The sequence below is a fragment of the Crinia signifera genome, chromosome 7 (assembly GCF_055691185.1).
Source record: "Crinia signifera chromosome 7, ASM5569118v1, whole genome shotgun sequence".
Taxonomy (NCBI): Eukaryota; Metazoa; Chordata; class Amphibia; order Anura; family Myobatrachidae; genus Crinia; species Crinia signifera.
Window position 1 is genome coordinate 19,758,783 of NC_139223.1, and position 144,179 is coordinate 19,902,961.

General features: G+C 48.3%; 2 protein-coding genes across 2 annotated transcripts; both read left to right on the top strand.

The window, feature by feature from the left end:
- The first annotated feature begins 9,880 nt into the window (after positions 1-9,880).
- On the top strand, positions 9,881-50,868 carry LOC146021087 (uncharacterized). Its single transcript, XM_083154887.1, has 3 exons — positions 9,881-11,451; positions 37,948-38,121; positions 49,213-50,868. Exons 1-3 carry the CDS (start codon positions 9,881-9,883, stop codon positions 50,795-50,797), a joined length of 3,330 nt encoding a protein of 1,109 aa, XP_083011013.1. The 3' UTR covers positions 50,798-50,868.
- A 12,560-nt stretch (positions 50,869-63,428) lies between these two features.
- On the top strand, positions 63,429-101,281 carry LOC146021403 (tripartite motif-containing protein 75-like). Its single transcript, XM_083155190.1, has 2 exons — positions 63,429-63,574; positions 99,647-101,281. Exon 2 carries the CDS (start codon positions 99,648-99,650, stop codon positions 101,214-101,216), a length of 1,569 nt encoding a protein of 522 aa, XP_083011316.1. The 5' UTR covers positions 63,429-63,574; position 99,647; the 3' UTR covers positions 101,217-101,281.
- The last annotated feature ends 42,898 nt before the right edge of the window (positions 101,282-144,179 follow it).

The window sequence follows — 144,179 nt, forward strand, 5'->3', positions numbered from 1 at the left end:
CCCTCTCTGCCTGACTTTCCCCCTTCTCTCACCTCAACCGTCAACTTCCACCGGTACCCGACATTTACCCGTTCCCCGGCAGCGGTACACCCTCCCCTCCTTATCCATCTGCCGCTGCTTCTTCCATCCCTCACCTCAAGTCTCTCACTTTCAGCCTCCCCCATCCCTCACCTCCAGCCTCCCACCGTGTGCCATGCAATGAGCAGCCTCCTGCAGTCAGATACACAGAGTCCCCCTCTCCCCCCAGTGTAAGGTACATACTGTATTCTACTGATACTCTGTCATAAACATGTGTTTTAGTGACACAACAGAAAATGCCTAAACTATGTATGATATAAAGACAGGCTCTATGTATCGCTGGTGCCATAACTCCAATATACTGTATGGTGTAAAGAAAGGTTCTATGTATTGCTGGTGTCAAAACTCCAATATATGGTATAAAGACAGATTCTGTGTATAACTGTTGTCATATCCTCAGTATAAGGTGTAAATACAGGTTTCTGTGTATCACTGGCGTAATGACAAGTTCTATGTATCACTGGTTATGTAGCTCCTCTGGTGTATTGATAGGTTCTATACGTTCTATACGTGTCACTGGTGACAAAGCTCCTCTGTCTGATGTAAGGACAAGTTCTATATGTGTCACTGGCAGTGGCGTAGCTACAGGGGTCGCAGCGGTCGCACCTGCGACCGGGCCCCTGAGCCAGGGGGGCCCAACCCCCGCCACTGTCCGGCAGAGGCGTAGGGCCCTGTGTGCCGTACGCCTTAACTCCGCTCTGAGCCTGGGGAGAGCAGCGGCAGAAGTTAGTGGACCTGCTGCCGCTCTGTGCACCTCATGTTCCTCCTGGCTCCCGGGCGCTCTGTGTGCTGTCTGGAGTGGAACAAGAACCAGGCAGGACCCCGGAGGCAGCTGATCCCCTGTCCCACTGTCACTGCCGCTCAGTATAGCATCGGAGCGGGTCCCGACAGGAGGCAGCCCCCCTATAGATGCACTGATCCCGGCAGGCTGATGATCCCCACTGCAGCGCTGAATAAGAACCAGGCAGGACCCCGGAGGCAGCTGATCCCCTGTCCCACTGTCACTGCCGCTCAGTATAGCATCGGAGCGGTCCCGACAGGAGGCAGCCCCCCTATAGATGCGCAGGGAGAAGCGGGCGCAGGACCCTGGAGGCAGCTGATCCCCGTCCTCCACAGCAGCAGCAGTGATCCGGCGGCCACCTACTCCCCAGGACCCCGGAGGCAGCTGGTCACATCCCCCTACAGCTACTCGGTGACCTGGCTGCCCTGTGAAGATCCAGGACCCCGGAGGCAGCTGGTATCTATCCCCCACAGCAGCAGTGATCTGGCTGCCAACAATCACCAGGAGCCAGACAGGAGACATCCTCTCCCTCCGTACAGGTTACTGACACTGCAGATTTGTTTTTTACATGTGTGTGTGTGTATGTATGTGTGTGTGTGTATGTATAGGTATATTTATGTATGTACATGGATGTATATGTATGTATAGGGATATTTATGTATGTATAGTTATATGTATGTACATGGATGTATATGTATGTATAGGTATATTTATGTATGTATAGTTATATGTATGTACAATACATGGATGTATATGTATGTATAGGGATATTTATGTATGTATAGTTATATGTATGTACAATACATGGATGTATATGTATGTATAGGGATATTTATGTATGTATAGTTATATGTATGTACAGTACATGGATGTATATGTATGTATAGGGATATTTATGTATGTATAGTTATATGTATGTACAGTACATGGATGTATATGTATGTATAGGGATATTTATGTATGTACATGGATGTATATGTATGTATAGGGATATTTATGTATGTATAGTTATATGTATGTACATGGATGTATATATAGGGATATTTATGTATATGTATGTACATGGTATAGGTATGTATGTACATGGATGTATATGTATGTATAGGGATATTTCTGTATATTTATGTATAGGTATATGTATGTATAGGGATATTTCTGTATTTGTTGTATGTAGGGGGGCCCCAAGCTGACCTTTCGCACCAGGGCCCATGAACCCTTAGCTACGCCCCTGGTCACTGGTGACATAGCTCCTCTGATGTAAGGACAGGTTCCATGTGACATAGCTCCTTTGGCATGAGGGCAAGTTCTGGAAGTTCCTCTAAATATTGCATTTCAGCTGCAGTTTCTATAGATAAAATTATACAGTATTGGAGAATGTTTCATCTCATTGGTAGCAAAATATCTGAATCAGGACTTGTAATACAAAAATGATGAGCCGCCATAGTCGTGTATTAATTAAATATAGAGTGGAAAGATTCTGCTTGAGCTCATTCGCTATGTGCGCTGGTCTAAGGGGGGGTACACACCAGAACGATTAGGGCTCAATTCCATCAATCTGGATCCAATTCCGACCGATTGGATGCAGATTGTATGTAGATTGGGCATGTTTAGGTCCAATTCCGATCCGATTCCAATCCGATGCGCGTCCCCGCTGTCGTTTGGTCGTTTTACAGATCCTACCTGCTGCAGTGAGGATCTGTAAAAGATCCATTCAACTGGATACAGACTCAGATCGGATTGGGATCAGATTGGATGCAGATCGTTAGCAGATTGTTAGCAGATCGTGTGCTCCAACAGATCGTACGACCATCACACAATCTGCTAACGATCTACTAACAATCAGGATCGTTCTGGTGTGTACCTGGCCTTACAGTGTTGTTCCCAGTGAGTAAGGAGTCTACACAACATTACTAATGCAGTAATATATCCAAATAGAGTGTGTAACTCACATCGTGTCAGGTAGAGAAAATGAGAAGCAATCATATTATCTGTGTCTTCTTACTGTATCCACAAAAATGATCTGCTAATATTAAGATTATTAAATATCCCTGTATGTGTAATAAGCCCTTCTGTCCTATTATCAGCCTCTGCCTTGTTATACTAAGCATATATATATATGGAATGGGATCGTTTTGCCGATGAACATTAATTCGAGTGTAATTAAGTCGACCCCGGTAGTTCGATAGGATAGGTATGTCGAATATGTATACATCGAACGTAGCATGTAAACGAACTAATTAATTTCGAAGCATGGCAGTTCGAATGTTTAGAATATCGAATGGTTACAGATCGAATTAACCCTATGTCGAACCTTTAAGGTCGAACGGTAAAGTTGTCGACCGTTATAATGTAGACTACTCAATTTATCGAAGTTGACAATTATTCGACGTGTACAATGTAGAAGTAATTTTACTTCGATAGCATAGTGTTCGATAAATATTATATCGAACACATTGATATAGAAAAATTCAATATCGAACGATAAATGTAAGAATTTACATTACATCGACACAAAAATACCGAAAATAACAAAGTCGACTATCGTTACATCGATACATTGTTATATCGAAAAGAGTTCAATCGAAATGTTTTAAATCTAATTTACACACATTACACCCTCACTCATCATTGTCAATACCCTTTTGGTGGGCACCCTCACCCCAGACCTGCACCCATAATGTTCTACCCGTCGAAATCCTCATTGTCCAAAGTGACACAGCCCCCCGTCTATGCAGACGGCAAGATCCATCTAGCGCCCTGCCGTCAAATGTCCGCACTGACCGTTGAACCACAAGTCCCACAATGACCTACCAGTGTTCTGCCCTGCACTCCCTCTTCTATTACCCCTCACCCATCACCACAGTCTCTATTAGTGATCCCTCCGTCTCCCTAGCTGCACCCACTATACACGCCACGAGCAAGCACCCTAAAACACCCATTACTAGTTACACTGTAGTTAAGCACTGTGTATAGATGGTTATTGGACCATAGTGTTTATTTGTAGAACTACATGTTCCATAATGTCTTGCCCTTACGCTTGCGATTCCATCTACCACTTTTTTTTTTCTATGTCATTTTTTTTTTATCAGTTGGCAGGTGTGTGTTTAACCTTTGTGAAACATGTTATATTGTTAAATAGTGTTGTTTCCGGACAGGACTTCATAAACAAACAACAAACATCCCACTTTTTCCCGCCATCATACTGCGCAGGTCATTGTGGGACTTGTGGTGCCACGGTAAATGCAGACGTTAGAAGGCAGGGCGCTACACGGATCTTTCCGTCTGCATAGACGGGGGGCTGTGTCACTTTGGGGATGGAGGATTTAGAAGTAGTTATTTATTATCGTACATTACGGGTGCAGCTAGGGAGACGATGGGACCCCCAAGGGTAGAGACTTTGATGGGTGAGGGTGTCATGGGGGGGGGTGCAACACTGGCAGGCCATTGTGGGACTTGTGGTTCAACGGTCAGTGCGGACATTTGACGGCAGGGCGCTAGATGGATCTTGCCGTCTGCATAGACGGGTCACTTTGGGGATGGAGGATTTAGAAGTAGTTATTTATTATCGTACATTACGGGTGCAGCTAGGGAGACGATGGGACCCCCAAGGGTAGAGACTTTGATGGGTGAGGGTGTCATGGGGGGGGGTGCAACACTGGCAGGCCATTGTGGGACTTGTGGTTCAACGGTCAGTGCAGACATTTGACGGCAGGGCGCTAGATGGATCTTGCCGTCTACATAGACGGGGGGCTGTGTAATTTTGGGCAGGGCACAGTGACAGCTGAATGTGGCGGTTGTGAGCCACGGTGGGAGAGCACGGTGGGAGAGGGGGCAGGTCTGCACAAAGCAAGAGTGATCGTCGGTATGATGTTCGACGTAATGTTGTTCGAAAAAAAAATGATCGATGTTGTTTGCTTCGATAAAAAGACAATCGAAAAATGAGGTAATCGTCTTAAATCAGTTCAATGTAAATTGCTTCTATCAAATGTTAATCGAAGTAATTAATTTCTAGACAAAGTCAATCGGTAGAAAAATATTCGCGTTAAATGTGTTCGATGTAAATAGTTTCGATTAAATGGTGATCGAAGTAAGATATTTCTTGAATTTGTTTTTCGATGTAATATTGTTCGATTTGATTGCATTCGAAAAAAACAAGTTCGAGATTAGATATATCGGAGTGTTATGTGTTCGGTGTATTGTGTTGATCGATGTAGTGGTGTTCGAAGTGGACTGCATTTCGATGTAATGTTGTTCGAAGTGATAGATATGTCGATGTGTATTGATTCGGTGATATGAGTTCGTTGATTAAGTTTTCGACGTAATGTTGTTCGCTAAAACGCCCGTATGCCATATATATATATATATATATATATATATATATATATATATATAATATATATATATATATATATATATATATATATTTGGTGGTAAAACTTCTGCGCCTTCAGTGTTGACAAGGAATAAAACTGTGACAATCCTTAATATATTTTCTATGTGCGTACCGCAACAAATAAGCAAATTCACGTGTAGTGGTGTCTTTCACTCCCAGATATTCATCCCTTTCTCCTTCCAGAATCCGCTGGAGGCGTGGAGATGTTCGTGCGTTTATATAAAAGGATGATATCAGGGTTTCAGTGAAAGAATATATAAATCTGTGCAAAAAAGTGCTGTTTTTCTCTAAAGTGCTTAGTGCATGAGAAAAATACTTTAAAAGGTGAACAACGCCACCTTGTGGATGTTATTGTTATCACACGTGTAATCACCCTGTGATAAAAAAGAGTTTTAAAAAGAGATGGACTCACACTGGGGTTAGCTCTGTCCAGGTGTAGTTCCCATCAGGCTTGGTATAAAAAGCCCTTAAAACCAAAAAACTCCCAACAAAGGGGAAAGCTGATAGCGTAATATTGTTTTTATAAAACACATTTATTTCCAAACAATACGCATAATGAATAAAAACAGAAACAGAAACAGTGGATGGACCCGTACATTTGACATAAAATCATAAGCTTATCTGATTGAAGTCATTGGGAATGGAGAGGTATTCCCAATGACTTCCCAATGACTTCAATCAGATAAGCTTATGATTTTATGTCAAATGTACGGGTCCATCCACTGTTTCTGTTTCTGTTTTTATTTATTATGCGTATTGTTTGGAAATAAATGTGTTTTATAAAAACAATATTACGCTATCAGCTTTCCCCTTTGTTGGGAGTTTTTTGGTTTTAAGGGCTTTTTATACCAAGCCTGATGGGAACTACACCTGGACAGAGCTAACCCCAGTGTGAGTCCATCTCTTTTTAAAACTCTTTTTTATCACAGGGTGATTACACGTGTGATAACAATAACATCCACAAGGTGGCGTTGTTCACCTTTTAAAGTATTTTTCTCATGCACTAAGCACTTTAGAGAAAAACAGCACTTTTTTGCACAGATTTATATATTCTTTCACTGAAACCCTGATATCATCCTTTTATATAAACGCACGAACATCTCCACGCCTCCAGCGGATTCTGGAAGGAGAAAGGGATGAATATCTGGGAGTGAAAGACACCACTACACGTGAATTTGCTTATTTGTTGCGGTACGCACATAGAAAATATATTAAGGATTGTCACAGTTTTATTCCTTGTCAACACTGAAGGCGCAGAAGTTTTACCACCAAATAGACGTTTTTTCTGGTCCTAAGGGAATTAGGCCATTTTGAAAACTTTTGCTGACACAGTATATATTCTGGAGTGTTGATAATACCACTTGTATATATTATTGTCACATATATTAACCACTAAGTGAGGGACAGCGCTGTTTGTGCACCACACAGTTTATATATATATATATATATATATATATATATATATATATATATATATATATATGGAGGACAGACAGTGGTATATCTAATTATGGCACCTTTAAGGATAATCCACATAAGCAAAGGCAACTGGAGAATTCTGCTGGACAAGTACTGCAGGTCACCATCCTGCGCAGTGCACTATTATTATTAATAATAAGAAGTAGAAGACTGTAACTAACACAAAGAACTGCATGCCTAATATAGTATCTCTGTATGCATCTTTTTCTTATTAGATTATAAGGCTGTGAGGAGAGTCTGTTGGTGTAATGGTTAATAATTTTGCCTTACAGCACTGAGGTCTTATTTATTGACAGTTTCTTATATAGCGCACACATATTCCGCAGCGCTTTACAAAGAATAGTTGAACATTCACATCAGCCCCTGCCCCAGTGGAGCTTACAATCTATATTCCCTACCACATGTACATACACACACGCAGACATTCTAGGGTTAATTTTTGTTGGGAGCCAATTAGCCTACCAGTATATTTTTGGATTGTGGGAGGAAACCGGAGTACCCAGAGTAAACTCACGCAAGTAGGCGGAGAATATACAAACGCCTCACAGTTAGGGCCATGGTGGGTATTGAACCCATGACCATGATAAGTTTTGATTCTCTATGGGTTAAACTTCATGGTCTTGTGTTTACAGAGAGTTAACTGTCCACATTTACATACACATAACCTGACCCAAGTTCAGTGTAAACAGAGCAGACCCTGGTCCGACCCTAGGTCAAAGTGCTGTGGAGTATGAAGCTGGGTCCATCCCTGGATACTCCTGTGTTTGAAGACCAGGGTCCGACCAGGGATTTTGGTGTAAAAGGGGTATTAGAAGTCTGTGTCCGCTGCAGACAGACCTAGATTTCAGGAACTTCTCTCGCTATGTAAAAATCTCTAGCCTTTATACCCATCCTGCAGCAAATATCCTAGTATTGTCAGATATTCCTTACTGGATGTAGCAGTCTGTTCACATAATATAAATTATCCAAAATGACAAGTTTCCCGTTCACATAGTTATGGACACAATAGCCCATACAGCTTACTAGACAGTTCCGATCAGACATACTGATAGCAAGAACATATATTTCTTACTGTCAGTTTGCCTAAACACTGGCTACACTTCCCACTCACTATGGCCCTTATTCTGGTTGGTGCGGTAATATCCGCGTGCGTTCGTGCCGCCGATGTTTTGTGTCTGCGCATGTGCAGAGGCGTCTCTGCGCATGTGCGAGCGGGGCGTACGGCCAAATCCCGCATGAAATGTGAACACTCCGAACAGGGGGTAGAGAGGGGCGTGAAGGGCTATTTGGGCTCATTACCATATGCATACGCCCCGCGTTTCATGGGCGTTCCCATGCAAACGCTGGGCGTACGTATGGTAATGCAGTCGTGATGCACGTGTAGGGGGCGGACATATGACATCGCCGGATGTCAGCTGCTCGCCCAGATCCCTGCTTTTGCACGGAAAAATGTCCGTGTGGTCTGAGGTTGCGGGAGCTGGTGGACCACTCGGTCCTGCGACCATCGAATGATGGGGGAGGTTCCCTGAGATGGAGGAGGCGTATTCCATGAAAAATACACATGCGGTCCGTTCGGCCAGCTTCTTACCGCGTACGGACGGAGTTGGCGCTCCGTATGGAAGGCGGGGTTTCGCACGCACGGTCCTGGCCGCATATTCGGATCCGGCCGCACCGATCAGAATAAGGGCCTATATCTTCCACACCAGGTCAAGGGTAAAAGACAGCTGGCACTTAGAATGGAACTATATTTCTAACTGGTGCCTATATGTCTGTAAAAGCACTAATCCTAATGAAAAGTACATTTATATAGCAATGAAGTTATACAGATACAAAATGGAGGAATGGCGTCCAAAAAGTAGTTAAAAATACCCTATACACGGGGTCAGATATATAACATAGGACAAATTATTCACACATGGGGCTCCCCCAAACTCTCCAGAATAAAGCTTACACGTTCTTACATCAGTGAACATGAGTGAACTCCCATAAAGGTATCTTTTACAAGACCCCCAAAAGTGTTTCATAGACTCAAAGATATGATGCTTACATGTGCGTCTTTATCAAGGCCGCCTTGATAAAGACGCCTGAGCTGCATCGAAACATGTTGGTGGAGTGTTTGTGAAGGTCCTGCTGTACCATTACATAGGTGAAGTTTGAATAGAAGCACCCAGGTTCCATCTTCCTATTCTGTGCTATCATTTTGCTACACTTATTCATGGTATGAGGCCACTTTGTTTTTATATGTTATTTGTTCAAATAAAGCCTCATGTTTTATCTGCACCATGAGGTTTTTGCCGTTATTCGCATAGCTCGTCACTCCTAAATGAATGAGAAGGAAAGAAACTGCTACATGTGTTGTTTCACGTCTACACAACGTGTAACACAAGTAAGACAGACAGTGTGAGCATTCCTAAAAGAAACTGCTATGTGATTGTCTGTGTGTACGTATATGTAAGTACATGTAAGCATCATATCTTTGAGTCTATGAAACACTTTTGGTGGTCACCGTAAAAGATACCTTTATGGGAGTTCACTCACATTCACCGATGTAAGAACATGTAAGCTTCATTCTGGAGGGTTTGGGGAAGCCCCATATGTGAATAATTTGTCCTTTGTTATATATCTGACCCCGTTCTTTTTGTTTTGTTTCTTTGCTTTTGTGGCACATACGTGTGGAGAGGAGATTTGGAAACTTCCTATCCAGCCTGGACAACAGGGGACATGAACTTTATAAAATCTATGTGAGACAAGTGTTGGCGCAAGGTTTCAATAATCCTGTCTTCCATGCTCACACGTGGGCGCCTGACGGCTGCATAAACTCATCACCTTTTTAAAGAGGAGGAGTTCAATCCAATGCAGAATATACATGGTCAGTGTGAGGTGCTGCCCTCTAGTGGCCAGCGCCCATATGCAATTGCCTAAAGCTGCCTAATGGTGGCACCGGCTCTGTTTCCAGCTGCCTGTTGCCAATATTGTTTGATGAATGAGCCCCATAGACAGTATGTTATTGCTCTATTTTCCCCCCACACAGCCATTCCCAGCATCCTACCACTTTCATCATGTCTCTGGCTGCGGACGTTACTGCTCAGCCTCACCCTCTGTGCTGATCTGTATAATAATAATGTTTTGTTTCATTCCTGTTTCCTAGAATGGCGTCTGCAGACCTGGGAGCTGAGCTGCGCTGCTCCATCTGCCTGAGCCTTTATACCGACCCCGTATCCCTGAGATGTGGCCACACCTTCTGCCGGGACTGTATTGGGAAGGCGCTGGATACACAGGAGGTGGATGGAGAGTATTTCTGTCCGGAGTGCAGAGCAGAGTTTAGGAGGCGTCCGGCACTGGAGAAGAACAGGAAGCTGCGGAACATTGTGGAAAGATTCCTAGGTAGCGAGCCAGCGCCTGAGGAGACCCCAATCTTCTGTACTTACTGTGACACTCCTGTGCCGGCGGCTAAAACATGTCTGCAGTGTGAATCTTCCTTTTGTGACAAACACCTCATTCTACACAATAAATCTGCTGAACACATTCTAACTGAACCCACTGATTTCCTGACAGAAAGAAAATGCTCCGTACACAAGGAGATGGTGAAGTATTACTGCTCTGAGGACTCTGCTGCTATCTGTACATCCTGCTGGGTGGCTGGGGACCACCGGGGTCACCACGTGGAACTTCTGACTGTGGCCTCTGAGAAGAAAAAAGAGACACTGAGAGCAGTTACTGGGACCCTGAAGTCTGAGAGAGAGAAGACTGAGAGGAGAGTGCAGCGTCTGCAGGATCATAGGAGAGAGGAGAAGGAGGGAGCCACCAGCGTCACTGAGAGAGCCACTGATCTGTTTAGGGACTTCAGGGAGAAGTTAGACACCCTGGAGAGGGAAGTCCGGCGTGAGATCATCAGGCAGGAAAAGCAGATGTCTCTCTCAGTCTCTTATCTGATCACACAGCTGGAGACAAAGAAGGACGAGCTGTGCAGGAAGATTAGTAGCATTGAGGAGATTTGTAACATCACTGATCCATTAACTGTCCTGAAGAAAGATCCAGGAGGTGATGTCATCAGTCACATGAGCTGTGATGTCACCAGTGATGGAAGAGTGACTGGATGTGTGGATGAGGGAATAATCTCACAGATGTTACACAAGGGATTTTCCCTTTTGGCTGATAGTCTGATGGATCTACAGATAAAGAGACAGTTCTCAGTGATGGAGAAAGCTGACATATTACTGGATATAAAGACAGCCTCTAATTGGATTATTATATCAGAGGATCGCAGATCTGCATCTAATAGTAATGTATATCAGATCAGACCAGATGGACCAGAGAGGTTTATAGTTGGGCAGGTGTTTAGCTCCTGTACCTTCTCATCTGGGAGACATTACTGGGAAGTGGATGTGAGAGAGGCAGAGAAATGGCTGATAGGGGTGGCCGGTCACAGTATGGGGAGAAAGATAAATGGTAATGAAGCATTCATTGGTTATAATAACAAGTCCTGGAGCCTGAGCCTTATTGACAATTTGATTGCAAGTCATAATAATATACATACAATTATAGATCCAGAGTCTCCTGTGCAGACAGTCAGGATATACCTGGACTATGAGGCCGGGCGTCTGTCCTTCTACAAGCTGTGTGACCCCGTCAGACACCTGTACACCTTCTCCGCCACCTTCACTGAGCGCCTGCACGCCGCCTTCTACGTGTATCAGAATTCCTGCATCAAACTCATAAAGTAAATACTGCAACAAGGAGATTATGTGCAAGATATAATTTACTGTGGAAAATGAATAACTGAATATTACTAATGTATTTCTTTGGGTATTGTATCTAATAATAATCAATAACAGACCAATTACTACTGTAGAGGAGAAATCTATTTGTTATAGAATTTATACATATGAGTTTATCACACAATGGGGCAGATGTATGAACTAGTGTTAGGTGCATTTCTGCAATGCCAGTTATCTGGGGGGATTATGTTTCTTAATACCTAATGAGCGCTAGTGACAGCCCACCCAGTATCGCTCTCCGGGGCTGTCCCCTGCAATGCCCCCCAGTAATTAGCGAGTGGGGCGATGTATTAACAGCCTTCGAGGCATTAAATCACCCCAGGCACTTCGCCAGCTCAGGGCTAGCGTTGTCCTATCCCCACTGCGGGCACAGCGCTAGCCCTGCTACTGGCTCCAGGCTGCGCACGAGATCTGGTGATATAAGCGAGATCTCGCGCATGCCCAGAGAGTCGGCCGGGGGATTTTTTTTTTTAATTCGCATGCGCAGGGCTGCCTGGGGCGCCAATAAGGAGAGCCGTTAACACTTGGCATACTGGCTCTCTGTATCGGCAGGTTTTTTTAAATACATTCAACCATAACGGGTGCCCGCTTCTCCTCGTTATGCAGGAGAAGCGGGACCCTTAATTTGAAAAACTTCAGGGGCAGGTTAATACATCTGCTCCAATAACTTCTATCCATAGAGTTTGTATTGTTGTACGTTTGTACATTATAATAACGTACAGAATTCCCCATTACTGGAAACTGACCTGGGGGAGCCCCAGAGTGTGAGCTGCTTCCATTATATTCCGACGGGGTGTGGTCGGCAATAAATGTGTCAACAGTTAATAGGTGAACCACTATTGGTCAACAGGCCATATGTCGACACATATTCCACGTCAACCTATTGCTTGTGTCATCCTTTTAACCCTGTTGACCTAAGCCATGTCAACCTTTTAAATGTGTCAACTGATGACCAGTAGTGGTCGATCTATGGACTACCGACCTTGGTTGGGTTGATTTTATATGACTTATACCCATTCAGACAGTGGTGTAACAATAGTGGTGCAGCCCTGCGGCTGCAAGTACATATACTGTATATACTGGCAGATGCTCAGTCAGTGATGTGATATCACACAGGTGCTCGGTCAGGGCCGTGATATCACACAGGTGCTCGGTCAGGGCCGTGATATCACACAGGTGCTCGGTCAGTGACGTGATATCACACAGGTGCTCAGTCAGTGACGTCATGTCACACAGGTGCTCGGTCAGTGACGTGATATCACACAGGTGCTCGGTCAGTGACGTGATATCACACAGTTGCTCAGTCAGTGACGTGATATAACACAGGTGCTCAGTCAGTGGCGTGATATCAGTCAGGTGATCAGTCAGTGACGGGATATCACACAGGTGCTCAGTCAGTGACGTGATATCACACAGGTGCTCAGTCAGTGAGGTGATATCACACAGGTGCGCAGTCAGTGATATCACACAGGTGCTCAGTCAGGGACGTAATATTGCACAGGTGCTCGGTCAGGGCCGTGATATCACACAGGTGCTCAGTTAGTGACATGATATCACGCAGGTGCTCAGTCAGTGACATCACGCAGGTGCTCAGTCAGTAACGTGATATCACGCAGGTGCTCGGTCAGTGACGTGATATCACGCAGGTGCTCAGTCAGTGACGTTATATCACACAGGTGCTCGGTCAGTGACGTGATATCACACAGGTGCTCAGTCAGTGACGTGATATCACACAGGTGCTCGGTCAGTGACGTGATATCACACAGGTGCTCGGTCAGTGACATGATATCACACATGTGCTCAGTCAGTGACGTGATATCACACAGGTGCTCGGTCAGTGACGTGATATCACACAGGTGCTCAGTGAGTGATGGGATATCACACAGGTGCTCAGTCAGTGACGGGATATCACACAGGTGCTCAGTCAGTGACGTGATATCACGCAGGTGCTCAGTCAGTGACGTGATATCACGCAGGCGCTCAGTCAGTGATATCACACAGGTGCTCAGTCAGGGACGTAATATTGCACAGGTGCTCGGTCAGGGCCGTGATATCACACAGGTGCTCAGTTAGTGACATGATATCACGCAGGTGCTCAGTCAGTAACGTGATATCACGCAGGTGCTCGGTCAGTGACGTGATATCACACAGGTGCTCTGTCAGTGACGTGATATCACACAGGTGCTCAGTGAGTGACGTGATATCACACAGGTGCTCTGTCAGTGACGTGATATCACACAGGTGCTCAGTGAGTGACGTGATATCACACAGGTGCTCAGTCAGTGACGTGATATCACACAGGTGCTCAGTAAGTGACGTGATATCACACAGGTGCTCAGTCAGTGACGTGATATCATGCAGGTGCTCAGTCAGTGACGTTATATCACACAGGTGCTCAGTCAGTGACGTGATATCACGCAGGTGCTCAGTCAGTGACGTGATATCACGCAGGTGCTCGGTCAGTGACGTGATATCACACAGGTGCTCGGTCAGTGACGTGATATCACACAGGTGCTCGGTCAGTGACGTGATATCACACAGGTGCTCGGTCAGTGACGGGATATCACACAGGTGCTCGGTCAGTGAAGTGATATCACGCAGGTGCTCAGTCAGTGACGTGATATAACACAGGTGCTCAGTCAGGGCCGTGATATCACACAGGTGCTCAGTCAGTGACGTCATGTCACACAGGTGCTCGGTCAGTGACGTGATATCACACAAGTGCTCAGTCAGTGACGTCATGTCACACAGGTGCTCGGTCAGTGACGTGATATCACACAGGCGCTCAGTCAGTGACGTGATATCACACAGGTGCTCGGTAAGTGACGTGATATCACACAGGTGCTCAGTCAGTGAAGTGATATCACACAGGTGCTCAGTCAGTGACGTGACATCACGCAGGTGCTCAGTCAGTGACGTCATGTCACACAGGTGCTCAGTCAGTGAAGTGATATCACACAGGTGCTCAGTCAGTGACGTGATATCACACAGGTGCTCAGTCAGTGACGTGACATCACGCAGGTGCTCAGTCAGTGACGTGACATCACGCAGGTGCTCAGTCAGTGACGTGATATCACACAGGTGCTCAGTCAGTGACGTGATATCACACAGGTGCTCAGTCAGTGACGTGATATCACGCAGGTGCTCAGTCAGTGACGTGACATCACGCAGGTGCTCAGTCAGTGACGTGACATCACGCAGGTGCTCAGTCAGTGACGTGATATCACGCAGGTGCTCAGTCAGTGAGGTGATATCACACAGGTGCTCAGTCAGTGACGTGATATCACACAGGCGCTCAGTCAGTGACGTCATGTCACACAGGTGCTCGGTCAGTGACGTGATATCACACAGGTGCTCGGTCAGTGACGTGATATCACACAGGTGCTCAGTCAGTGAGGTGATATCACACAGGTGCTCAGTCAGTGACGTGATATCACACAGGTGCTCAGTCAGTGACGTGATATCACACAGGTGCTCAGTCAGTGACGTGATATCACACAGGTGCTCAGTCAGTGACGTGATATCACACAGGTGCTCAGTCAGTGACGTGATATCACACAGGTGATCAGTCAGGGCCGTGATATCACACAGGTGATCAGTCAGGGCCGTGATATCACACAGGTGATCAGTCAGGGACGTGATATCACACAGGTGAGGGAGGGGTAATCTTGAGAAAAGGAAGGCACATGTGGTTCCCCAGCTTCACTGTGTGATATCAGCAACCAGATATATAGATATATAGATATCTTACACAATATTGACTGCCGACACGATTACTGTAGACCAGGCATGTCCAACGTTGGCCATCCAGATGTTGTGAAACTACACATCCCAGCACGCTTGGCAATAGTTTTAGCATTCTCTAGTAGCAAACCTGTGGCAAAGCATGCTGGGAAGTGTAGTTTCACAACATCTGGAGGGCCAACGTTGGACATGCCTGCTGTAGACCAATCGATCAAGTCCCTGCAAAAATTCAGCCTACTGCCCCCTGCAGGGATGGAGGAGCCCGGTGAATCTACGACCCAGGACTTGGGGAAGTGGGTGAGGTAACATGGGGACACAGGAACAGGGCACATGTGGGGGGGGGGGGGGGGGCACAGGACCTGGATACATGAGGGGGGATGGTATGACACAGGATCTGTGGACATGTGGGTGACACAGGTGCCTGGGGACATTGAGGAGGGGGGAGCTGGGAAGGATACAGGAACTAGCACTGCTCCTGCTGTCCAGGGTTGTACATGTCAGGGGAGGGGGGGGGGTCTCTCCTTTCCTTTGATTAGTTTTATCTCCACCCATTGGCTTTTATCCTGGGCTGTGCTGGGTGTGACTGCAGGCTGGTGCCGTTTGGCTATGTTTGTCTCGCAGTGACCAGATGGTTGGTGCCAGCAATATAGCCAACTCGGGGACCGGACAGCGTGTGCCGGATACAGCTTCTGCCCTTGTGCAATGTCACCATGATGCCCGCAGGGCACTCTGATGTCCGTGGAAGCTCTGTCCTCTTCTCTCTGGTGCCTGCATGACTGCCAGCTCTGCGTCCTCCTCTCTCTGGTGCCTGCAGACTGTCAGCTCTGCGTCCTCCTCTCTCTGGTGCCTGCATGACTGCCAGCTCTGCGTCCTCCTCTCTCTGGTGCCTGCATGACTGTCAGCTCTGCGTCCTCCTCTCTCTGGTGTTTGCATGACTGTCAGCTCTGCGTCCTCCTCTCTCTGGTGCCTGCATGACTGTCAGCTCTGCGTCCTCCTCTCTCTGGTGCCTGCATGACTGTCAGCTCTGCGTCCTCCTCTCTCTGGTGCCTGCATGACTGTCAGCTCTGTGTCCTCCTCTCTCTGGTGCCTGCATGACTGTCAGCTCTGCGTCCTCCTCTCTCTGGTGCCTGCATGACTGTCAGCTCTGCGTCCTCCTCTCTCTGGTGCCTGCATGACTGTCAGCTCTGCGTCCTCTTCTCTCTGGTGCCTGCATGACTGTCAGCTCTGCGTCCTCCTCTCTCTGGTGCCTGCATGACTGTCAGCTCTGCCTCCTCCTCTCTCTGGTGCCTGCATGACTGTCAGCTCTGCGTCCTCCTCTCTCTGGTGCCTGCATGACTGTCAGCTCTGCCTCCTCCTCTCTCTGGTGCCTGCATGACTGTCAGCTCTGCGTCCTCCTCTCTCTGGTGCCTGCATGACTGTCAGCTCTCAGGGGCGGATTTAGGGATGAGGGCACCCCTAGGCTCAACAATAATGTTCGCACCCCCCCCCCCCGCCTAATTGTATTATTGTTATTGATTACTTATAAGCCCTCATTTGATAATAACCAATATAATGGAATTATAAGAAAGCTACTAACTGTGACATGTTCTTTTATTATGAATACAGATTTACTAAGTATGACAGTTTACAGGGGCAGTATCTGCATGTCCTATCCATTTACACTGTATTTAAGATGGAATATAGTACAGTACAGTGGATATTTTGCAGTTATTGGTACATTTTGGGCTGACAGTACTATCACAGGCATCCAAGTGCCGCCCCCAAACATGTGCCGCCCCTAGGCCGGTGCCTCACGTGCCTAATGGGAAATTCGGCTCTGTCAGCTCTGCGTCCTCCTCTCTCTGGTGCCTGCATGACTGTCAGCTCTGCGTCCTCCTCTCTCCGGTGCCTGCATGACTGTCAGCTCTGCGTCCTCCTCTCTCCGGTGCCTGCATGACTGTCAGCTCTGCGTCCTCCTCTCTCTGGTGCCTGCATGACTGTCAGCTCTGCGTCCTCCTCTCTCTGGTGCCTGCATGACTGTCAGCTCTGCGTCCTCCTCTCTCTGGTGCCTGCATGACTGTCAGCTCTGCGTCCTCCTCTCTCTGGTGCCTGCATGACTGTCAGCTCTGCGTCCTCCTCTCTCTGGTGCCTGCATGACTGTCAGCTCTGCGTCCTCTCCTCTCTGGTGCCTGCATGACTGTCAGCTCTGCGTCCTCCTCTCTCTGGTGCCTGCATGACTGTCAGCTCTGCGTCCTCCTCTCTCTGGTGCCTGCATGACTGTCAGCTCTGCGTCCTCCTCTCTCTGGTGCCTGCATGACTGTCAGCTCTGCGTCCTCCTCTCTCTGGTGCCTGCATGACTGTCAGCTCTGCGTCCTCCTCTCTCTGGTGCCTGCATGACTGTCAGCTCTGCGTCCTCCTCTCTCTGGTGCCTGCATGACTGTCAGCTCTGCGTCCTCCTCTCTCTGGAGCCTGCATGACTGTCAGCTCTGCGTCCTCCTCTCTCTGGTGCCTGCATGACTGTCAGCTCTGCGTCCTCCTCTCTCTGGTGCCTGCATGACTGTCAGCTCTGCGTCCTCCTCTCTCTGGTGCCTGCATGACTGTCAGCTCTGCGTCCTCCTCTCTCTGGTGCCCTGCATGACTGTCAGCTCTGCGTCCTCCTCTCTCTGGTGCCTGCATGACTGTCAGCTCTGCGTCCTCCTCTCTCTGGTGCCCGCATGACTGTCAGCTCTGCGTCCTCCTCTCTCTGGTGCCCGCATGACTGTCAGCTCTGCGTCCTCCTCTCTCTGGTGCCCGCATGACTGTCAGCTCTGCGTCCTCCTCTCTCTGGTGCCCGCATGACTGTCAGCTCTGCGTCCTCCTCTCTCTGGTGCCCGCATGACTGTCAGTTCTGCGTCCTCCTCTCTCTGGTGCCCGCATGACTGTCAGCTCTGCGTCCTCCTCTCTCTGGTGCCTGCAGACTGTCAGCTCTGCGTCCTCCTCTCTCTGGTGCCTGCATGACTGTCAGCTCTGCGTCCTCCTCTCTCTGGTGCCTGCATGACTGTCAGCTCTGCGTCCTCCTCTCCCTGGTGCCTGCATGACTGTCAGCTCTGCGTCCTCCTCTCTCTGGTGCCTGCATGACTGTCAGCTCTGCGTCCTCCTCTCTCTGGTGCCTGCATGACTGTCAGCTCTGCGTCCTCCTCTTTCTGGTGCCTGCATGACTGTCAGCTCTGCGTCCTCCTCTCTCTGGTGCCTGCATGACTGTCAGCTCTGCTTCCTCCTCTCTCTGGTGCCTGCATGACTGTCAGCTCTGCGTCCTCCTCTCTCTGGTGCCTGGATGACTGTCAGCTCTGCGTCCTCCTCTCTCTGGTGCCTGCATGACTGTCAGCTCTGCGTCCTCCTCTCTCTGGTGCCTGCATGACTGTCAGCTCTGCGTCCTCCTCTCTCTGGTGCCTGCATGACTGTCAGCTCTGCGTCCTCCTCTCTCTGGTGCCTGCATGACTGTCAGCTCTGCGTCCTCCTCTCTCTGGTGCCTGCATGACTGTCAGCTCTGCGTCCTCCTCTCTCTGGTGCCCGCATGACTGTCAGCTCTGCGTCCTCCTCTCTCTGGTGCCCGCATGACTGTCAGCTCTGCGTCCTCCTCTCTCTGGTGCCCGCATGACTGTCAGCTCTGCGTCCTCCTCTCTCTGGTGCCCGCATGACTGTCAGCTCTGCGTCCTCCTCTCTCTGGTGCCCGCATGACTGTCAGCTCTGCGTCCTCCTCTCTCTGGTGCCCGCATGACTGTCAGCTCTGCGTCCTCCTCTCTCTGGTGCCTGCAGACTGTCAGCTCTGCGTCCTCCTCTCTCTGGTGCCTGCATGACTGTCAGCTCTGCGTCCTCCTCTCTCTGGTGCCTGCATGACTGTCAGCTCTGCGTCCTCCTCTCCCTGGTGCCTGCATGACTGTCAGCTCTGCGTCCTCCTCTCTCTGGTGCCTGCATGACTGTCAGCTCTGCGTCCTCCTCTCTCTGGTGCCTGCATGACTGTCAGCTCTGCGTCCTCCTCTCCCTGGTGCCTGCATGACTGTCAGCTCTGCGTCCTCCTCTCTCTGGTGCCTGCATGACTGTCAGCTCTGCGTCCTCCTCTCTCTGGTGCCTGCATGACTGTCAGCTCTGCGTCCTCCTCTCTCTGGTGCCTGCATGACTGTCAGCTCTGCGTCCTCCTCTCTCTGGTGCCTGCATGACTGTCAGCTCTGCGTCCTCCTCTCTCTGGTGCCTGCATGACTGTCAGCTCTGCGTCCTCCTCTCTCTGGTGCCTGCATGACTGTCAGCTCTGCGTCCTCCTCTCTCTGGTGCCTGCATGACTGTCAGCTTTGCGTCCTCCTCTCTCTGGTGCCTGCATGACTGTCAGCTCTGCGTCCTCCTCTCTCTGGTGCCTGCAAGACTGTCAGCTCCGCGTCCTCCTCTCTCTGGTGCCTGCATGACTGTCAGCTCTGCGTCCTCCTCTCTCTGGTGCCTGAATGACTGTCAGCTCTGCGTCCTCCTATCTCTGGTGCCTGCATGACTGCCAGCTCTGCGTCCTGATCTCTCTGGTGCCTGCATGACTGTCAGCTCTGCGTCCTCCTCTCTCTGGTGCCTGCATGACTGTCAGCTCTGCGTCCTCCTCTCTCTGGTGCCTGCATGACTGTCAGCTCTGCGTCCTCCTCTCTCTGGTGCCTGCATGACTGTCAGCTCTGCGTCCTCCTCTCTCTGGTGCCTGCATGACTGTCAGCTCTGCGTCCTCCTCTCTCTGGTGCCTGCATGACTGTCAGCTCTGCGTCCTCCTCTCTCTGGTGCCTGCATGACTGTCAGCTCTGCGTCCTCCTCTCTCTGGTGCCTGCATGACTGTCAGCTCTGCGTCCTCCTCTCTCTGGTGCCTGCATGACTGTCAGCTCTGCGTCCTCCTCTCTCCGGTGCCTGCATGACTGTCAGCTCTGCGTCCTCCTCTCTCTGGTGCCTGCATGACTGTCAGCTCTGCGTCCTCCTCTCTCTGGTGCCTGCATGACTGTCAGCTCTGCGTCCTCCTCTCTCTGGTGCCTGCATGACTGTCAGCTCTGCGTCCTCCTCTCTCTGGTGCCTGCATGACTGTCAGCTCTGCGTCCTCCTCTCTCTGGTGCCTGCATGACTGTCAGCTCTGCGTCCTCCTCTTTCCCTTGTGCTGATCTCTTTGGCTGCGATTCTCCTTTTTACCAGCAAGTTGCACACCCTCCAACATTGACCTCTGTAACTGCCACAGACAAGGAAGTCCAGGAACAGGGCATGTTGTACCCCATGGAATGGGTCATGTTGGAGGGCATGAAGTCCTTTACAGTAGAGATAACATAGATTTGGTCACCAGGTCGCAGCCATTCCCATTTACCTGAACCCTTACCCTTATAATAAATGTGCAGGAGGCTTTTACAGCAACAAACAAAGGAGAAAAAGCACAAAGGGCCAGAAAAGAGCGGCGCGCTGGTTTAATGTATTTGAAGGGTTGCACTGCTGTGCACCGTTGCTGCCCCCTGTCAGAGTTTGTGTAACGTTTATTAAAACAATATAATAATATTCACATGTAAGTGCACTTTATAGGATTTTCATAGCAATTGCATAACAAGACATACAACAATTACCATATAGGCATACCTCCCAACTTCTGTGATGATGAAATAGGGACACTCGCGCGGCGACGCCACATGAGCGCCCAAAAAGGGGGTGGGACGTATGCAAATGAGGGCGCGGCTTATGCTAATTAGCCGCAACCTCATTTTCATACGAGAATAGAGAATTAGATTGGGGGGACAATGCCTGCCGCGGGTGGGACAGCGGGACAGGACCCGAAAATCGGGACTGTCCCGCTGTAATCGTGACAGTTGGGAGGTATGTATAGAGGCTTTTTCAAGCATAATAGCTGGTATGAGGTTGGATAAAGTGAAAAAAGTTGAAAAAGCCTCTATATGTTAATTGTTGTATGTCTTGTACGTCTTGTTATGCAATTGCTATGAAAATCCTATAGAGTGCACTTACATGTGAATATTATTATATTGTTTTTTATATATTGTTTTAATAAATGTATATACTGGGTAAAAACTATTGCTCATTATTGTGCTATACACCACTGCGCCCCCTGAAAGTGCATGTCAGTGTAAACTGCATGTTCTGTTCCTATCCCCTGTTTTACAGTCACGTGATGTCACTTAGTGGGGTGGTGCTGGGTAGTCGGTCTCCTCGGCTCAGTATAAGTCCCGACCCTTCTATACCTCCCATGAGATGATGTCACAACACAAGGTCAGAGGTTACTTATTCTGTATTCTCTGTACAGGTATTACTGGCAGCCGTGTCCTCTGTGGCAGCTGTGGACGGAGAACCAACCACACATGATAAACGGGTGTGGAATGACACACCGACAGTCGGGATCCCGACAGTCATTTCTCCGACGTCAGAATCCCGACTGCACAGCGGGGGAGCCCAATGAAGCCCCTTGCTGCGCTCGCCACCTATTTTATTCTCCCTCTATGGGGGTCGTGGACCCCCACGAGGGAGTAGTCGGGATTCAGACGTCGGAGTAATGACTGTCAGAATCCCGACTGTCCGGCACCCTGATAAACTCATGGCGCTTTCAGCATTCTTTACCTGGACGGATTGGTGACACATACACAGCAGTAATCTGGAAACAGGGGCCATGTGGTAGGAGCCTGGTGGTGGTAACAAAGGGCCCGATTCAGACCTGTTTGCTAGGCTGCATACAGTATATTCGCTAACTAGCGAGCAGGTAAATGCCGCCGCCTCCCCGCTGAACGCACCCTGCCCAGGGAATCCCCTCACTAGCACTAACACATCCCCTCACAGGCATCCGCACGGGGGGAAAAATCAATTGATGGTCGCTCACCGTCGAATGAGTCACTCTGGACTGACTATTTCAGCGCCCGCCATCTGCCGAATACGGGGCAGGAGCGGACGTCATGTGACATCAGCGACCCGCAGACATAGACACGCCTGTATTCGCAGGTGTCACCCAGTGTTTTTCTGGGCGCGCCCAACATCCATTTACTGGCTGCCCCCCCTTCCCCCAAGCAAGTGAACACCCCAACGAGTGCGAAATTCATTAATAGCGTTCGCTGTGGCGGTTTGGACATGCGCTTATTTGCAGATGCACAAACCCCAACCATTGTGGATAGAGCCAAATTAGTCACTGAGCGACCAGGTGTGAATCGGCCCCAAAGTTATCTGCCCACTGCCCAGTGGGTGGAGTCAGGGTTACTGACGGTAAGAGAAATTTCCTATTGACCAGGCCGAGACCCCACCCATGTCTGTGATCGCTTGGAGCGGGCAGCGAGTTGTGTGCGGTCCCAGCACCAGGTCATGGAGCACATGGATCAGAACTAGAGGGACTCTTTGGGGCATCCGATGTTTCTCTGATGTACCCACTGTAATGTGCTTATTGCCCCACCCTGATGAACCACTACACCACCACGAGGTCTCTGACATGCTGGGGCTGGATCAGTGGTGGACACTAATGCATGCATAGGCGTGCGCACGGGGGGTGCCGGGGGTGCACAGGCACCTCCTAATGATCGGCACCCCCCACATGATGCAGCTGCTATGGGGCTTGAGGGGCCAAAGTTTTAGAAGGCAATACTCTCTGCACCATCCGGAACTTTATATGCCCCCCCCCTCCCCCATTTCCCCATCAGCGACGTAGTCTGAGACCAGTGCAGTGCTACTGGTCTCCAACTCCTCCCCTATGCTTCCCACCTGACCTGTTGGCCGCGGGCGTGAATGAATAGGAGAGAAGACTGAGCGCTGATGAAGAGAGCCTGGCTTCCGGGCCAGGGTACAGCCGATCCGAACAGCGCAGCCGCAGCCTACAAGGAGAGCGGAGCCTGCGGGGCTCAGCGACAGCCAGTATAAACAAACAGCCTGCCTGGGCACAGTGCATCCTTTGACAGCGCAGACCAGAAGAGTCTGCAAGCGCACGGAGTTAAGCACACAATGTTAAGCACAGCGCTGTCAATGAGGGGAGATAACTAAACTTAGATTACAGTGGGGAAGGGGTTATCAAGGTACCAGTGGGGGAGGGGGTTTAGCGTGGTTCACATGGGGGAGGTGAGATTTAGTGAGGTACACAGTGGGAAAGAGGGCTTAGCGAGGTACATAGTGGGGGAATGGGGATTTAGGTACACAGTGAGGGAGGGGGGACTTAGTGAGGTATACAGTGTGGTACACAGTGGGGGATGGGGGAATTAGTGAGGTACACAGTGGGGGAGGTGGACTTAGCTATCCCACTTGTCTCTAACCTGCTGTCTCTCTCCCTCCTCCTCTCTTCCCTGCTATCTATTTCTCCTGTTTTTTTTTCTCTTTTGGGGGCGCATTTATCAATATATTGCGATGCTGGCGCAGTGGCATCGCCGGACATCGCATTGCGGTGTTGAAGTACACCGCCTGAATGTATGAGTAAAAGGGCGCAGGGACAGGGCTCCAAAAGGAGCCCGTTCCTGCGAAGCCCTGACCCGGAAGCCGGGGGGTCTGCGCATGCGCGGTTATGCGCTGACCCCCGCCGACCCCTGTGACCGCACTGCCCCACTCGGCAGTGCGATCTCGTAGCCATAGGCTACGATGGGCTATCGCCATCCCAGAATGGTGATAGCCCAGGGATGCGAAGCCGGGCTGCCCGATGTTAATACATCGGGCAGCTTCGCATCCCCCATAGAAACCTATGGGGGATGCGGCCGGCGGCGGTGCAGGGGGGATTGCAGCAGGGATCGGAGATCCCTGCTGCGGTCCCCCTTTGATACATTTAGGAGATACATTTAGGAGATACTTAGTATTTGCGGCTAAACCCCGGTGTTTTGGGGGATTTAGTCGCAAATATGATTTGATAAATGGGCCCCTATGTCCTCTCTGCACACCTTACATCCTTTAACACTTTTAACATTCTTCCTCTATGCCGACAAGCAGAGGGACATGCAGGGGGGTTTTGGTTGCCCAGAACCCCCCCCCCCCCTCCTCTTGGCAAGGGCCTTATATTATGACAACAATAGCACTGGTATATAATATGATCAGTAGAGCTGCCATCACATCATGCAGTGTAAGGGACAGAGCGGAGCTGCTGCACATGCCCAGTGTACCAGCTTCTTCTACCACATTGACTGTGTGTGTGGATCTGAGACCTCAAACATCGCAATGGACCAGAGAGCAGCTGCCAGGAGGAAGAGACAGGAGCCTTACCATGAAGTGGGAGATTGTGAGCTTAGAAAGTGCAGTACTGGATATATTATGTTTGTGTATTTATTTATTATATGTTTATTCTCCTTACCACTTTTCGAAACAGCCTATACTATAGACCAACTGCACTGTTAAATATTAATACTGTATTCCATACAGTATCCAGTGTATAAAAAGACCAATTTTCAGGGCTGTTACCGCTCCCCCAGACTCCCATTCTTACTCCAATGCTCTTCAGAGTGGGAGTTTGGATTACATTTGGAAATCCCCCTGTAAAAATCCTGTGTTTGCCGCTGGCATGGATGGTTAGGCAAGAACAAGTTGTTTTAAAAAAAATCATGAAAAATTCGACCTTGTCATGTGTCTACCTTTTTCATGTTGACATGTCGACCCTTTTGACCTATTACATGTCTTCCTATTGCATGTCAACATTTTGACCCTGTCAACCTATTGCATGGGGTAGACCTTTTGGGGAAGAGCTATTGACTGTTTATCTAGACACTTTAGATCTATCAACCGGAACCAAATTGTACATACTCAATTTAGTTTTAAACTGATGAAGAACTATTATTATTATTATTTGGAACTTTTCTCTAAGAACACAAGGTTCTATGTACTAAGCCTTATGGGGTGTATACATGCTTCGATTTTGACACATTTTCTATTAGATTTTGCTTCTAGAAGCAAAATCGAATCGAAATCGAATCTCAATCAAACAGTGTTAGCTGCATTCAAAACAGATTTGATCTCTATGCGCGGCACCGCGACACCTGGATCGAAAGCAGAAATAGACTAGGCAGTCAAGTCGATGTCTGCTTCGACCTCCAGATCAAATGCAGTGCCATCCCCCCTCCCTCCCTCCCTCCCCCCGCTCGCCATCTTTCCCTCCCTCCGGTTCAATATCGGCACCCGCCGGGTCCTGGTGGCCGTCAATATCGAATCTGTATCGATTCCCACAGGTGTAACTTTTCTAAAGCTGGCAATCAGGGAGGATTTGTAACAAATCATTACAAGAGAAGATTTGATTGCTCATTAAGACCATGCAGGGCTAATGTGTCTAGTCTTAATATCCAGCGAGCCTCACAATGTAACCCTCGGTTTCCCCCACGGATTGAATCTGGAATGTGATCTATCATTCTGTAAGGAATGGTAGATAGACTGTGGTGAGCTGTCACAAAATGACGAGCTACCGGTTGGTCGCTCGTTCCAGCCTGTAAAGCTTTTCTAATAGAGCTGCGGTGGGCTGCCATTCTGGCCTTAAAGGGGCATTCAGTCTTACCAATATAAGATAGCCCGCAAGGGCAAATTATTTGGTAGACTGTAAATTTCGAGGAGCATGTTGGGCTATGTCTTATATTAAATACTTTAACGGTTTTTGGATGTTTAAACGTAGCGCCGGGTATCACATAGCTACAAGACGCACAAGTACATCTCACGCATCCTCTTGGAGAGGGGATGCATTGGAAATTGTCCACCACTACTTCTGATTTAACTAGGATGTCACGCAAGTTTGTTGACCATCTATAACAAGGTCTTAAAGGCATAGACTGAAATTTCAAATCGCTATAAGATTGTATTAACGGCCATCTCTTGTGTGCTGCCTTTTTGATCTTAGGACTCATCGCAGTGTAGGTAGTGACCCACGGTATTACTGCTTTATCATCGTTCTGTTTATTTTTATGTGCGAATAAGTCAGCCCTATTCAGTTTTGATGCCCTATCTTTAGCAGCAACCAATTCTTGCATAGGATACCCTCTTTTGGAGAAACTTATTCAACATTTCGTCCATTTGCTGTAATGCCACCAAAGGATCTGATATGATCCTTTTGATCCTTACAAACTGTGAATAGGGAATGTATGTAAATTTAATGGGTCCTATTTCACTGTTGTGGGCCACAATAAATTCACACATGTCATTGGGGTCTCCTTTCCAAAATAGCATGATGTCGTCAATATAACAAAAATAATAGAAAATTCTGCCAGAAATCAATGGGTTCAAATTGTAACATAAAAATATTAGCATATGAAAGGGCTACCACCGCCCCCATAGCACACCCGTTGACCTGTAAATAAAAAGTGTTGTTATAAATAAATTTCTGGCGAGTATCAGCTGTATCAACTAATAATCAACAACATCATCACTGCTGGCAGTATTCTCCTTTAAGCGCTTCCTCGCCGACAATCCCAACTCGTGTGGGATCGCCGTGTAAAGGCAACAGACATCAATAACAAAAATGCGGACATCATTTTCAAGAGCAGGAATAACAGGTAGCAAAGAGGTAGTGTCAAAATAGAAATCTATCATGCTTTCTAATAAATGGTTGTAGGACACTATCTAAATATACTGAGGCCAGTTGCAAAACTGGCAGATATAATGGGTCTGCCAGGGGGGATCCACTAGGGATTTATGTATTTTTGGAATACAATAAAATATCAGAGCCACGGGATGTATCAGTGTTTTTTTTCCCCTTGGCCTTCCTCGCACCCTGACCACCTCTTCTGGTGTAGTGGCGTGTCCGCTGGTGCGGGCACGGGTCGCTGCTGTGTAGAGGTCTAGATTTATCTGTGGGATTACTGGATACGTCGCTACTTGAAAACTGAATTTCAGTTGACGATTTATGTGATTGCGATATCCGTTTGTTCCTTTTGCGGAAAAAAGTTTTTTGTGGACTGCTGGTTTGGGGTGTTGTCCACTGATAAATTGAATTTGTTTCGTAATCAAAGTCAACCTTTGCTTTTTTGTCCTTTTTAAACCTTATAGGATCTCGTTTATGGATCTACAATTGATCATTTGATTTCCCGTACCAGTTGACACTAGTGTCGGCAATCAGACTTGATTTATGTAAAACCAGAACAAAGAAATGGCAGAGCGCAAATCTATTCTAGAAAAATTCCTAAGCTGCTGCTGACCTTAACAAGGGGATACTCCACCCCTTGAATTACAGAAAAAGACAAGAAAAGAATAAAGACAGCGCTGATTCGGAATATAATTATTACAATTTATTACAAAATAATAACAATAGTTTCATACACAAATCACAGGCCGATAATGATCATAAAAAATATGAATATATAAAATAATTACAAATATAAATCACGCTATCCAAATCAATATGAGGTAATGCACCAGTTAGTAAAGCATGGCAGGAAAAACAGCTGTTATACAGTGCCGGTGCAAGGCACCGGAGCGCTCCAGACGGGAAGGGGGGTGGGCGCCCCAGCGCTCACACGCTCCATGTGAGGGGGGGTGGGTGAAGCGGCGGCGGGAGATGTGTCTTGCGGCGGCAGGAGAATGATGCATCGCTCCACGGGGGCGGGGGAAGAGAGAGAGAGACTGGAGCAGCGTCTCGCTCCACGAGGGGAGGGGAGGTGATCGGGCGGCGGCGGGAGATGGGGGGACTGGGGAAAGAGAGAGGGAGCCGCTCACCTGATCCGGGGGAGGGGGGGCTGCTAAAGCGTCTAAATCCAGACTCCCTGCAAACTGCTAAGAAGGGGGCATCTAAATTTAGACGCTAAAGCGTCTGAATTTAGTTGGGTATAGGGGTACATAGGGGTGCACTGTGCAAAACACTCTTAAACCTGTTCACAATGACACTAATCGACGTAACAGCTGTCGACCTTGTTAATTCCACTATCCACGTGACCCCGAAGCGTCCGACCGACCGTCCTTTTCATACCCCCACTATCCACGTCGGCGTGGAGTTGACTTTCTAAAGTGTGGCGAGCGCAGCGAGTCCCACGAGGGGACGCGGATTACTTCACAGGTATACGCGTCCCCTCGTAGGGCTCGCTGTGCTCGCCTCGCTGCGCTCGCCACACTTTATAAAGTCAACTTCACGCCGACGTGGATAGTGGGGGTATGAAAAGGTCGGTCGGACGCATAGCGCTCGCCACGCTTCGGGGTGGCGTGGATAGTGGAATTAACAAGGTCAACAGCTGTTACGTCGACTAGTGTCATTGTGAACAGGTTTAAGAGTGTTTTGCACAGTGCACCCCTATGTACCCCTATACCCAACTAAATTCAGACGCTTTAGCGTCTAAACTTAGATGCCCCCTTCTTAGCGGTTTGCAGGGAGCTTGGATTTAGACGCTAAAGCGTCTAAATTTTAGCGTCTACATCTGGGACACCCCCTTTGATAGAGGTGTGCCGGGGTGTCTAGTTTAGAAGCCCCGTACGTTAGCGGTGTGCCGGGGTGTCCAGTTTACATGCCCCCGTTGTCAGCGGTGTGCAGGACTTTCTATTTCACTGTGGAACTACAAGTACCACAATGCAGCTTAATTGGTTAGTGGCTCAAACGTTAGTAGCATGCATGCTTATCAAATTTTTGTAAAAGAATATAGGCTCAAGCGATGGTTTGAAAAAGCAGCCAACCCGAATTGTGGCGAGCGCAGCGAGCCGGCAAGGGGCGGCAGTACGCATCCTCCGACCTTTTCATACCCCTACTATCCACGTCGGCGTGGAGTAGATTTTAGATAGTGTGGCGAGCGCAGCGAGTCCCGCGAGGGGACGTGGAATACGAGCCCGAAGCATGGCGAGCGCAGCGAGCCCCACGAGGGGACGCGGAATACATGTAAAGTAATCCGTGTCCGCTCGCCCCGCTTCGGGCTCGGTGGCTCGCTGCACTCGCCACACTATCTAAAATCAACTCCACGCCGACGTGGATAGTGGGGGTATGAAAAGGTCGGAGGACGCGTACTGCCTCCCCTAACGGGCTCGCTGCGCTCGTCACGCTTCGGGTTGGTGTTGATAGTGGGGGTGGCGTTGACAATGAGGGTGCATTTAACATTGTAAGCACCCATTAGGGTGCTTGTACAATTAAAAATCGCATAAAATCGCATAATGCACCGCATGCCGCTATATTGCATGCGATGCGATTGCATAAGATGCACTGCGATCAAAATCGGGGGAGCCGTGCTAGGAAACAAGTACCTATATATATATATTCCGGTACTTGTGTAGTTTCACGGCGCCACCGCGCGCACAGTCTGTGTTTGAAACTTGGCAGCTTGCCAGACTCTGTGTTTAACTGTGCGCGTGCTGCTCTAGCTGTTCTCAGCGCAGCGTGTGCCTGCTTTCCATATGTAATCTACGTTATCAGCGTAGCGCTGGGCATGTGGTCATTGTGGTACTTGTAGTTCCACCAGTAGCGTAAGTTTATCCCAGTTGCCCAGAGGCAAGATAAGTATTGGTTCCCCCCCAAATAGCTCAATCAGTAAGGTGTCTGTCTCCAGTATGGTCATGGGATCTAATACAGGGTGTGACACTTGCAAAAATGCTGTTAAAAGGGGGAGTCAGCAACATTAGCAATATCAACTGCTTTAAATTAACTGATTCAAACTTGAAGGGGAGGAGAGGTGCCCCCTTGGGTGCAGGAGCCCGGAAGCAGATGACTCCATTGCCTCCCAGAGTTCTGCCTCTGAGTTCCACAGTGAAATAGACAGTCCTGCACACCGCTGACAACGAGGGCATGTAAACTGGACACCCCAGCACACCGCTAACATACAGGGCTTCTAAACTAGACACCCCGGCACACCGCTATCAAAGGGGGTGTCCCAAATGTAGACGCTAAAATTTAGACGCTTTAGCCCCTAAGCGCGGCGAGCGCAGCTGTAAGTGTCCGACCGACCTTTTGATACCCCCACTATCCACGTCGGCGCGGAGTCGACTTTCTAAAGTGTGGCGAGCGCAGCGAGCCACCGAGCCCGAAGCGTGGCGAGCGCAGCGAGCCCTACGAGGGGACGCGTTTACCTGGGAAGTAATACGCGTCCCCTCGCATGACTCGCTGCGTTCGCCACACTTTAAAAAAACAACTCCAAGCCGACGTGGATAGTGGGGGTATGAAAAGGTCGGTCGGTCGGACGCGTACCGCGTCCCCTAGTGGGTAAACACAGAGTCTGGCAAGCTGCCAAGTTTCAAACACAGACTGTGCGCAGGGTGGCGCCGTGAAACTACACAAGTACCTATATTCCTTTCATCATCCAAGCCTGGCCAGTCACCCTCTATCTTCATCACCCCAGCCTCACTAGTCACCCTCTATCTTCATCACCCCAGAATCGCCAGTCACCCTCTATCTTTATCACCCCAGCCTCATCAGTCACCCTCTATCTTCATCACCCCAGCCTCCCCAGTCACCCTCTATCTTTATCACCCCAGCCTCATCAGTCACCCTCTATCTTCATCACCCCAGCCTCACCAGTCACCCTCTATATTCATCACCCCAGAATCGCCAGTCTCCCTCTATCTGTATCACCCCAGCCTCACCAGTCACCCTCTATCTTCATCACCCCAGCCTCACCAGTCACCCTCTATCTTCATCACCCCAGCCTTGCCAGTCACCCTCTATCTTCTTCACCCCAGCCTCCACAGTCACCCTCTATCTTCGTCACCCCAGCCTCACCAGTCACCCTCTATCTTCATCACCCCAGCCTTGCCAGTCACCCTCTATCTTCTTCACCCCAGCCTCCACAGTCACCCTCTATCTTCATCACCCCAGTCTCCCCAGTCACCCTCTATCTTCATCACCCCAGCCTCCACAGTCACCCTCTATCTTCATCACCCCAGCCTCCACAGTCACCCTCTATCTTCATCACCCCAGTCTCCCCAGTCACCCTCTATCTTCATCACCCCAGCCTCCACAGTCACCCTCTATCTTCATCACCCCAGTCTCCACAGTTACCCTCTATCTTCATCACCCCAGCCTCACCAGTCACCCTCTATCTTCATCACCCCAGCCTTGCCAGTCACCCTCTATCTTCTTCACCCCAGCCTCCACAGTCACCCTCTATCTTCGTCACCCCAGCCTCACCAGTCACCCTCTATCTTCATCACCCCAGCCTTGCCAGTCACCCTCTATCTTCTTCACCCCAGCCTCCACAGTCACCCTCTATCTTCATCACCCCAGTCTCCCCAGTCACCCTCTATCTTCATCACCCCAGCCTCCACAGTCACCCTCTATCTTCATCACCCCAGCCTCCACAGTCACCCTCTATCTTCATCACCCCAGTCTCCCCAGTCACCCTCTATCTTCATCACCCCAGCCTCCACAGTCACCCTCTATCTTCATCACCCCAGTCTCCACAGTTACCCTCTATCTTCATCACCCCAGCCTCCACAGTTACCCTCTATCTTCATCACCCCAGCCTCCACAGTCACCCTCTATCTTCATCACCACAGCCTCACCAATCGTCCTCTATCTCCATCAGCCCAGCCTCACCAGTCACCCTCTATCTCCATCACCCCAGCCTCGCCAGTCACCCTCTATCTCCATCACCCCAGCCTCCCCAGTCACCCTCTATCTTCATCACCCCAGCCTCCCCAGTCACCTGCTATGTCCCTGACACCCCAGCCTCCCCAGTCACCCTCTATCTCCATCACCCCAGCCTCCCTCTATCTCCATCACCCTAGCCTCCCCAGTCACCCTCTATCTCCATCACCCCAGCCTCACCAGTCACCCGCTATGTCCCTGACACCCCAGCCTCGCCAGTCACCCGCTATGTCCCTGACACCCCAGCCTCCCCAGTCACCCTCTATCTCCATCAGCCCAGCTTCCCCAGTCACCTTCTATCTTCATCACCCCAGCCTCACCAGTCACCCCCTATCTTCATCACCCCAGCCTCACCAATCGTCCTCTATCTCCATCAGCCCAGCCTCCCCAGTCACCCTCTATCTCCATCACCCCAGCCTCGCCAGTCACCCTCTATCTCCATCACCCCAGCCTCCCCAGTCACCCTCTATCTCCATCACCCCAGCCTCCCTCTATCTCCATCACCCCAGCCTCCCCAGTCACCCTCTATCTCCATCACCCCAGCCTCACCAGTCACCCGCTATGTCCCTGACACCCCAGCCTCGCCAGTCACCCGCTATGTCCCTGACACCCCAGCCTCACCAATCGTCCTCTATCTCCATCAGCCCAGCCTCCCCAGTCACCCTCTATCTTCATCACCCCAGCCTCACCAATCGTCCTCTATCTCCATCAGCCCAGCCTCCCCAGTCACCCTCTATCTCCATCACCCCAGCCTCGCCAGTCACCCTCTATCTTCATCACCCCAGCCTCACCAGTCACCCTCTATATTCATCACCCCAGAATCGCCAGTCTCCCTCTATCTGTATCACCCCAGCCTCACCAGTCACCCTCTATCTTTATCACCCCAGCCTCACCAGTCACCCTCTATCTTCATCACCCCAGCCTTGCCAGTCACCCTCTATCTTCTTCACCCCAGCCTCCACAGTCACCCTCTATCTTCGTCACCCCAGCCTCACCAGTCACCCTCTATCTTCATCACCCCAGCCTTGCCAGTCACCCTCTATCTTCATCACCCCAGCCTTGCCAGTCACCCTCTATCTTCTTCACCCCAGCCTCCACAGTCACCCTCTATCTTCGTCACCCCAGCCTCACTAGTCACCCTCTATCTTCATCACCCCAGCCTTGCCAGTCACCCTCTATCTTCTTCACCCCAGCCTCCACAGTCACCCTCTATATCCCTCTCCAGCATCATCGCCAGCCGCCACCACTCATCTGCTGGTAATACCAGGCGAGTGGACGGCTTTCCATAGCTGTTGTGGATAGCCGCAGTGTGTATGTGTTTTTATGGACAGTTTGTGTTCTCACTTTTACACAAACATTACTGTATTTAGTTTCTCTATGTAAAAAGCAATGCACTGTATATGCAAAAACATTTCAATAAAGGCATCACTGGCTTTGTTTACACGCATGACTCGCACATGCACACAGCGTACCATGCGCATGCGTGTCTGACTGATAATCGGTCAGTCTGCAAATTCACAGATCAACCGTATGGATCTGAATCAGCCCCATTAGGTAGGGTAGCTACTAGCCTCTTTTACATAGCATGAAATAGCGCTATTTAGGCCAGATCCCCTAGCACCCTGTAGTACAGACCCCCTAGCACCCTGTAGTACAGCCCCCCTAGCACCCTGTAGTACAGACCCCCTAGCACCCTGTAGTACAGACCCCCTAGCACCCTGTAGTACAGACCCCCTAGCACCCTGTAGTACAGACCCCCTAGCACCCTGTAGTACAGACCCCCTAGCACCCTGTAGTACAGACCCCCTAGCACCCTGTAATACAGCCCCCCTAGCACCCTGTAGTACAGACCTCCTAGCACCCTGTAGTACAGACCTCCTAGCACCCTGTAGTACAGACCCCCTAGCACCCTGTAGTACAGACCCCCTAGCACCCTGTAGTACAGACCCCCTAGCACCCTGTAGTACAGACCCCCTAGCACCCTGTAGTACAGACCCCCTAGCACCCTGTAATACAGCCCCCCTAGCACCCTGTAGTACAGACCTCCTAGCACCCTGTAGTACAGACCTCCTAGCACCCTGTAGTACAGACCCCCTAGCACCCTGTAGTACAGACCCCCTAGCACCCTGTAGTACAGACCCCCTAGCACCCTGTAGTACAGACCCCCTAGCACCCTGTAGTACAGACCCCCTAGCACCCTGTAGTACAGCCCCCCTAGCACCCTGTAGTACAGACCCCCTAGCACCCTGTAGTACAGATCCCCTAGCACCCTGTAGTACAGACCCCCTAGCACCCTGTAGTACAGACCCCCTAGCACCCTGTAGTACAGACCCCCTAGCACCCTGTAGTACAGACCCCCTAGCACCCTGTAGTACAGACCCCCTAGCACCCTGTAATACAGCCCCCCTAGCACCCTGTAGTACAGACCTCCTAGCACCCTGTAGTACAGACCCCCTAGCACCCTGTAGTACAGACCCCCTAGCACCCTGTAGTACAGACCCCCTAGCACCCTGTAGTACAGACCCCCTAGCACCCTGTAGTACAGACCCCCAACACCCTGTAGTACAGACCCTCCTAGCACCCTGTAGTACAGACCCCCTAGCACCCTGTAGTACAGACCCCCTAGCACCCTGTAATACAGCCCCCCTAGCACCCTGTAGTACAGACCCTCCTAGCACCCTGTAGTACAGACCCCCTAGCACCCTGTAGTACAGACCCCCAACACCCTGTAGTACAGACCCTCCTAGCACCCTGTAGTACAGACCCCCTAGCACCCTGTAGTACAGACCCCCTAGCACCCTGTAGTACAGAGCCCCTAGCACCCTGTAGTACAGACCCCCTAGCACCCTGTAGTACAGCCCCCCTAGCACCCTGTAGTACAGACCCCCTAGCACCCTGTAGTACAGATCCCCTAGCACCCTGTAGTACAGACCCCCTAGCACCCTGTAGTACAGACCCCCTAGCACCCTGTAGTACAGACCCCCTAGCACCCTGTAGTACAGACCCCCTAGCACCCTGTAGTACAGACCCCCTAGCACCCTGTAATACAGCCCCCCTAGCACCCTGTAGTACAGACCTCCTAGCACCCTGTAGTACAGACCCCCTAGCACCCTGTAGTACAGACCCCCTAGCACCCTGTAGTACAGACCCCCTAGCACCCTGTAGTACAGACCCCCTAGCACCCTGTAGTACAGACCCCCTAGCACCCTGTAGTACAGACCCCCAACACCCTGTAGTACAGACCCTCCTAGCACCCTGTAGTACAGACCCCCTAGCACCCTGTAGTACAGACCCCCTAGCACCCTGTAATACAGCCCCCCTAGCACCCTGTAGTACAGACCCTCCTAGCACCCTGTAGTACAGACCCCCTAGCACCCTGTAGTACAGACCCCCAACACCCTGTAGTACAGACCCTCCTAGCACCCTGTAGTACAGACCCCCTAGCACCCTGTAGTACAGACCCCCTAGCACCCTGTAGTACAGACCCCCTAGCACCCTGTAGTACAGACCCCCTAGCACCCTGTAGTACAGACCCCCTAGCACCCTGTAGTACAGCCCCCCTAGCACCCTGTAGTACAGACCCCCTAGCACCCTGTAGTACAGATCCCCTAGCACCCTGTAGTACAGACCCCCTAGCACCCTGTAGTACAGACCCCCTAGCACCCTGTAGTACAGACCCCCTAGCACCCTGTAGTACAGACCCCCTAGCACCCTGTAGTACAGACCCCCTAGCACCCTGTAATACAGCCCCCCTAGCACCCTGTAGTACAGACCTCCTAGCACCCTGTAGTACAGACCCCCTAGCACCCTGTAGTACAGACCCCCTAGCACCCTGTAGTACAGACCCCCTAGCACCCTGTAGTACAGACCCCCTAGCACCCTCTAGTACAGACCCCCTAGCACCCTGTAGTACAGACCCCCAACACCCTGTAGTACAGACCCTCCTAGCACCCTGTAGTACAGACCCCCTAGCACCCTGTAGTACAGACCCCCTAGCACCCTGTAATACAGCCCCCCTAGCACCCTGTAGTACAGACCCTCCTAGCACCCTGTAGTACAGACCCCCTAGCACCCTGTAGTACAGACCCCCAACACCCTGTAGTACAGACCCTCCTAGCACCCTGTAGTACAGACCCCCTAGCACCCTGTAGTACAGACCCCCTAGCACCCTGTAGTACAGACCCCCTAGCACCCTGTAGTACAGACCCCCTAGCACCCTGTAGTACAGCCCCCCTAGCACCCTGTAGTACAGACCCCCTAGCACCCTGTAGTACAGATCCCCTAGCACCCTGAAGTACAGACCCCCTAGCACCCTGTAGTACAGACCCCCTAGCACCCTGTAGTACAGACCCCCTAGCACCCTGTAGTACAGACCCCCTAGCACCCTGTAGTACAGACCCCCTAGCACCCTGTAATACAGCCCCCCTAGCACCCTGTAGTACAGACCTCCTAGCACCCTGTAGTACAGACCCCCTAGCACCCTGTAGTACAGACCCCCTAGCACCCTGTAGTACAGACCCCCTAGCACCCTGTAGTACAGACCCCCTAGCACCCTGTAGTACAGACCACCTAGCACCCTGTAGTACAGACCCCCTAGCACCCTGTAGTACAGACCCCAACACCCTGTAGTACAGACCCTCCTAGCACCCTGTAGTACAGACCCCCTAGCACCCTGTAGTACAGACCCCCTAGCACCCTGTAATACAGCCCCCCTAGCACCCTGTAGTACAGACCCTCCTAGCACCCTGTAGTACAGACCCCCTAGCACCCTGTAGTACAGACCCCCTAGCACCCTGTAGTACAGACCCCCTAGCACCCTGTAGTACAGACCCCCTAGCACCCTGTAGTACAGACCCCCTAGCACCCTGTAATACAGCCCCCCTAGCACCCTGTAGTACAGACCTCCTAGCACCCTGTAGTACAGACCCCCTAGCACCCTGTAGTACAGACCCCCTAGCACCCTGTAGTACAGACCCCCTAGCACCCTGTAGTACAGACCCCCTAGCACCCTGTAGTACAGACCCCCTAGCACCCTGTAGTACAGACCCCCTAGCACCCTGTAATACAGCCCCCCTAGCACCCTGTAGTACAGACCTCCTAGCACCCTGTAGTACAGACCCCCTAGCATCCTGTAGTACAGACCCCCTAGCACCCTGTAGTACAGACCCCCTAGCACCCTGTAGTACAGACCTCCTAGCACCCTGTAGTACAGACCCCCTAGCACCCTGTAGTACAGACCCCCTAGCACCCTGTAGTACAGACCCCCTAGCACCCTGTAGTACAGACCCCCTAGCACCCTGTAGTACAGACCCCCTAGCACCCTGCAGTACAGACCCCCTAGCACCCTGCAGTACAGACCCCCTAGCACCCTGTAGTACAGACCCCCTAGCACCCTGTAGTACAGACCCCCTAGCACCCTGTAGTACAGACCCCCTAGCACCCTGTAGTACAGACCCCCTAGCACCCTGCAGTACAGACCCCCTAGCACCCTGTAGTACAGACCCCCTAGCACCCTGCAGTACAGACCCCCTAGCACCCTGCAGTACAGACCCCCTAGCACCCTGTAGTACAGACCCCCTAGCACCCTGTAGTACAGACCCCCTAGCACCCTGTAGTACAGACCCCCTAGCACCCTGTAGTACAGACCCCCTAGCACCCTGTAGTACAGACCCCCTAGCACCCTGTAGTACAGACCCCCTAGCACCCTGCAGTACAGACCCCCTAGCACCCTGCAGTACAGACCCCCTAGCACCCTGCAGTACAGACCCCCTAGCACCCTGTAGTACAGCCCCCCTAGCACCCTGTAGTACAGACCCCCTAGCACCCTGTAGTACAGACCCCCTAGCACCCTGTAGTACAGACCCCCAACACCCTGTAGTACAGACCCCCTAGCACCCTGCAGTACAGACCCCCTAGCACCCTGCAGTACAGACCCCCTAGCACCCTGCAGTACAGACCCCCTAGCACCCTGTAGTACAGCCCCCCTAGCACCCTGTAGTACAGACCCCCTAGCACCCTGTAGTACAGACCCCCCAACACCCTGTAGTACAGACCCCCTAGCACCCTGTAGTACAGCCAATCAGATGCAAAATCTGACGCGCGCGACTCCCAGGAAGTTGCTGGGGAATTGAAGGGAAATCTGATGCAATGTGAAGCTTCAGACAAACTGCACTAGTGATTGGTCACCTTTAGTCCAGGTAACCTCTGACCTGCCACTATCTTTACTGATAACCAGACTGAACTTGAAAATGTTATTCAGCCATCACACACCGTGTCCTCCTATACCAGTGACAGCGCATTCAGAGCGTTGGAAGGGGTCTTACTTGGTGGACCGTGGTACCCGCACAACAGCCGCACTACAGCCACACTACAGTCTGCTTCTCTGGGGACTCCAGTCTAGATCTGGGTTCAGCACCGGTGCTAAGAGAACAAGGTGAGAATTTCTGATTAACACACTGGTTCCAGGTTACACAGTGCCCGAGGTTACATAGCAGCAATATCTCCCATACGGGCAGGGCCACCACCAGGGGGGTGCTATGGGAACAGCTGTCCCAGGGACGAATGCTTTGAAAGAGGGTAGAGCCCGGGCCACTCTGTCCCCGCAGCCCGCAAGGCCACCAGCACCCCCCCTTGACTACACAGCGGCACCCGTGGCCCCGTCTGGCCACAATCCGCCGCACCATCACGTGCTGCCCGCCGCCTGGGGACACTCAAACAGGCAGTGCAGTGGGTAGCAGGCTAGCCGGGAGCCCCCACCGTGCGACGTGAATGATGTCACGCAGCTCATGCCAGATTTATTTGTGTGAGGAGGAGGTGCCTCCATATTTGTGTGAGGAGGAGGTGCCACCATATGTGTGTGAGGAGGAGGTGCCTCCATATTTGTGTGAGGAGGAGGTGCCGCCATATTTGTGTGAGGAGGAGGTGCCGCCATATTTGTGTGAGGAGGAGGTGCCTCCATATTTGTGTGAGGAGGAGGTGCCTCCATATTTGTGTGAGGAGGAGGTGCCTCCATATTTGTGTGAGGAGGAGGTGCCGCCATATTTGTGTGAGGAGGAGGTGCCTCCATATTTGTGTGAGGAGGAGGTGCCTCCATATTTGTGTGAGGAGGAGGTGCCGCCATATTTCTGTGAGGAGCGTTGCAGCAGGGAACAGCGTGTGGATGCCCCTCACATGCTAAAGGTACAGTAACTAATTTATTATTGTGATAGACACCAGGGACTGGGAGAGGGGAGGGGGGTTTGGGGCATCTCTCTGCAGCTACTGTCTGTGTGTGTGTGTGTGTGCGGGTGTGTGTGTGTGCGTGTGTGTGTGTGTGTGTGTGTGTGCAGCCTGCCGGCTCTAGCAGCAAGGCTGTTATAAATGTTAAGTGAACCCCCAAAACAAAAAACATTATTTCAAGTGTTTTTGTTTTATAACAATAGGGGGGTGCTGCCTATTTTGACAGTCCTGAGCCCCACAATTTCTGATGGCAGCCCTGCGTACGGAAACACTCCTATTGCTGGGAATCCACATTTATAGCCAATATTTATAACACAATTAAAGTATTTCACACTCAATCATCAGAATCTATACACTTTTCCGGCGGAGGGTGGTGGGGAGGGTATTGAATCACCCCCTAAATGCATATAGCAATGGCAATGAGCATAAAATCCTCTCCTTGGCAATGAGCATAACCCCCCCATGCCAATGAGCATGTAATCCCCCATGGCAACAAGCATGAAATATCCTGTGGCCTCAAGCATGAAATCCCTGGCATCAAAAATGTAACTCCTTGCAAAAAGCATGTAAGTGGCATTTATGTTGAATAATATGTAATAGGCATTATGGTGTGTGGCATAATGTGTAATGGACATTGCGGCATATGGTATAATAAGTAATTGTCCAGTGTGGCATAATATGTAATGGGCATTATGGTGTGGGGTATAATGTGTAATGAGCATCACGATGTGTGGTATAATGTGTAATAGGCATCATGGTGTGTGGCATAATGTGTTATGGGCATTACTATGTATGGTAGATATCAGTGGTTCTCAATCTCTTCCTTAAGTACCCCCAACAGTTCAAATTTTCTAGGTCACTCAGCAGGTGCACAGGTGCACTCATTACTGACTGACACATTTTAAAATATTCACAGGTGGAGCTAATTATTTCACTTGCGATTATGTGTGGAGACCTGGAAAACATGGACTGTTGGTGGTACTTGAGGACGAGGTTGAGAACCACTGGTTCTATCTATATATATATATATATATATATATATATATATATATATATATATATATATATATATATATATATATATAACAAGCATTACATATGGTGTGTGGCACAGCTCGACCTATGTAACCCATTGCACAAAAACCCAGGTCCGAAAACCCAGGTCCGACCCGGGATTAACCCTTCTTTTAACCCGGGCTGGAAAGCCGGGTTGCTAGACCTGGGTAATTTGAAAAGGCCCTTTCACACCGAACACTACACATAAACAGAAGCGCACGCAGGGGGGGTTACTGAGTACCCAGAAACCCCCCCAGGAGTCTAAGGTCCCGAGTCTGAAAGCAGAGGGTCTCCTCTTTCCATAGGTACAAGAATTTAAAAAAATCGGCCCTTGGGAACCAGAGATATCTGACTTCAAAGTAGTCCCCCTCCAAGCCTGTTAATTGCTCTTCCCAGTCAGATATTTCAGATTCTGTCTGATATAGAGTTTTTCTGAGGGTATATTCCAAAAGCTGGGATTCTCCTTCTTTGAAGGACACTAGTAGCTTGTCTCTACTGTTCCCAGAACCAGAGATATCAGCCTTCCAGCAGCTGGTTACTGCTCCAGCTCCACACACCTGGTATGTAGTTTTATATACTCGTTGGCAGATTGCTGTGCCTCCTGAACTCTGATCCCCCAGTCCCCAATGCCATTTGGTAGGTGGGATTCTCTAGTTTTTAATTCCATTAAAATCTAAGAAATGTATTTCCGGGAACTGGAGATATCTGCAGTCAAGCAAGCTGTCCTCCCACCAGAAAATTATGTATAATAAGCCCACTCCACTATACCCCCCTCCTCTGCGTATTAAACATCCTCTACCACCCTGGAAGTTATGTATCAGGGCCCCTTCATTCAGCCCAGTGCTCCCTTCTCCCACCCCATCTCCCACCATCTGTGCAGTAAATGGGTAATTAGGGGAAATCACTGATCCAGGCCCTACATGCTGAGCGGTTGATATAATACCCCCTACCACCCGCAGGACATCAAAGCTGGAGGATAGCATACATTGCTATGCCCAGGGGTCTACACTGCTGTTGATGCCCCTATATGTATATATATGTATGTATATATGTATATATATTTTATTATTATTATTTATATACATTTGGTCTATCTATAATACTTTAACTGACCCGGCATATACTGGGTCACCTAAGTGTCCATCTCCGTGCTTTGCTCCGCCCCTCTGGAAACCCCCTTGGAAAATCCTGCGTTTGCCCCTGTAACTGATATGATTTCTGTCATATTTATTGTTTTCAGCCTCATGTTGTTTACAGGAACCTTCCAACCCCTGATAGCGAAGTCTGTCCAAGCCAAGTGGAGACTCAGGAATGTCTACACCACACCTGTTTGGGGTGTGGCAGAAGTTGCTAGTACTGAATTCAGTAAGGCCAACCAAACTGCCAGCTGCAGGGGAGAATCCATGCCCAGGAGTCCAATGCACAGCTGGGGATGTCTGTGTCATTGCTAGCAAGGATTGCAAGAGGAGACATAGCCTATAGTGTGTTCACAGACTACTGGGGCAGGGACATCTGTGTGCCTGAAGTTTGCAGCCTCCTGGGAGAAGAACCAGAACCAGACCCCTTGCAGCAGCTGATGTGGCAGGTGGTACCCTGCCAGATGCCAAGTATAGGGAAAAGTTGATAGAGGGACAGCAAAGTCCATTGTCTGACACCCTGCACCCATACCAAACCTGTTTTGCAGGAAGGTCAGGGAAAATTCACCTAGTTGCCCACCAGGAAGAGTCAGGTCACCAAACCCCTCCTGAGACAGCCAGCATGCAGCGACACACTGGGGATGTTACAGGTGCCAAGGTGGGTGAGATGCAGAGCATAGGGGTGGTACAAGAGTCCAGGAGTACATGGGCCACACCCATGGTGCTTGTCCTAACATGGGAACCAGTGGCGTAACTACTGTAAGGCAGCCCCAGCAGCCGCTTGGGGGAGCAAGCAGTAGCGGGGTCTGTGTGGGCGCCAGCACCATCTCGACCCACTGACATGCTGCTGCCTGGCGCTGCCCACTGACTGAGCACTGGAGGCAAGTCAGCCGCAGCACGGTTGGGGCCATGGCAGAGATGACAGATTCCCCCACTGATTCAATTGACTGTAAAAAGAGCTGGCTATTGGCTACTGTGTACAGGATGGGCGGGCGGATGGGCATGCTAGGGCAGCCTGGTATACGTTGGAGCCATGGGAAGCAGCAGTGTCTGCTGGACTCTCTTCCTCTCTCCTGCTTCAGCTTCTCCGTTATGATGTCATCACGTCACACACTGGGGAAACGCTGGAGAGGAGCCCGGATGGGGGAGCCACAAACTTTTTGGCAGGGGGGAGCAAAATTTATAGTTACGCCACTGATGGGAACTGTGGCAGTCCATCTCAGCAGGGAGACCACTGCTACCCATCCCGGCAAGGTACTGAAAATTGTCAGGGTACGTTATCAGACCTTGCATCTTGTCTGTTGCAATCCAATCTGTCAGGAGCTTGTACTAGACACTTAAAAGGAGAGTGGAATCTTCCTTTCATGTACAAAGATCAATTACTTAGGGACATTCATTAGTGTCCAGCATGAAGCTGGTTAAAAACTCTGGAGGGTGGGAGGGATGAGAGGAGCAGCAATGAGCTATATCTACCCTTCTCCCACCATAATGTGTGTCCATTTCTTGGGGAAAGCAGCTATTCATGCAGGGAATGTACCAATCTTCTTCATCTGCGAAATTCCCCGACAAACAGTTTGCTGGTACTTGGAGTATTTTTATTCCTTTTTATTTTGTTTGAGTTTTTATTCCACTGTGTGTATTTTTAAAATATATTTAATAATCTTTGTAACAAATTTTTGTAACTAAAGCTCTTAAGCCGTCTATACATTTATTTGGCTTGAACCTTAACATACACTTTAAGCTAGCTTAACTAAAGAATAACTGACGCTGACACAATAAAGACACAGACACCATAACAATTAGATTTAAAGGTCATATAGTATTTATTATGTGGTATGACCCTTCTTCGTAAAGGGCTGGCAATAAGGCGCCACGGATGACCAGCTCTAGTCACATCAAAAATGGCGGCGACTTAAACGCCCCAACTGACTGATATTAACATGGGGACGACTGAGACGGCCCCATCCGACTAAGGCACAACCTAACGCTGGGAAGTCTCACCACCCCTTCTCTGGCTGGTGTGGACACTCCGCTGATGAAGTGCCCACAGCGCCCCCCCGCAAAGGCAGGACACCCCGCCGTCTTTCCCAGGGGTAGTGCCTCCCAGAGCCCTCTCATGCCACAAGTGACCGCTGGACCGTGACGCCCTACCACCCCAGTTCTGGAAATGGTAAATGTACCAAAGAATGGACTATAAATTGAGATGCCGAAGGCAAGGGAGGGTGGGAGGGGCTGAAATACTTCTGCAAGAGGAAGTACTTCCTGTAAGGACCTGCCTATATACCCCTCTCCTAAGATCACGCCCCTAAGCTCTCCCATGGGCTAACCACAAAACTGAAACTAACTTAGTCAACTAGCAGTCATTAACTCTTTCCTGCCAACCCAAAAAATGTAAGCCTCTTAAGTACGCTCTGGCTTAGGCAGCCCTCGCTTAATCTAAGCCGTCTATACATTTATTTGGCTTGAACCTTAACATACACTTTAAGCTAGCTTAACTAAAGAATAACTGACGCTGACACAATAAAGACACGGACACCATAACAATTAGATTTAAAGGTCATATAGTATTTATTATGTGGTATGACCCTTCTTCGTAAAGGGCTGGCAATAAGGCGCCACGGATGACCAGCTCTAGTCACATCAAAAATGGCGGCGACTTAAACGCCCCAACTGACTGATATTAACATGGGGACGACTGAGACGGCCCCATCCGACTAAGGCACAACCTAACGCTGGGAAGTCTCACCACCCCTTCTCTGGCTGGTGTGGACACTCCGCTGACGAAGTGCCCACAGCGCCCCCCCCCCCCCCCCCCGCAAAGGCAGGACACCCCGCCGTCTTTCCCGGGGGTAGTGCCTCCCAGCGCCCTCTCATGCCACAAGTGACCGCTGGACCGTGACGCCCTACCGCCACCGCCAGGCTCTAAGAGCCGCTATATAGGCTCCAAGAGCCGCCGCATGCCACCCACGAAGAACTACCTAAGTGTCCGCCTCCCTAAACGAACCCGAAAACTATCCCTCAACAATAACCTCAAACCAATAAAGGGGGATCTGAAAGAAAAGGTTCCTAACCGTCAGAAATTATACATTGCATTGATTAGTACGGCAAGGTAAGTTAGTACAATGGACCCAAGTGAAGTTGAAAACTTGATAAAAAAACTCTTGTGTGTCCCGGAAGGGGGAGGTGGGCCGAATTGAAATTAATAAGGACCCACGAAGGTAAAAAATGCAAGAAAGTCCTTCACACCCCTGATTCCGGAACACTAGCTGTTCCAAAACCAGCGAGTAAACAGCATTTTTGGGTCAGCGCCACAGGCGCACTACAACTAAATCTTATATACCTTATATAATACCTAAATGCAGCGGACTTCCTTCGTCCCCATTGCCTAAATGGAAAAGTCAGGAAGCCTGCCGGCCGCTGCGCAGGTAGCTGCCCCAACAGGCAATTTCAGCACTAAATATTGCAGCGGCCGCAAGGCCTGCGGTGATGACGCCAAAAGAGGATCAGCACCGAAACCCAGGATTATATCCGGGGCCTTACTGAAAAGCTGGTAATGGATGTGAATCCCTCGAGGAGGAATTGCGCATCCCGCTTATTCGCGCATCGCCAGCCAAAGCGCCCTAGCAGGGACCCTAATAGGGGAATGGGCCTTTACTTAGAGCCGGCAGAGGGCTCACTGTAGAAAGCGGGGGCCGCGGCAGCCTTACAATCCTCGGCGAGGTGATATGCATCACCCACTCAGCGTGCATGTCGGAACCGACAACTAGCGCCTCGTGTGCAATCGGAGTCCATGTACGCGAAGCACTTTTCTTTTGCCGGAGGGGGCGTGGCCCCCTCCTTACCTGGAAAGGGCTTAACTAGCGACTCGGCTGTGGTAATCTGGCTGGTGACTTTGTCGCTGCTAGCGGAGCTGTCAGTAAAGGAAGGCCCTGAAGTGGAGGCATGTGCATTATCCAGCTCACCTGTTCCTGAAAAAGGCCCCACAGTCAGAGGCAGAGTGGAATTCCCTGCTTCGGCTGCAGCAGCGGCCCCCCGATGCACCCGGAACGGGAACGGCAGGAGTATCCGGAGTCGAAATGGGAGCCGATGGGTCGTCCGACCCCACTGCATTCCCAGCCGCACCGTGGAGATTCGGTGGCCCCGGACGATTCGAAAACAAAATAAATAAATAAATAATTGGGTCTGTAATAATCATATATTAAACTTATATAGGATAATGTCTGCCATCAAAAAATATATGTACATTAGTAGAATAAAGCAGAAAAAATACTAAAGAGGCAGTACATGGTAACTACAACAGGTGGCAGTGCTGAGCTCAGACCTGGTCTGTACTCTGCGGATCTAGTGTTCTGATGACTCCTGAGTCATGCAATTACTTAAATAGTTCATTTAGTTAACAGAGTCATACAGATCTCTGAACGAATCACTGACTCTACAGCCATAATGAGTCTGTGTCTGTACAGTATCTCTGAGCTACCATGTGTGGCACTATGAATTGTGTGTATGGAGCAGAACTATGCACTGCCATGCTCTATTCTCCCTGTATATTAGGTCACAAGCCATACCTCCCAACTTTCTCAGCATAGGATGCGGGACGATGCTTCTGCGCGCCGGAGGCGAGCCAAAATTTTCGGGGGCGTGGCCTAATTTGGGGGGCGTGGCCTATGCTCGCGGCTCTTCCACGAGGCCACGCCCCCATTTTGCCGCTATGGGGGCATGACCCAGAGGCTCTGTGAGCCTCTAGCCATGCCCCCAGCCCCCTGGCTGCGGGAATAGACGCTGTGCGCATGCGCACAGCGTTTATTCCCCGCTGTTTAGCAGCTGACGGGGGGACTCCCAACAGCCCCCCCACACCGCGGGACACTGCCGCCCGCGGGTGGGACATCGGGACAGGCCCTGACAATCGGGACTGTCCCGATAAAATCGGGACTGTTGGGAGGTATGCAAGCTGCACTCCCAATAAGCCACAGACACAGTGCTGGCTGCTGCATGTTATATACTGTATGCTGCATGTTATATACTGTATACTGCCATGCCCTATTCCCCCAGTATATTAGGTCACAAGCTGCACTCCCAATAAGCCACAGACACAGTGCTGGCTGCAGCATGTTATATACTGTAGCTCTGTTTACTCCACAAAAGATGTATGCAACTTCATTATACATAAAGTGGAGCAGTTACCCCTAGCAACCAATCAGCCTATGTCACATCCCAGACTGTGCAAGATAAATTACAGGAGCAGACCTGATACCCCTCAAACTCTCCACCCCATCTCTCTCTGAGGTCAGTTACATTGGGGCAAAGGGACAGGTTTTCCTTCTAATTACTGTATTTGAAAAGCAGAAAAAAAAAAAAAAAAATTTGAATTTGGGTATTTACTTGCATATTATGGAAGTCAAAATAGTAACCACAATGGGATTAATATTGCAGAGCTGAACAGGTCACTATCAGGGTGCTGTATATCCTTTTGCATTTCTAAAATAGAAAATAATCTGATTTATTAAACCTGTCTGATCATTCTAACAAGGCTGTAACTGCTGCCATGAGCTGGTAATAGCAATGCCTGCTCTGTGTGTAATAATCTGGTCTGGTTCATACACTTCCATGTGCTCCTCTCAGTCTCTAAACCAGTGATGGAATAATGAACCAAATGAACTAGACAAACGAATCTTCTGAACTTATCCTTTGGTTGAACTGGTCACCAACATGAACTAGATTTCCCAACAACAACAGACAGTGGACTTAGCTACAGTAAGGCTGGTCTGGAGGCTGGAGCTGCTGTACTTCTGCCAGGGAGCTGAAATATTTCTGCAAGAGGAAGTACTTCCTGAAAGGACCTGCCTATATACCCCTCTCCTAAGCTCACGCCCCGAAGCTCTCCCATGGGCTAACCACAAAACTGAAACTAACTTAGTCAACTAGCAGTCATTAACTCTTTCCTGCCAACCCAAAAAATGTAAGCCTCTTAAGTACGCTCTGGCTTAGGCAGCCCTCGCTTAATCGAAGTATTCTTGGAAATAAATAATTCATATTTCTAGTCCTGAATCTGTGTTTTTAGGATTAACGCCTATTGCGGCTTACGCTACAACCTTTTTATATTGTATTATGTGGTCAGGTGCGAGCAAAGCGTACCTTGCACAAATCGGAGGCGCTAAACCAGGCTTTGCTGGTGGCAGCATACCTTATATGGGTGAGCCGTGTGTCCAAAGTGAACCTCAAGTCACAGCTAGTGCTGTTCAGATTGACATCCAGTAGGACTGTGACACCTGGGATTGAAATCCCTGAAATTTTGTGGCTGGTCACTCTAGTTGTTGGTACAGGAGAGTGAGTGACTGTGTGGGAACCTGAACTGTGACATTGTCTTTGGTCCTATCTAGATGGTGTTGTCCGGGTTTAACATAAACCACCTGACAAGCAAATACAAATGCCTTATATTATTATTTTGTTACACTTTACACTCCTTGGGCGGGATGTTCTAAGCATTTGCGTTATAACCCACTGCACATCGCATTGATAATAATCACATATGTATTAACATATGCAATTAGTATCACAAAGGTAAGGCGATAAGAGCTGCCCTTTGCGAAGCAGTCAGTGGGGTTGAGTGGGTTCCCATGGCTCACACCTATACCTGTGCCCGGCACAAATTATTTTTTGCTAAAAACTCACTGGGGACATTTGTAACAGCACTAAAGGTGACATGATATGTAACTGGCACTATATATGTACAAGAAAATGATTGCTTGGCATTCAAATTCAATATCTGAGATACTACACAATTTTTGTTTCATGTTTTGAAACCTTGTTTTTTGAACAAATAAAATATATTTGTGTGTATTTTATGTGGTAATAAAATATATTTGTGTGCATTTCATGTGTTTGATGTGTTTATACAGCATAAATGCAAGATACTTTAAAATACATCATTGAAATATTGAAATATTCCAAAATACGGAATAATCCGTTATCCAAAATTCTCCTGGTCCCGAGCATTTTGGATACGGGATACTCAACCTGTAATAATAATACTCCATTTCACCTGCTTGAGCAAAATGAAGGAAAGGACGCACTGTTTATCTTGATAATTTTTATAATAAAATATATCTCATATATCATTAGTACAATACACAGAAAAAATTATAAAAAGGTACACAAAAAAAGGTTTGCATAAAAAGTTATTACATATGAGGAATTTTGGGGGGGGGGTTATAATAATAATAGGTAATAATACTCCGATTCACCTGCTTGAGCAAAATGAAGGAAAGGACACAGTGGGTCCTTTCCTTCATTTTCCTCAAGCAGGTGAATCGGAGTATTATTACCTATTATTATTATTATTATTATTATTACCTAGCAGCGCATCACAACCAATTTTGTTCTCTTATATAATAAGTGTCCTGCGGCTGTGGCATTACCCTGCTGGCTGGTTTGGCCTGGAGCTGGTTCTTAAAATATGGGGGACCACTGGTCATTTTGTCCCCGTATTTTGGGAACCAGCCCCGGACCTGGGCTGGTTTTAAAAAATCAGCGAAGCCCTATTTGCCGGGTTTCCTGATTTTTATTACCGGCCCCGGCTCTTTCAGCCTGGTGCTGGTTACAGCTGTGGGGGGGGGACCCCACGCCATTTTTTAAAATTTATTTATTTTTTTCTATTTTTTTTTACACATTGCAGCCTGCATGGATCTGACTGATCCGTGCAGACTGCCTGCACAGATTTTTATTATACAGCCGCTAATACAAATCATTACGACATCGGAGGGTTACAAAGCAGTCGTATTTGACTGCTTTGTAAATTCCCCTCTGGAACACGACTTTACATACGGCTGAAACAGCAGTATGCAGTCGTATTGATTCGTATTAAGAATACGAATACGATTTTTTGTATTTGTATTCTTAGTAAATTTCCCCCATAATATTTGTTGCTAACCCCTTGCCAATATTGTTTTATAAATGAGCCCCATAGACAGTATGTTATTGCTCTATCCTCCCCCACACAGCCATTCCCAGCATACTATCACTTTCATCATGTTTCTGACTTTGGATGTTACTGCTCAGCCCCTCCCTCTGCGCTGATCTGTATAATAATAATGTTTTGTTTCATTCCTGTTTCCTAGAATGGCGTCTGCAGACCTGGGAGCTGAGCTGCGCTGCTCCATCTGCCTGAGCACTTATACCGACCCCGTGTCCCTGAGATGTGGACACAACTTCTGCCGGGACTGTATTGGGAAGGCGCTGGATACACAGGAGGTAGATGGAGATTATTCCTGTCCGGAGTGCAGAGCAGAGTTTAGGAGGCGTCCGGCACTGGAGAAGAACAGGAAGCTGAGGAACATTGTGGAGAGATTCCTATGTAACCTGCCAGAGATGAAGGACATCCCGATCTTCTGTACTTACTGTGAACCTTGTGTGCTTGCGGCTAAAACATGTCTACAGTGTGAATCTTCATTTTGTGACAGACACTTAATTAAACACAATAAATCTACTGAACACATTCTAACTGAACCCACTGATTTCCTGACAGAAAGAAAATGCTCCGTACACAAGGAGATGGTGAAGTATTACTGCTCTGAGGACTCTGCTGCTATCTGTATATCCTGCTGGGTGGCTGGGGACCACCAGGGTCACCACGTGGAACTTCTGACTGTGGCCTCTGAGAAGAAAAAGGGGACACTGAGAGCAGTTACTGAGACCCTGAAGTCTGAGAGAGAGGAAACTGAGAGGAGAGTGCAGCGTCTGCAGGATCACAGGAGAGAGGAGAAGGAGAGAGCCACCAGGGTCACTGAGAGAGTCACTGATCTGTTTAGAGACATCAGGGAGAAGTTAGACACCCTGGAGAGGGAGGTCCTGGATGAGATCTCCAGACAGGTAGAACAGATGTCTCTCTCAGTCACTGATCTGATCACACAGCTGGAGACACAGAAGGACGAGCTGTCCAGGAAGATTAGTAGCATTGAGGAGATTTGTAGCATCAGTGATCCATTAACTGTCCTGAAGAAAGATCCAGGAGGTGATGTCATCAGTCACAGGAGCTGTGATGTCACCAGTGATGTAAGAGTGACTGGATGTGTGGATGAGGGAATAATCTCACAGATGTTACACAGGGGACTTTCCCTCGTGGCTGATAGTCTGATGGATCTACAGATAAAGAGACAGTTCTCAGTGATGGAGAAAGCTGATGTATTACTGGATATTAAGACGGCCTCTAATTGGATTATTATATCAGAGGATCGCAGATCTGCATGTAATAGTAATGTATATCAGATCAGACCAGATGGACCAGAGAGGTTTATAGTTGGGCAGGTGTTAAGTTCCTGTAGCTTCTCATCTGGGAGACATTACTGGGAAGTGGATGTGAGAGAGGCAGAGAAATGGCTGATAGGGGTGGCCGGTCACAGTATGGAGAGAAAGAGTAAGGGTAATGAATCATTCATTGGTTATAATAACAAGTCCTGGAACCTGAGCCTTATTGACAAGCTGGGAGCATGTCATAGCAATATATATAAACAGATAGAGGAAAGAGATCCAGAGTCCCCTGTGCAGACAGTCAGGATATACCTGGACTATAAGGCCGGGCGTCTGTCCTTCTACAAGCTGTGTGACCCCATCAGACACCTGTACACCTTCTCTGCCACCTTCACTGAGCCCCTGTATGCTGCCTTCTGTGTGTATGAGAATTCCTGCATCAAACTCATAAAGTAAATACTAGTGTAATAAGATTATTTTTTTTTAATTGAGTCTTTATCAAATTTTTTAAACATTTAAAATACATAGAAAACAGCAAAACATATACCAATCTGTATATCAAGAATTTACAACAATAAAAGTAAACATGCAACATAAGACAAAGTGCACACTGGTACCGCGTAAAGCATTTCATTTATACAACTCTATAGCCCTGCATACAAGCCCGAGACTATAGTTGCTAGATTCCCCTAGCTAGCAGTAGAGGGGACACACATTTGGAGCTTCCATACCAAGGCTGATGTATTTAGCTTTGAGAAGGGAGGGAGCCTCTTGAGGTTTCCTTGGCATAGATGTCTAAGGGAGAGTGGATCTCTGAGATTCACACGAGGTAGCCTAACATAGGTGGGTTTGGCAAGTTTAGGACTATGGAGAGGAGTATTAGGGTATTTAGGTATATTACCTTGTCTGCGGGATAGTCGGACCGAGAAGGACAGAAAGGGGGATATAATACCTATAAAAATTTGGGTGCAATGACACACTGCATTATATATGCGGGATTTACAGTGAATCAACGTACAAACAGGATGAGACAGGACGAACAATACAGTGATAATGCTATATATTCAAATACAGCGATACGTGGGATTATAGTGCTGTATATAGGAGAAACACATAGGAGAATACATGTGTCGAACTCACAAAAGTGGGGAGATGGCAGGTGCAGTGACCTACTTGCGGGGCGCGGAAAGGAACTACAGTACCACCCACATCCTCAGACAGTTTACACTGTACGATAGCCGTTGAAGGTCAATACACTGTGCCTACCATTTGATCGGGCTTGGATAATGAAAAGGAGAAACAATCCGGCTCCGAATATGTGCCGTGTTTGTATGATACCTATCTGTGCGTAACTAATTCCTACCCTTTAAACTGATAGAATGCAGATCGATACCATAGATTCCATATTGAGTAGAATCTAGTGCTGCACCATTTAGATGCGTGGTAGAATTTCTCGTGATCAAATATAGGGGGAAATTTACTTGGCAAAAAAACAAACCGAACACCCCGAAACCAGCCGGACACGGAGACGCACAGTGTTTGTTTACATCGTGCGGCTCCGCCTCCCGAATGCCGCTATTGGCCGCCTAGCGGCTTCCGATTGGCCGCTAGGCCGCAAGGCGGCCAATAGCGGCATTCAGGAGGCGGAGCCGCACAATGTACACACAGTACCATGCGTCTCCGTGTCCGGCTGGTTTCGGGGTGTTCGGTTTGTTTTTTTGCCAAGACACTTACCTGGACTACGTCGCGCTGGGACAGGTGAGTATGGTTTCCTTCCACAGCTTCCCAAATGGATTTCGTCGGATCCGGACGGCGACAGCGACGGTCGACATGGAGGAAGAAGACGACACAGGACCAGAAGACGACGACACAGGACCAGGGATACCTACGGAAAGAAGATAGGTAAGTATTAGTATGTGTGGGCTTTGTATGTATTAAAGTTTTATTTTAAAAGTGTATCAGTGTGTTTTGTGCACTATTTTTTTAACTGTGGAACTACAAGTGCCAGCGGGCCCTTTAATGCCCAGCAGGCTGGGACTTGTGGTTCTCCAAGACCCAGCTTGCTGGGGAGGCTTGCTGGCACTTGTAGTGCCACAGTAAAAAACAATAGATTAGTATTTTTTTTTACACCATAATCAGCCCGATGCCCACCGCCCAGGGGCATCGGGGACAGTACCAGGCTTCAGCCTGGTCAGGTAAGTCCTGGAGGGGGGGGACCCCTTCATTGGGTGGGTCCCCACTCCCCCAGGGCCCCTGGCCAGGCTGACCGGTCAGGGGGTTAATGTTTTGGCCGCGGGACCTTATATTATAAGTGTCCCCCGGCTGTGACATTACCCTGCTGGCTGGTTGTGCCTGGGACTGGTTCTTGAAATACGGGGGACCCCTAGTCATTTTGTCCCCCGTATTTTGGGAACCAGCCCCGGACCTGGAGCCTGGGGCTGGTTGTTAAAAATCGGGGAACCCCTATTTGTCGGGTTCCCTGATTTTTAATATACGGCCCGGCTCCTTCAGCCTGGTGCTGGTTTCGGCTGTGGGGGGGGGACCCCACGCAGTTTTTTTTTAAATTTATTTAATTTTTCTATTTTTTTACACTGAAGCCTGCACGGATCTGACTGATCCGTGCAGGCTTAAAGCAAATAGAACAGGAAAATGGTGTTCTATTTTCCTGTCGTATTTGCGTGCCTGTTTTACACCACTAAGCAGCCGTATTATCAGTACGGCTGCTTAGTAAATCAGAAACCACCATTCTTTTGAATGGTGATTTCTGTCGTATCCTATCGATGGTGTAGACATTAGTATTTGTAAATACAAATACGAATGTTCCATCTTTAGGAATACGAATTGTTGTATTTTTGGGATTGTAAATCCCGAAAATACAAATTCGTAAAAAAAAGGTGTATTTCTCCCTACGAATACACCTTTTTTCTACGAATCCATTTTGGTAAATGTCCCCCATAGTGTTTACTAAATTTAACCATTCTGTAAAATTCGGTCCGTTTTGTGCCATCCAATAGCGCGCAATGACCAATTTGGCCAGTACGGTAAGACACGTTAGAAGAAGGCTCAATTCTCTCGACATACGTTCTACTTGCCATATCCCCATTACCAGGTTGATGTCCGTGAGGACAGCCTGTGGCACCCCCAATCCCTCAATTACCTGGCATACCCTATCCCAAAAGTGACTAACTCTGTTACAGGTCCTCACAAGGTGCCAAAATGTAGCACCTTTCTCGCCGCATTTTGGACACGCGTCCGAATAGTAACCTCTTATCTTGCTCATCTTGACCGGAGTCATATACGTTCTATAGAGTAAGTAAGTAAGTAAGTTTTATTTATATAGCGCACTTTCTCCAACAGGACTCAAGGCGCTTTACAGACATTAAAAATAATGCACATACTGTAATACAAAGGGTTGTCAAAACGGGCAACAATGGCAGTACAGATATACATCACACATACAGATATGCACTAGATGCATTCTAATGAGGGACATGGACAACATTTACTGAGCTGTACAGCACCCAGGCAGCCATTCGTCGGCGCCACATGGTGATTGCACCAGCCAGAAGGGTAGACAGGTAAGACAGTACAGATATAGGACATATACAGATATATACTAGATGTACTCTATTGAGCGACACGGACACGGGAACATATATTTATGTTATTAATAGAGGATATTAAACTGAACTTGTTGGACCCGTATAGAATTCGTTGCCCTTTTCGGAGTTGCCAATTACTCTCTTTTATGTCAGGGATATCTGAGGCCCATTTCAGCATTAGCTGGGTAAGCCCGTCATCGGGGGCTGTAGCAGTTAAATACTTATATGTTTTCGAGACTCCCTTCTGCAGCGTAAGTTTACTTAGATATACCTTGATATGGGTCTCCTTTAGCCACCCATCTTTACCCCTTCCATATCTGGTAATCGCACTCCTAAGCTGTAGAAATCTAAAGAACATTGACTTTGGCAGTTGATGCTCAGCCTGAAGTTGGTCAAAGGCTTTAGCGTTCTTATCTTGGAATAGCTGACCCAATGAGCACACTCCATATTGGGACCAGAGTCTCCCACCCTGTTGTCTAGTAATCTCCTGAGCTATGGGCAGAAGAAGAAACGATTAATCTGGGTCCACCCCCATATAATTGTCCATACTACATACCGCTCTCCATATGCTAACAGCTTGAATTACAATAGGAGGATAGCTTCTATTTAAAGACCTGGATAGCAATATTTGTAACGGCGTAATGCTAGAGTCCACGCACCCTATCAACCTAGATAGTTCCAAAGACTGCTCTTCAGGCTTGACCCAAGACCTTATATGGACAAGTTGGGCCGCAAAATAATACCTTTTGAATTTTGGAAGGGCCAATCCTCCATTATCGCGATCTCTCCAGAGAGTAGCTATTTTAACTCTCGGGCGCTTACTACCCCAAATGAATGAAGAAATTATACTGTCCAACCTTCTAAAATGCTCATCCTTAATGTATATTGGAGAGTGTTGTAATAGGTACAGTATTTTGGGTAGAATTACCATTTTAATCAGGTTGACCCGGCCCTGAACCAATAAGGGGAGTTTGGCCCAACACCTAAACTTTGTCCTCACCTCCTGGAACACTGGAGTGATATTATCCTTCAGGAAGTCCTCTATTGCTTGAGACCATCATCAGAGGCATATCAGGCCCACTGTTATACCAACTATCATCACCAATCACCATTAGATGTGACTTGCTCCAATTCACAGTAAGCCCCGACAGTTCACCAAATTTATTCAATTGGTCGGCTACCACAGAGATGTCACCTTTTGGATCCGCCATACCGACCAACAAGTCGTCGGCATATAAAGATACCAGATTATATCTCATATCTCTCATCAAATTGAAGTGGTGCAACTTCAACCTTAGCATGCTAGCAAGGGGTTCGATTGCCACCGCAAATATCAGCGGTGAAAGTGGACACCCCTGCCGGGTGCCTCTGAATAAAGGAAACGACTGGGAAGTAAATACGTTGATGGAGACCCTTGCCCTGGGGTTCTTATACAGCAGTCTCATCCATCTGACAAATCCTGGTCCAAAACCGAATGCTTTGAGGGTGCTCCAGAGGTAGCCCCACTCGACGGAATCGAACGCCTTGTTCGCATCGAATGAGGCCACCGCGGCATTCAACCCTCTTGCATTCGCGTGTTGTATGTACGAGAAAACCCTTCTTACATTAATCAAAGTGGACTTCCCGCGCATGAACCCTGATTGATCAGGATGTATAATCTCCTGAATCATCATATTCAGTCGATTTGCCAATACTTTTGCGCTTTTTTCGCATCGGTAGGCATTAATGAAATTGGTCTATACGAGTCCACACATGTCGGGTCTTTACCCTTTTTCAAGATGAACACTATGGATGATTCGACCATAGAGGAGGGCAAATCATCCTCTAACATCATACCCTGGCAAAGTGCGACGACTCGAGGGGCCAGGATTTTGTCAAATTTTTGAAACACCTCCCCAGGCAATCCATCTAGGCTGGGGGCTTTACCTAAGGGCAGAGATTTAATTACGCTTTCCACTTCTTTAATGGCAATTGGTGAATCTAGCAAGCTTTGGGCATCTGTAGTTAATAGGGGAAGGTTCAATTCTGAATAGAATTCCCGCAGGTCCTCATTGCTTGCTTTCTGAATGGATTGATAGACTTTATCGAAATGGGAAACGAATTCCTCCGCTATATAGGGGGTGGATGTCAAGGTTTTCCCCTGCACAGTTCTGATACTGGCTATAACATTGGATGGTCTATCGATTCTCAATAGAAAAGCCGGTACTTATGTAATATCTGGGCTCCCGTTTTTCTTATGAGACCGCGTCCCCTCACGGGGCTCGCTGCGCTCGCCACGCTTCGGGGACGATGGCTCGCTGCGCTCGTCACACTATATAAAATCAACTCCATGCGTAGTTGGATAGTAGGGGTATGAAAAAATGGGGTGCATTTAACATGGGAGCCCAGATAATACATAAGTACCGAAAAGCCATACATTTTCCCGCTTTATCGGAACCGGCGTGCCACATATGTGAGCGTACAAGGAGTCTACGATAGTTTACTTCCTGGAGATATTCCAGCCACTCTGTCTGCTTCCTTTGCCAATCCACCCTATCCGATTCAAGATTGCTAGTCTGATATACACTTTCTAATTCTAGCATTCTTACCCCTAGCTCCCTTGCTTTATTTCGGTGCTGGCCCTTAAGATATGAGATCCTCTCAATAAATGTGCCCCGCAGATAGGCCTTAAAGGCGTCCCATATATAGGCTTTGAGGAGGAGCCTTCGTTGAGCTCAAAAAAAGCAGAGATTTCACCCTCAATCTCTGCCTGATCGATCTGGGAAAGCCAGTAGGGCTGGAGCTTCCAATACCTATACCCCACTGGCTCACTCAGAACCAGCTGCATGACTAAGGGGGAATGGTCCGATATTCCTTGGGCCATATATTCAATGTGGGTAATTTTATTCAATAATGTATCTGATACAAAGATAAAGTCTATCCTGGAAAAGACCCTGTAGGTTGCTGAATAACAGGAGAATTGGCGGGTATTTGGATATCTCATTCTCCACGGGTCTTTCCATCCAATCCCATCAATGAAATCTGCAAATCTGTTCCCCCCCTTACTGGCTATTTTATTGGTCTTACCCCATCTATCTAAGTGAGGAGAAATAATATTATTGAAATCCCCCAAGCAGATCAGATGGTTGTCAGGGAAGGAGGTGGTGAAGTCGACTGACATCCTCAACACCTCGTATGAAAAGGGAGGAGGAATATATAGAGCCAGTAAACTTATATCTACATGATTAATGCTAGTGTCCATGAAAATATATCTGCCCCTTTACATTACGGGTTTCAAAAAATACCGATTTCTTCACTAAAATAGAGACCCCTCTAGAAGAAGATGAACAGGGAGCGTGAAATCCCACCCATGGTCGTTTTAGAGTGGACAATTTATCCCCACATAGGTAGGTTTCTTGAAGGCAGATAATATCGACCTCCAGCGATTTACCATAATTTAATACTAGTGATCGTTTCACCTTATCATTAAGGCCTCTGACGTTCCAAGTTACCAATCTAACCATCCCCACACTTTCTTATCCTTCGGTCAGGCGCTCTCACTTTACATCTCCTCCTCCCCCTCTTCCTTGCTCTTCTCCCTTCTCCATGTGTGCACTCTGTTTCAAACAAGGACTTACATATAACATAACATCTACATCTACAGACACACAATTCATACACCCCGCCCCCCCCCCACCCCCCCCCACCCTGTACTACCTGGTTCCCCTGGCATACCTGGAGCCCCAATCACCCCTCTAAACACTTGCCCTTAAATCTCAAGAGGCAATTAGTTAATAACCACCATTAGCGTGGCCGGCTCTCCCCCAGCTTATCATTTGGACAGGATTTGAGCCTTAACTATTTCCTACATTGTCCTTTGTTCCCCACATTCAATCTGTCTCCAAATCATGTTACATGCATCTAAAAAACATAAAAATACGACCGTATCTCACACAAGACACTACCAAATCTCTTATCCATGCACTCATTATATCCCGCATTGATTATTGCAATAGTCTCCTAACTGGACTTCCCAAGAACAGACTCTCACCACTGCAATCAATTTTAAATGCTGCTGCTAGGCTGATCTTCCTTGCAAGACGCTCATCGTCTGCTGATCCGCTCTGCCAGTCCCTCCACTGGTTGCCTGTATATTACCGTATTCAATATAAAACACTTCTACTCGCATATAAAGCTATTAACCATACTGCACCAGCCTATATCTCTGCACTTATCACAGAATATCTCCCATCTCGACCTCTCCGCTCTGCACAAGATCTGCGTCTCTCTTCTGCACGGATCACCAGCTCCCATTCACTATTACAGGACTTTCATCGGGCTGCTTCCATCCTATGGAATGCCCTTCCACACACAATAAGACTCTCCACTAACCGCCAAACTTTCAAGCGTTCCCTGAAAACTCACCTCTTCAGGCAAGCCTATCATATTTATATACCACACGCATAACCCTCTGAGGCACTTATGTATTATATAGCTTCCCTTCTGGACTTGTAACTTGTTGGGACTGCTATGCTATTACTGGTGCCTGTCCTTGTGTTTCCCTCCTATATACCTAATAGATTGTAAGCTTGCAGCAGGGCCCTCTAACCTCCAAGTCTGTCTGTTACCCAGTTTGTTTTATCACTGTCTACTATTGTAAAGCGCAACGGAATCTGCTGCGCTATATAAGAAACTGCGGTACTCTTTACTTAGAAGGGCGCCCACGATTTTGATCGTGGGCATCGTTAGTAAAAAATCTCGGGCATCTCGGGCATTGAATGCACTAAAAAATCGGGTGCGATCAACCGACGAGATGCCCGAGATTTCCCATAGGGAACAATGTTAAATGTCTCAATTGACCCAATTTTCCTGTTTAATGCCTCAATTGACCCGATTTTTCCATAGGAAACAATGTTAAATGGGCCACAGAGGCCAAATAGGCACCCTGAAGTGTATAATGGCCACCCGAATTGTTAACGCCACCCCACAATCAACGTCAACCCGAAGCGTGGCGAGCGCAGCGAGCCCGCGAGGGGCGGCGGTACGCGTCCTACGACCTTTTCATACCCCCACTATCCACGTCGGCGTGGAGTTGAGAATAGAAAGTGTGGCGAGCGCAGCGTGCCACCGAGCCCGAAGCGTGGCGAGCGCAGCGAGCCCCGCGAGGGTACGCGGACAGCTGTGAAGCCCGCGGGGACGCGGATACCTGTGAAGGTATCCGCGTCCCCGCGCGGGGCTCGCTGCGCTCGCCACGCTTCGGGCTCGGTGGCTCGCTGTGCTCGCCACACTTTCTATTCTCAACTCCACGCCGACGTGGATAGTGGGGCTATGAAAAGGTCGTAGGACGCGTACCGCCGCCCCTCGCGGGCTCGCTGCGCTCGCCACGCTTCGGGTTGACGTTGATCGTGGGGTGGCGTTAACAATTCGGGTGGCCATTATACACTTCAGGGTGCCTATTTGGCCTCTGTGGCCCATTTAACATTGTTTCCTATGGAAAAATTGGGTCAATTGAGGCATTGAACAGGAAAATCGGGTCAATTGAGACATTTAACATTGTTCCCTATGGGAAATCTCGGGCATCTCGTCTGTCGCATCGCACCTGATTTTTTAGTGCATTCAATGCCCGAGATGGCCGAGATGGGCGCCCTTCTAAGTAAAGAGTACCGAAACTGCAAATAAATAAAATAACTATTTCCTAAAGACCCCTCCCCCCTCAAACACATGCAGAATACACTTAAGTGTGAATAAAGCAAATAACAACTCAGAAACCAAGACAGAAAATTATCACAGGCATTGAATTACAATAACTCTATTAGTTGGCGAGCAGTTTCCTACCAGGGTAGGGCCCGTCTAGTCAGGCCGAGACATCGCCAGAGAGAAAAAGCTCAATCACCACTTAAACTTAGATTCTCAGCAAGCAAGTGACAACTCAGAAGACAAATAATTATCACAAGCATTAGGTTACAATAACTCTATTGGTTGTCAAGCGGTTTCCTCCCAGGGTAGGGCTGTCTAGCCAGACCGCAACATCGCCAGAAAATAAAAATGTAGTCACCCATAAGCTTTGATTCTCAATTTTCCTACAGAATACACTTAAGTGAGGCAAATGAAGCAAATGACAACTCACAAAATGAAAAATTAACGCAGGCATAAAATTGCAATAGCTCTATTGGTTGGCGAGCGGCTTCCCACCCGGGTAGGGCCCGTCTAGCCAGACCGCAACATCGCCTGGGAAGAAAACAAGAATTAGTCACCCTTTAACTTCAATTCACAGTTTTCATGCAGAATATACTTAAATATACTTAAATTGACAACTCAAAAAAACAAAAACAAAAAAATATCACCGGATTAGATTACTATAGCTCTATTGGTTGGCAAGCGGTTTCCTACCAGGGTAGGACCCATCTAGCCAGACCGCAGCATCGCCTGGGGAGAAGAAAAAATTAGTCGCCCCATTAACTTCGATTCTCAGTTTTGAGGGATAGAGCATGGAGTACTTTCAATTAAGTTCTCTGAGCCTTGCTTTTATGTCTCTAAATTTTGCTCTCTCTCGCTGGATTTCGACTGGGTAATCCGGGAAAGCAGAGATTTTTTTGCCCATGTAGCCAAAATCCTCTTTGTTCCTTGCGAGTCGCAGAATACAGTCGCGATCTTTGAAATTCAAAATTTTGGCTATTAATGTGCGCGGTGGCCCCCCTGGCGGAGCAGGACGAGCCGGCACACGATGGGCTCCCTCGATCACAAATTGCGCGGAGAATGCATCTCTCCCAAATATATGTACTAGTCACTCCTCCAGGAATTTTTCTGGGTTACTGCCTTCCACTCTCTCTTCGAACCCAATGAATGTAATATTATTACGGAGGAGCCTCCCCTCAATGTCCAACATTTTAAGGCGCATGTCTGCCATTTGCCCAAACATGGCTTTGACTTGATTTTGGAGAGGAGCCACTGCGTCCTCCAAGGAGGAGACACGATTTTCCACTTCTGTGACTCTTTCTCTAATTATTTGAGCATCATGCCGCAGCAATGAGATATCAGATTGAACTTTATCAATCTGCTCCCTCAGATGTGTTTCACAGGTATTGACTGCATCAAGCACCTGCTGTAGTGTTACATCCGTGGGGAGGGGGTTGCTAGATCCCTTAGAAGTGGTAGTCTGTGGGGTAGTAGTCTGAGAACTGTTCCCCGCCTGGGTCTGTGCATATTTCTCTAGGCGGGTAGCAGCTGCACTCTGGCCAGTTTTGCCTATTTTTATGTATACAACCTCGTCTGCCAATACTCCTTCCTTTCACACTGGCAATATTTCAGGATGTCCCCCTCCCCTGCCAGCCACCCAAACAAGGGCTCCTGCGTTGGAAAATATAGCAGTCAGGATGTGCCCATAGGGCAAGTATATACTCAGCAGGTAGAGTTTAACAGTAACCCTTAGAACGGAGCTTGAGAGAGAGCTTGGACCTTTTACAGCCCGATGGTCCAGTTTATGTGCCGATAACCTGCTGCACCAATTTTATGTCAAGCAGTTAGTCTATGATAAACGACTTATATTGCCACTTTAAGAAAAAGTACCTTTAGCCTGTTTCAATATTGGCAGGGAGACCATCAGGATATAGAATGCTGTATCAGGAGATAGCACAGGGAGGCTTCAAATAGGGCAACAGAACTACCACTGTCCACCGCTGCTGAATTCAGTGAGCTTTCTTCAGTCGCAGAGAGAGCTCAGCTTCAGCAGTTTTCAACTGGCTATGCCCAGCTGAGTCCGTTGGCGGCTGCTGGCGTCTTGTAGTATTAGGCTGGTTTCACACACTCCGGCTCCTGCCGGACGGTGAAATCCCGCACAGCCAGGGAGCCGTGCCGCACACATTAGTTGTGAATGGACACTATTGTGTCCATTCACACGGGACGGCCACGACCCGGCCGCACGGCTGCAGCCGGATCCCACCACTGGAAGGGACGGCTGCCGGGCTGTGGCCATCCCTTCCATGATAAACTAGTGTGTGCGGCACGGCTCCCTGGCCGTGCGGGATTTCACCGTCCGTCAGCAGCCGGAGTGTGTGAAATAGAGATGGGTCGTTCCTGAACGAAGCGGTTCTTTCGAACGGCTCCCTGTAAAGAACGAGTGAGCCGCCGATCTGAAAAAGGTGAACCGTGTGTCTTTTACATACGAAAAAGACCCACCCTCCCGCCCGATGGATACGAACGAAAGTAAGTACAGGTGAAATCTCGCGAGAGCTATCGACCTCTCGCGAGATGTTATGCTTTGTTAATATAAAATTAACCCTTTTCAATGTGAGCCGGCGACCTGCGTGAACGATCCGGATCTTTTCACTGACCGATCCGGTGGATCCCGGCTCGGCAAAGTGAACCGCTTTGCCCATCTCTAGTGTGAAACCAGCCTTAGGATGTCCCCAGGAGAGGCTTGCTGCAGCGCAGCACATGCAGATAGCAGCTGCCGGCGTCACAGTACACGCAGGAGCCCGCAGTATGAATCAGGCAGGGGGACTTCGAGCGGGTTCCAGCCGGGAAGCGAAGGAGGACCAGCAGCCCTCTGTCTATGACGCCTCTGCCAGCATCTCGCTGCTCGCCGGGATTCCCGTGAGAAGGTCAGGCGGGGGTCACAGACGGAAGCCGGGCAGTTCTCTGCTCCGACGGCACCGAGCATTGCGCCTAAGGGAGCAGCAGACACACGTCTTGCACCACGGCAGAAGGGAAAGGACCCGGGCACTAGTGATGGGAAATCTAGTTCGTTTTGGTGACTAGTTCATTATGATCTAGTTCACCCAAAAGATTAGATCAGAAGATTAGTTCATCTAGTTCATTTAGTTCATTATTCCATCACTGACTCAGAGACTGAGAGGAGTGCATGGATCTAGATGAACTAGACTAGATTATGACACACAGAGCAGGCATTGTAATACCAGCTCATTGTAGGAGTTATAGTCTTGTTAAAATGATCATATACTGTATGTTTAATAAATCAGATTATTTTCTAGTTTAGAAAAGCAATAAATTATACAGCACCCTTCTAGTGACATGCTTATTGTTTAGCTCTGCAATATTAATCCTATTGTGGTTATTATTTTACCTTCCATAATATGCAAGTAAAATACCCATATTCAGAGTTTTTTAATAAGTCAATTTTTTTCTGCTTTTACATATCCATCTCTGACTGTAATGTGGAGTAACAGAGCTATTACAGTATACTGTATAACATGCAGCAGCCAGCACTGTGTCTGTGGCTGCATACACACAATACATGTGCCTGAGCACAGCAGTGCCACACATGGTAGCTCACAGGTACTGTACAGTCTCATTATGGTGTATAGTCAGAGATTAGTTCAGGGATCTGTATGATCAGTGAACTAATTGAACTACTGAACTATTTGCAGGACTCATGAGTCATCAGGACAATGTAGTTCATTTGGATCCGCAGAGTCCAGACCATGTCTGAGCTCAGCACTGCCATCTTTGGCAGCTAACATGTACTGCCTCCTGTGTATTGCATGAGAGCTGATAACATGGCTGCTGCAGAGATGCACCTACACAGGTCCCAGCAGAAGATTTAGCACAGCAGTATGCTCAGGACCCTGTACCAGAAGCAGCAGCAAGTGTTTGGGCATCTGAACTAATCATATAATGATAGTATCACATAAAGGTGAGCAGCATGAGCACACAATCTCACTCACAGACACACCACACAACTTTGTCTAGGCAGTGCATATTTTTATTTTATTAGATCTGTATTTGCTGGGCTTTGTTGTACTTTTAACTTTAGATACAGGAAGGAAAGATCCAGTAAATGAGCCTTGGATCTGCTGGGCTCTGTCTGTCTGTGTTACACCTCCCACTTGCTTTACTTCCTGGTGAACTAAATGAACTAATCTTTGCCAGAGCAGTGATCTGAACGATTTAGTTCACTTCGAAGATTAGTTAATTTTGAACTAATCATTCACGAACTACCCATCACTACCGGGCACCAGTAGTAAGTTGTGGCCGCACTGTGCATTCAATTTTCCTGCATGTTAATACATGAGAGGTACGGAAGGGTCGGAGACTAGGGGAGAGCCGGCATCTTACTCCCTCACGCACATGCCACCGTGGCCACGCCCCTCTGAACTTTTATATTATCAGTAGATGATGCATCCTGTTCACGAGCTCAATAAGAAGATTATTGGCAAGAAATTAATGTGAGCGGCAAGAATAAAGAGACTGGAAGTTTATGAATTATGGTGCACATCTGGCCGGCATATTGCTCACAAATAAAACTTGTTCTTTCCGGATATGTATTGAAGCAGGGACATAACACCGAGAGGCAAAGGAAGCTCTAGCCTCCAAGCCCTGAAGGGGCCCCTGCATGTACAGCAGCACCTCTGAGGTTCGCAGCGGGATCCAAGTGTGACCGCTGTTCTTGCAATAGAGCTCTGCAGCACACCTCTAGGTAATTGGCTCAATACCAGGAGCCCTGCTAACATCTGCAATAGGGGGCAGGATGGCCCCTGCCTGGTACTGCTGAGCAAGCAATGCAGCCAGACTTGAGATGGTGCGCACAGGTGAATGTTGGCACACACTATATTTCGGGTGGGTGGCACCAAACTCATGGTTTGGCAGCCAATCAGGAGCCACCATTGCCTCTCCTGATTGGCTGCCAGACAACAAGCTCCTATTAAATTCTGGTGGGCAGGTTTTTCAATGCACCTGCTGCAGACCGGGCCAGCTCCAGGTATGTTGTGGAGCAAAATGGCGTGTCCTTTAGGGTGGCACCCCGCGTGACCGCTCCTGAGGAACACACCTGGAGCCAGCCTTGCTTAGAACAGGGTTAACCAAGAGGACTTTTGGATCAAGCATTAACAGAGGTTTTTGAGGTTGATAGATCCAAAAAGGAGGCAGGAGGGAATAGACTCGATACACAAGAATGAACAATGCTTCTAATTCAGCCCTGTTTGCTGGGCTGTGAATTCGTAGCCTGAGTGATTATCAGGGGACTACTCATGCGCACGGTCTGTAGTGCGCAGACACCCTCCCTGCGGTCACAGCCAGCGATGTCTGAATCAGACCCCATGTCCTTTATTACCCAGGAAATAGAGAAGAAAAATATTGTCTCTTTTTTGGCGCACAATGAGACAATCTTTTTCTTCTCTTTTCCTTGTTATTTTCAGGCATTGCACGGCAGGGGGCGGGGCTAAAAAGCCTCGATCACGTCATTTAACCCGGGGACCCTCCCGTCGAGTGGGGGTGTCCGCCGGTGATGAAGGGCAATGCGGGAGGGTTGCCCCCCTTTCCGGGGGGCCGGGAGGGGGACCCAATTTCCGGGACCTCCCGGCCATTCTGGGACGGTAGGCAACCCTGCAGTAGGTGTAACCAACGCACAGGCAGGAAGTACTCTAGGTGGAACATACAGAGTCTCTGTAGTGGCATCCTGCACTAGACATGTCCTCGGCCATGATTATGAAGACCACTCGGAAACTGGTCAGCCTGGCTGCAGCAGCAGCCTCAGAACAATGGCGGCCCACACACAAAATGATTCAGCGGCCTGGGGGGCACATGGCACCCTGCCCCCCGGCCCAGCCCGCCCCTGCCCTACAGGCAGCCAGGGGCCTCACTAAATGTACTGTGTAGTGTGTACCCTGCTGCTTCTCTCTGCCCAGTCTATCACTGCAGTCGGCTCTGCTCCGCTCCGCTCTCCCCCCGATGTCGGCTCTGGCTGCAATCATGAGGAGAGTGCCCGTTATTAGGAGGTGCCTGTGCACCCCTGGCACCCCCCGTGCACATGCCTATGTGGCCACCATAGTGCCCACACATGGGAGGTATGCGCATGGTACGCTGTGCGCATGCGCGAGCCATCCGTGTGAACAAAGGGAGTAATTCACACCTGATCACTGAGTTGCGGGATATTCAAAGGTAACAGGGGGGACTCACAAATGCCCCCCAAACCCCCCCCCCCCCCACCCCGGGGGACAATACCGGCCCTGGGTCGGACGCAGGAATGTTCCCAAAAATGGGACGTCCCCGCAGAAAGCGGGGGGACAGTTGGGAGGTATGCTGTTATGATGCTGATCACTGTATGATAACTCGTCTATCGCTTCTTTTTGTTCTTCTTGTTATTGTTATTTTTATTATCTTCTGACACAAATTGTATTAAGGATGAATATTTGAATGAGAATACTCAGGGAATTATGAATTAGATTTGAGTTTTTGATAGGTAATTAACTATAACCTAGAGCAGTGGTAGCCAACCCTAGCCCTCGAGAGCTATCAACAGTGCACATTTTCCAGACAACCTAGCTGCTGCACAGCTGCACTCATTAATCACGGACACATTTTTTTTTTTAAGTAATCTTTATTCAAGTATTTCATTTATATACATACAAGACATAACAAAACATTAAAGACTTTCCAATTGACCTTCCATTATTATACATAAAAATAATTCCTGCACACACTATCTATCTTCCCTGTTCGGAACCATTCTGACATGTTTTTTGGACTCTTTATCATTTCTATCTTTGGAGATCTATTCACTTCCTCTCCATTTACTCCTTTATACATGGAAAATTATCGATCACTATTTACATTCAATTATTCTACCTCTCACAGAGGGGGGGGGGGGGGATAAACTTAACAAAGAGGATAATTTATTTTCCATCAGATATATCCTTTTGACTGACCACTTTCTCAAGATATCTTGGGCCTTATTTAACATTTTAGGGTCTTTTGCGACTTTATCTAAGCATTTGTTTATTATTTACTTGTGTCTATGTGTGTCTATATTCCCTCCCCACCCACCCTCCACCCTCCCCATCCCTTCCCTTCTTAAATTCTGTGAACTGTGTTCTAACTTCTAAATTTTCTTTTACCTTCTCTTCCCTCCTTTCCCTTGTGAGTTATAACAACGCATTAAGCTTTGTGTGTGCCTAAGTGGGTAAGAAAAAGGAGCGGGAAAAAAAAAAAAAAAAAAAAAAAAAAAAAAAAAAAAAAAACATAAAGGGGGGGAGGTGGGGGAGGGGAAGGGTGCAGGGTGACAACCATAATTTTTTACCCTTATTTTTTATTTTGTTTTCCCTTTTTCTCTCCGTTTAACGACCCATACTATAAATTCCACTCTTATGTGCATTGTTACGAATTGTCTTACAACCTCTGTGTGTATGAGCCCCTTTTGGCATATTATTCTTTTTTATAATATTTTGTTTTGTACCACCCCTCCCAAGTCTCTAAAAATCTTTTTGTGTTTTTACGTGTGTTACTAACGTATTTTTCGTGTTCAAAAGTGAGGTTTACCAGGTTGATCCATGCTTTCACTTCTGGACCATTCTTTGCCATCCATGCACGTGCAATGATGACTTTAGCTAATGAGCTCAGATATATTGCCAATTTCCTTTGTCCCTGCGTCATTTGGTCACTTTGCCAAATTCCCAAGATATAATCAATTGGGGAGGCATTTTGGATGGGAATACCACTTTGCTCCATTATAAGCTCAATCTCTTGCCAGTATCTCTGGATCTCTTCACATTCCCAGATTAAATGAAAAAACCCACAGTTCATCTTTTTACATTTTGGACATTTATTAGGGGAATTCGGTGAAAATTTACTAATTTTTTCCGGAGTCATGTAAACTCTATGTAGAATATTGAACTGAATTTGCTGTGTTCTAATGGAATTCGTGGCTACTGTAGGGGATTTAAGAGCGATTTTCCATGTCTCTGCATCTAAACCTGGCACTTCTTTCTCCCATTTTAGCCTTAGATCTTCTAGGTCTTCCCCTTGGGTAGTATCTAATAAAGAGTGGTAGCATCTCGACACTGCTTTCTCCTTTCTTAACCTATTTATAAATACTTTAACCGGTGAGTCTGCAATACAGAACCCCTGCTCTTTGTCAAGGTGGGAGAGTGCGCTCCGCAGTTGAAGATATCTGAAAAACATTTGATTAGGAAGTTCAAATTCTTCCTGCAGCTGGGTAAATGACTTGATTTGATTATTTACATACACCTGTCCTATCGAAGATACTCCATACTGTACCCATATTCTGATTCCTTGGTGTTTTTTAATCTTTTCAAAGTGGTCAAATGAAAATAAGTATGTGTCTGGGTCTATACTTCCTGTCCCCATAATCTTGCTTGCCCACTGCCAAATTTTCTTGGCCTGCATCACCATTGGGGGCTGGGCTTTGGGTTTGAACTTGGTCAATAAGGCCTGTAACGGCGTATAGCCAGGTGCCACACTTGCCACTAGCTTACACAACTCTCGGGGGCAATCGTTTGCATTTAGCCATGTTTTGAATTGCGAAATTTGTGATGCAAAATAGTAGAGCCTAAAATTAGGCAGGGCCATTCCCCCCTTTCTCCTCGCTCTAGTCAATGTGGCCATCCTAACCCTAGGCTTCTTATTTCTCCATACAAATGATGAAATAATGTCATGGATCCTCTTAAATACCGCCTCTTCAATATGACATGGTGCGTGTTGGAGTACATACAGAGTCTTGGGCAGGATGACCATCTTGACTAGGTTGACCCGTCCTATTACAGTGAGGGGTAGTTTTCCCCAGTTTTTACATTTGATTTTTATATCTGTAATTATGGGCTCCAGATTGTTTACAACATATTTCCCTGAATCCTCCGACACGTATATACCCAGATATTTAAACTGTTCTACTCTTTGTGGGTATTGAACTGTGGGACTTGTCCTATTAGATTCTCCTCCAGTGATTAACAAGTGTGATTTACTTAGGTTAGTTGTTAACCCCGAAAATTCCCCATACCTATGGATAATTTCGAGTACCCCGTCTAAGTCTTTCTGGTAGTCTGAGAGTCCGACCAATAAGTCGTCGGCATAGAGAGAAATAATATTGTAGGCTCCTGGACCCCCTCTAGATTCTAGTGCAGCTCTTAGTTTGCAGGCAAGTGGCTCGATCGCCAATGCAAATAGCTGTGGCGACAACGGGCACCCTTGCCTGGTGCCCCGAAAAAGATTGAAGGGTTCTGAAACATACCCATTAATGAGTATCCTTGCGGTAGGCGTTTGGTAGAGTAAAAACACTCTTTCAATAAACTTGGGTCCGAAGCCAAAGGTATTTAACACCTGCCGCAGGAATGGCCATTCTATTGAATCGAACGCCTTATTGGCGTCGAATGAGGCGACCCCTACACTCTTTTCCGTTACCCCCGCCCATTGCAGATATGAGAAAACTTTCCGGAGATTAATAGTGGTTGATTTCCCGCATATAAAACCGGTTTGGTCCGGGTGTACCATTTCCTGGATCACTTTACTTAGTCTTACTGCTATAATTTTGGCATATATCTTAGCATCTACCGAAATCAATGAAATTGGCCTGTACGAGTCTACACTTAGGGGATCTTTTCCTACCTTAGGGATGACATTAATAACCGCCTCAGTCATTGAATGAGGTAACTTACCCTCCGCTTCCATACCCCTATATAACTGGAGCAGGTGCTCCGCCATGTTCTTCCCAAAAAATCGGAATACCTCTCCTGGTAAACCATCGACCCCTGGGGCTTTGCCCTGCGGCAATGTCCTAAGGGCCTCTTCCACCTCCTCTAAACTAAAGGGTTCTTCCAAGTTTATTTTACTCTCCTCTGATAACGTTGGCATTTGGGGCTGGTCCAAAAAACTTTTCAAGATTTCCGTTTCCGTGTTCAATCTGGATCTATATACCTCTTTGAAATGTTTGACGAATACTTTGGTTATTTCCGGAGTAGTTGTTACAATCTGGCCACTATCTGTGTATATTTTTGTTATCGTACTTGAGGGTGAGTCTGCCTTGGTCAAGTATGATAAAAATTTACCTGCTTTATCACCATTCAAGTAATATTGGTGGGAGCTTTTTAAAATTCTACAACTAGCCATTGTCTGAAGATGCTCAAACCATTTTTGCTGATCACCTAACCATACTCTTTTGGAGACCTCACTTTTGTCCACCAAGTATCTCTGTTCAGACCCAACCATTTCCGACTCTAAGACATTAGCTATTTCACGACATTTTCTCTTCTCCCCTGCTATTTCCTTCATAAGGATACCTCTAAGAAACGCTTTGAATGTCTCCCATACCATTGTAACACTGGCAGTGTCCGTATTATGGTTGAAATAGTCTTCAATTTCCCCACCTATTGCATCACCTCTTTTCAGCCTAGACAGCCAGCTTGGGTGGAAGCGCCAGTATGTAAATCCCTTATCCAGGTTCAAGTCTATTTGCATAATAACTGGTGAGTGATCCGAAATGCCGCGTGCTGCGTGCTCTATCTTTACCACCTGATTTGTTAACTCAGCTGAGATCAGCATCATGTCAATCCGGGAGAAGGAATTATATGAGGCCGAATAGCATGTATACTGCTGGACATTGGGATGTCTCTCTCTCCATATATCTCGCCATCCCAGCTGTTTAACAAATTCTGCTAAGCCATTATTTTTTATGACTTTACTCGCTTTCATCTGTAGTCTATCTAATTTGGGATTGATGATTGCGTTATAGTCACCCAAGCAAATGACATGTGCTGCTGGCCGTTCCGCCACAAAGTCCACCACCTTCCTAAGGACGTCATAGGAAAAAGGCGGGGGTATATATATTGCCATTATGCAAAATCTACATGATGCGATATACGCGTCCAGAAAAACAAATCTCCCCTGTGGATCTATTTTGCTCGATATACATTCAAAACCAATACCTTTTTTAATTAACACCGTAACCCCTCTAGAGGATGGAGAGAACTGGGAGTGGTATACTTTTTCAATCCATGGTCTCTTTACCGTGGCTATTTTATCCCCAAATAGATGAGTCTCTTGCAGACATATAATGTCTGCAGTCGTCTCTCTACAGTGCTTCAAAACCAATGCCCTCTTAATTTTTTCATTTATCCCCCTAACGTTCCATGTTAATACATTAACCATTACCAATTTTCCCACTCCTCTCCACCTCGGCGCTGAAGTGATAGATCTCCAATTTCATTACCCATTCCGAACAAGGTTTGCAGGATTTACAGTTAGTACACATCACACAACATAACAAACAAACACTTACCCCTCCCCCCTCCCCCCTCCCTGTATAACCTATCCCTTTAGGCATACCTATTTCTACCCACCTCCCCGACACACTAATTTACACTATCCACCCTTTGAAGGCTCTTACAAACTGCCACTAAGGTTCTGTCCCCTTTTTTTAAGGCGTGCTCAGCTCCCCATTAAACTACAGGATATCATATACTCCTCTGTCACAAAATGTCGACGCTTGTCATAGAACCTTCTGACAGAGTACCATATTTTAACCTCCCTTACCCTCCCCCCCCCCACCCTCCCCCCCCCGCTCAAGGCCCAGAAACTGTCCTCAAACACATATTCACAACCCGCGTCACATTTTATCCAAATGTTTTTTTTCTTAGGCGGGCAACTGAGTACGGCCCGGATGGACTTTATTGAGCCATTCTGCAGCTTCTTCTGGTGACAAAAAGAATTTGGTCTCCTCTTTATGCTGCACACGAAGTTTAACAGGATACATCATGGAGTATTTTATATTTAGGACTCTCAATCTTTCCTTTATCTCCTTAAATCTTGCTCTTTCTTTCTGGATTGTATATGGGAGATCAGGAAAGAACGAAATTTTTTGGCCATTAAAACACACGTTTTCACTGTATCTAGCGAGTTTCAATAGGTTGTCCCGGTCCTGATAGTGTAGGAGCTTTAATAGCATAGTACGTGGTGGACCTCCAGGAATAGGGGGTTTAGAGGGTACGCGATGTGCTCTCTCTTTTGCAAAGAAGGGGGTAAGAGTCTCCTTCCCGAATACTTGGGTGAGCCAACCTTCCATAAATTTTTCGGGGTCTTTCCCTTCCGCTCTTTCCTCTAGGCCTATCACCCGCAAATTGCTTCTGCGTAGCCTCCCCTCCATATCAGTGACTTTATTCTGTAAGTCCGTGATTTTACTTGAAGATATGTGTATCTGTTTTTGCATAGGTACCATAATGTCCTCCAAACTCGAGATTCGGTTCTCAACCTCAGTTACCCTGTCCCGAGTCTTTTGGGCATCATCTCTCAGCAAAGTTATATCAGATTGTAGTTTGTCAATTTGCCCTGATAGGCGAGTTTCACAGGAGCTGACTGCATTTAGTACCTGCTGTAGAGTGACTTCGTTCTGAGGCTGTTCCCCGCCATTTTTAACTGGAGTTGTATGCGGAGTATTCGAAGTTGAATTACTTGCACTCTGTGCCTGTGCACGTGCGATTTTCTCTTGTCGTGCTACGGCCGCTGCCCCGGTCTTTACCATTTTGGTGTATGGGACGGTTATACTGGGGTTTTGCCTCTGTGGAGCCCCCACTCGCTGCTTACCCGCTATGCGTTGTGTGCCCTTTCAACTTTGCTCATTCAACTGTGTTTACTTTTAGGGGACACTCACTACGCAGGGTTCAAATAGTATAGACAATATCACAGTCACTGTGTCTTAAAAAGACACTTTTACTCACGCAGTTTTCAGCTTTCCTTCATGCGGTGTCTTTCCATCCCACATCAGCCTCTACCTCCTCTATGCCGAGGGGGGAGGATACGCTGGCTTTGGGCACCCTTGGCTGTCTGGAGACCTTGCTTGCCACTCTACTTGCTTTGCCAGCTCTGTAGATATCGTCCTGTGGCTGCAGGGGGTCACCAGGTGGGAGAACGCTGAATCCCCAGCCCAGCGCTGAGTGCCTGCCTCTACAGCCCAATTTACTCTGTGGAGCATCCAATATGTAACACAGAGAGCCCAGCGTTCAGCGTCCTAAGTCAGGGCGGGGAGCAGTGCCAGACAACAGCGCAGACGATCAACGCAGTGAAGCAGGGCTCTGGTAAGTTTCTCCGTCTCTGCAGCCTTGTCCTATGTTGCGCTCGCTGCCGTCAGCGTCTGTCAGTGGCGGGGGAGCAGGATCTATTAGCCGGCAGTATGACAGGGGGAGAGACGCCGGGTGAAGCTCCAGCCTCCGGCACAGGTCCGCACATACAGGCAGCAGCCGCACAGAGTGTGTTCGGCGTCAGGGGGTGATCCAGCCGACCTCCGGTAACTGCTGCGGATTCCGGCTCACGCGACCTCCAGTCAGTGTCTAGCCTCGGCGGGGAGAGCAGGGATCAGGAGACGGCGGGCAAGGGAGAGACGCTGGGGAGCTGAGACTCACTTCCCCTCACACACACGCCGCCGTGGCTCCGCCCTCAAACTCAGCTTTTTTCAGTACCCAGCAATCACGGACACATTTTAAAAGATCCACAGATGGAGCTTATTAGCTTACTTGTGATCTGTGAGGAGACCTGCAAAACATGCACTGTTGGTAGCTCTCGAGGACTAGGGTTGGCTACCACAGACCTAGAGGATATGGGCCATAGGTCGACACATGAAGAAGGTCGATAGAGGGTCAAAAGTTGGATGCAAACAATAGGTGGACATGGAAAAGGTCAACATGAAAAAGGTTGGCATGCGTTTAATCTTTTTTTTGGTGTCTATGTCGACATGGACACGGTATAAGTGTAGCGCGTCCCTACGCACGGCTCGCTGCACTCGACACGCTATTATATATCATGTCGACCTATTGCATCTGTCGACCTTTTGACTATGTCAACCTTTTTCATGCGTCCACCTATGGCCTGTTGATCTTTTTATTGTTGACCTGCTGACCGCATCTCAATCTAGGTGCATTAGTTATGTATGTTAAAAAAAGACGTGGAGCGAGATGTAATAGAATCCGATTTTTTTACTTTTTCTACTTTTTTTGCAAAAAAAGGCCAAATTCGCACATTTTCCAACAATCGCTCATGTAATCGGATGCAAATAAAAAATTGCACTTTTTGCTGCAAAAATCGCACATTTTGACCTGTCGTTCTATTCGCATCCAGATGTTTTCCCATGATACAATTCGCAAATGTAATAGGGTGCGATTTTTAGTAAACATTACCAACAATTGCAAAAAAAAAATAAAAAAATAGACCAGGTTCTGACAGGCGAATTTGACCAAAAAATTAACAGATCATTGAGATCTGTGCATGGTTCTGTCTTAAAAAATGTGTAAAAGTTAAAATAAAAAAAATGGTGTGGGGTCCCCCCTTCTGAGCCTAACCAGCCCTGTGCTCATTGTGTCGGACCTTGTTCCAAAAAATACAGGGGACAAAAAGCGTAGGGGTCCCCCGCATTTCTGGAACCAGTCCCGAACTCTTGGACCAGTACTGGTTCCAAAAATACAAGGGGACAAAAAACTGGGGGTCCCCCATATTTTGGAACCAGCACCAGACTCCAACAGTCCACGGTGTCATTCCACAGCCGGGGGACACTTTTTTATGTAAGGTCCCCTGGCCATACCACGCACACTGTGGCTGGTCAACCCTGGACGGGGTACCTGGGAAGTGGGGACCCACCAGTAAAGGGGTCCCCCCAGGCTTTACCTGTCCAGGGCTGAAGCCCGGGGCTGTCCCCAGTGTCCCAAGGCGGTGGACGCCAGACTGATATGTCTAAAATTACATTAAAAAAAAACAACATTTTTACAATTGAACTACAAGTCACAGCAGGCCTTCCCCACATGCTGGGACTTGGCAAACCACAAGTCCCAGCATGCAGGGCATTAATGGGCACCCTTGGACTTGTAGTTCACCTGTAAAAAGAATGTTAAAATAAAGACACACACACCAAGTACAGTATAACTATTACTTTCATTTTACACCATGATACATTACCTTTCTCGCTCCAGCAGTGATTCTCCCCAGCAGCCAGGGCCGGTGCAAGGCACCGGAGTGCCCCAGGCGAGTCGGGGTCAGTGCGCCCCGGTGCCGGGGGGTACCTGTTGCGCCGTCTGGGGAGCGGGCAGGGGGGTCCATGCTGGCGTCTGACAGTAGCCTGCAGTTGTGTCCTTGCCGCGCGGGTACCTGCGGCGCTGTGTATAAAGCTGGCGGCGGCAGGGGGTCCCTGCAGTGAATAAGAAATAACTAGCGTTATGCGGCGGCGCGGGAAAGCGCTGCCCGGGTTTGAAAACACTGGGCGCATGCTAATTGGCTGAATCTCAGCCAAACAGAGTGCGGCAAGTGTTTTCAAACCTGGCAGCGCTTCCCGCGCCGCTGCATAGCCCGGCGGATAGCGCTAGTTATTTCTTATTCACTGCAGATACCCCCCACCGCCGCCAGCTTTATACACAGTGCCGCAGGTACCCACGCGGCAAGGACACTACGTCAGGCTCCTGTCAGAAGCCGGCATGGACCCCCCTGCCCGCTCCCCATACGGCGCAGCAGGTACCCCTTTTGCACGGGGGGGCGAACTGCCACCCTCCAGTGGCCGGCTCCCTAGGCTAATGCCTAGACCTGCCTAGTGGTGGCGCCGGCCCTGCCAGCAGCTCAGCCTGCACTGACAGTGGGGGTGAGCCCAGTGCCCTCTGAACTGACAGCAGACAATCTCTTTGTCATACTGCTCCTGAAGCTGGTCTACCCAGTCCAGGGCTGACCAGCCACGGTGCACATGGTATGGCCAGGGGGCCTTACATAAAAAGTGTCTCCCGGCAGTGGCATGACACCACAGGCTATTGGAGCCCGTTGCTGGTTCTAAAATACAGGGTACCCCATGTTTTTTGTCCCCCATAATTTTGGAACCGGTAAAAGAGTCCGGGGATGGATTCAGAAATACGTGGGACCCCTACGCTTTTTGTCCCCCGTATTTTTTGGAACCAGGTCCAGCTCAATGAGCCCGGGGCTGGTTATGCTCAAGAGGGCGGAACCCACACCATTTTTTAAAAAAATGTTAACTTTTACACATATTATAAGACAGAACCATGAACATATTTCAATGATCTGTGCATGGTTCTGTCAAATTCGCCTGTCAGAACCTGGTCTATTTTGTTTGCAATATTTGGTAACATTACAAAAATCGCACCCTATTACATTTGCGAGTTGTATACTTTATAATGGGAAAACATCTGGATGCGAATTGAAGTGTGAGAATAAATTGAAAGGTCAAAATGTGTGTGATTTTTACCGCAATTTGCATCCTATTACATGTGCGATTTTCAGAAAACGTGCGAATTCTGACAATTTGTTAGATAAATTTTCAAAAGTCTAACATTCGCCCTCTAATACATATCGCCCCATGGTGTTTATGTGTAAAATAAATCTACACTTGCTGTGGACCAATACTAAATAATAAATATTAATAACAATGTATTGTGTTTAATTGTTATAGGGCGGGATTCTCTAAAATCCGCAGCCCAGTATCGCCGGCATTCGCATTTCTTTTTTTTTTAACTTCAATACATTTTTATTGTAACAATTTTTTTTTAAATGGGGTACAGAAAAGAGAAAGGGGGACATTTGGGGGGGGGGGGGGTTCAGGGGGGACAAAGGTTCAGATTAAATATACTTTTTCGCTGCGCAGAGCGAACACTGCAAAATATAACATTCAAACAGGAGTAGCAATCTATAAATAAATAAAGGTTCCCAGATGGGGGAGAATACAGGCTATCAAACAAATAACTTAAGTAGACATTTCCAGACCAGGGGGGTTCCCTTGGTGGGGGTTAGGGGCGGATACCCCCGAACGCATCAGTCCTCTGGGGGTTCAGCCAGATTAAACTGGCTGTGGTCTGATGTAGGGGGTGAATGGAAGAACTTGGCACCCTCTCCCTCCGTTACATAGGCATGCCATGGGAGCCAACGGATGTGGGGGGAGGAAGTCAAGGACGAGTGTGGGGGGAATTTTGTTTCCATATTAAAGTGAAAAGTGGTCTTCAAGATTACTGGTAGGAGGGAGGGGGGGGGAGGACTGTTTCCACTGCTGGGCCAAATTGGCTCGGGCTGCTATAAGTATGTGGCCTAGGACCAGTTTCTTCTCCGTGGGAACATCTTGGGGGTAGATGTGAAATAAAGCAAGAGAGGGGTCGGGATCAACCTTCATTTTAAGTACAGAGGATATTAGGTTGAATATGTCTGTCCAGTACTGGAGAATTGTGGGGCAGGACCAGAAGATGTGGAATATGGTGCCTGTGCCTCCACATCGTCTCCAGCAGCTGTTCGAGCAGGACGGCCAAAAGGTATGTAGGCGGTCTGGGGTCATATATAGCCTGTTGATAAGTTTAACATGCATCTCCGTATGGTTTAGGCACCTTGACATCTTATAAGAGGTGGTGAAGATCTGGCGCCATTGGGTAGGGGTAAAAGTTTTGCCCAGGTCTGTTTCCCATTTTATATGCGCTGTAGATTTAGAGAACTCCGTAGGGGTTGTGAGAGTTCTATACCAGAAGGTTATGTCGCCTCTAGTATGCAACAGGAAAGGTCTAGAGAGGACCGTCTGGGATAGGGCACTGGGAGGGGGAAATGTAGGAGAGTGGGACCTCCACCAGTGTGAGATTTGTAAGTAGTGAAATTAGGGAGGTAAATGAGCGTAGGGTCTGGGCTTCTAGTATATCTCCTAGTGTGGTGACTCCGTGGGCCTTCCATGTGCCCAGGTTGAGGTTGGGGATTAGTTTTGCTACAGAGGAGATGGAGATGTTGTGGATGGGGTAAATCGGGGCAGGTAGTGAGGATAGTAGTTGGTCCCAGGCTTGTAAAGTTGCTTTGGTGGAGGGAAGCAGGGGTAGGTGGGCTGGTCTCATGTGTTTAGGAATTCTGATCAGGTCGACTAGAGGTATGTGGTAGGTCTTTGCTTGTTCAATTGTAACCCAATTTGTGGGGGATCAGGGGGTCAGGATCAGCGTAATGCTTAATAGGGGCCAGAAGGCACGCTGTGTGGTAGTGAAAAAGGTCTGGGAGGTCCAATCCGCCAAAGGCTTTTGGTAATGACATCCTTGAGCAGGCGATTTTTGGAGGTTTGGATGACCATACATATTTCGTCATCAGGGATGTACAAGCCTGAAGGGATTTTCGCGGGAAAATATAGGGGATGGTTCGGAATAAGTACATCAGCTTGGGTAAAAGGGACATTTTAAAAGCTGCCATACGGCCCATCCAAGAAACATCATATGCCATCCAAGATTTTGTTAGGGCCGAGAGGGTTGCGAGCATTGGGGTCAGATTGAGGTTAAAGACATTGGATGTATTTGAGGGGATGAGAATACCGAGGTATCTTATCGCTTCCTTTTGCCAGTTGTATTTATATAGTAGTTGCAGGTGGGGCAGGGATCTGGAAACGTTAATCGGGAGGGCATCGGTCTTGGTAGTGTTTAGCTTGTAAAAGGAAGCATCGCTATAGGCATCCAAAATGTTGTGCAGGGAGGGCAGGGTGTTGATAGGGTCAGTCACAAACAATAGTACGTCGTCGGCAAAGAGGCTTAGCTTATGGCTAAGAGATCCTATTTGCAGACCAGGGAAGTTATCATCATTGCGTATGGTGGTGGCCAGGGGTTCTATTGAGAGGACAAAGATAAGAGGGGATAGGGGGCAGCCCTGCCTGGTTCCGTTGGAGATGAGGAACTTTTCGGATAGGAAGCCGTTGCTGAACACACGGGCCGAGGGGGAACTGTAGAGTTGTCACACCAGGGGACTCAGTCGACAAGACTGAGAGAGACCTCTGGTGGGGACCTGGACCGGTACCTGAACCGGGGAGGTTGGAGAGGACCCCTGCGCATGAACTGCGCGACAGTGCACCCAGAGCCAATAAGCAGTCAAAGGTAAAATACAACCAGATTTATTATGCAGAAGGTTGTAACGGTACAGGCAGTAAAGTATGCAGGGAATAATGACAGTTCATGCAGATTGCAATACTTTACAGATGAGATGATGACATGTATCGATGGTGGAACATCGGATCCGGAGTGTCGGATATGGAAGAAGACTGTGGGTCCGGAATGACGGACGGGAGATGAGACTGTGGGTCTGGAATGACGGACGGAAGCAGGAGATCGGACTATCGATGGTGGAACATCGGTGGCAGATGATGCTGGAGCATCGGAGGACCAGAGTCCCGGAGCTAGGCTTGGTCGCTGGGCTGTAGAGGCAGGATCACAGGCGATGGAATAACTTGGACTTCACAGGAGATGGAACAACCTGGAACACACTGCAGCATGGAAGACAACACCAGCAGAGAATACACTTGTACAGAGACAAGGACAGCTGACCATACACTGGAGACAACTGAAGCACTAGCAATGGTTCTGAGAGCTCCCAGCATACTTATCCCCACTGGGTGGCCAGGATTGGCCGAGGAAGTATGACAGGGAGATCAGAACCAACAGGATTGGACAGCACAGACATGTGACTGGGAAGAACATGGCAGCCCCCATGTCTGCTATGGCGGGAAAGTGTGTTTGTGCACACCATGCTGGATACTGGGAGCAATGGCGGCGGACAGGTGGATTGCCGTGCACTAGGGACTGTCACTGGGAGACAGGACGCCGGCAGAGATGACGTCTGGACCGCAAGCTGAACCTGCGGAGGCACTTAGAGGGTAAGAAAGTCTGTCTGAGAGCTCGGATCGTGACAAGAGTGTTAGGATAGAAGTGAGGATTCTGTCCTTGAAGCCAAAGCGCTGTAAGACTTCCCTCATATATTGCCAGTTTAACCTATCGAACGCTTTTTCAGCGTCAAGAGATAGAAGAAGAAGGCCCTGGTCCTCCGCTAGGGAGTCGACCAGATTAAACACCCTTCTAGTGTTGTCGGAAGCCTGTCTTCCCGGGACGAACCCCGTCTGGTCCGGGTGTATCAGCAAGGAGAGGAATTGGTTAATGCGGAGAGCCAGTGCCTTGGCAAATAGCTTGATATCGCAGTTCAGTAGGGCTATAGGGCGGTAGTTTTGGCACAGGGCAGGGTCCTTTCCTGGTTTGGGGATTGTTACTATCCGCGCTTCTAGGAGTTCAGGGGGGGCTGAGCCCAGGGAGGACAGTTCGTTAAATAGGTCTGTCATTTGGGGGGTAAGAAGATCTTTAAAAGTGGTGTAGAAATCAGCTATGAAGCCGTCTGGACCTGGGGCTTTATTTCGGGGGAGGGATTCGATAGCTGTACGTATTTCCCCCTGAGACCATGGGGCATTGAGGGCGTTTAGCTGTTCTATAGTTAAAGATGGGAGTTGGTTCCCATCCAGAAATGAGTCTATGGTTTCTTTAGATGGTTGGGGGGTGGAGGTGTCTGAGGAGAGGTTGTACAGCTTCGAGTAGTATGATGCAAACTGGTTTGCGATGTCCTTTGGGTTAATTATTTTCTCGTTGGTAGGGGAGCGGATATATTTGATTTTATTCCTAGCTTGCTGGGCGCGGAGCTTTCAGGCGAGCATTCTGCCCGACCTGTTACTAAAGAGGTAGAATTTATGGCGTATTTTGTTTAAGGCTGCTTGGGTGCGGGCTAGGAGGAATTTTTGGAGCTGGCTGCGAATGCTTGAAATTTCGTTTTTAAGGGTGTTAGATGGGGATTTTTTATTTTGAGCATCTAGTTCTGTCAATCTAGACTCTAGGGTTTGTTGAATCTGCATGTTCCTCCGTTTAAGATTAGCACCTGCTTGTATCGCTGCTCCTCTGGTGACCGCCTTAAGGGCACACCAGTGCGTGATGACTGATGTGTCTTGTGGGGCGTTAGTAGAGAGGTATGAGGTAATGGAATTCAATATAGTGGATTTGGCTGTGGGATCTATTAATAGGTGGGGGAAGAGTCTCCATGGTTTTGAGGGGATGTTTGACTTATTAATGTGCAATTTCCAGGTGACAGGGGCATGGTCTGACCAGGTGATGGGGAGGATGTCGATATCTTTAGTATGTTGGAGGGACCATTTGTCACAAAGGATATAGTCTATTCTAGAGTATGTATTGTGAACGGGGGAGTAAAACGTGTATTCCCGTCCTGATGGGTAGGTAGACCTCCAAACATCATATAGATAAAATTCTGTCAGGAGGTTGCGGAAGGCTGATGAGGGGCCCGAGGTTTGTGTGGGGTGGGATACAGGGATATGAGATTTGTCTAGCCTTGGGTCAAGGGCTAAATTGAAATCTCCGAGGATTATCAAGGAACCTTTCGCAGATTTTTTAATTAGAAGAAACAGCTTGCGAAGAAAGGAGATTTGATTTGTGTTGGGTGCATACAGAGAAACAATAGTAGTCAGCCTATCCTCCAGTAGGCCCACCAATATTAGGTATCTGCCATTCTTGTCCTGCAACTGGGAGTGGGGTACAAAGGGGGTGTTTTTATTAAACAAAATAGCTACTCCATTGCAGTTGGCTGGGCCATTAGCATAAAAGGCTGTGGGATAATTCAGATCCTTGAATTGGGGAGGTTTAGGGAGCTGAAGTGCGTTTCCTGAATGGCTACTATGTCTGCCTTTTGTTTGTGGAAATAGGAGAGGGCAAGTTGCCTCTTGTTTGGGGAGTTCAGCCCCTTCACGTTTAAAGACATTAGGGTAGGCATTGGGAACCTAGGGGTTGTGCTGGTGTATAGCTAGGTCCTGAGAAGGGGTGCGTGGAGAGGGAGGTTTGCAGAATTGAAATGTCCGTTGCGGGCCCTGAGGGGGGGGAGGGGGAGTAGGTGGAGTGGGGAGGGAGACAGAAGTAAGGGAAGAAACTAGGGTAAAGGGAAAGGCAAAACAAAAGGGTCCTGTATATTGGACCCGCATGACTACTGCAGGGGAAAAAAAGGGTCTTGCAGTAGTGCAAGGAGGGTTGGGGGGCGGCATGGACTCCCGGGGGGGAGGGGCCGCTACTCACATATTATACATTTTAAATAGGTACTGAGAGACAACAAATATACTAATACAGAATAAAGATCAAATAACTTAACACCTATAGCATACTAGGTGCAACAAAAAAGAGAATTTAAACTAACTATTGGCCCATTAAGTAGGTTCAAATTCTAATGGGTTTAACTGAGTAACACATGTCTTGCATGATTAACTAGGCAGTGAAACAAATACTTAGCGTGAATGTCCCGTCCCAGTGGAGGGCACGTCAAGAACATGGGCATCAGCAGTATCGTTACTTGGATGGTCCTTCTTCAAGGTCCGGGGAGACCTCAGGTGGAGGACCATTCGTGCTGCAAGGTATTTGGGCGCTTCGGCTCCTGATGATCCGCGACAGATATACCACATTCGCATTTCTAATGACCGCATATTCTCTAAAATATGCAGTCATTAACGCAAGGGACAGCTCTTGCGGTAAGAGCTGTCCCTTGCGATGCGGCGCCGTTGCTGGACTTCTGGGTCTATGACCCGGGAGTCCGTCTGCGCATGCGCAGACCGCCGCTCCGGCCGCGGGGCATGCTGGGAGGGATCCGTGATGGATCCCTCACACAGCGCTGCGGTAAGAAGCCCATAGGCTTCTCTAGGGGATCGCCAGCTTTTTCTGGCGATTCCCTCCGCAGCGCTGACACTGCGCAGGGGGGTTAGAGAATACAGAAATGCGGTAAAAACCCAGATAACGGGGTTTTTACCGCATTTCTGTGATAGAGAATCTCGCCCTTAATCTTTTTATATAAAAAATGGATATGTGTGTTGTACACAGTATGTTCCAGTATAACTCTGGATTGCCTGAAGCAATTTAAACCAAACTTGGTACACTTATGACTTACAATCTGCAAAAAAATACTGTGGGGTAAGATACTCCTATAACCCAAAAAGGGGTAGACAAAGTGGGTCAGGGATGCAAGTTATGGCAGAGTTGCATAATATAGAGGGGGATAGTGGACATGTGGTTTAAGCAAAAAAAATCTGTGATCAGATCCTGGAGCCCACCATCACGAGACTGTTGCATGCTGCGTGATATGGAGAGAGGAGCTGCCAGGCCCGGTCCCTGGCCTTAAGGTACCAAAAGTTAACTAAAAGTACCTGGGGGGGGGGGGGGATTGTCGGTGTATGCCGGTCACACCATGGGTCCACCACAGACAGGTGTATGCCGGGCACACCATGGGTCCACCACAGACAGGTGTAAGCTGGTCACACCATGGGCCCACCACAGACAGGTGTATGCCCGTCACACCATGGGCCCACCACAGACAGGTGTATGCCCGTCACACCATGGGTCCACCACAGACAGGTGTATGCCGGGCACACCATGGGTCCACCACAGACAGGTGTATGCCGGGCACACCATGGGCCCACCACAGACAGGTGTATGCCCGTCACACCATGGGCCCACCACAGACAGGTGTAAGCCGGTCACACCATGGGCCCACCACAGACAGGTGTATGCCCGTCACACCATGGGCCCACCACAGACAGGTGTATGCCCGTCACACCATGGGTCCACCACAGACAGGTGTATGCCGATCACACCATGGGCCCACCACAGACAGGTGTATGCCGATCACACCATGGGCCCACCGCAGACAGGTGTATGCCGGGCACGCCAACCATTTGTCGGGAATGTCTTGTGTGCGTGCATGGGGGTTCTGGCAGGAATGCCTAGCACCCCCCCATTTCCCACCCGAGGTGCATGGGCAATCTATCAGAAAAGAGGGGGGATGGGCCAGCCATGAGATAGTTAAATGGCAGGGGGCAGATAGCATTCAAACCCCCCCCCCCCCCCCCGCTTTTGGCAATGCTTTCATGCCTGCCAGCAGGCGGGGAGGTAACTGTGTGATGTGTGTTGTATTACTCCTTTAAAAATAAATTAATTTATTTAAAAAAAAAATTTTTTAAATGAATAAATAACAATAAGGAGAAAGTTTTGGAAAAAAGTGAATGGGATCATGTATGAATACATTGGTATGTCAAGGTCATTTGTTAAATATTAATGCGATTAGGTGGAGGTAGATGCGGTTGGGTAACCGAGTTTAATAAAGATCGTTTTACTGCGTGCCAGAGGGGGGGGATCTGTGGGGGTTGGTTCCCTAGGCAACAGGGGGGGTCAAAGGGGACAAGTGTGATGGGCCCCAGCGATCTGAAGGGCCCCAGAGCTTCCATGCCCCATCACGGCCACGTCTGTTCTAGCTGGCCTGTCAGTGACCCTCGCGGCCCGGCCGTCTACTGTGCACCATCTGTGTGTGGCTGAGTCTGACTGACACTGTGTGCCACTGCTGTCTACTGTGTGTGCCCTGCCGCTCAGTGCTCAGAGCCATCTACTCTTTGTGTGTACATGGCCTGTGGCCGGAGGTGCACAACCATACCCGCCGCTGGCACTGTAGCCTCAGTCTCTGGCTCCTGTACTTTATAGCACATACGCGGGTCGTCTGTTCCGTGCCTGCTTGTAGTGCTCTGCGTTCTTTTGTGAAAGTGACAGGCCAGCAGAAGGCAGCAGCCAGGAGCCAGGCCAACAGGACTGAGAACGGGAGAAGTCTGCACCTGAAAGCAGGATCTGGAGCAGCGAAAGGTTAAATGAGGCTCCTACAGAAGAGGGTTGTGTGGATTTTGGATTAGGTGGGGGCCCCAGAAATATCATTGTACAGGGCCCCAAGATTTCTATTGCCAGCCCTGCTAGGAGGGGGCATGCTAGAGTGCCTACATTGTGGGCAGGGGCATGCCCCTGAGGTGTGCTAGAGTGCCTACATTGTGGGCGGGTACACAACCCTGTCTTAAATCAATGAGGGTCATTGACAGGTTGTTGCCTTGCCCACCATTCTCTGTCCTTACTCTGCAACTGTAAGTAAGTCAATTTAAATAAAACTGTGACCAATGATTCAATCCCACATGCTGTCTCTGAGTATGACTGTGGCTGGGGGGTATTAGAAATGGTCAGGCAGGGACGCAGTGGGCTGCCCTCTTCCCCTTAAGTAAGAGCAGGAAGGTAACATGGCAACATAGCGACATAAGGGTGAGAAGCAGCGGTCGACACGTCGACCGTTTGGTGGGAACGTCTTGTGTGTGCGTGGGGGGACCTAGCAGGAATGCCTAAACCTCCCCCCATTTCACACCCGAGGTGCAGGGGCAAGGACTGCCACTAGATATTGAGGGGCCCGAGACGGCCCAGATAGACTGGGCAACCCCCCACAAAAAAAATCAAACAATAAAAAAAATCCTTGTGTGTGCTATATGGCAACTGTCAGCTGTTCTGCTGCCCATCGCACTGCCTGCTTTAATGTCCGAGGCAGGCAGCAGGTGGCAGGCACTGATGTGCTGTGCTGTGTGCTGCAGACAAAGTGTAGCCAGCCGATGTGATGGGTGTGAGAGGGGGATCGTGGGTGGTGCGGTGTGGTGCCTGCTGCAGTGCAGGGGTAACCAGACCACTTACCTGGCTCCGAACCCTATCACCTTCAGGCCGTGATGAACCACGGTCCTGGAAAACTCTGACACCCAGACACAAATACCTAGGAGGAAGGAGAGGTGATAAGCATAGTTCCTCCTTAGCGCAGACCGATGCGCCCTCCGTCCCGGGATGTCTCTACAAAAGGAGCTCCGGGCTCTGGGGAGCGTCATCATCGGCACGTGTCCTCAGAACCCAGAGTGTCACCTATTGTCCCTTGCGCACCTAAGTGATGAGTTGACCTTGCACAGGGGTGCAAGATCCACGTACGCCCTTATGAAAGAAGGAAGGAAGATAGGCAGAGATGGACACACAGAGGGACAAGATGACACTCACCATCCTTGATCTTGTACTACACCCCTCAGTTCTCCTCACATATCCCTGTAAGGAGACAAAAACACCAAAAACGTGCAGAGCCTAACACAACCTAAACATGGCATGACTACTTAACTACAACACACAGCTCTAGAACTGACTAAGTGTGTGGTACAAAACAACTATAACAGCCTAAACAACTTTGCTCTGCACGTACACAATATACCAACAGTATACAAGTATGAACACAAACCGTCTGTTTAAACCTCTGCTTATTTTCAGGTGTCACTACGCCCTTCCTAACTAGAGCTGGCCAGCTTACACACTCTAAATATTCCCGTTCCCTACTAGGGGCCAAGCGAGGGGATTGCCGCACAGCCCGTCCACCTCCTACCCCAACCACCTACAGGAAACCCCACGCTCTGGGTAAACCACAATGTTGGGCCTATAGCCCTTCCCTACCCACCTGCAGACCTAGGGCCTTAATCACACTTCTAGGCTTAGTGCCTACCGATAAACGACACCAGTGACTTTTACATTTCAACCACTCCTAACTGTGGCTCAGGACTAGTGCCTGTCAGTGGCCACAGGCCTAACGCCTGACTGGGCACAGGCCTAGAGGCCTGAATAGGGGCACAGGCCTGGTGCCTGAATAGGGCACAGGCCTAACTGAATAAGCCCACGGGCCTAGCGCCCGACCTACAGGGGCTTTGGGCCTTGTGCCCGGTTATGGGACCACGGGTCTAATGCTCAACCTATACTGGACCCCACAGGCCTGGAGGGCCTGACTACCTATACCAGGGCCTAATGCCCAGTGGTAGGGGCCACAGGCCTAAAGAAACCATCTACAACACGGGCCAGGAGGGCCCAACAATTATATGCCCATGGGCCAAGAGGGCCTGACTAAGGTGCTCACAGGCCTGACTTTACCCATGGGCCTAGTGCCCGACACCCAGTGGTCTAGGGAGTAGGTGGCCCAAGGGCTGCCTACCTGCTGTTGGGAGAGGCTGTGGGGGGGGGGAGCTTTGTTAGCTCTTTTGCATTCCTCCCCCGCTGGCCTCTCCAGGAGCCACCATCTTCTTTCTTCTGCTGCTGGCCCGTCCTGGCCAGTGGTGGCGACGCTTCTTCCCTTCTGCCAGATGCCGCTGGAGGTCCTCTTCAGGGGTCCTGGCATCTTCCAGCTTCTTCCTCCTGCCGCGCGCTCCTCCGTCGGGGGACTTCCTTCGTCACCCTCCCAGCGACGTCTGGCGTTAGACGCCAGGGGCGGGGTGGAGTACAGAGCAGCGAGCGCTGATTGGCTCTCCACGGCTGGTTTCTATTGGCTGCCGATTCGGGAGCCATGATTGGCTGCCGATTCGGGAGCCATGAATGGCTCCCAAGTGGCACCAGGGTTTAAACGCCACGGGCGGTGTTTTCTATAGGCGGCCACAATGGCGCCGAGATTGAATAGCCGCCGCACCAATACTACAGGCACGGGGATCAGACAGCTGATCCCTGCACCGGTCGAAGCTGTGTCCACTAGAGGACACAGCTCCATCTCTCCACCCTGCTGCTGTTTCTCCTCCAGTGCTGGGAACAAGGGGGCTGCCCCAGCAGCAGGGCACATTATTACAATGGGGATTGGAGGCCGCCGGCCAGATGTTAGGGCCCGGCTGCGGCCAATGGCTGAGTAGTAAAGAGGCAGGGGGGTGCTGCGGGCTCTCCCCTCCTGTCAGAGTGGCTGGGACCAGGACACTTGTCCCCATAGACCCCCTGTCGGCGGTACTGGCAGGGGCAACCAGTCAGCACAGAGCTGGATGGGCCAACCATTAGACAGTTAAATGGCAGGGGACAGACAGAATTCAACACAGAAGGAGCAGAAAAACAGACCCGCCCACCCACCCACCCTTCTTGGTAATGTCTTGATGCCTGCCGGCAGGTGGGAGGTAGCTGTGTGACAGTTGTTGTGTAATTCCTTTAAATACATAAATAAATAAAAATTAATAAATAACAATAAGAAGAAGAAAGTTCTGGAATAAAGTGAATGTGATCATGTATGAATACATTCGTATGTTAAGGTCATTTGTTAAAAAGTAATGTGATTAGGTGGAGGTAGACGTGGTTGGGTAACCGGGTTTAAGAAAGGTAGTTTTACTGTTTATGCATTATGTCACAGTTGGAATATTGATGTATGTAGCAGGGCGGGAAGAAGCGGTGCATGGGAAAGGGGGGAACCAGCTGAGGTTTGCAGATTTACCCTTATAAGGGGCCGCACGCCAGGCTCCAGCTGTCGACGGCTGCGTGCCAGAGTGCCTACTGCGTGGGCACGCCCCCATCATGAAATCAATGAGCGTCATAGACAGGTTGTTGACTTGCCCAACATTCTCTGTCCTTACCCTGCAACTGTGAGTATTTTATATTATTTATTTACTTTTAAATGAAAGTGTGACCAATGATTCAATCCCACATGCTGTCTCTGAGTATGACTGTGGCTGGGGGGTATTAGAAATGGGATATAGTGGGCTGCCCTCTTCCCCTTATGGTGGCCCTGTTCGGGATGCTGTCTGATGAACAGGACTACAGTGTGCACTGTGCAGTAGCCTGACGCTGACAGCTGAGAGACAGGCACAGTCAAGTATGAGCACACTCAGCTCACAGACAGCTTTATCGCTGCCCCCCTGCCTAGCCCACCACTGGTCAGTAACATGAGACTCAGGGGTAGATGTATTATAGCAGCGCTTATCGCGGAGGGGAGACCGACAAGATGTATTAACATTTTGTCTGCTGTGGGGGAGCACAAACTCCCCTCCGGTGATGTCTGTACCAGGCATGCGCAGGATCTCGCTACTCACTCCAGCGCAGCACAGAGCCAGCAGCAGGGAAATCTCTGTCCCTGTTGTCAGGATAGGGTATCACCACCTGCAGCTGTCAAAGTCAATAACTGCAGGGGGCGGAACGGTCAGCGCTGATGACCGCTCATACATTTGCTCTGCATATCGGCCTGGGGTGCATTTTACATACCCCGGCTGCTTTTTACATGGGGGAGAATTGGAATCAGTGCACATAATGGGGGAAATTTACTAAAGGAAATTTGTAAAAAAAAAATAGGTGTATTTGTATCCAGAAATACACTTAGGTACTGCTTTCCTAGCACGGTGCCCACGACCTAGATTGTATGTGTAGGGCTGATATCTCAAGCATCTCATGCATCTTATGTGTTTGCGCGGCATAAGATGCATGAGATGATGCAATCGACGCGATCGACGAGATTTTTACATTGGAATCAATGTAAAAAGCCCCCAAAACCCCAATTTGAATTGCTAACCCCCCCTCATGGGTGAAATGGCCCCCCCATTGTTAACGCCACCCCACTATTGATGCCAACCCGAAGCGTGGCGAGTGCAGCGAGCCCCCGAGGTTCGGCGGTACGCGTCCTCCGACCTTTTCATACCCCCCACTATCCAAGTCGGCGATTTTATATAGTGTGGCGAGCGCAGCGAGCCACCGAGCCGAAGCGTGGAGAGCGCAGTGAGCCCCGCGAGGGGACGCGGAATACATGTAAAGTAGTCCGCGTCCCCTCGCGGGGCTCACTGCGCTCGCCACGCTGCGGGCGCGGTGGCTCGCTGCGCTCGCCACACTATATAAAATCAACTCCACGCCGATGTGGATAGTAGTGGTAGGAAAAGGGGTACTTGTGGATTATCACGGCTCCCATCGCATGCCATCGCATGCCATATATAGTGGCATGCCATGGCATGCGATGGGATGCGATTTTTGCCGGTTTTTACCGTTTTTTTTACAAAATTGCATGCGTTTTTTAACAGAAAAGCGTCCAAATGCATTGAAAATAGTATCAAACATGTTCATTGGCCCCCAAATGTCATTTTTGAGGCTGTACCACCCCCACTATCAACGCATACCCGAAGCGTGGCGAGCGCAGCGAGCCCGCGAGGGGCGGCGGTACGCGTCCTACGACCTTTTCATATCCCCACTATCCACGTCGGCGTGGAGTTGAGAATAGAAAGTGTGGCGAGCGCAGCGAGCCTCCGAGCCCGAAGCGTGGCGAGGGGATGCGGACACCTGTGAAGCCCGTGAGGGGACGCGTATACCTGTGAAGGTATCCGTGTCCCCTCGCGGGGCTCGCCACGCTTCGGGCTCGGTGGCTCGCTGCGCTCGCCACACTTTCTATTCTCAACTCCGCGCCGACTGTGGATAGTGGGGGTATGAAAAGGTCGTAGGACGCGTACCGCTGCGCTCGTCACGCTTCGGGTTTGCGTTGATAGTGGGGGTGGTACAGCCTCAAAAATGACATTTAGGGGCTATTGAACATGTTTGATACTAATTTCAATGCATTTGGATGCTTTTCTTTTAAAAATCGCATGCAATCACATGCGATTTTTTCCCGTGCGATGGCCATCGTGGGAGCCGTGATACTCCACGAGTACCTGAAAAGGTTGGAGGACGCGTACCGCCTCCCCTCGCGGGCTCACTGCGCTCACCACGCTTCGGGTTGGCATTGATAGTGCTGGTGGTGTTAACAATGGTTATTGGGGGCTCACGATTTTTTATCTCATGGATCTCATGGACCTCATGGACCTCATGCATCTTATGGATGCATAAGATCCATGAGATTAAAAAAATCGGGTCCATCGCGTTGATTGTATGCCTTAAGTACCTTAAACTTAAGGCATACAATCAATGAGACGGGCGCCGTGCTAGGAAAGCAGTACCTACACTTATTTTTGACATTTACTATCCCGAAAATACGGCAATTCGTAGATGTAATGATGTGCTATTAATACGAATACGAATTGCCGTATTTTCGGGATAGTAAATGTAAAAAATAAGTGTATTTCTGGATACAAATACACCTATTTTTTTTTACAAATTTCCTTTAGTAAATTTCCCCCAACGTGCGCTGATACCGCTTCTCCCCCATAACGACACATCTACCCCTGAGTTAGCTGCACAAAAGCAGAGCAATCTGCAGCAGTGTGTTGTCTGCCTCCTGTGCTGATCCTAGCACTCAGCTGTGAGGAGAGAAGCAGCAATGATTAACTGGTGGCGGCAGCAGATTACATAAATCCTTTTTTTGGAGGGGGGGGGTTTATATCCAGGAGGCATGGCAGTTGCGGGATGGAGGGGGGTTGCATGCAATGTTTGGGAAAGTAAAAAGAACCCCTCCGGGAGGGGGGGGGGGGGGGGGGTCGGTTATGTATAGGGTTACCACCTAGTCCCTTTAATTCCGGACACATATTAATTACACAGGTTCTGTGGCTGGCTGACTTCAAGACTCCACTTCACCTGATTTTAAACTGCCACAGAACCTGTGTAATTAACATGTGTCCGGAATTAAAGGTCCCAGGTGGTAACCCTAGTTATGTAGCACAGTTCTGCTGTGTTCAACTGCGGAGGGGGTGAGGGGTTTCACTGAATGTAGCATACTAGCCGTGCTACTTGCTTACTTTAATTGGTGTCTGTCCCTGAGTGCTAGCGGCTGGGCTGCTCACACGTGGGCACCTGATGGCTGCATAAACTCCTCAGCTTTTAAAGTGGTTGAGTTCAATTCAATGCAGCATATACAATGTGGTTGTGCGGTGCCACCCTTCAGTGGCCAGCGCCCATGGACAATTGCCTAAAGCTGCCTGGTGGTGGCGCCGGACCTGTTTGCAGCTGCCCACTGCCAATATTGTTTGATAAATGAGCCCCATAAACAGCATGTTATTGCTATCTCCTCCCCCCACACAGCCATTCCCAGCATACTATAACTTTCATCATGTCTCTGGCTGTGGTGTGGACGTTACTGCTCAACCTCACCCTCTGCGCTGCTCTGTATTGACCTATTGCCCTATTGAATGCACGCTCTGTTTGCAATAAATTAACATCCATCCATGACCTCTTCATCTCTCACAACTTCAACCTGATGGCCATTACAGAAACCTGGCTCACACAATCAGACACGGCCTCGCCTGCAGCACTGTCACATGGTGGTTTCCACTTCACTCACACCCCCAGGCCTGGTAACTGTAAAGGAGGTGGAGTTGGTATATTACTGTCACAAGCCTTCACATACTCAGTTCTCCCACCAGTTCCTTCACTCACATTTATATAATTTGAAGTTCACTCCATTAGGGTTTTTTCCCCTTTCTCTCTGCGTGTTGCTGCTATCTATCGCCCACCTGGGTTTCCCAAAACTCAATTTCTAGAAGATTTCTCTGCCTGGCTTCCCCATTTCTTATCCTCTGACATCTCCACTGTCATCCTGGGTGACTTCAATATTGCTATTGACAGTCCACCATCTCTACAATACCATACAGAGTATGAATGATTTCCTCAGCACTAGTAATGATTCTTTCTTGTTCTCATATGGGATGTACCCAAAAAGAAGAAAAAAGAAGAAAAGAACAATAGTGTGATATTGTTTCCTAGGTTTTTCAATATAACAATGTAGTACGCCTTTAAATGTAGAAAACTCGTACCAGATTCTATTGTCTACCTGGATATCAGTAGACAACAGCGTTTTTGGTTTGAGGGGGATAAAACACCACCAGGGGATCCACTTTGTCTTCTATTTCCAATGTTCAATTAAACTCAGAGGGATAAGAAAGACATCATGGTGCAATACGTTTTTTAATGTTAAAATTTCTTTAAAAATGTGCACGGAAGATATAAACAGAGGACTCTCACCATGTGAATATGTCCACAATGCAATTGTAGACAATCAGAGCATAAGATGGTAAAGAACAGGCGTCCCTGGAAACTCCTTCACAATAATCAGAACCTCTGCAATCCTCCTCAGCATTCAGGTAGCCGACCGGTTTCAATACAAAGTATCTTCTTCAAGGCTGATGAATGACCAGCACCTCTGGTATTATACAGCACCCTTGTAATTATGCGGGACACATGGCAGCACCCCTGGACTGGATATGGCACACTGGGCAGCACCCCTGGACTGATATGTTGCACCTAGCACCACCCCTTTACATGTAGAGAAGTGTAGAAAGATATGCTTCCAATGTGTTTGAGGGCCCTCAATACAAGGGTGCTGCCCAGTGTGCCATATCCAGTCCAGGGGTGCTGCCATGTGTCCCGCATAATTACAAGGGTGCTGTATAATACCAGAGGTGCTATTCATTCATCAGCCTTGAAGAAGATACTTTGTATTGAAACCGGTCGGCTACCTGAATGCTGAGGAGGATTGCAGAGGCTCTGATCATTGTGAAGGAGTTTCCAGGGACGCCTGTTCTTTACCATCTTATGCTCTGATTGTCTACAATTGCATTGTGGACATATTCACATGGTGAGAGTCCTCTGTTTATATCTTCCGTGCACATTTTTAAAGAAATTTTAACATTAAAAAACGTATTGCACCATGATGTCTTTCTTATCCCTCTGAGTTTAATGTAACATTGGAAAAAGAAGACAAAAGTGGATCCCCTGGTGGTGTTTTATCCCCCTCAAACCAAAAACGCTGTTGTCTACTGATATCCAGGTAGACAATAGAATCTGGTACGAGTTTTCTACATTTAAAGGCGTACTACATTGTTATATTGAAAAACCTAGAAACAATATCACACTATTGTTCTTTTCTTCTTTTTTTTCTTTTTGGGTACATCCCATATGAGAACAAGAAAGAATCATTACTAGCGCTGAGGAAATCATTCATACTCTGTATGGTATTGTATCATTGTGTGTGAAGTGGCTTTTCACTTTTTTGTTTGGTTTCCACTAGCTGCTTATCAGCGCACGGTCTAATAATCTGTATCCTATATTACAAGTCCACCATCTCTGCATGCCTCCAAACTCTGTCTAACCCTCCCCTTTAGAATGTAAGCTCTCACGAGCAGGGCCCTCTCTCCTCATGTGCCTTTCTTAGAATATATAAACCTCTGCCACCGTGATGCTTGCTTCAGTGTCCTGTCCCCTGACACAACTATCCATATTAACCATGTACTTGTCCTAAACTGTCTTGTGCTGTAATTCGTTATGTGTTTTTGCTAATAACTATGCTCTGTAAAGCGCTGCGGAATATGTATGCGCTATATAAGAAACTGTTAATAAATAATAATAATAATAAATAATAATAAATAAACTCCTCTCTCTAACCTCCTCTCTCGGCCTCTCCCAGTGGTCCGACACCTCTACTCATGAGGAAGGCCACTGCCTTGACCTTGTCTTCACCAGGCTGTGCTCAGTCTCTGATTTTACTAACACTCCCTTCCCTCTCTCTGATCACAATCTCATTACCCTCTTGCTCTCCTCCATTACCCCAAGCTCACTGACACAGAAATCATGGAAGCCTACTCTAACCCGCAGAAATACTAATGCTATTAATTTTCCACAACTTTCCACCTCACTCCAACAACAGCTCTCACTAATTTCTACATTTACCTCTCCTGACTCTGCTGTTTCCCACCTCTACCTGACTCTTGAAACAGCCCTTTAAGAAGTGGCTCCAGCGACCCATTATACCCCACGTAGGCTTAGATGCCAACCATGGCACACCAAAACAACAAGACAACTACGAAATCAGTCACGTAAAGTAGAACGTCAATGGCACAAATCTCGTAACATGACTGACTTCCTCACATATAAGCTACCACTCCTACTGCAATGCTTTGGACACGGCCAAACAAACTTACTACCAATCTCTCATCTCTTCTCATGCCACCAACCCTAAGCGACTTTTTAACACCGTTAAGTCTCTTCTGTACCCTCCCCCTCCTCCCCCACCGGCTACCATCAGTGCACAAGAACTTGCCTCCTACTTTAAGGACAAGATTGATAACATCCGAGATGAAATGGTATGCTCCACAACCTCTAACCCGCTTTCTTCCACACCTGAACCCTCTGGCACTTTCTCTTCATTTGAGCCCACAAATGAAAAGGAAGTATCCACACTCTTCTTATCCTCCTACTCTACTACCTCTCCTCTTGATCCTATACCTGCACTAGTCATTAAAAATCTATCTCCTGTGCTTATTCCAACCTTAAATCTGCAATCTCTCTCTTGCTACTGGTACTTTTCCATCTCTGCTCAAACATGCAGTGATTACTCCCATTCTGAAAAAACACAATTCTGACCCTAACTCTCTCTCTAGAGACTAGAGAGGCTTGTCTACTCTCACCTCACAAACTTTCTTAACTCTAACACCCTATTAGACCCGCTTCAGTCAGGCTTTCGCTCTCAACACTCCACTGAGACAGCACTGACTAAAGTGGTGAATGATCTGGTAACTGCTAAGTCTAAAGGCCACTACTCACTGCTTATTCTTCTAGATCTTTCTGCTGCGTTTGACACTGTGGATCACACTCTCCTCTTACAAACACTACACTCCATAGGTCTTAATGATACAGCCCTTTCCTGGTTCACATCTTACCTATCTGATCGCTCTTTCAGTGTTCGCTTCTCTGACTCTACTTCCTCTTCACTACCTCTGTCAGTCGGAGTTCCGCAAGGCTCAGTCTTAGGTCCTCAGCTTTTCTCAATCTATACCTCCTCTCGTTGCAAACTAATCAGCTCTTTCGGATTTCAGTATCACTTATATGCAGATGATACTCAAATCTATCTATCAACCCCAGAGTTGTCACCAGTGGTTTTGGGCCGAGTCTCTGAATGTCTCTCTGCCATCTCATCTTGGATGTCTTCTCGCCAACTCAAACTCAATATTTCCAAAACAGAATTACTTATATTCCCGCCAACTAAGAAAAGTTACCATTCCGATATCTCCATCACTGTTGACAACTCGACAATCTACCCTACCCCACAAGCTCGTTGCTTAGGGGTCATCCTCGACTCTGACTTGTCATTTCTTCCCCACATTCAATCTGTTTCCAAATCATGTTACATGCATCTAAAAAACATATTCAAAATACGACTGTATCTCACACAAGACACTACCAAATCTCTTATCCATGCACTCTTTATATCCCGCATTGATTATTGCAATAGTCTCCTAACTGGTCTTCCCAAGAACAGACTCTCACCACTGCAATCCATTCTAAATGCTGCTGCTAGGCTGATCTTCCTTGCAAGACACTCATCGTCTGCTGATCCGCTCTGCCAGTCCCTCCATTGGTTGCCTGTATATTACCGTATTCAATATAAAACACTTCAACTTGCATATAAAGCTATTAACCATATTGCACTAGCATATATCTCTCTAATTATCACAAAATATCTCCCATCTTGACCACTCTGCTCTGCACAAGATCTGCGTCTCTCTTCTGCACGGATCACTAGCTCCCATTCACTATTACAGGACTTTCATCTGACTGCTCCCACCCTATGGAATGTCCTTCCACGCACAATAAGACTCTCCACCAGCCTCCAAACTTTCAAGCGTTCCCTGAAAACTCACCTCCTCAGGCAAGCCTATCATATTTAAGTTCCATATGCATAACCCTCTGAGGCACTTATGTATTATATAGCTTCCCTTCTGGACCTACAAGCTATCCTATTACTGGTGCCTGTCCTTGTGTTTCCCTCCTATATCCCTATAGATTGTAAGCTTGCAGCAGGGCCCTCCTACCTCCAAGTCTGTCTGTTGTTACCCAGTTTGTTTTATCACTGTCTACTATTGTAAAGCGCAACGGAATCTGCTGCGCTGTATCAGTAACTGTAACGGAATCTGCTGCGCTGTATCAGTAACTGTAACGGAATCTGCTGCACTATAGAAGACACTGTAACGGAATCTGCTGCGCTATATCAGTAACTGTAACGGAATCTGCTGTGCTATATAAGAAGCTGTAACAGAACCTGCTGCACTATATAAGACGCTGTAACGGAATCTGCTGCGCTATATAAGACGCTGTAACGGAATCTGCTGCGCTATATCAGTAACTGTAACGGAATCTGCTACGCTATATAAGACACTGTAACGGAATCTGCTGCGCTATATAAGACACTGTAACGGAATCTGCTGCGCTATATAAGACACTGTAACAGAATCTGCTGCGCTATATAAGAAACTGTAACGGAATCTGCTGCGCTATATAAGACACTGTAACGGAATCTGCTGCGCTATATAAGACACTGTAACGGAATCTGCTGCGCTATATAAGACACTGTAACGGAATCTTCTGCGCTATATAAGACACTGTAACGGAATCTGCTGTGCTATATAAGAAGCTGTAACGGAATCTGCTGCGCTATATAAGACACTGTAACGGAATCTGCTGCGCTATATAAGACACTGTAACGGAATCTGCTGCGCTATATAAGACACTGTAACGGAATCTGCTGCGCAATATAAGACACTGTAACGGAATCTGCTGCGCTATATAAGACACTGTAACGGAATCTTCTGCGCTATATAAGACACTGTAACGGAATCTTCTGCGCTATATAAGACACTGTAACGGAATCTGCTGCGCTATATAAGACACTGTAACGGAATCTGCTGCGCTATATAAGACACTGTAACGGAATCTTCTGCGCTATATAAGACACTGTAACGGAATCTGCTGCGCTATATAAGAAGCTGTAACGGAATCTGCTGCGCTATATAAGACACTGTAACGGAATCTGCTTCGCTATATAAGACACTGGGCCTTATTCTGATTGGTGCGGCCCGATCAGAATATGCGGCCGCGACCGTGCAGGCGAATCCCCGCCTTCCATACGGATCGCCACCTGCCGTCCGTACGCGGATATGTGGCGATCCGCATGAAATTGGACGGGGATACGCCTCCTCCGTCTTGGGAGCAGCCCCTGCATTCGATGGTCGCCGAACATCGAATGCAGGGCCGCACGCTCCACCAGGTCCCGCCACACAAGACCACACGGACACTTGTCCGTGTGAAATCATGTATGGGGGCGGGCAGCTGACATCCGGCGATGTCAGATGCCCGCCCCATACCCACGCGTCACTGCCTCATTACCATGCATACGCCCCGCGTTTGCATGGGAACGCCCATGAAACGCGGGGCGTATGCATAGGGTAATGAGGCTAAGTAGCCCCTCACGCCCCTCTACGCCCCCTGTGCGGCGTATAAAGAATCCGTGCGGCGAAATCGCCTGCACATGCGCAGAGTGACCTCTGCACATGCGCAGACGATCAACATCGGCGGTCCGTCCGCATGCGGGAATATCCGCACCGATCAGAATAAGGCCCACTGTAACAGAATATGCTGCGCTATATAAGACACTGTAACGGAATCTGCTGCGCTATATAAGACGCTGTAACAGAATATGCTGCGCTACATCAGACGCTGTAACGGAATCTGCTGCGCTATATAAGACACTGTAACGGAATCTGCTGCACTATATAAGACACTGTAACGGAATCTGCCGCGCTATATAAGACGCTGTAACGTAATCTGCTGCGCTATATAAGACGCTGTAACGTAATCTGCTGCGCTATATAAGACACTGTAACGTAATCTGCCGCGCTATATAAGACGCTGTAACGGAATCTGCTGCGCTATATAAGACACTGTAACGGAATCTGCTGCGCTATATAAGACGCTGTAACGGAATCTGCTGCGCTATATAAGACACTGTAACGGAATCTGCTGCGCTATATAAGACGCTGTAACGGAATCTGCTGCGCTATATAAAACGCTGTAACGGAATCTACTGTGCTATATAAGACACTGTAACGGAATCTGCTGCGCTATATAAGACACTGTAACGGAATCTGCTGCGCTATATAAGACGCTGTAACGGAATCTGCTGCGCTATATAAGACGCTGTAACGGAATCTGCTGCGCTATATAAGACACTGTAACGGAATCTGCCGCGCTATATAAGACGCTGTTACGGAGTCTGCCGCGCTATATAAGACGCTGTAACGGAATCTGCCGCACTATATAAGACGCTGTAACGGAATCTGCTGCGCTATATAAGACACTGTAACGGAATCTGCTGCGCTATATAAGACACTTTAACGGAATCTGCTGCGCTATATAAGACGCTGTAACGGAATCTGCTGCGCTATATAAGACGCTGTTACGGAGTCTGCCGCGCTATATAAGACGCTGTAACGGAATCTGCCGCGCTATATAAGACGCTGTAACGGAATCTGCTGCGCTATATAAGACGCTGTAACGGAATCTGCTGCGCTATATAAGACGCTGTAACGGAATCTGCTGAGCTATATAAGACACTGTAACGGAGTCTGCCGCGCTATATAAGACGCTGTAACGGAATCTGCTGCGCTATATAAGACGCTGTAACGGAATCTGCTGCACTATATAAGACACTGTAACGGAGTCTGCCGCGCTATATAAGACGCTGTAACGGAATCTGCTGCGCTATATAAGACGCTGTAACGGAATCTGCCGCGCTATATAAGACGCTGTAACGGAATCTGCTGCACTATATAAGACACTGTAACGGAATCTGCTGCACTATATAAGACACTGTAACGGAATCTGCTGCGCTATATAAGAAACTGTAACGGAATCTGCTGCGCTATATAAGACGCTGTAACGGAATCTGCTGCGCTATATAAGACACTGTAACGGAATCTGCTGCACTATATAAGACACTGTAACGGAATCTGCTGCGCTATATAAGAAACTGTAACGGAATCTGCTGCGCTATATAAGACACTGTAACGGAATCTGCTGCGCTATGTAAGAAACTGTAACGGAATCTGCTGCGCTATATAAGACACTGTAACGGAATCTGCTGCGCTATATAAGACGCTGTAACGGAATCTGCTGCGCTATATAAGACGCTGTAACGGAATCTGCTGCACTATATAAGACACTGTAACGGAATCTGCTGCACTATATAAGACACTGTAACGGAATCTGCTGCGCTATATAAGAAACTGTAACGGAATCTGCTGCGCTATATAAGACGCTGTAACGGAATCTGCTGCGCTATATAAGACACTGTAACGGAATCTGCTGCACTATATAAGACACTGTAACGGAATCTGCTGCGCTATATAAGAAACTGTAACGGAATCTGCTGCGCTATATAAGACACTGTAACGGAATCTGCTGCGCTATGTAAGAAACTGTAACGGAATCTGCTGCGCTATATAAGACACTGTAACGGAATCTGCTGCGCTATATAAGACGCTGTAACGGAATCTGCTGCGCTATATAAGACACTGTAACGGAATCTGCTGCGCTATATAAGACACTGTAACGGAATCTGCTGCGCTATATAAGAAACTGTAACGGAATCTGCTGCACTATATAAGACACTGTAACGGAATCTGCTGCGCTATATAAGACGCTGTAACGGAATCTGCTGCGCTATATAAGACACTGTAACGGAATCTGCTGCGCTATATAAGACGCTGTAACGGAATCTGCTGCGCTATATAAAAAACTGTAAATAAATAAAAATAATAAATAATCATCAGAAAGTTTTGTTTCTTCCTGTTTCCTAGAATGGCGTCTGGATGCCTGGGAGCTGAGCTGAGCTGCTCCATCTGCCTAAACATTTATACCAACCCCGTAACCCTGAGATGTTCGCACATCTTCTGCCGGGACTGCATTGTGCAGGCGCTGGATACACAGGAGGTGGATGAAGAGTATTCCTGTCCGGAGTGCAGAGCAGATTTTAGGAGGCGTCCGACACTGGCAAAGAGCAGGAAGCTGTGTAACATTGTGGAAAGTTTCCTAGGTACCCTGCCGCAGGAGACCCCGATCTTCTGTACTTACTGTGACCCTCCTGTGCTGGCGGCTAAAACATGTCTACAGTGTGAATCTTCCTTTTGTGACAAACACCTCATTCTACACAATAAATCTACTGAACACATTCTAACTGAACCCACTGATTTCCGGTCAGAAGAAAAATGCTCCATTCATGAAAAGATTGAAAAATATTACTGCTCTGAGGACTCCGCTGCTATCTGTATATCCTGCTGGGTGGCTGGGGACCACCAGGGTCACCACGTGGAACTTCTGACTGTGGCCTCTGAGAAGAAAAAAGAGACACTGAGATCTGTCACTGAGACCCTGAAGTCTGAGAGAGAGGAAACTGAGAGGAGAGTGCAGCGTCTGCAGGATCACAGGAGAGAGGAGAAGGAGAAAGCCGCCAGGGTCACTGAGAGAGTCACTGATCTGTTTAGAGACATCAGGGAGAAGTTAGACACGCTGGAGAGGGAGGTCCTGGATGAGATCTCCAGACAGGTAGAACAGATGTCTCTCTCAGTCTCTGATCTGATCACACAGCTGGAGACACAGAAGGATGAGCTGTGCAGGAAGATTAGTAGCATTGAGGAGATTTGTAGCATCACTGATCCATTAACTGTCCTGAAGGAAGATCCAGGAGGAGATGTCATCAGTCACAGGAGCTGTGATGTCACCAGTGATGGAAGAGCGGCTGGCTGTGTGGATGAGGGAATAATCTCACTGATGTTACACAGGGGACTTTCCCTCGTGGCTGATAGTCTGATGGATCTACAGATACAGAGACAGTTCTCAGTGATGGAGAAAGCTGATGTATTACTGGATAGAAAGACGGCCTGTAATTGGATTATTATATCAGGGGATCGCAGATCTGCATCTTATACTGATGTAAATCAGAACAGACCAGATGGACCAGAGAGGTTTATTGTGCGGCAGGTGATAAGTTCCTGTAGCTTCTCATCTGGGAGACATTACTGGGAAGTGGATGTGAGAGAGGCAGAGAAATGGCTGATAGGGGTGGCCGGTCACAGTATAGAGAGAAAGATTAATGCTAATGAATCATTCATTGGTTATAATAACAAGTCCTGGAACCTGAGCCTTATTGACAATTTGATTGCACGTCATAACAATATACATACAATTATAGATCCAGAGTCTCCTGTGCAGACAGTGGGGATATACCTGGACTATGAGGCCGGGCGTCTGTCCTTCTACAAGCTGTGTGACCCCATCAGACACCTGTACACCTTCTCCGCCACCTTCACTGAGCCCCTGCACGCTGCCTTCTATGTGTATGAGAATTCCTGCATCAAACTCATAAAGTAGATACTACAACAAGGAGATTATGTGCAAGATATTATAAAACAACTTACTGTGGAAAATAAATAACTGAATATCACTAATGTATTTCTTTGGGTATTGTATCCAATAATAATCAATAACAGACCAATTACTACTGTAGAGGAGAGATCTATTTGTTATAGAATTTATACATATGAGTTTATCACACAATGGGGCAGATGTATGAACTAGTGTTAGGTGCATTTCTGCAACGCCAGTTATCTGGGTGGGATTATGTTTCTTAATACCTAACGTGCGCTCGGCGGGGCTGTCCCCTGCAATGCCCCCCAGTAATTAGCGACCGGGGCGATGTATTAACAGCCTTCGAGGCATTAAATCACCCCGGACACTTCGCCAGCTCAGGGCTAGCACTATCCTATCCCCACTGCGGGCACAGCGCTAGCCCTGCTACCGGCTCCAGGCTGCGCAAGAGATCTGGTGATATAAGCAAGATCTGCCCAGAGAGTCAGCCGGAGGATTTTTTTTTTTTAACGGCTCTCCTTATCTTCAGGATTTTTTAAAAATACATTCAACCATAACGGGTGCCCGCTTCTCCTCGTTATGCAGGAGAAGCGGGACCCGTCATTTGAAAAACTTCAGGGGCAGGTTAATACATCTGCTCCAATAACTTCTATCCATAGAGTTTGTATTGTTGTACGTTTGTACATTATAATAACGTACAGAATTCCCCATTACTGGAAACTGACCTGGGGGAGCCCCAGAGTGTGAGCTGCTTCCATTATATTCCGAAGGGGTGTGGTCGGCAATGAATGTGTCAACAGTTAATAGGTGAACCACTATTGGTCAACAGGCCATATGTCGACACATATTCCACGTCAACCTATTGCTTGTGTCATCCTTTTAACCCTGTTGACCTAAGCCATGTCAACCTTTTAAATGTGTCAACTGATGACCAGTAGTGGTTGATCTATGGACTACTGACCTTGGTTGGGTTGATTTTATGACTTATACCCATTCAGACAGTGGTGTAACAATAGTGGTGCAGCCCAAGCGGCTGCAAGTACATATATACTGGCAGGTGCTCAGTCAGTGATGTGATATCAGACAGGTGCTCAGTCAGTGACGTTATATCACACAGGTGCTCAGTCAGGGCCGTGATATCACGCAGGTGCTCAGTCAGTGACGTGATATCACACAGGTGCTCAGTCAGTGACGGGATATCACGCAGGTGCTCAGTCAGTGACGTGATATCACACAGGTGCTCAGTCAGTGACGTGATATCACACAGATGCTCAGTCAGTGACGTGATATCACACAGATGCTCAGTCAGTGACGTGATATCAGACAGGTGCTCAGTCAGTGACGTGATATCACACAGGTGCTCAGTCAGTGACGTGATATCACACAGGTGCTCAGTCAGTGACGTGATATCACGCAGGTGCTCAGTCAGTGACGTGATATCACACAGGTGCTCAGTCAGTGACGTGATATCACACAGGTGCTCAGTCAGTGACGTGATATCACACAGGTGCTCAGTCAGTGACGTGATATCACGCAGGTGCTCAGTCAGTGACGTTATATCACACAGGTGCTCAGTCAGTAACGTCATGTCACACAGGTGCTCGGTCAGTGACGTGATATCACGCAGGTGCTCGGTCAGTGACGTGATATCACACAAGTGCTCAGTCAGTAACGTCATGTCACACAGGTGCTCGGTCAGTGACGTGATATCACACAGGTGCTCGGTCAGTGACGTGATATCACACAGGTGCTCAGTCAGTGACGTGATATCACGCAGGTGCTCAGTCAGTGACGTTATATCACACAGGTGCTCAGTCAGTGACGGGATATCACGCAGGTGCTCAGTCAGTGACGTGATATCACACAGGTGCTCAGTCAGACGTGATGTCACACAGGAGCTCAGTCAGTGACGTGATATCACACAGATGCTCAGTCAGTGACGTGATATCACGCAGGTGCTCAGTCAGTGACGTGATATCACACAGGTGCTCAGTCAGTGACGTGATATCACACAGGTGCTCAGTCAGTGACGTGATATCACGCAGGTGCTCAGTCAGTGACGTGATATCACGCAGGTGCTCAGTGAGTGACGGGATATCACGCAGGTGCTCAGTCAGTGACGTGATATCACACAGGTGCTCAGTCAGTGACGTGATATCACAGGTGCTCAGTGAGTGACGGGATATCACGCAGGTGCTCAGTCAGTGACGTGATATTACACAGGTGCTCAGTCAGGGACGTAATATTGCACAGGTGCTCGGTCAGGGCCGTGATATCACACAGGTGCTCAGTCAGGGACGTAATATTGCACAGGTGCTCAGTCAGTGACGTGATATCACACAGGTGCTCAGTTAGTGACATAATATCACACAGGTGCTCAGTCAGTGACGTGATATCACTCAGGTGCTCAGTGAGTGACGGGATATCACACAGGTGCTCAGTCAGTGAGGTGATATCACACAGGTGCTCAGTCAGTGACGTGATATCACACAGGTGCTCGGTCAGTGACGTGATATCACACAGGTGCTCGGTCAGTGACGTGATATCACACAGGTGCTCAGTGAGTGATGGGATATCACGCAGATGCTCAGTCAGTGACGTTATATCACGCAGGTGCTCGGTCAGTGACGTGATATCACACAGGTGCTCGGTCAGGGCCGTGATATCACACAGGTGCTCAGTCAGTGAGGTGATATCACACAGGTGCTCAGTCAGTGACGTGATATCACACAGGTGCTCAGTCAGTGACGTCATGTCACACAGGTGCTCGGTCAGTGACGTGATATCACACAGGTGCTCAGTCAGTGACGTGATATTACACAGGTGCTCAGTCAGTGACGTGATATCACACAGATGCTCAGTCAGTGACGTGATATCACACAGGTGCTCAGTCAGTGACGTGATATCACACAGGTGCTCAGTCAGTGACGTGATATCACACAAGTGCTCAGTCAGTGACGTGATATCACACAGGTGCTCAGTCAGGGCCGTGATATCACACAGGTGTTCAGTCAGTGAGGTGATATCACACAGGTGCTCAGTCAGTGACGTGATATCACGCAGGTGCTCAGTCAGTGACGTGATATCACACAGGTGCTCAGTCAGTGACGTGATATCACACAGGTGCTCAGTCAGTGACGTGATATCACACAGGTGCTCAGTCAGGGCCGTGATATCACACAGGTGCTCAGTCAGGGCCGTGATATCACACAGGTGTTCAGTCAGTGAGGTGATATCACACAGGTGCTCAGTCAGTGACGCGATATCACACAGGTGCTCAGTCAGTGACGTGATATCACACAGGTGCTCAGTCAGGGCCGTGATATCACACAGGTGCTCAGTCAGTGACGCGATATCACACAGGTGCTCAGTCAGTGACGTGATATCACACAGGTGCTCAGTCAGTGACGTGATATCACACAGGTGCTCAGTCAGTGACGTGATATCACGCAGGTGCTCAGTCAGTGACGTGATGTCGCACAGGTGCTCAGTCAGTGACGCGATATCACACAGGTGCTCAGTCAGGGACATTATATCACACAGGAGCTCAGTAAGGGACGTGATATCACACAGGTGATCAGTCAGGGCCGTGATATCACACAGGTGCTCAGTCAGGGCCATGATATCACACAGGTGATCAGTCAGGGCCGTGATATCACACAGGTGTTCAGTCAGTGACGTGATATCACACAGGTGCTCAGTCAGGGCCGTGATATCACACAGGTGTTCAGTCAGTGAGGTGATATCACACAGGTGCTCAGTCAGTGACGTGATATCACGCAGGTGCTCAGTCAGTGACGTGATATCACACAGGTGCTCAGTCAGTGACGTGATATCACACAGGTGCTCAGTCAGTGACGTGATATCACACAGGTGCTCAGTCAGGGCCGTGATATCACACAGGTGCTCAGTCAGGGCCGTGATATCACACAGGTGTTCAGTCAGTGAGGTGATATCACACAGGTGCTCAGTCAGTGACGCGATATCACACAGGTGCTCAGTCAGTGACGTGATATCACACAGGTGCTCAGTCAGGGCCGTGATATCACACAGGTGCTCAGTCAGTGACGCGATATCACACAGGTGCTCAGTCAGTGACGTGATATCACACAGGTGCTCAGTCAGTGACGTGATATCACACAGGTGCTCAGTCAGTGACGTGATATCACGCAGGTGCTCAGTCAGTGACGTGATGTCGCACAGGTGCTCAGTCAGTGACGCGATATCACACAGGTGCTCAGTCAGGGACATTATATCACACAGGAGCTCAGTAAGGGACGTGATATCACACAGGTGATCAGTCAGGGCCGTGATATCACACAGGTGCTCAGTCAGGGCCATGATATCACACAGGTGATCAGTCAGGGCCGTGATATCACACAGGTGTTCAGTCAGGGACGTGATATCACACAGGTGATCAGTCAGGGCCGTGATATCCACAAGAAAGAAGTATAGGAAATGGCCACCTGCTGGCGCTGGCGCAGCCTCGAGTCTGTACTGTCCTATAGTTATCACCTAATAACAGAAACAAGACCATACAATACAAAAGTTGGAGTTCCGGACTTCTGAGGCGCGATGTTATGAAGGATGTGGAGCATCAGTGTCTCGATCGATGTAATCACCACCTTGAGTATTCACTCTCAATGTATTTCCGATGTGAGGAACCGACCAAATAGGAAAAGAGAGCCAACTGTTACATATCATTCCATGTGTTTTAGAAAGCTTAAAAAACGAGGCACACGGAAACAAGGGGGAAGATAGACGGGCGTACCCCACTCACAGAATCTATGGTGGTGTACAGACACGTAACGTTTTCTTTATCTTGTTTTTCCTTTGATTTTCATCTATATGATCCTCCTTTTTATACTCCCGATTTTTATGTACATGAAAAATAAAAAGGTGTGATATGTGTAGATTTGTATAAAAGAATAGTGGGTCCCTTTAAGTGGACCTAAAACTGGGTTATTCCTTTTTGTAAGCGTACCTCACTCACCAAATGAAAGGTGGGGGTACACATATAAAGGTTTCTTTTTAAATGTGACAAAATAAATGCATGGATGGGCGTACCCCACTCACGGAAGTTTAGACGATGTATAAGCCCGTAGCAGGTACTTTACTTTATGTCCTCTGCTTTCCAGGTGGTTTCAGAATCTCACATCCATGTAGTATATGCAAAAGTGAGAAAATAAACAATGTGTAGACTTGCTTTGAGAGGGTGGTAGGTCCCTTTAAGTGGACCTGAGGCTGGATTTTTCCTTTTTGTAAGCGGACCTCACTCACCAAATAAAAGGTGGGGGTACACCTATAAAGGTTTCTTTATAAATGTGCCAAAATTAAGTACATGGATGGGCGTACCCCACTCACGGTAGTTTTGAAGGTGTCTAAGCCCGTAGCGGGTACTTTACGTCCTCTGCTTTTCAGAAGATTTTCAAGATCTTACATCCATGTAGTATATGCAAAGTGAAGAAATAAACAATGTGTAGACTAGCTTTGAAAAAACTCTTGTGCCATGTGATTTATTCTAAATCGGTAGAAATGCAGAAGCGTAGCAAGACTCACACTATATTGTGCTTTTTAAAGTGCATAAAGGTATCTTTATGTGAAAATGGTCAGAATCCTCCACCATGAGAGACCTTTACCATAAGGAACCATGAGCTTGTGGTATACCTAAAGATTGGTATGTTTTAGGGGGTGGCGTACCAGACTTACGATAAGGCAAGTCTTTGTGTTCCCATAGCGTTTTCTTTGCTCTATATTTCTATAGAGGTCGCTCCTCTCACACCAATGGTAGGTATATATACCGGGAGAAAAAAAGTTTATGATCCGTAGTAAATTATTCGAATATCAAAGGTATTTAGAAAAGTAAAAATAGTTTTTATTCTGATTCTGTGCAGCCTCTATCTCCATAACACATGAAAAAGACCGCAGCAGTAAAAGGGGGGGTACAGTGTATTGACCATACAAGGTCTACAATTATCAACAGTATAAAACCAAAAAATCCAAAAAAATCCAAAAAACGAAAAAAATAATAAAAAAATTTAAAAACAGGTAAGAAAATCTGAAAAATACATACATCCAATGTCGATGAAATGGGTAAGGGTGATGGCTGCTCACACTCCACACTGGCTGTCGACGCGTTTCGGTGTGTAAAACACCTTTTTCAAGACATGCCAGTGGAGAGTGTGAGGCCATTCTTTTATACCATGAGCAGCCTGGTTAACCCAAACAGGAAGTGATGTCACAATTATCGTATTACCTTCACTATCCATAAAAATACATATACCATTACATATATAAATATACATTCCATTAAAATATTGCACTGCAGAAAAAATAATATTGCTTTGAAGCAGTAGAGTTCTCATAAGTCCCAATCACATACATTATTATTTCCGGATCAGACGGTTGCCATGACAACCCTCCGGGCGTTATGTGATTCTGAGGTTTGACTAAAGATCTAGCCAGACAGGAGATCATTGCTGGAAAACATATCCTCCCTCTGATGAGTATAAGTGGAGCGATCGCCTCCTCATTGTATACAGAACTATTTTCCATAGCGGCGTTTACTTGTTTGTTTACGAGCCGCTGCTTCCGGCTGCTGGAACGCAGCTACGGAAGCCTGGAAGGTTCAAAGCGTGGTAGGTGAGACGCATAACGCGCATTCCCCCACCTGATCCTCCGGCTGTTTCCGGTCGCTGGACCGCAACTACAGGAAAATACCAGCCGGCTCAGATGGGGATTGCGCTCGAGTGTTTCCGGCTTTTTGGACCGCACAATGCGGAAGTTTATGGCCTCGTTGATTGTCATGACAACTCGTCCATCTGGGGGAAATATAAACGGAATACATATTAGAACATATATTGATGCGAGAAAAATTCTATATTGAGCATATTAAAAAAACATACTGATGTTCTGAACATCAGGACACCGTATAACAGGGATTTTTATTATTATTCCCAATGCCGGATGACATAAAACCATTTTCAGAAGCAAAGGGAATGACTATATATGCCTTGCAGGGGTGTCTAAAATGGGTCTTATAGGAACCATTTTAGCTCAAAATCGCTATTTAGACCCCCTGGTATCAAGGTCTTACAGTTAAAAATGAGATTCATCTCTAATTTTGCCAAGGGTGTTACGTCATCCTTCCGTCTTATATTGCCCTTTGCTACCTTTAGGCCGCAAAAAGAGATAAATTCTTGTGGGGAGCAGTTATGTGCCACCTTAAAATGGGAGGAAAGTGAATGGGATTCAAGTCCTTTTCTCACATTCCTCACATGTTCCCCCAATCTTATTTTCAGGGCCCTGGACGTTCTCCCGATATAATGTTTATGGCAACTGCACTCCACTGTATATACCACATTTTTTGTGCTACATGTAATAAAATCATCAATTTTTACTTTATAGCCATTAATGGTGTATTCAGTAATTTTGCTCATACCTATGCTTTTGATGTTTCTACATCCAATACAACTTCCGCATCGGAAGAAGCCTTTGGTAGAGATCCTAGATAGTTGGGGTTTGGATGAAAAATTACTCTTAACCAGGTTTGTGCGTATGTTTGGAGCCTTTCTATAGATGTGCTTTGGTCGTTCAGGTATCAGGTTCTTTAGGATGGGATCATTCTGCAAGATTCCCCAGTGTTTTTTAAATATTTTTTCTATCGTTTTATGCTCTTCTGTATAAGTGGTGATAAATGAGTATGCAAAATTTTCTTTATTCACCTTTTTATCCCTAGTGGCATTGACTATTGAGACATCCCTATTTTTAAGCATGTCAATTTCCCCCTCTAATTTGGATTCCTCATAACCGCAGGCTGAGAATCTCATTTTCATCTCTTTAGCTTGCTCTGAAAGGTGGGGGTACACCTATAAAGGTTTCTTTATAAATGTGCCAAAATTAAGTACATGGATGGGCGTACCCCACTCACGGTAGTTTTGAAGGTGTCTAAGCCCGTAGCGGGTACTTTACGTCCTCTGCTTTTCAGAAGAATTTCAAGATCTTACATCCATGTAGTATATGCAAAGTGAAGAAATAAACAATGTGTAGACTTGCTTTGAAAAAACTCTTGTGCCATGTGATTTATTCTAAATCAGTAGAAATGCAGAAGCGTAGCAAGACTCACACTATATTGTGCTTTTTAAAGTGCATAAAGGTATCTTTATGTGAAAATGGTCAGAATCCTCCACCATGAGAGACCTTTACCATAAGGAACCATGAGCTTGTGGTATACCTAAAGATTGGTATGTTTTAGGGGGTGGCGTACCAGACTTACGATAAGGCAAGTCTTTGTGTTCCCATAGCGTTTTCTTTGCTCTATATTTCTATAGAGGTCGCTCCTCTCACACCAATGGTAGGTAGGGATTCTGAGAGGTTTAATAGAACACCAGAGTGGAGAGCTCCTTCAAAAACGTACAGGAACAACAAGAAGACAGTCAGGGAACAATATACCACTCCCAGGAAATACCAACTTCAGAACAGATATAGCCCCCTGCTAGAAGACATCTCACTTCTAGAAGATGAAGATCAGGATTACTCTCCTTTTTTAGAGAGGAGCCAGACCCTATCCCCGAACAGTTAGAGCCCCTCTATAGGTACAGGGGAAAAAGGGGAGGAAGAACGAGACCTATTCGAAAGAAATCAAAAACATATAAAAAGAAAAGAGGGAAGCTAAAGTCACCAAATAGGAGAAATGACACTGATAATGCTAATAAAGACCCAGTAAAAACAGCCACCAAGATTTTTAATTTAAGTTCACATAACTTTAACAACGGAAGAGACTAAACTTCTAGAAAAGGGGTTGAAATATGCTCCTACCAATCATATCAATAACTTTGAACTGTATATAGACATACAGAGGTTTACAAGAAAATTAGCCTTAAAAAAGTTCTTCGAAAAGAAGGACCAATTGGAAGAGGAGGTAGAAGGGGAAAGTAACATTACCCCCTTTAGACCCAAGTCAATATTTTACCCCCAATATTGTAAAGGCCCTTTTGTAGAAACCTTTGCTACGCTGGTGTTTGAGGATATAAAATCTATAAAAATAAACAAGAAAACCTCAAATCTAACATCAAAAGAAAAAACAGCAATGAAAAATCATCTGAAAGATAACAAACAAGTTATAGTGAAACCAGCGGATAAAGGGGGAGGTGTGGTAGTCCTTGACACCGTCAAATATGAAGCAGAAGTAATGCGCCAACTGGAGGATAAATTGACATATAGAAAACTAAGGGGAGACCCAACTCAAAATACTCTACAAAAACTTAAAAGCTTTCTGGAAGTGGCCTTGGTGAAGAATGTAATATCCACTACAGAGATGAAATTTCTGTTGAATGAAAAACCTACTACACCATTGTTATACATTCTTCCCAAGGTCCACAAAAGTTTAGTGGATCCCCCCGGTAGACCTATAATCTCCGGGGTGGACTCAATCACCAGTAATCTATCGATGTTTATAGACTACCACCTTCAACCACTTGTTACTTTGAATAAGTCCCATTTAAAAGATACAGGGGAGTTCCTGAAGCTGATAGAATCTATTACTTGGAAAAAAGAATTCTTACTGGTAACGGCTGATGTCAGTTCTTTATACACCATAATACAACATGAAAAAGGTATCCAAAGTTCAAAACAATTTTTATCTCGATCTGAAAAATCCCAGGACCTCCAAGAGTTTATCCTTGGTGGGATATCCTTTATTTTGGAAAATAATTTTTCCTGTTCAACGAGGAGTTCTATATACAGCGGACAGGAACAGCGATGGGCACCAGATTCGCCCCAAGCTATGCCAACATTTTTATGGGGGCATGGGAGCTTAATACCATCTGGGCCAATAACCCGTTTGGGGCGAATCTGGTGTCCTACGCTAGGTATATTGATGATATTTTTCTGATTTGGGAGGGAAGTAGAGAAACCCTGAATACATTCTGTGATTATCTCAACAATAATGATTGTAATATCAAACTTTCTTTTGAGATAGAAGAAAGCAGTATCAATTTTTTGGACATAACAGTATATGTGGAAGAAAATGTCCTGAAACATAAAAACTTCTGCAAACCGACTGATTCAGGGACATATATCCCTTCCTCAAGTTGCCACCATAAAAATTGGCTGAGCTCGGTCCCAAAAGGACAATTTAAACGTCTAAGAAGAAATTGTTCTGATGATGCCATCTTTTCAGAGCAAGCTAAAGAGATGAAAATGAGATTCTCAGCCTGCGGTTATGAGGAATCCAAATTAGAGGGGGAAATTGACATGCTTAAAAATAGGGATGTCTCAATAGTCAATGCCACTAGGGATAAAAAGGTGAATAAAGAAAATTTTGCATACTCATTTATCACCACTTATACAGAAGAGCATAAAACGATAGAAAAAATATTTAAAAAACACTGGGGAATCTTGCAGAATGATCCCATCCTAAAGAACCTGATACCTGAACGACCAAAGCACATCTATAGAAAGGCTCCAAACATACGCACAAACCTGGTTAAGAGTAATTTTTCATCCAAACCCCAACTATCTAGGATCTCTACCAAAGGCTTCTTCCGATGCGGAAGTTGTATTGGATGTAGAAACATCAAAAGCATAGGTATGAGCAAAATTACTGAATACACCATTAATGGCTATAAAGTAAAAATTGATGATTTTATTACATGTAGCACAAAAAATGTGGTATATACAGTGGAGTGCAGTTGCCATAAACATTATATCGGGAGAACGTCCAGGGCCCTGAAAATAAGATTGGGGGAACATGTGAGGAATGTGAGAAAAGGACTTGAATCCCATTCACTTTCCTCCCATTTTAAGGTGGCACATAACTGCTCCCCACAAGAATTTATCTCTTTTTGCGGCCTAAAGGTAGCAAAGGGCAATATAAGACAGAAGGATGACGTAACACCCTTGGCAAAATTAGAGATGAATCTCATTTTTAACTGTAAGACCTTGATACCAGGGGGTCTAAATAGCGATTTTGAGCTAAAATAGTTCCTATAAGACCCATTTTAGACACCCCTGCAAGGCATATATAGTCATTCCCTTTGCTTCTGAAAATGGTTTTATGTCATCCGGCATTGGGAATAATAATAAAAATCCCTGTTATACGGTGTCCTGATGTTCAGAACATCAGTATGTTTTTTTAATATGCTCAATATAGAATTTTTCTCGCATCAATATATGTTCTAATATGTATTCCGTTTATATATCCCCCAGATGGACGAGTTGTCATGACAATCAACGAGGCCATAAACTTCCGCATTGTGCGGTCCAAAAAGCCGGAAACACTCGAGCGCAATCCCCATCTGAGCCGGCTGGTATTTTCCTGTAGTTGCGGTCCAGCGACCGGAAACAGCCGGAGGATCAGGTGGGGGAATGCGCGTTATGCGTCTCACCTACCACGCTTTGAACCTTCCAGGCTTCCGTAGCTGCGTTCCAGCAGCCGGAAGCAGCGGCTCGTAAACAAACAAGTAAACGCCGCTATGGAAAATAGTTCTGTATACAATGAGGAGGCGATCGCTCCACTTATACTCATCAGAGGGAGGATATGTTTTCCAGCAATGATCTCCTGTCTGGCTAGATCTTTAGTCAAACCTCAGAATCACATAACGCCCGGAGGGCTGTCATGGCAACCGTCTGATCCGGAAATAATAATGTATGTGATTGGGACTTATGAGAACTCTACTGCTTCAAAGCAATATTATTTTTTCTGCAGTGCAATATTTTAATGGAATGTATATTTATATATGTAATGGTATATGTATTTTTATGGATAGTGAAGGTAATACGATAATTGTGACATCACTTCCTGTTTGGGTTAACCAGGCTGCTCATGGTATAAAAGAATGGCCTCACACTCTCCACTGGCATGTCTTGAAAAAGGTGTTTTACACACCGAAACGCGTCGACAGCCAGTGTGGAGTGTGAGCAGCCATCACCCTTACCCATTTCATCGACATTGGATGTATGTATTTTTCAGATTTTCTTACCTGTTTTTAAATTTTTTTATTATTTTTTACGGTTTTTGGATTTTTTTTGGATTTTTTGGTTTTATACTGTTGATAATTGTAGACCTTGTATGGTCAATACACTGTACCCCCCCTTTTACTGCTGCGGTCTTTTTCATGTGTTATGGAGATAGAGGCTGCACAGAATCAGAATAAAAACTTTTTTTACTTTTCTAAATACCTTTGATATTCGAATAATTTACTACGGATCATAAACTTTTTTTCTCCCGGTATATATACCTACCATTGGTGTGAGAGGAGCGACCTCTATAGAAATATAGAGCAAAGAAAACGCTATGGGAACACAAAGACTTGCCTTATCGTAAGTCTGGTACGCCACCCCCTAAAACATACCAATCTTTAGGTATACCACAAGCTCATGGTTCCTTATGGTAAAGGTCTCTCATGGTGGAGGATTCTGACCATTTTCACATAAAGATACCTTTATGCACTTTAAAAAGCACAATATAGTGTGAGTCTTGCTACGCTTCTGCATTTCTACCGATTTAGAATAAATCACATGGCACAAGAGTTTTTTCAAAGCTAGTCTACACATTGTTTATTTCTTCACTTTGCATATACTACATGGATGTAAGATCTTGAAAATCTTCTGAAAAGCAGAGGACGTAAAGTACCCGCTACGGGCTTAGACACCTTCAAAACTACCGTGAGTGGGGTACGCCCATCCATGTACTTAATTTTGGCACATTTATAAAGAAACCTTTATAGGTGTACCCCCACCTTTTATTTGGTGAGTGAGGTACGCTTACAAAAAGGAAAAATCCAGCCTCAGGTCCACTTAAAGGGACCTACCACCCTCTCAAAGCAAGTCTACACATTGTTTATTTTCTCACTTTTGCATATACTACATGGATGTGAGATTCTGAAACCACCTGGAAAGCAGAGGACATAAAGTAAAGTACCTGCTACGGGCTTATACATCGTCTAAACTTCCGTGAGTGGGGTACGCCCATCCATGCATTTATTTTGTCACATTTAAAAAGAAACCTTTATATGTGTACCCCCACCTTTCATTTGGTGAGTGAGGTACGCTTACAAAAAGGAATAACCCAGTTTTAGGTCCACTTAAAGGGACCCACTATTCTTTTATACAAATCTACACATATCACACCTTTTTATTTTTCATGTACATAAAAATCGGGAGTATAAAAAGGAGGATCATATAGATGAAAATCAAAGGAAAAACAAGATAAAGAAAACGTTACGTGTCTGTACACCACCATAGATTCTGTGAGTGGGGTACGCCCGTCTATCTTCCCCCTTGTTTCCGTGTGCCTCGTTTTTTAAGCTTTCTAAAACACATGGAATGATATGTAACAGTTGGCTCTCTTTTCCTATTTGGTCGGTTCCTCACATCGGAAATACATCGAGAGTGAATACTCAAGGTGGTGATTACATCGATCGAGACACTGATGCTCCACATCCTTCATAACATCGCGCCTCAGAAGTCCGGAACTCCAACTTTTGTATTGTAGGGCCGTGATATCACACAGGTGAGGGAGGGGTAATCTTAAGTAAAGGAAGGCACATGTGGTTCCCCAGCTACACTGTGTGATATCAGCAACCAGATATACTGTATAGATATATAGATATCTTACACAATATTGACTGCCGACACGATTACTGTAGACCAATCGATCAAGTCCCTGCAAAAATTCAGCCTACTGCCCCCTGCAGGGATGGAGGAGCCCGGTGAATCTGCGACCCAGGACTTGGGGAAGTGGGTGAGGTAACATGGGGACACAGGAAAAGGGCACATGTGGGGGGGGGAGGGTGGCACAGGACCTAGATACATGAGGGGAGATGGTATGACACAGGATCTGTGGACATGTGGGTGACACAGGTGCCTGGGGACATTGAGGAGGGGGGAGCTGGGAAGGATACAGGAACTAGCACTGCTCCTGCGGTCCAGGGTTGTACATGTCAGGGGAGTGGGGGGGGGGTCTCTCCTTTCCTTTGATTAGTTTTATCTCCACCCATTGGCTTTTATCCTGGGCTGTGCTGGGTGTGACAGCAGGCTGGTGCCGTTTGGCTATGTTTGTCTCGCAGTGACCAGATGGTTGGTGCCAGCAATATGTCAGTAGCCGACTCGGGGACCGGACAGCGTGTGCCGGGTACAGCTTCTGCCCTTGTGCAATGTCACCATGATGCCCGCAGGGCACTCTGATGTCCGTGGAAGATCTGTCCTCTTCTCTCTGGTGCCTGCATGACTGTCAGCTCTGCGTCCTCCTCTCTCTGGTGCCTGCATGACTGTCAGCTCTGCGTCCTCCTCTCTCTGGTGCCTGCATGACTGTCAGCTCTGCGTCCTCCTCTCTCTGGTGCCTGCATGACTGTCAGCTCTGCGTCCTCCTCTCTCTGGTGCCTGCATGACTGTCAGCTCTGCGTCCTCCTCTCTCTGGTGCCTGCATGACTGTCAGCTCTGCGTCCTCCTCTCTCTGGTGCCTGCAAGACTGTCAGCTCTGCGTCCTCCTCTCTCTGGTGCCTGCATGACTGTCAGCTCTGCGTCCTCCTCTCTCTGGTGCCTGCATGACTGTCAGCTCTGCGTCCTCCTCTCTCTGGTGCCTGCATGACTGTCAGCTCTGCGTCCTCCTCTCTCTGGTGCCTGCATGACTGTCAGCTCTGCGTCCTCCTCTCTCTGGTGCCTGCATGACTGTCAGCTCTGCATCCTCCTCTCTCTGGTGCCTGCATGACTGTCAGCTCTGCGTCCTCCTCTCTCTGGTGCCTGCATGACTGTCAGCTCTGCGTCCTCCTCTCTCTGGTGCCTGCATGACTGTCAGCTCTGCGTCCTCCTCTCTCTGGTGCCTGCATGACTGTCAGCTCTGCGTCCTCCTCTCTCTGGTGCCTGCAAGACTGTCAGCTCTGCGTCCTCCTCTCTCTGGTGCCTGCATGACTGTCAGCTCTGCGTCCTCCTCTCTCTGGTGCCTGCATGACTGTCAGCTCTGCGTCCTCCTCTCTCTGGTGCCTGCATGACTGTCAGCTCTGCGTCCTCCTCTCTCTGGTGCCTGCATGACTGTCAGCTCTGCGTCCTCCTCTCTCTGGTGCCTGCATGACTGTCAGCTCTGCGTCCTCCTCTCTCTGGTGCCTGCATGACTGTCAGCTCTGCGTCCTCCTCTCTCCGGTGCCTGCATGACTGTCAGCTCTTCGTCCTCCTCTCTCCGGTGCCTGCATGACTGTCAGCTCTGCGTCCTCCTCTCTCCGGTGCCTGCATGACTGTCAGCTCTGCGTCCTCCTCTCTCCGGTGCCTGCATGACTGTCAGCTCCGCGTCCTCCTCTCTCTGGTGCCTGCATGACTGTCAGCTCTTTGCGTCCTCCTCTCTCTGGTGCCTGCATGACTGTCAGCTCTGCGTCCTCCTCTCTCTGGTCCCTGCATGACTGTCAGCTCTGCGTCCTCCTCTCTCTGGTGCCTGCATGACTGTCAGCTCTGCGTCCTCCTCTCTCTGGTGCCTGCATGACTGTCAGCTCTGCATCCTCCTCTCTCTGGTGCCTGCATGACTGTCAGCTCTGCGTCCTCCTCTCTCTGGTGCCTGCATGACTGTCAGCTCTGCGTCCTCCTCTCTCTGGTGCCTGCATGACTGTCAGCTCTGCGTCCTCCTCTCTCTGGTGCCTGCAAGACTGTCAGCTCTTTGCGTCCTCCTCTCTCTGGTGCCTGCATGACTGTCAGCTCTGCGTCCTCCTCTCTCTGGTCCCTGCATGACTGTCAGCTCTGCGTCCTCCTCTCTCTGGTGCCTGCATGACTGTCAGCTCTGCGTCCTCCTCTCTCTGGTGCCTGCAGACTGTCAGCTCTGCGTCCTCCTCTCTCTGGTGCCTGCATGACTGTCAGCTCTGCGTCCTCCTCTCTCTGGTGCCTGCAGACTGTCAGCTCTGCGTCCTCCTCTCTCTGGTGCCTGCATAACTGTCAGCTCTGCGTCCTCCTCTCTCTGGTGCTGATCTCTTTGGCTGCGATTCTCCTTTTTACCAGCAAGTTGCACACCCTCCAACATTGACCTCTGTAACTGCCACAGACAAGGAAGTCCAGGAACAGGGCATGTTGTACCTCATGGAATGGGTCATGTTGGAGGGCATGTAGTCCTTTACAGTAGAGATAACATATTTTTGGTCACCAGGTCCCAGCCATTCCCATTTACCTGAACCCTTACCCTTATATTAAATGTGCAGGAGGCTTTTACAGCAACAAACAAAGGAGAAAAAGCACAAAGGGCCAGAAAAGAGCGGCGCGCTGGTTTAATGTATTTGAAGGGTCGCACTGCTGTGCACCGTTGCTGCCCCCTGTCAGAGTTTGTGTAACATTTATTAAAACAATATAATAATATTCACATGTAAGTGAACTTTATAGGATTTTCATAGCAATTGCATAACAAGACATACAACAATTAACATATAGGCATACCTCCCAACTTCTGGACGTATGCAAATGAGGGCGCGGTTTATGCTAATTAGCTGCGGCCTCATTTTCATATCCATAGCGTCTATTCTATTAGTTTGGGGGGTCTCCCAACTGCCACCCCCGCAGCGGGACAATGCCTGCCGCGGGTGGGACAGCAAGACAGGACCCGAAAATCGGGACTGTCCCGCTGTAATCGTGACAGTTGGGAGTAGGGTGGCCAATCCCGGGATCGGGATCGGCGGGATCCCGGGATTTGGCCCCTAAAACGCCGGGATTTCAATCCCGGGATTGGAGATTCCAATCCAGGGATTTCGGGATTAGACTGCGCATGCGCAGTCTAATGCCGGCCAGCGTCTGAGCGTGTGCTCAGACACTGCCCGGCTTCTCCCTTCCCCGGCAGTACATCCCTGCGCAGCGTGACGAGTACAGAGGTCACGCTGCGCAGGCCAAGCAGCTGCACAGAGCCAGTGTGGCTCTGTGCAGCATGCGTTTGCCCCTGCCCACCAACCCGGCTGGCTCCCCAGAAGCCCGCCCCCCCCCACCCCCAGCTCGCTGCCTGCCCCGCTAGCCGCTACCCACCCTCCAGGCCGGCTCCCCGCCCATCCATCCGGCCGGCTCCCCGCCCATCCACCTGCCGGCTCCCCGCCCATCCACCTGCCGGCTCCCCTGATGCCCGCCGACCCACCCGGCTGCCTGGCTCCACAGACACCCGGCCGGCTGGCCGGCTGCCCACCCACACACCCGGCCGCACCGCACCCCAGCCCACATGTAAGTAAATATGCGGGGCGGCCGGGGTGCGTTTTTTAAATTAGGGAAGCCAATCCCGGGATCCCGGGAATCCCGGGATTGGGCATTTTTCAATCCCAAAATCCGGGATTGAAAAAATGCCCAATCCCGGGATTCCCGGGATCCCGGGATTGGCTTCCCTAGTTGGGAGGTATGTATAGAGGCTTTTTCAAGCATAATAGCTGGTATGAGGTTGGATAAAGTGAAAAAAGTTGAAAAAGCCTCTATATGTTAATTGTTGTATGTCTTGTACGTCTTGTTATGCAATTGCTATGATAATCCTATAAAGTGCACTTACATGTGAATATTATTATATTGTTTTTTATATATTGTTTTAATAAATGTTTATACTGGGTAAAAACTATTGCTCATTATTGTGCTATACACCACTGCGCCCCCTGAAAGTGCATGTCAGTGTAAACTGCATGTTCTGTTCCTATCCCCTGTTTTACAGTCACGTGATGTCACTTAGTGGGTTGGTGCCGGGTAGTCGGTCTCCTCGGCTCAGTATAAGTCCCGACCCTTCTATACCTCCCATGAGATGATGTCACAACACAAGGTCAGAGGTTACTTATTCTGTATTCTCTGTACAGGTATTACTGGCAGCCGTGTCCTCTGTGGCAGCTGTGGACGGAGAACCAACCACACATGATAAACGGGTGTGGAATGACACACCGACAGTCGGGATTCCGACAGTCATTTCTCCGACGTCAGAATCCCAACTGCACAGCGGGGGGAACCCAATGAAGCCACCTATTTTATTCTCCCTCTATGGGGGTCGTGGACCCCCACGAGGGAGCAGTCGGGATTCAGACCTCAGAGTAATGACTGTCAGAAACTGATAAACTCATGGCGCTTTCAGCATTCTTTACCTGGACGGATTGGTGACACATACACAACAGTAATCTGGAAACAGGGGCCACGTGGTAGGAGCCTGGTGGTGGTAACAAAGGGCCCGATTCAGACCTGTTTGCTAGGCTGCATACAGTATATTCGCTACCTAGCGAGCAGGTAAATGCCGCCGCCTCCCCGCTGAACGCACCCTGCCCAGGGAATCCCCTCACTAGCACTAACACATCCCCTCACAGGCATCCGCACGGGGAGAAAAATCAATTGATGGTCGCTCACCGTCGAATGATTTCTGCTGCTCGCTAAGACTATTTCAGCGCCCGCCATCTACCGAATACGGGGCAGGAGCTGACGTCATGTGACATCAGCGACCCACAGACATAGACACGCCTGGTATTCGCAGGTGTCGCCCAGTGTTTTCCTGGGCGTGCCCAACATCCATTTACTGGCTGCCCCCCCTTCCCCCAAGCGAGTGAACACCCCAACGAGTGCGAAATTCATTAATAGCGTTCGCTGTGGCGGTTTGTGCATGCGCATATTTGCAGATGCACAAACCCCAACCATTGTGGATAGAGCCAAATTAGTCACTGAGTGACCAGGTGTGAATCGGCCCCAAAGTTATCTGCCCACTGCTCAGTGGGTGGAGTCAGGGTTACTGACGGTAAGAGAAATTTCCTATTGACCAGGCCGAGACCCCACCCATGTCTGTGATCGCTTGGAGCGGGCAGCGAGTTGTGTGCGGTCCCAGCACCAGGTCATGGAGCACATGATTCAGAACTAGAGGGACTATTTGGGGCATCCGATGTTTCTCTGATGTACCCACTGTAATGTGCTTATTGCCCCACCCTGATGAACCACTACACCACCACGAGGTCTCTGACATGCTGGGGCTGGATCAGTGGTGGACACTAATGCATGCATGGTAGCGATGTTTTGTGGAGATACAATTGCACTAAATGCTACATTCAGCTTTGCCCTTGTGTACAGTGGACATCGGCAGCCATGAGACACCAACTGTTAATTACCTCTGAATGTGCAAATCCACCAGTGGCTCCAAACACTCCACCACTGGCACAATATCACATTAACCACTGTCACTAACACCAGCCTCTGGCTGTCACAGTCAGGGGGTTAATAGGGGGGAACAGGGTAGAACTGAGTGCAATGGGAGGTGGAACAGTGATTCCAGCAGAAAAGCCCTTACCAGCAGCTTCCTTTCCCATCATGGTGTATGTGATGTCATGCTGTCATCGCAGCTGAAGTGAAGAGGAGCAAGGCTCTGTGCATGCTGGAGACAATGGAGGCACACAATGAGGCGGGGAAGTTGCTGGGGGGACACAGAGCATGGAGCTGCATTCTATGTATGAGGGGCACGATTATGGGCATTATGTGTAAAGGGAACAACTACTGTGAGAATTGTGTATAAGGGACATTATTGTGTGGCATAACATGTATAAGGGACACCACTGTGTGTCATAATTTTAATATGGGGCCCTACTATGCGGTGTAATATGAATAAGGGGCAATACATGCAGGAGTAATGTGCCATCATTTAATTTGGGGGAACTATTGTGTGACCAGCTCCCTTCATTGTGAGACCACTGTGACTTTATAAAGTATGAGAGGTAAGTCACACATTTATAGTTTGTAGAGGGATCCAAAACCCCAGCGCTGTCCCTGGCTCTGCCTAACCCCAGCACTGTCCCTGGCTCTGCCTAACCCCAGCGCTGTCCCTGGCTCTGCCTAACCCCAGCGCTGTCCCTGGCTCTGCCCACTAGTCACAGTGTCTCCTTCTGACCTTATCTAAACATGATGTCTGTGGCTGCAGTTCTGCATGACACTCCCATAGCATACAATGGCACTCCCATAACATACAATGGCACGCCCATAACATGCCCATGACACGCCAATATCATACCGATGACACTCCCATAACATGCCCATGACACTCCTGTTGCATACCCGTTAAAGTCCCATAACATGCCCATGAATGTACCGTAACATGACCATGACACTCCTGTAACATGTATATAAAAGTCCCATAGCATGCCCATGACAGTCCCATATAATGCCCATGACAGTCCCATAAAATGCCCATGACAGTCCTGTAGCATGCCCATATCATGCCAATGACAGTCTCTTAACATACCCATGACAGTCCCATATAATGCCCATGACAGTCCCGCATCATGCCCATGACACTCTCTTAATGTGCAGATGGCAGTCCCATAACACACCCACCACATTCCCATAACATGCCCACGACATGCCCATAACATGTCCATAACATATCCATGAAAGTCCTGGAGCACGCCCCTGACACTCCTGTAGCATGCCCATGACAGTCCCATAACGTGCAGGTGACAGTCCCATAGCATACCTGTGACATGCCCGTGACACTCCCGTAACATGCCCATGGCAGTCCCATAACGTGCAGGTGACAGTCCCATAGCATACCTGCGACATGCCCGTGACACTCCCGTAACATGCCCATGGCAGTCCCATAACGTGCAGGTGACAGTCCCATAGCATACCTGCGACATGCCCGTGACACTCCCGTAACATGCCCATGGCAGTCCCATAACGTGCAGGTGACAGTCCCATAGCATACCTGCGACATGCCCGTGACACTCCCGTAACATGCCATGGCAGTCCCATAACGTGCAGGTGACAGTCCCATAGCATACCTGCGACATGCCCGTGACACTCCCGTAACATGCCCATGGCAGTCCCATAACGTGCAGGTGACAGTCCCATAGCATACCTGCGACATGCCCGTGACACTCCCGTAACATGCCCATGGCAGTCCCATAACACACCCACCACATTCCTATAACATGCCCATGACATACCCATGAAAGTCCTGGAGCACGCCCCTGACACTCCTGTAACATGCCCATGCCAGTCCCATAACGTGCAGGTGACAGTCCCATAGCATACCTGCGACATGCCGGTGACACTCCCGTAACATGCCCATGGCAGTCCATAACGTGCAGGTGACAGTCCCATAGCATACCTGTGACATGCCCGTGACACTCCCGTAACATGCCCATGGCAGTCCCATAAGACACCCACCACATTCCTATAACATGCCCATGACATACCCATGAAAGTCCTGGAGCACGCCCCTGACACTCCTGTAACATGCCCATGCCAGTCCCATAACGTGCAGGTGACAGTCCCATAGCATACCTGCGACATGCCGGTGACACTCCCGTAACATGCCCATGGCAGTCCCATAACGTGCAGGTGACAGTCCCATAGCATACCTGCGACATGCCCCTGACACTCCCGTAACATGCCCATGGCAGTCCCATAACGTGCAGGTGACAGTCCCATAGCATACCTGCGACATGCCCGTGACACTCCCGTAACATGCCCATGGCAGTCCCATAACGTGCAGGTGACAGTCCCATAGCATACCTGCGACATGCCCCTGACACTCCTGTAACATGCCCATGCCAGTCCCATAACGTGCAGGTGACAGTCCCATAGCATACCTGCGACATGCCGGTGACACTCCCGTAACATGCCCATGGCAGTCCCATAACGTGCAGGTGACAGTCCCATAGCATACCTGCGACATGCCGGTGACACTCCCGTAACATGCCCATGACAGTCCCATAACGTGCAGGTGACAGTCCCATAGCATACCTGCGACATGCCCGTGACACTCCCGTAACATGCCCATGGCAGTCCATAACGTGCAGGTGACAGTCCCATAGCATACCTGTGACATGCCCGTGACACTCCCATAACATGCCCATGACAGTCCCATAACGTGCAGGTGACAGTCCCATAGCATACCTGCGACATGCCCGTGACACTCCCGTAACATGCCCATGGCAGTCCATAACGTGCAGGTGACAGTCCCATAGCATACCTGCGACATGCCCGTGACACTCCCGTAACATGCCCATGGCAGTCCCATAACGTGCAGGTGACAGTCCCATAGCATACCTGTGACATGCCCCTGACACTCCCGTAACATGCCCATGGCAGTCCCATAACGTGCAGGTGACAGTCCCATAGCATACCTGCGACATGCCCGTGACACTCCCGTAACATGCCCATGGCAGTCCCATAACGTGCAGGTGACAGTCCCATAGCATACCTGCGACACGCCCCTGACACTCCCGTAACATGCCCATGGCAGTCCCATAACGTGCAGGTGACAGTCCCATAGCATACCTGCGACATGCCGGTGACACTCCTGTAACATGCCCATGGCAGTCCCATAACGTGCAGGTGACAGTCCCATAGCATACCTGTGACATGCCGGTGACACTCCTGTAACATGCCCATGACAGTCCCATAACGTGCAGGTGACAGTCCCATAGCATACCTGTGACATGCCCGTGACACTCCCGTAACATGCCCATGGCAGTCCCATAATGTGCAGGTGACAGTCCCATAGCATACCTGTGACATGCCCGTGACACTCCCGTAACATGCCCATGGCAGTCCCATAACGTGCAGGTCACAGTCCCATAGCATACCTGTGACATGCCCGTGACACTCCCGTAACATGCCCATGGCAGTCCCATAATGTGCAGGTGACAGTCCCATAGCATACCTGCGACATGCCCGTGACACTCCCGTAACATGCCCATGACAGTCCCATAACGTGCAGGTGACAGTCCTATAGCATACCTGCGACATGCCCGTGACACTCCCGTAACATGCCCATGGCAGTCCCATAACGTGCAGGTGACAGTCCCATAGCATACCTGCGACACGCCCCTGACACTCCCGTAACATGCCCATGGCAGTCATATAACGTGCAGGTGACAGTCCCATAGCATACCTGCGACATGCCGGTGACACTCCTGTAACATGCCCATGGCAGTCCCATAACGTGCAGGTGACAGTCCCATAGCATACCTGTGACATGCCGGTGACACTCCTGTAACATGCCCATGACAGTCCCATAACGTGCAGGTGACAGTCCCATAGCATACCTGTGACATGCCCGTGACACTCCCGTAACATGCCCATGGCAGTCCCATAATGTGCAGGTGACAGTCCCATAGCATACCTGTGACATGCCCGTGACACTCCCGTAACATGCCCATGGCAGTCCCATAACGTGCAGGTCACAGTCCCATAGCATACCTGTGACATGCCCGTGACACTCCCGTAACATGCCCATGGCAGTCCCATAATGTGCAGGTGACAGTCCCATAGCATACCTGCGACATGCCCGTGACACTCCCGTAACATGCCCATGACAGTCCCATAACGTGCAGGTGACAGTCCTATAGCATACCTGCGACATGCCCGTGACACTCCCGTAACATGCCTATGGCAGTCCCATAACGTGCAGGTGACAGTCCCATAGCATACCTGCGACATGCCCGTGACACTCCCATAACATGCCCATGGCAGTCCCATAACGTGCAGGTGACAGTCCTATAGCATACCTGCGACATGCCCGTGACACTCCCGTAACATGCCCATGGCAGTCCCATAACGTGCAGGTGACAGTCCCATAGCATACCTGTGACATGCCCGTGACACTCCCGTAACATGCCCATGGCAGTCCCATAATGTGCAGGTGACAGTCCCATAGCATACCTGCGACATGCCCGTGACACTCCCGTAACATGCCCATGGCAGTCCCATAACGTGCAGGTCACAGTCCCATAGCATACCTGTGACATGCCCGTGACACTCCCGTAACATGCCCATGGCAGTCCCATAACGTGCAGGTGACAGTCCCATAGCATACCTGCGACATGCCCGTGACACTCCCGTAACATGCCCATGGCAGTCCCATAACGTGCAGGTGACAGTCCCATAGCATTCCTGCGACATGCCCGTGACACTCCCGTAACATGCCCATGACAGTCCCATAACGTGCAGGTGACAGTCCCATAGCATACCTGTGACATGCCCCTGACACTCCCGTAACATGCCCATGGCAGTCCCATAACGTGCAGGTGACAGTCCCATAGCATTCCTGCGACATGCCCGTGACACTCCCGTAACATGCCCATGACAGTCCCATAACGTGCAGGTGACAGTCCCATAGCATACCTGCGACATGCCCGTGACACTCCCGTAACATGCCCATGGCAGTCCCATAAGACACCCACCACATTCCCATGACATGTCCGCGACATTGTTATGTTCCCTTCAGACCGCCTCCCAGTTACCGCCCAGGAATGTCCATGGTTTGGCCGGTTCTGTGCTCAGCGCCTCCGTATGCAGCGGTAATCTCTGAATACACTCAGGGGAACTGGGGTTTCCCATCTATTTGCACCACAGGCAATTCAGGGAAATGATCTGATACAAGCCCATTATATTCGCTTCCTGTTGCAGATATTATTGAGTGGTGAACCGGTGTGGATTATAAAATAGACAGTGTCTAGACAGACAGACAATAGGTCTACCCCAAAAGGTCAACATGCAATAGGTTGACAGGGTCAAAAGGTCAACATGCTTAGGTAGACAAGCATTAGGTCGAAGGGTCAGTATATTGACATTAAAAAGGTAGACATGAGTTTTTAAATTTTGGGTTTGTCAATGGCGACAACTGTCTACATGGATCCACAATTAATGTGACGCGAACCCTCGCAGCTTTGGGCTTGGTGTGTCGCTCAGCACACTATTACATTCTTCCTCTATGCCAACAAGCAGAGGGACATGCAGGGGAGTTTTTGGTTGCCCGGAAACCCCCCTCCTCTTGGCAAGGGCCTTATATTATGACAACAATAGCACTGGTATATAATAGGATCAGTAGAGCTGCCACCACACCATGCAGTGTAAGGGACAGAGCGGAGCTGCTGCACATGCCCAGTGTACCAGCTTCTTCTACCACAGTTACTGTATGTGTGGGTCTGAGCCCTCAAACATCGCAATGGACCAGAGAGCAGCTGCCAGGAGGAAGAAACAGGATCCTTACCATGAAGTGGGAGATTGTGAGCTTAGAAAGTGCAGTCCTGGATATATTATGTTTGTGTATTTATTTACTATATGTTTATTTTCCTTACCACTTTTCCACTTTTTCACTTTTTGAAACAGCCTATACTATAGACCAACTGCACTGTTAAATATTAATACTGTATTCCATACAGTATCCAGTGTATAAAAAGACCAATTTTCAGGGCTGTTACCGCTCCCCCAGACTCCCATACTTACTCCAATGCTCTTCAGAGTGGGAGTTTGGATTACATTTGGAAACCCCCCTGTAAAAATCCTGTGTTTGCCGCTGACATGGATGGTTAGGCAAGAACAAGTTGTTTTAAAAAAAAATCATGAAAAATTCGACCTTGTCATGTGTCTACCTTTTTCATGTTGACATGTCGACCCTTTTGACCTATTACATGTCTACCTATTGCATGTCAACATTTTGAGCCTGTCAACCTATTGCATGGGGTAGACCTTTTGGGGAAGAGCTATTGACTGTCTATCTAGACACTTTAGATCTATCAACCGGAACCAAATTGTACATACTCAATTTAGTTTTAAACTGATGAAGAACTATTATTATTATTATTATTATTATTTGGAACTTTTCTCTAAGAACACAAGGTTCTATGTACTAAGCCTTATGGGGTGTACACATGCTTCGATTTTGACACATTTTCAATTCGATTTTGCTTCTAGAAGCAAAATCGAATCGAAATCGAATCTCAATCTCGAATCTCAATCAAACAGTTCTAGCTGCATTCAAAACAGATTCGATCTCTCACCGCGACACCTAGATCGAAAGCAGAAATAGACTAGGCAGGCAAGTCGATGTCTGCTTCGACCTCCAGATCAAATGCAGTGCCATCCCCCCTCCCTCCCTCCCCCCGCTCGCCATCTTTCCCTCCCTCCGGTTCAATATCGGCACCCGCCGGGTCCTGGTGGCCGTCAATATCGAATCTGTATCGATTCCCGCCAGTGTAACTTTTCTAAAGCTGGCAATCAGGGAGGATTTGTAACAAATCTTTACAAGAGAAGATTTGATTGCTCATTAAGACCATGCAGGGCTAATGTGTCTAGTCTTAATATCCAGCGAGCCTCACAATGTAACCCACGGTTTCCCCCACGGATTGAATCTGGAATGTGATCTATCATTCTGTAATGAATGGTAGATAGACTGTCGTGAGCTGTCACAAAATGACGAGCTACCGGTTGGTCGCTCGTTCCAGCCTGTAACGCTTTTCTAATAGAGCTGCGGTGGGCTGCCATTCTGGCCTTAAAGGGGCATTCAGTCTTACCAATATAAGACAGCCCACAAGGGCAAATTATTTGGTAGACTGTAAATTTGTTAGGATCCGCCTCCAGCGGATCTGTGTTATGCGCAGATTCACATATTCTGTGTGTAGTTTCATGTTCTCCCTGGATTCTGCTCCCTGGGTTTATCCCAGCCTGTGTGTGTGTGTTTACTCGCTGGTGGCATCCAGTGGTCAGCCTGGGCCATTGCAGCTCACTTCCAGTACTGTGTGTTCTGGACTCAGGTGTCTTGATTAGGCTCCTAGCCTGCAGTGCACACCTTCAGGCTATGTGTAATCAGCACCACATTGTGCTCTCTATATAAACCCTCTGGTTGTTCAGTCCCATGCCGGTTATAGCTTTTGCACCTCAGGGTCTCAAGTGTTCCTGGTTCCTGCTTACCCACTGCTCCTGGTTCCTGTGTCCAGTCATCCTGCATCCTGCATCCTGTCATTGATTCCCAGCTGTGTCCTCCATCCAGTCTCCTGTCCTCCCGGTGTCCGTGTGTCGTCCTTTATCCGTCTCCCGGTCCCTGCAGCTCCTGTTGGTCTTTGTGGGATTCCTTCTCCAGATATTGATATCCCTCGGTTCCAGATAAGTTGGGAAGATTCCCCCTCTTTGTCTCCGTACTAATCATTTGCTTATTGTGTCAGCGTATAGTGTATTGTTACACCTGTCAGCAGTTCTTAGTGTGTCAGCATATCGTGTATTGTTACACCCGTCAGCAGTTCTTAGTGTGTCAGCATACTGTGTATGGCTACACCTGTTAAGCATTAGCACAGCGGGTTCCTGTTTAGAGTGCTATCCACTGGCACCCCTCTCCGCAGGGCAGGGTGGTCCTCGCCTCTTTGTTTGTAGATAGGTTTCCCCTTGTTCATCACTGGCCTTGGCGTGTGTGTTGTCCTAACATAAGACCAGGTGGCATCGAGGTGGGAGCCTGACTAACGGGCTCCCACGAACGCGGCTATTATTGGTGAAGCCTAGCACCCCGCACACACACGTCAACTCCATCTGGGTACAACGGAGTCAGGTTGGCGAGGCTGCCCTGGTCCTGTCTCTATCTCCTTCCAGCCAGTGTCACGTGGTGTCTCGCCAGACAGCGTGGCACAGGAGATCCTAACATTATAACCGGCCATACAGCACTCTGGAGCTGGGTTCTGCCCTCTCAGTCCAGAGATTTCAAGCCGTGTCAGTTTTTTGCCCGTGTCAGCTTTTTGCCCGTGTCAGCTTTTTCTTGTGTCAGTTTTTTTCTTGCTGGTGTATAAACTTGCATGGCCATATCATGCAGGCCATGCAAGAGTCATTAGCGGCTCTAAATTTGGCATTCAATGCCGTAAAACCTGGGCAGTGGGAGATTTTGCAGCAGTCTCTTCTGCAGCTGCAAAGACTCATCACTGATATTTTTCTGATCCTCCCAGAGGTCACTGGGGTTCGTTCAGCCCCTAATGAGGCCCTGCCTAGGGAAGTATTAGGCAGCAAGTCCTCAGACCCAGAGGGTCAGGCAAAGCATAGAAGTTATCTACGGCCGAAGCTTCCGTTAGAGGAGCGTCAGCGGCGTAGAAACCTTAATCTATGCTTATATTGTGGAGATTCTGGCCACTTCTTGCAGACGTGTGGCTTGCGTAATTCCGGTGGTGCCGACAGGGTATCTCCTCTGGCCAGGTCTGAGCAGGTTGTCAGATCTAAGCCTGTCTCCACTGTGGCAGAGGAGCTCTCTGCCGAGTCTCCCAGTAAAAGCACTCTGCCTTTTTCTACTGGTTCCAGTGCTGATGTTTTGATGACCAGGGAGTCAGAGTTGCAAACCCTTAAAGGGAAAACCCAGGTGATTGACTCAGATGCCGGGGGCCCGCCGAGTCAGTCAGATGCCGGGGGCCCGCCGAGTCAGTCAGATGCCGGGGGCCCGCCGAGTCAGTCAGATGCCGGGGGCCCGCCGAGTCAGTCAGATGCCGGGGGCCCGCCGAGTCAGTCAGATGCCGGGGGCCCGCCGAGTCAGTCAGATGCCGGGGGCCCGCCGAGTCAGTCAGATGCCGGGGGCCCGCCGAGTCAGTCAGATGCCGGGGGCCCGCCGAGTCAGTCAGATGCCGGGGGCCCGCCGAGTCAGTCAGATGCCGGGGGCCCGCCGAGTCAGTCAGATGCCGGGGGCCCGCTGAGCAGGTCTGATGCCGGGGGCCCGCCGAGTTGGTCTGATGCCGGAGGCCCGGTGAGCCGGTCTGATGCCGGGGGCCCGAAGCCTCAGTTTGTAGCCCCAAGTGGGGGCCCGAAGCCTCAGTTTGTAGCCCCAAGTGGGGGCCCACAGTCACAGTTGGTAGCCCCAAGTGGGGGCCCACAGTCACAGTTGGTAGCCCCAAATGGAGGCCCACAGCCTCAGTTGGTAGCCCCAAGTGGGGGCCCACAGCCTCAGTTGGTAGCCCCAAGTGGGGGCCCACAGCCTCAGTTGGTAGCCCCAAGTGGGGGCCCACAGCCACAGTTTGTAGCCCCAAATGGGGGCCCACAGCCTCAGTTGGTAGCCCCAAGTGGGGGCCCACAGCCTCAGTTGGTAGCCCCAAGTGGGGGCCCACAGCCTCAGTTGGTAGCCCCAAGTGGGGGCCCACAGCCTCAGTTGGTAGCCCCAAGTGGGGGCCCACAGCCTCAGTTGGTAGCCCCAAGTGGGGGCCCACAGCCACAGTTTGTAGCCCCAAGTGGGGGCCCACAGCCTCAGTTTGTAGCCCCAAGTGGGGGCCCACAGTCACAGTTTGTAGCCCCAAGTGGGGGCCCACAGTCACAGTTTGTAGCCCCAAGTGGGGGCCCACAGTCACAGTTTGTAGCCCCAAGTGGGGGCCCACAGCCTCAGTTGGTAGCCCCAAGTGGGGGCCCACAGCCTCAGTTGGTAGCCCCAAGTGGGGGCCCACAGCCTCAGTTGGTAGCCCCAAGTGGGGGCCCACAGCCTCAGTTGGTAGCCCCAAGTGGGGGCCCACAGTCACAGTTGGTAGCCCCAAATGGGGGCCCACAGCCTCAGTTGGTAGCCCCAAGTGGGGGCCCACAGCCTCAGTTGGTAGCCCCAAGTGGGGGCCCACAGCCTCAGTTGGTAGCCCCAAGTGGGGGCCCACAGCCACAGTTGGTAGCCCCAAGTGGGGGCCCACAGCCTCAGTTTGTAGCCCCAAGTGGGGGCCCACAGTCACAGTTTGTAGCCCCAAGTGGGGGCCCACAGTCACAGTTTGTAGCCCCAAGTGGGGGCCCACAGTCACAGTTTGTAGCCCCAAGTGGGGGCCCACAGCCTCAGTTGGTAGCCCCAAGTGGGGGCCCACAGCCTCAGTTGGTAGCCCCAAGTGGGGGCCCACAGCCTCAGTTGGTAGCCCCAAGTGGGGGCCCACAGCCTCAGTTGGTAGCCCCAAGTGGGGGCCCACAGCCTCAGTTGGTAGCCCCAAGTGGGGGCCCACAGCCTCAGTTGGTAGCCCCAAGTGGGGGCCCACAGCCTCAGTTGGTAGCCCCAAGTGGGGGCCCACAGCCTCAGTTGGTAGCCCCAAGTGGGGGCCCACAGCCTCAGTTGGTAGCCCCAAGTGGGGGCCCACAGCCTCAGTTGGTAGCCCCAAGTGGGGGCCCACAGCCACAGTTGGTAGCCCCAAGTGGGGGCCCACAGCCACAGTTAGTCACTGCCTCTGCCGAGGTTCCTAAGGCCACTGTTTCAGGGGGGCTCTCACTGGTCTTGGAGCTACAGGAGATGCTGAAGGCCATAACCTCTAAGGGGGTCCCTAAAGTCACAGCCTCAAGGTTCTCATGTGAGGTCAATGGTGCCACTATCCCAGTGAAGCACTCGAGCCAGTCAGTGCAAAAGGCCCAGCCCATAGCTATTTCCGCTGGGTGTGCCTTTTTGTCTCCCTCTTACAAAGGTCTTCCTGAATTATTACCACCTAGAGCGCTGGTATCCAGGTTTGATGCTTTCTCAGATTCAGACTCAGAATTTGTGTCTGAGATTGATGGGTATCCGGTGTATACAGGCCCTATGGTTTATGAAGAAGCCTGTTTAAGACCAGGGACATCTTCTCGTAACAAACATTCTAAGAGAAGGAAAAAGAAGTATATGCACTGACCTTTTGCTTTGTCCTGTTTGTCATATCTGTTTGTCTGGTTTTGTTGTGTCCGTAGGCCACCTTTGAGAGGGGGGCACTGTTACAAGCTGCAGTCACAGCTTGTTTCTGTTTGTTGGTTGATACCCATTCCAGGGTTTGGTATTCTCCATGTAGTGGAGAACCTGGTATTGGGGTCCCTTGACCCCTCTTCAAGGGGGGGTACTGTTAGGATCCGCCTCCAGCGGATCTGTGTTATGCGCAGATTCACATATTCTGTGTGTAGTTTCATGTTCTCCCTGGATTCTGCTCCCTGGGTTTATCCCAGCCTGTGTGTGTGTGTTTACTCGCTGGTGGCATCCAGTGGTCAGCCTGGGCCATTGCAGCTCACTTCCAGTACTGTGTGTTCTGGACTCAGGTGTCTTGATTAGGCTCCTAGCCTGCAGTGCACACCTTCAGGCTATGTGTAATCAGCACCACATTGTGCTCTCTATATAAACCCTCTGGTTGTTCAGTCCCATGCCGGTTATAGCTTTTGCACCTCAGGGTCTCAAGTGTTCCTGGTTCCTGCTTACCCACTGCTCCTGGTTCCTGTGTCCAGTCATCCTGCATCCTGTCATTGATTCCCAGCTGTGTCCTCCATCCAGTCTCCTGTCCTCCCGGTGTCCGTGTGTCGTCCTTTATCCGTCTCCCGGTCCCTGCAGCTCCTGTTGGTCTTTGTGGGATTCCTTCTCCAGATATTGATATCCCTCGGTTCCAGATAAGTTGGGAAGATTCCCCCTCTTTGTCTCCGTACTAATCATTTGCTTATTGTGTCAGCGTATAGTGTATTGTTACACCTGTCAGCAGTTCTTAGTGTGTCAGCATATCGTGTATTGTTACACCCGTCAGCAGTTCTTAGTGTGTCAGCATACTGTGTATGGCTACACCTGTTAAGCATTAGCACAGCGGGTTCCTGTTTAGAGTGCTATCCACTGGCACCCCTCTCCGCAGGGCAGGGTGGTCCTCGCCTCTTTGTTTGTAGATAGGTTTCCCCTTGTTCATCACTGGCCTTGGCGTGTGTGTTGTCCTAACATAAGACCAGGTGGAATCGAGGTGGGAGCCTGACTAACGGGCTCCCACGAACGCGGCTATTATTGGTGAAGCCTAGCACCCCGCACACACACGTCAACTCCATCTGGGTACAACGGAGTCAGGTTGGCGAGGCTGCCCTGGTCCTGTCTCTATCTCCTTCCAGCCAGTGTCACGTGGTGTCTCGCCAGACAGCGTGGCACAGGAGATCCTAACAAAATTTAGAGGAGCATGTTAGGCTAAGTCTTATATTAAATACTTTAACGGTTTTTGGATGTTTAAACGTAGCGCCGGGTATCACATAGCTACAAGACGCACAAGTACATCTCACGCATCCTCTTGGAGAGGGGATGCATTGGAAATTGTCCACCACTACTTCTGATTTAACTAGGATGTCTCGCAAGTTGACCATCTATAACAAGGTCTTAAAGGCATAGACTGAAATTTCAAATCGCTATCAGATTGTATTAACGGCCATCTCTTGTGTGCTGCCTTTTGATCTTAGGACTCATCGCAGTGTAGGTAGTGACCCACGGTATTACTGCTTTATCATCGTCCTGTTTATTTTTATGTGCCAATAAGTCAGCCCTATTCAGTTTTGATGCCCTATCTTTAGCAGCAACCAATTCTTGCATAGGATACCCTCTTTTGGAGAAACTTATTCAACATTTCGTCCATTTGCTGTAATGCCACCAAAGGATCTGATATGATCCTTTTGATCCTTACAAACTGTGAATAGGGAAGATTTCTCACTGTGTCCCTAGGGTGACAGCTGGTAGAATGTAGCAAGTTGTTTTTATTAGTCGGTTTTGAAAATAAAGATATTACTATATTACCATCTATTAACTTGATTTCAACATCAAGAAAATTAACCCTATTGGGGCTACAGGTGTATGTAAATTTAATGGGTCCTATTTCACTGTTGTGGGCCACAATAAATTCACACATGTCATTGGGGTCTCCTTTCCAAAATAGCATGATGTCGTCAATATAACAAAAATATTAGAAAATTCTGCCAGAAATTAATGGGTTCAAATTGTAACATAAAAATATTAGCATATGAAAGGGCTACCGCCGCCCCCATAGCACACCCGTTGACCTGTAAATAAAAAGTGTTGTTATAAATACATTTCTGGCGAGTATCAGCTGTAACAACTAATAATCAACAACATCATCACTGCTGGCAGTATTCTCCTTTAAGCGCTTCCCCGCCGACAATCCCAACTCGTGTGGGATCGCCGTGTAAAGGCAACAGACATCAATAACAAAAATGCGGACATAATTTTCAAGAGCAGGAATAACAGGTAGCAAAGAGGTAGTGTCAAAATAGAAATCTATCATGCTTTCTAATAAATGGTTGTAGGAAACTATCTAAATATACTGAGGCCAGTTGCAAAACTGGCAGATATAATGGGTCTGCCAGGGGGGATACACTAGGGATTTATGTATTTTTGGAATACAATAAAATATCAGAGCCACGGGATGTATCAGTGTTTTTTTTCCCCTTGGCCTTCCTCGCACCCTGACCACCTCTTCTGGTGTAGTGGCGTGTCCGCTGGTGTGGGCAGGGGTCGCTGCTGTGTAGAGGTCTAGATTTATCTGTGGGATTACTGGATACGTCGCTACTTGAAAACTGAAACTCAGTTGACGATTTATGTGATTGCGATATCCGTTTGTTCCTTTTGCGGAAAAAAGTTTTTGTGGACTGCTGGTTTGGGGTGTTGTCTACTGATAAATTGAATTTGTTTCGTAATCAAAGTTAACCTTTGCTTTTTTGTCCTTCTTAAACCTTATAGGATCTCGTTTATGGATCTACAATTGATCATTTGATTTCCCGTACCAGTTGACACTAGTGTCGGCAATCAGACTTAATTTATGTAAAACCAGAACAAAGAAATGGCAGAGCGCAAATCTATTCTAGAAAAATTCCAAAGCTGCTGCTGAACTTAACAAGGGGATACTCCACCCCTTGAATTACAGAAAAAGACAAGAAAAGAATAAAGACAGCGTTGATTCGGAATATAATTATTACAATTTATTACAAAATAATAACAATAGTTTCATACACAAATCACAGGCCGATAATGATCATAAAAAATATGGGTACTCTTTACTTAGAAGGGCGCCCATCATGGCCATCTCGGGCATTGAATGCACTAAAAAATCGGGTGCGATGCGACCGACGAGATGCCCGAGATTTCCCATAGGGAACAATGTTAAATGTCTCAATTGACCCGATTTTCCTGTTCAGTGCCTCAATTGACCCAATTTTTCCATAGGAAACAATGTTAAATGGGCCACAGAGGCCAAATAGGCACCCTGAAGTGTATAAAAGCCACCCGAATTATTAACGCCACCCCACGATCAACGTCAACCCGAAGCGTGGCGAGCGCAGCGAGCCCGCGAGGGGCGGCGGTACGCGTCCTACGACCTTTTCATACCCCCACTATCCACATTGGCGTGGAGTTGAGAATAGAAAGTGTGGCGAGCGCAGCGAGCGGACGCGGATACCTTCACAGGTATCCGCGTCCCCTCGCGGGCTTCACAGCTGTCCGCGTCCCCTCGCGGGGCTCGCTGCGCTCGCCACGCTTCGGGCTCGGTGGCTCGCTGCGCTCGCCACACTTTCTATTCTCAACTCCACGCCGACGTGGATAGTGGGGGTATGAAAAGGTCGTAGGACGCGTACCGCCGCCCCTCGCAGGCTCGATGCGCTCGCCACGCTTCGGGTTGACGTTGATCGTGGGGTGGCGTTAACAATTCGGGTGGCCATTATACACTTCAGGGTGCCTATTTGGCCTCTGTGGCCCATTTAACATTGTTTCCTATGGAAAAATCGGGTCAATTGAGGCATTGAACAGGAAAATTGGGTCAATTGAGACATTTAACATTGTTCCCTATCGGAAATCGCGGGCATCTCGTCGGTCGCATCGCACCCGATTTTTTAGTGCATTCAATGCCCGAGATGGCCGAGATTTTTTACTAACGATGCCCACGATCAAAATCGTGGGCGCCGTTCTAAGTAAAGAGTACCAAAATATGAATATATAAAATAATTACAAATATAAATCACGCTATCCAAATCAATATGAGGTAATGCACCAGATAGTAAAGCATGGCAGGAAAAACAGCTGTTATACAGTGCCGGTGCAAGCCACCGGAGCGCCCCAGCGCTCACACGCTCCACGTGAGGGGGGGTGGGTGAAGCGGCGGCGGGAGATGTGTCTTGACACCTACTTCTGAACTGATGCTGATTTTAGTTCTACCAGCTATACCCCTATTGTTACTGTATTCTTCAACACACCCTGTACGTTACCTTGTAATTTTTTTTTTGTTTGCTATGTACGGCGCTATGGACACTTTGCGGCGCCTTATAAATAAACGTACTACTACTACTACTACACAGCGGGTAGTGACCCACATTCACATTACACAGCACGCAGTGACCCATATTCACATTACACAGCGCGTAGTGACCCATATTCACATTACACAGCGCGTAGTGACCCATAGTCACATTACACAGCACGTAGTGACCCATATTTACATTACACAGCGCGTAGTGACCCATATTACATTACACAGCGTGTAGTGACCCATAGTCACATTACACAGCCTGTAGTGACCCATATTTACATTACACAGCGCGTAGTGACCCATATTAAGATTGCACAGCGCGTAGTGACCCATAGTCACATTACACAGCGTGTAGTGACCCATAGTCACATTACACCGCACATAGTGACCCACAGTCACATACCACAGCATGTAGTGACACATTATCACATTACACAGCACGTAGTGACCCATATTTACATTACACAGCACATAGTGACCCATAGTCACATACCACAGCACATAGTGATCCATTATCACATTACACAGCACATAGTGACCCATAGTCACATTACACAACGCATAATGACCCATATTCACATTACACAGCACATAGTGACCCATAGTCACATTACTCACACAGCACATAGTGACCCATATTCACATTACACAGCACGTAGTGACCCATATTCACATTACATGGCATGTAGTGGCCTGTATTCACATTACACAGCACATTGTGACCCATAGTCACATTACACAGCATGTAGTGGCCCGTATTCACATTAAACAGCGCATAATGACCCATAATCACATTACACAGCACACAGTGACCCATAATCACATTACACAGCGCATAGTGACCCATAGTCACATTACACAGCACATAGTGACCCATAGTCACATTACACAGCATGTAGTGGCATGTATTCACATTATACAGTGCATAGTGACCATATTAACATTACACAGCGCGTAGAGACCCATAGTCACATTACACAGCACGTAGTGACCCATAGTCACATTACACAGCATGTAGTGGCCCGTATTCACATTAAACAGCGCATAATGACCCATAGTCACATTACACAGCGCATAATGACCCATAGTCACATTACACAGCGCATAGTGACCCATAATCACATTACACAGCGCGTAGTGACCCACAGTCACATTACACAGCACATTGTGACCCATAGTCACATTACACAGCATGTAGTGGCCCGTATTCACATTAAACAGCGCATAATGACCCATAGTCACATTACACAGCGCATAGTGACCCATAGTCACATTACACAGCATGTAGTGGCATGTATTCACATTATACAGTGCATAGTGACCATATTAACAATACACAGCGCGTAGTGACCCATAGTCACATTACACAGCACGTAGTGACCCATAGTCACATTACACAGCATGTAATGGCCCGTATTCACATTAAACAGCGCATAATGACCCATAGTCACATTACACAGCGCATAATGACCCATAATCACATTACACAGCGCATAGTGACCCATAATCACATTACACAGCGCGTAGTGACCCACAGTCCCATTACACAGCACATTGTGACCCATAGTCACATTACACAGCATGTAGTGGCCCGTATTCACATTAAACAACGCATAATGACCCATAGTCACATTACACAGCGCATAGTGACCCATAATCACATTACACAGCGCATAGTGACCCATAGTCACATTACACAGCACATAGTGACCCATAGTCACATTACACAGCGCATAGTGACCCATAATCACATTACACAGCATGTAGTGACCCACTGTCACATTACACGGAACATTGTGGCCCATAGTCACATTACACAGCATGTAGTGGCCAGTATTCACATTAAACAGCGCATAATGACCCATAGTCACATTACACAGCGCATAGTGACCCATAATCACATTACACAGCGCATAGTGACCCATAGTCACATTACACAGCACGTAGTGACCCATAGTCACATTACACAGCATGTAGTGACCCATAGTCACATTACACAGCGCATAGTGACCCATAATCACATTACACAGCGCATAGTGACCCATAGTCACATTACACAGCATGTAGTGACCCATAGTCACATTACACAGCAAGTAGTGGCATGTTTTCACATTACACAGCACGTAGTCACCCATAGTTCCTGAGTATTTTCGGACAGGAACCGAGCGTTCTTAGCCCCGCCTTTCATATGGATCGCTCACTCCATCCGAATGCGGTAAGACGCTGACCGAAAGGACCGCGAGTGGATTACTCATGTGAACACCTCCTCCATCTCTGCGAACCTCCCATCATTCGATGGTCGCAGACCATCGAATGTAGGACCGAGTGGCCAGGCAACACCGAGTGCTCGGACATTTCTCTGTGCAAAAGCAGGGATATGGGTGGGCAGCTGGCATCCCGCTATGTCATATGTCCGCCCCCCACACGTGCGTCACGGCCGCATTACCATACGTACGCCCAGCGTTTTCATGGGAACGCCCATGAAACGCGGGGCTTACGCATATGGTAATGAGCCCAAACAGCCCTTCACACCCCTCTCTACCCCCTGTTCTGATTGTACAAAGTTCACGCTGTATTCGGATGGGCACTGCGTTCGCACATGCGCAGATACGACTCTGCACATGAGCAAACACCAAACATCAGCCGTCCGACCACACGCGGACAGAACCGCACCAACCAGAATAAGGGCCATAGTGACCCATAGTGATATTACACAGCACATAATAAACCATAGTCACATTACACAGCACGTAGTGACCCATATTTACATTACACAGCACGTAGTGACCCATAGTCACATTACACTGCACGTAGTGACCCATAGTCACATTACACAGCGCGTAGTGACCCATAGTCACATTACACAGCACGTAGTGACCCATAGTCACATTACACAGCGCGTAGTGACCCATAGTCACATTACACAGCGCGTAGTGACCCATAGTCACATTACACAGCGCGTAGTGACCCATAGTCACATTACACAGCGCGTAGTGACCCATATTTACATTACACAGCGCGTAGTGACCCATAGTCACATTACACAGCGCGTAGTGACCCATATTTACATTACACAGCACGTAGTGACCCATAGTCACATTACACTGCACGTAGTGACCCATAGTCACATTACACAGCGCGTAGTGACCCATAGTCACATTACACAGCGCGTAGTGACCCATATCACATTACACAGCCTGTAGTGACCCATAGTCACATTACACAGCGCGTAGTGACCCACAGTCACATTACACATATACATAAACAGGGCAGATCCAGAACAACATTACAGGGGGACACCATGACAACGGGGAAGTTTGTGCATATGGAAAAGGGGGGATATTTGTGTCCACTGCTCTCAGAAGCTCTGTGCAGCTACCCTGTTACTTGGGACTTGAGTGTCAAACATGCCACCTCAGTAATCCCATGGAAATATAGAGAGAGAGAAAGAAAGAGAGGGGGGGTGGGGTATAAAGAGGGAGGGAGAGGGGGGGGGGGTCCGAGAATGAGACAGACAAGTAGAGAGAGAGAGAGAGAAGGAGAAAGACAGGGGTAGAGGGAGAGACAGCGAGAGAGTTAGTGCGCGTATGGAGGGGAGCAGCGTCCAAAATCCCAATGACTCTCTTACCTGGCTTCCCGCTCTTCGATGCAAAGACAGCAGCACTTGGGCAGGCTGTGCTTTGCTGGAAGCACTGTGGCCCCTGGTTAAGGACACACATCAGCATGGCCATGTAGTCCTCCTGCCCACTATGCAACTAGACTTCAGGGTCTCCGATCATCCTGGTTCTCGGATCCAGAGTACTTGGTCTGTGAACAGATAAATATTCAAAAAATCCTGAACAATAGGTGGTGCACATGCCTTAGTTACCCCCTCCCTCCCCCCAAATCTACCACTGCACACACACACACACACACCACACTACATATACACATAGCACACATACATACTATAAAACACATCATACATAAACACATACAATAAACACACAGCATAAATACATAAACCCATACAATAAACACACAGCATACATATAAACACAGACACGCAGAACATACGCACATCGCAGCAGCCAGCCCAAGTTCTGTCACTCTTCCCGGCCTGGCACCTGATTACTCTACTGCGTAATGGTCAGACTGGCCCTGGCCTTGGTGCACACATGCAGCTCTGAACAGGGGGGTTTATATATATATATATATTGGGAGTGCCGGACCCTTTGGATAATATATATATATATATATATATATATATATATATATATATATATATATATATATATATATAGTATCCAAAGGGTCCGGCACTCCCAATATAAATGAGTAGCTGTGGCCGGTGCCTGCACATATGGTAAATGTACAGATAATGGAGGGTGCGGCACTCGGTGCTGGAGGAATAAATAAATGCCAACAACAATGGTTCGACAACGTTTCAGTTGTATTGTCACAACTTTTTTCAAGTCACATACAGAATGATACAAACAGACATACCTTTATAGTGCTTAAACACTCTTGTGCAGTGTTGGAACGGGCGGGACGTACAACCAGCAGCTGCGCCGTACAATGACGTCATCGTGCCGACCACAAAATCGTGACAACAACAAACCATCACCATGGTGACCGGCAACACTGTGGAGAGAAACAAGAGATCAGTGTACAAAAATATATTGAATGCAATTGCAAACCCTGGCAAGAATGGAAATACATATGCACAGTACTAAACGGGCATGTAACAGATGAAACATGTGAAAGATATTAGCGGTAGCACGCTTATGACGGGCTTTCATTCAGCCTGCGGGGTGCTATGACATCCAATTTATGAATCCATTGTGCTTCACGTTTGCGAAGTAACAATGAACGATTACCGCCCCTGGTCAATGGAGGTACAGTATCAATAATACGGTAGCGTAGGGAGTTGAGGGGATGGTTACACTCCACGAAGTGTCTGGCTACTGGCTGTTCGCTACTGCCAGACTGAATGGCTTTGCGAATGGCTGAACGGTGAGCAGCCATCCGCTCTTTGAATTTGCACTTCGTTTTGCCAACGTACGATAATCCGCACGGACAAATGAGTTGATACACAACATGGTTGGTGTCACAATTGACATGGTGTTTGATGGTAATTTTGGTGCCATTATGGGGATGTGGGAACGAAGTACCTGCCAGCATGAACTGACAGGTGACGCAACCGCATCTGGTGCATCCCCTGGGTTTAGTTTGTAAGAAACTTTTGCTGTTGTAAGTGGAATCATGTAATTGGGCAACATCAGTTTTAACTAGCCAGTCCTTAAGATTGCGGCCTCGTGAGAAGCAGGGCATAAGGTTGGTATTCTGAAATGGCAAAGCAGGATCGGATGCTTGAACTGGCCAGTGCTTTTTCACTGTATTGGCAATGGCAGGAGAGGCTACTGTGTATTTATTGACCCATGGTATTTTGGCCCTATTTTGGGCACTATGGGGGGTTTTGTTGAGCAGCCTGGTTTGGTTGAGTGTCAGAGCTTTATCTTTGGCTTCTCTGAGAATCCGATATGAATAGCCCCTAGATTGGAATTTGATATTTAGCTCATCAATTTGCTTGATGGCTGTCTCCCGATTGCTATTGATCCGCAAGATGCGGATCATTTGCGAATAGGGCAGACCGCGTTTGAGGCTGGTGGGATGGCAACTGCTGATTTTAAGGGGGACATTTCTGTCGGTAGGTTTCTTATACAAAGACGTGATGATAAGATTGTCTTTTAAAGTGACAGTCAGGGCCGGTGCTAGGGTGTCCGGCGCCCTCCTGCAAACCATACATTTTGCAGCCCGTTTGTGGGAGCGTATGCAACATGCGATCCTATGGAGGAACTCGGGTGCATGTACATGTATGCATACACCATCTCAGTGCTATGTCCGCAAAATGTTGCAGGCACTAAAGGTGCCCATACACGCTGCGAGAATCGCATACGTTATGGGCTAGATCGCATTGCACGGCATGCATGCAATGTGTGTGCGATGTGATCCGAAAGCAGTACAAAAAGTATGTGCAGCACATACATTTTGTACTGTGCGATGTGATGCCCGCAGGAGCGCACATCGCATTTAGGTACATAACCCAGCCCATTATTTAAAAAAGTGTCTAAATTAATATAAAAAATTCCACAATTATTGAAAAATTTGTTATAAACATGTATAATAAAAAACTCATTATTCTTTTGCTGTTGAACTCTTGTGCAGTCCCTCCTCTTCTACCTGCATAGGCAGGACGCTATTATACCCCTCTCGTGACTGAGGGGGAAAAAAGGGGGAGAGAAGGAGCAGATGGAAGAAGAGGGGCTGGAGTGTTGAGGACTGGCAGTGGCACTGGCACAGCACACTGAGAAGAGGGAAGGAAGGGGAGGTGGCACTGCTGCCTGTTCGCCATTTGATTGACAGCTGACAGGCGCAGGGAGCAATGGGTAGGGGGTGGATCCGGACATGACATGTCATCCAGGCATTCACAGACAGTGCTACATGCCTCAGCGCAAGTGTCCGTGAGGAAGAGGGGGCAGGTCGCAAGAGGAGGATAGTGTGTGCGCGGTGCAGGGAGCTGCTCAGCTTCTCCATACTGCCGCCCGCTGTCAGACAGGCACTGTGGGCGGCATGCAGGCTGTGTGCACTCGTGGTGCAGGCAGCAAACTTTACACTGCCGCTCACCCGCGGCAGGCAGGAGGCATTGACAGTGAGGGCTGAGGCAGCTTTAGCAGAGCAGGGAGGGAGACCGCACCTTTTCAGCATGGCGCCTCCCTGCTTTGCAGGAGCTGCTGAGTGGGTAGCGCCGGCCCTGGTGACAGTGACATCCAGAAAATGCATGGCCTTCTGATCAAGCGAATATGTGAATTTTATGGGACTATCGGATGAATTGTGATTATCAATGATGTTGGAAAAAGATTCCTTGGTGGAGGACCAGATGAAATTCACAGTTACTGTAGGAGCTGATTGGCCAGTGATAAACTACTGTACTCACTACTCAGTGGGTGGCGTGTGACGCTTGTTCCGCACAAGACGCACGTGAGGGCTCCATCTTTATTGCTTTATTGCTGAGCTACTGCAGAAGACAGTATGGCAGAATGCTCAGCAAGAAGAGCTAGGCCCTTCAGACGAGGAGAGCTCCTCATCCTGGTGGCTTGGCGGAACAGGCCCCTGGTGTCCAACCAAGAGGTTGTGGAGGCCTACCAGGAGGCTACCCAAGCCATCAGGGTGTGCTTCAGGAGGGAGAGGACAGTGAGGGCCCTCCAGCGCCTATGGAGCGACCTGGTCCGTCGGGACCCCCAACTGCTGGACTCCCTAAGGGAATGTAAGTACTGTACAGTATTGGGTGCTGTATTTTCTACTTGTTGCCATGGGGGATTTCCTATTTGTTTTTAATGTGCTGATTACAGTACAGCATACTTGCCTACTTTTGAAAATTAGTTTCAGGGAGATTATAGTTGGTAGTAGAATTTTGCACAGGTTGAGAGGGCATGTCATGCTCCACCCAAAGGGCTCGTCTAGTACCATACTGTATATGGAGATATTGTGAAAAGAGATTGTGAACATGGCACCTACAGTAGAAGCGTACTGAGAGAAATCTTTTAAAATAGTCATTTTATAATGTACAGTATATTATATCCAAATGTAGATGAGCCCCAAAGCAGTTAGTAAAAGCTACAGTACTGTACAGTACATGGTATACAGTACATCAGTGATTTTCAACCTTTTTCAGGTCGCGGCACACCTGACAAGACTTTAAAATTGCCAAGGCACACCAACAGTTTTTAATCAAATATAAGACAAGTAATAACAAATATTGACATATATTTAATATATGTTGAGATCTGTTATTATTGCCTTTAAAACTAGTAGAAACTAATAGGTTTTACTTACATAAAATATCAATGGGAAACATATGCCCCCCCTATGCCAGATAGTACATATGCCCCCAATATGCCAGATAACACATATGCCCCCAATATGCCGGATATCACATATGCCCCCACTATGCCAGATAACACATATGCCCCCACTATGCCAGATAACACATATGCCCCCACTATGCCGGATAACACATATGCCCCCAATATGCCGGATAACACATATGCCCCCACTATGCCGGATAACACATATGCCCCCACTATGCCGGATAACACATATGCCCCCAATATGCCGGATAACACATATGCCCCCACTATGCCGGATATCACATATGGCCCCAATATGCCGGATATCACATATGCCCCCAATATGCCAGATATCACATACAGTA

Coding starts and splice junctions, on each gene's coding strand:
- LOC146021087 (XM_083154887.1), top strand. CDS start 9,881: ATGGCGTCTGCAGACCTGGGAGCTGAGCTGCGCTGCTCCATCTGCCTG. Junction 11,452..37,947: donor TCCTGCATCAAACTCATAAA/GTAAATACTGCA, acceptor AATGTTATTCAG/CCATCACACACCGTGTCCTC. Junction 38,122..49,212: donor ACCGGTGCTAAGAGAACAAG/GTGAGAATTTCT, acceptor CCTGTTTCCTAG/AATGGCGTCTGCAGACCTGG.
- LOC146021403 (XM_083155190.1), top strand. CDS start 99,648: ATGGCGTCTGGATGCCTGGGAGCTGAGCTGAGCTGCTCCATCTGCCTA.